We start from the raw sequence: 141,578 nt of genomic DNA, 5'->3' as shown, positions 1-141,578 counted from the left end.
ACAAAAAAAGATATTTTTTTAAAAAAATTTTAATTTCTTTGGAAAATTAATCATTTTTTGTTGCTCATATTTGCACAAAAGGCGAGTGTGTTGCACTCTTTGGATGATTTCTATTCAAGTTTCAAATAAGTCTAAAATAGAAGGGGGTTATGTGAATTTTTAAATAATGAGAGGGTATCGTGATCGAATTCTAAACCATAAGAAGGTTTTCTGTATTTTACCCTTATACTAGGAGGCATGGACCGCGCGTTGCGCGGTGACAATTTATCATGAATGCCCATAAAGCATTTGTAATATGTATATAATTTGAAAAATAAAAAGGAAATTGTTGAAAAATAAAAAGAAAATTGACTTCGTTAGATACCACAAGCCAATTACTAATGCACATCAACAACATGACAAGCATTTCAAAAACTAATATATGGCCTCAAATCATCACAAACTTGTCAAAGAAAACTAGATACATATAGTAGGAGAAAACTTGCACCCTTTTCACATAGGCAGCATATACAGTTTGCCTTAGTAGCTGAAAAGAAGACTATTATGTTACATTCCTCTATTTTGACACTTGGTATAACAATTACATGCAACAAAAATTCACTTCATTAAGCACAAACAACTATGAGTTCACTCGCCAGTGGCCATCAGCAACACAAACTGTGCCAAATTGCACTTGAGCCTAGGTTTTGAATGCTTTAGAAGTCCCATGATAAAGCTACACCATGAGCTTTCTCCTTTTTAGATGTAAGTATCAGCCTATCCTATTAAATTTACAATAGGGAGCAGTTAGTTATCATCCTATTCATACCAGTGAAGAACCAAAAACACAACAAATGAAATCAAGGTTTTAAGAATGTAAAAGTTAGCTTGGAATCTATGAAGCCTGACCATGTAATGCTTAATATAAATACCTTCAATATCATAGTTGAAGCCCCAATCAAGTTTTTTCCTTGCTGAGAGTGTAATTTGAGTTACAACCATGAACACCCAGTGCAATGTGGATGGATGGCTTCAAAACTGAGAACTATATCGGCTAGTTCATTAATGTTTACCATTTCATCCCTACCACTAATAAAATTGAAGAATATTAAGTTAAGATTTACTTTTAAGTTAATAGAGAGAAATATAGTGTGTATACTCAACCAAGCATAACTACACAGATACATAATTAGTATTCTTAAATAGAATCTCACTTTCAATTAAATAATATAGAGTGTATGCTCAACCAAACATAACTATACAAATATGATTTTAATATGATCTGCATTTAAAGAAATAGATAGCTTAATCTCCTTAAAGCATTAACAATCCCATAAGCCAATTCTCAAACTCATCTGTTAAAGTCAACAAAATGCAATTGAAGCCTCTCCCATTTGACCTATAAATATTACAAGCAAAGTAAAAAGATCAATATATTATACTTTCAAATGACATAATAACTGTAATTTATTTGCTACCATTTAAGAATATACGTTTCCATATTCTAAAAGTATCATATATAAAACCTGCCTGTACAACACCCAATGGCAAAATCTTTGTTGCAGTGCTTGCACAACTATTCTGTTGCAAGTTTCTCTGCCACATATGTCTTGAGACTACTAACCAAGCATACAATAGTATATTTTTACATCTTTGAAATGTATTAGAAACAACTCAAATCTTAATATTCCTATACTTCTAAAGCTAGCAAGATTGATAAACCATAGCAGGCCTTGCATCATAATCCTCCAGCCTTATTCAGTTTCTATTACTTAATTTAAGATAAAATAGACATAAAGAATTAGTTTATATGCAAACATGTTAACATGCCAACTAAAACTCTGATTTGCAAATTTGTTCTACAACAAGCAAACATGCAAACTGATTTGCTGGGAAACAAGTTTGAAATATTGAATCAAAATATTCGTTGCACATTAACTTTCTAAATGGTATTAAATAAATGGTTTTTCAAAAATTATAAGCACATTTTGAGCTTCTGACAAGCTTTGTCACTATGGTCAGCTTGGGAAGATCTAATAAAATTGAAGAATATTAAATTAAGGTTAACTTATAAGTTAATAGGGAGCAATAGCGAGTGTATGCTCAACCAAACATAACTACACGAAACATAATCATGCTTATAATTTCAAATGTAAAGTTTTAATGTATGAATTTCTAATGTGTTCTGTAGATTCCAAATGACATCAAATGCTACTGTTTTAAGTCCCAAAAAACAAAAACAAAAACATATCTCGAGGGATTTCCATTAAACTAAACAATGAGAAAGCCAAAATAGATAGTTCTTCATCTACAAGATTATAGGTTTCATGTTTTGTATTTCAGCACCTCCATGGCATATGTCAGAGGCCTACAGGAAATTTCAATTACACACTATGATTCCAATGGTTTTGGAGATAGATAAGTAATCACAATCCATTATAGTATTGCATAGAAACTGGACGCGTATTGAGTTGCCAAACCAAATGGAAGGACACTTAATTGGCCCTCTTGAAGACCACAGTATGCCCAACAAAAAGGGAAGCAAGAATTACTACAAGCAATTTTCTGAAAAGAACAAGTTCCAAAATATGCATTGACTTATTTATAGAAACACATACAAAAATTAAATGCAGAAAAAGAATCTGTATTGCAGTCCTATCAAAGTGAAACACAAAAATAATTAGAAAGTGTTTCTTGTAAAATTTGTTGGCCTTTTTAATTAGACCAATCACAGGAATTAGAACTGGGGCAAATGTTAATGTGTAAATAGAAACCAGTACCAATTTTGAAGAGAAAAACGGAATTCGGACAATTTTTAATCAAATGAAACACGATAAGGTTATGTCGCTGGATTACTTAAAAAAAATAATACTACTACAATAATAAAACATTAGCAACTAAGCCAAAAAAAATGCTCCTAACAACAAACAACCCGGAAAAGAAAAGGATCACAAAACACAAACTTGAATACAGAACCTGAACAAAGAGATGATCATACCTAAAACAGCCTTAAGCTACTCAACTTTATCAGGTGAAGGTACAACACCAGGGCCACAATCGACAAATACTTCCTTGCAAGTTTCATAAAGCTTCTGAACTCTGTTTTCACCTATTCCTCTTAGACTCGTCATACATTTTACCTTTTGGTTTGCTTGCATTTTTCTCGATCCCTATTTGTATGTCAATCAACTAATCTTCAACCCAATTCATGAAAAAAGTTCAACTTTTAGGGCTAAGGTAAATTAAAGAAAACTCTGACATGGTATTCAAGAGAAAGTATAAATAAATAATCTTGAAATAAGTTTTAAGGCCTAAAACTGGGGATATAAACACATATAGGAATTTTAAAAAAAACCAACAACAACGACAACGAAGAAAAACAGAACCTTTTTTGGGTTTCGGGATCCTTCTGTATGGGCTGATAATAGTGTAGCGTTGTTTTTGCTGTTTCTTGTGTCCAAAGAGAAACCTTTGAGGCGATAAAAGAAAACAAAGATGTGAAATATTGGATCTTTGTGATTTATTGCTATTAGTTTTGGATTGTTGATGATGATGATGGACAGGATAGAGAGAAAGAAGGGTTGATACAGATGAGGTGGATCTTTGAATGGAAGGGGGTGGATACCATGGAAACAGTTGGTTTCAAGATAAGGGAAGGGAAAACCACAAGCCATCCCTTGTATTCCAAAGCTTAACTACCTGTGGAAAATGAGAATTGCTGCCATCACAAAAAATCCAGCGGATAAAAGAAAGAAATTCACGCGGTGCATTAAAAGGCTCAGATGGAATGGCACCAAGCTTGGGCTCAAAACTAACAATGGAAGCAGCAGCAGTAGCCATTCCTGCTAAACAAAAAGGCACAGATTGAACTGCTAGGGAAGAACAGCCACGACGACCTTTGAGGAAAAAAAGGCATAAACAGACCGGTGCAAAGTAGAAGGAAAAGACAGCTCAAACGAAAAGATGATTCCAAAAGAAGGGGAAAAAAAATAGTACCTCCACATAGATTTGGAAGACGAATGCACAAGGTTAGCCTGAAAACCAACAAAAAAACCTAAAACATAAAAGGGCAAGAACAGAATCGGTAAAATTCAACATGCAAGCGAACATATAACAAAGGAAAAGAAAAAGAAAAAAAGGCACAGAAGAAAATTCCAACCAAAATCAAGCTCTGCAAGAACGCAAACAGCTGGGAGAGGAACCCCAGAAAAATATCACAATCATATAGAGGAAGAGCAAAAAACTTAATAGGAAGGAGAAAAATCAGCCTAGGCCATATGCGAAGGAATCGTACCTCCAATTGTTGGGTAGAAGAGAAGAAATCTTAGGTAAAGGATGGAGGCCATAAATCCAAAGGATAAAATCCACTGTGTAATATGCTTTATTCCAATTAAGAAAGATTCTCCCCACACCCCTTCATAACTAGAGCAGATGAAGAAGGAAAAAATGGAAAAGCATGTACGTGCATTGATGAGATGAGATGAAAAGAGCTGAGAGTGAAGATAAGGAAATTTCCCATGTGAGATGAGATGAGTTGATGAGAAGAGCTGAGAGGGAAGAGCAGCAGAAAGCTGGAATACGAAATAGGATGACGAGCACGTGAGGACGACCAAAAACTTGTGAATAGTACATTCCTTTGACACGTGAGGACGACCAAAAGCTTGTGAACAGTAACCTTCCTTCGGCTGTTAGTCTTATATGTTGATATATATATATATATATATATAGTTAAAACTTGCTTGTTCACTAAACTTTTCAACCGTGTTTATTGAAATCTTTTGAAGCAGGGCTTTTTTGGTCCTTTCATACATACCATTAATTGAGTTTAGGTACAGTTATTGACAGGTGATTGAGTGTTATTTGGTTAAATTAGACGGTTTATCTTGTAGTATGAACATATTTCAAGGAGGTAAATGTAATTAATCCAAAAAAGTAAATAAAAAACTCAGAATGCGACTGCAATAAATCCGCCAATCGGACCCATCACTTCCACTTTAATAAGGCTTCGCTTTCCCTCCACTTCCACCTTCTGTACACGTGTGCTGTGTCTATCATCCCGTCCTCGATAAAACCGCTCCTGTGAATACCAAAATTAAACCTAACATTTACTCTACGACTAAAAATCCACTCACAATTTTCAGAATATCCATTTCGCCGAATTCAAGCCTCGGCCTTGTCTAGGGTTTCAAGCAGGAACCAGTTGCAACTCTGCATGTAATTCCTCCTTCAATCAGAATCTTTTTTCTTTGGAGGCCGTTCCTTGTAGTATCCGCAGTTTTTCTTGTTGTTTCCCTTTTTTTCGTTTCAAATTTTACATTTTCTTTTCCTGTGCAGAAAATTTTTTTTAAAAAAAGTTAACTTGCATGCTTTCTGAAGCACTTGGTTTCCTTGATGCTTTATTGTTGTCTATTTTTAGTTATTTTCAGCATGTTAGATGTTTTATATATTTTCCCAAATTTTTTTTTAATTATTAAATTTAGCTTTTTTATGCATATATACTTGATGATGTGCTTATTTTTGGTTCTTTTGGTGGTTAAATTAGAGAAATCGGATGAATTTATTGTTCCTTTCTGTGCAGGAATTTCTGGATTCGGCTTTATTCATGCTTCTTAAGACATAAAGGCTAAGTTTCATATTTTTGGTTAATTGCAACATGCTTTGGAAAAGATTTTAGCTCCATTTCGATTGTTCTTTTTAAAATACATTGTTGTAGCACTCCCTCCTTTTGGATGGATGTGTATGTGAGACAAGAAGATGAGATTTTCTCATAAGCATGCTATGCTTTTTAAAAACAAATCCATTCCAAACGGAGCCGTACTGTATGTATGCTACTTCTTGATAGGTGATATAAGTATTTTATTTTCACTGTTTATTCATGAATCAATATATTGCTGGGTTCATTGAACGGAGTCAAATTTTTACATTTTCAGGTTAGTGGATATTTGGCTATAGAGGAAGGATGGCTTCAGCTGAAATAGAGAATTCCGGCAAGCCTGAATTTTCTTGGGGTAAAAAGAGAGGCGTTGGTGGAAAGAAGAAAGAGGTTCAGTTTTATGAATCGTTTACTTATGATGGTGTGGAGTATGCTTTATATGATTGTGTATACCTGCAAAATAAGGATAGGGAAGCTGAGCCTTATGTTGGTAAGCTCGTTAAAATCTGGAAAAATGCTGACAACTCTAAGAAGATAAAAGTTCAATGGTTCTTTCGACCATCGGAGATTTCATACTGGCTTGAAAAACTTAGTGTGGTGGCATCAGAGAATGAATTGTTTTTGGCTTCCGGTGATGGTAAAGGTCTTGCAAATGTTAATCCTCTGGTAAGTAAAGTGGCTGCATTGCTTATGATTATACCCATATATGCCTCTTAAGGAATTGAAAATCTTAACCTCTTTTCTTATTTTACTGACTGAATGACTTATCTCCCAATTCTAATATAGCTCACACAAAAAAGGTTTTTTCCGCATTTAGAGCTATACTAGTCTCTTATGAAATTGCAACTTGCCTGGGTTATTGCGCACACCATAACTGCTCAACTTGCTTATTTCCTTAGGAAGCTATTGTTGGAAAATGCTTTGTGGTTTGTGTCTCAAGGGATGACAGGAATCCACAACCTTCAGAAGAACAACTTCGTAATGCTGATTATGTATTTTACCGATCCTTTGATGTTGGACAGTGTAGCATACTAGATAAGATGAATGATAAAGTTGGTGAACTAGAAGGTATGAATTTCTGAACTCTTGGTCTCTTATCTGCAGCTGTATGTTGGTGATGTTGTTTGAGGTATCACACAAATTTTTTTTTTTCATAAAATTTTGCTGTAGGTTGTTGTGACAAATTTATGTTTTATATTTTCCCTTTTCTCATTGGTTCTACAGTTAGATTCGTATTTAACAGACAAGAGAATGGGATTGACACTGGTCCCATACTTGGTTCCAAGCTTAAAGAGAAGGATAGTAGGATTTCTGTGGCATATGAAGAAACTTTGCAGCATTTAGGGCAACAGCCGCATGAGGTGTTGGAAAGCATAAAAGAAGATGGAAATCATAGTCATCTGGTTGCAAAAGAAGATGCAGAAGCCGGGTATTTACTGTCTAAGGTTGAAACTTCCAATGGACATGCAGAAAGTTTTTTGGACCATTTGAAACCAAGGGTTGGAAAAAGATCTGCCCCCCTTGTTGACCAGTTAAATGGTGAAGTTACCTCAAGCATTAGTCAGAAGAATAATTCAGCTGATGCTAATGCTGCTACAAAACAAGCTAAGGATAGTGTACTGCCTGCCAGTAAGGGAGTGGCGGGAGAGAGATTAGAATGTGATCCTCCTAATTTAGATGATAAGTCCTCTAAAAGAGAAAAGCTGGATGATCCTGTTAAACTAACAGAAAGCAAGGAGAAGATTAACATTGAGCAGTTAACTTCAAATCAGGTTGACTTAAAGAAATCTAGTCTTGTTTCTGTGGAAGAAAAAACAAAACTTGGTCCTAGAAAGGATACTGTTGGGTTGGACAAGCATAGGAAGTTGATAAAAGATTCTAATGTTTTGGATGAGAGACCTTCAAAGAAACTAAAGGTTCAGGAATCTGTCAAGTTATCTGAAGATAACGACAAGAATTATTTGGAGAAGGATAATAGTACAACCAGTGGAAGTAAAGCAAAAGGTTCTCTTGCAGCTGGAAGTTCGGCTGAAGGAACAGGAAAAGCTATGCTTGCTCAAAGTTCATCTAGGCCGGTCAAGGACACAAAATTCAGTGAAGATTCTGGGGCTTTGGGTGACAGACCTTCAAAGAAACTTAAGGTTCAGGAATCTGTCAAGTTATTTGAAGATAAGGACAAGAACAGTTTGGACAGGGCCACAACCAGTGGAAGTAATGCAAAAGGTCCTCTTTTTGCTGGAAGTTCAACTGAAGCTATTGGAAGAGCTAAGCTTGCGCAAAATTCTAATGGTCTAGAAAAGGACACCAAATTTAATGAAGAACCTAAAGCTTTGGAGTACCAACCCTTAAAGAAATTAAAGGATAAAGAATCGAAATCCGTCAACTTGTCTGAGGATAAGAGCAAGAATAATTTGGAGAAGGTGAATATTACAACTAGTGGAAGTAATGAAAAAGGTTTTGGAGCTGGAGGTTTGATTGAAGATAAAAGAAAAGCTACAGTTGCTCAAAATTCTGCCTTGATGGATGATGGCCTTTCAAAGGAGAAGCCTAATGGTAAGGTAAATGAGCTTAACAAAACTATAGCTGGGCCTGAAAAGATCCATACCAAGGAGGAACCTGGAGAAAAGATGGAAAAACTTAGTAAAAGTTCTAGTAAGTTGGACAAGGGCCCTCCTGCAGAGATGTGCGAGCTAAAGTTAAGTGAGAACAGTAATGATTCCATTGGACTGGAAAATGGCCCCTCTATGGTGAAGCCTAATGCAAAGACTAATCTACTTGTGAAAAATTGTTTTCGTTCGGGTAAAGGTCCTTCGGAGGAGAAGCTTGATGAGAAGATAAGACCAAACAAAGGCTCAACTAAAAGCTCAAACGCATTTGTTGATGATAAAATTTATGGGAAAATCTTTGACGTCACTCAGAGACCTGTAAGTTGTGATAAATGAACTCTCTCTTTATCTAAAGAATTCTTTTGGTTATTAATACTCCCCATATACAGGTGAAATGTTACCTCGGAATGTCTGAGGATGAGGCCTCAATTGAAGTGGAATATATTATGAGGGCCATACTCCCCATATGGGGACTAACCAATTGTGGTCGATAGAAGCCTAAGCTGTACTGAATCTCACACCTATGGACATGTATCAGCTCCCATATTGCAATGAAAAAGCTTATTAAGCCCAGGCTATTTGTGGAGTAAAGAACCTTAGACAACTGTATAGTCATAGATACATGGCGTTTATGAATTTATCTTGCCACCTCGCATGTTGTGTTGGAAAAACTTATTAAGCCTAGGCTTGCCATTTGGGGAATACATTACTGATTACACAACCATATACTCCAATATTCCCGTCATAGTCATCTTGGTTACTTTGACTTGATTATAGTTGCACACGGTGGAGTGTTTGGATGACTGGAAAGTGAAGGAGAGGTGCAGGAAAGAAATTACTGTTCTCATCTTGTCAATTTATTAGGTTTATGAGAAAAATGTCAGTTTTTTCATTTTTTTGGAAGAGATGTTATCTTATAGAAGCAGTTTGGATTTCGGCCAAAAGTTGTTTCTCGTATGATACCAAAATTACCTATTTACTACCTTGTAGTTTGATTCTTTTTCTTATTAAAACGAGAAAAAGACAATGCCTATTTTTCATTTATCTCGATTTTTCTTGATAGTCTTTGCCCTTTAACTTTTGCTATCTTTTAAACGATTTAGGATCAGAATCTTCTTTCTTGGCTGTCTGAAGGACATATTTACCAGCAGAGGTTACAATGGTGCTAACCTGACCTTTCAGTGACCATCTGCCTTTGTCTCATCATGGTTGATGGATTCACTTTTGGGTTAAACCCACCAATTTTCTTCTTTTACAAGTCACAAATACTTATTGTGATCTTGTTGGACTCCACAGGTTGTGTTAATGTTGTACTATCATAAATTTATGCAGGTTGTTTCGTATCTAGAACCACAGTAACATTGAGTTCTAGGATCCTCTTCTAGTTTTCAATTTTCTCCAGCTTTCCTTGTTGGAATATGATCATTGCATACTACATTTGCAATTTGCACGAGTTTTCAGATCTGTTCACTTGCACGAGTTTTCAGATCTGTTCACTATAGTGGTCATGAGAATAGGTAATGTTTAATAGGATGACATATTGGACTAAGAGGAGTTTAAAGCTGCTGTTCTACTTTTGGAGCAGCATAATGATAACAACCTGGTGAATGAGGAGGAATTCATGATGGTGAACTGTCAGTTTATGCTTTTATATCTGCCCATTGGCAGTGAAATACCGCCTTAGGAAGCAAATTGCTTTGCCAAGACTATGACATAATTTTCATTAGCAAATTCTTAGTGCCAGCAGAACCTTTGATATATCTAAGATAAGATTATTTAGAAATTGAAAGTTTCTGATGCTTTCTCTCTTTGATTTGCTTGCAGGAAAAGGGCAAATGGTTCAAGTCACCTGTAAGTATTTCTTGTTCACCTCTGTGGTGTGGTTGTTAGAATGGTTTGTTATAGGACACATCCAATCAGTGATCGCTAAATGATTAATGAATTTGGTAGGTTAGTTCAATTAAGAGATGTGTCAAGGTCTAGTGGAGCTTCAGAGACTTTTCTGTTAGATATAATGGTATAAGCCTGCCTGACAATGAAAGTTGGCCATAGTGATCTAGGAGTCCCGTACGTCAAACAATACGTGGAGTCGAAATTTGTTCAATATTTTTTTTTGTATGTCCTGGGGGAAAAATTGGATGAGTGCCTTTGCATGTTGATTCTTGTTCTAGCACTCTTGAAATATTCATCATATAAAGGTCTTTATTTTCTCAGGGTCCTATAAACTCCTTGGCCTTTATCTTTGATATAGATGAATTGACTTCATGCAGCATGCCCGAAGTGATCAATGTTTGCTGATAACCTTTACAAAAGTTTTGTTGTGATGTTTATGTCAAATTATGATGTAGTTTTAGAAATCTGACATCAATATTTCGTTATCGGTTTCTGTTGTATATGAACAAATGTGGAAATCTTGGGAGCATAAAGCTGTCAAATAAAGTATCTTTTTTTTTTTTTTGTATCTAATGATTGTGTAGCATTTGGTTTCCAAAAGTAAGCTATTCATCTTGAAAGTATTAGATGGTCTGACTAAATGATCCATGTTTTAACGTTGGCTAATGTGTATATTTCTGAATTTTTAAGGGTATCTTTCTGGAAAGGATGGTTGTAGCACATGATGAAGGAAAGTTGGTTCTGCTCCAGAATTTGGACCCAAGTTTTACGTCAGCAGAGGTAGAGGTAATGCTCCTGTTGTCAGTCATTGATGTTTAAGCTGTTTTTGGTTTTCTTCTAGTTTGCAAGCTTTTCTTCAACGTCTGTAAGTTGGGAAGCAGCTTTGACCTGCTTTGACCATGTCAAAGCTTTGATTCTCTTCCAGTATTCGATGATGATCATTTTGCAGTTCAAGTATGTTTTGGCAAGCACTTTTTCTATACACCCAATGTTTTGACCCTTGGTCCACTGTGTACAATAATGACTCCACAGCTTCTGGTCAAAGAGATATTTCCCAATCTCTTAAATTTGTTTGAAGTAATTTTCATTTTTTTGTTGCCTTCACTTTACCTGGAAGCTAAATGAGGTGCACTGTTTTCCCTTAAAATTATCTGTTCTGCATATCACCGATACTGATAAGTTACTGGTGCTCTTAATATCTTTTTTGCTTATAGTAGTTTGATGATAAATGCAACTCGGAGACAATCAGCATGCAGTATTTTGAAGCTTAAATGTGTCCAAACCCTCGAGATGACTTGCCTTCAAATAGATTCCATCACTGTCTTGGTTTTTAAGCCCATCTGTATGCTGTATTTTTTTATGTATGTTTTTCCTATCCGTGATGTGGCTGCTCCCAGCTATGTGATTGAGTTTTTCTGCAATGTAATATTGTCAATTCTTTGATCATTTTGTTGATATATCGTGTGTTTCAATTTATTGGTTGTTGAATCATTGTAGGATATTGTTTGGAGCGTATTTAAGGAAACTTGCACAGCTAAAGTTGTACAGGGAACTGCAATATCTAGCCCATTTTGCGGTAATGGAGAAAATTAAGATTTTGTCTCTTTTGCAATTAGATTATGTAATTTGATGTTTTAGACACTTTATTATCCTTTTGGATGGAAAGTTTAAAAACATGACGGTTGATGTTTAAAAACTTCAATGGTCATTTAAGTGTATTACTTTTAACATCTTGAAATTTCTTCTAGGTCGAGCTCTTGTTATTTTTAATTCAGCAGAAGTTGCAGAGAGGGTCGTTAAAGCATTGATAGATGGATGCTTAATTATATCAAACCGAAGGTATACTCTTTTCGTTATTAGCTTGCTCTGTCAAGAAAAACACCTGAAATGGCATGACAAAAATTAGCCTTGATTCAATAATTTTGAGCTCGAGGTCAAGTTGCTCAAATAGCTTTATTGAGCTGAACTTGAGCTTGAATGAGTTGTGAGTTTTTAAAGTGCAGGCAGTTTTTTGGTCTAACTACAGATGAAACGTAATGCCAGACCTAGTGACTATCTTAATTCTTATTATTTATATACTTGTGTATTTATTAATTTGTTGTGCTTTGGGAAAAGTGGCTGCATTTTCCTAAACTACTCTCAATATAACAATTGCTTAGTTACAGTCACGACCATGAACCACCCAACAAGCCATCATCCTTTTGGTCCCACTTATCCTCTTAAGCACATTTTGGCTATCATGTGCTCCTCTTAAGCACAGTCCTGGAGTGTATAACAAACCCAAATTTTGTAATTCATGATGACAAGCTATTTAAATATATTCATACAAGCATGGGCAAACTCTATATTAGCTAGGCATTAGTTGTTGCAACATGAAATGCATATTATTGTGGCCCTTGCTGGCAAGTTGCAGTAGGAAGCCCATGGGTCTCCTTCTCTAAAGTTTTCTATGCAGTTCATGTAGATGCATAACATGATCATCAAGAAGCACCTTCATTTTCTCTGAAGTTTTCAGTTGTCCAAGTTGTCACTATTTTGGGCTGTAGGTTGAGGTTTTCATATGCTAAAAATTGATACCATGGCAAACAATGTCAATGCATAATGGGACTAAAATCATCAAGGAGTGCCTTGATTTTCTCTTGAGTTTTTACGTTTCAAGATGAGACTATTTTAGGCAATTAAATTGCTCTGTGGGTTTGAGGGTGGCTAAATTTAGAAGATATCATGGCTAAGAGAGTTCGAGCTCACTTTTAATCTAGTCTTTAGAGACTGAAACGGATTGGTGTATGTATAAGAGCAAATGGTCTATTTTTTCTTGTTGACTTAAATAAAGATCCTAATCTTTGGCAAGGAGTTAAAAGGAGTGAAAGGGAGGTGGATATGACTGCTAGTTTGTGCTCTTTTTGTTGGTGGGGTTCTCCCGTTGTCGATGGAATAGATATTAAGCACTAGGGGTTACTAACAAATGTACAAATGCTAGTTGATACCGGCATGTTCTCTCTCTCTCTCTCTCTCTGGTGACTTGGCTTGTTCTCAGTCATTGTCTTGAAAGTGGAAAGAGATTCGGTGTGATATGCCGAGAATAACACAAACGGGTTTAACCATATTTAGGTTGAGCAATTGCACGTGGTGTACAAGGAATTGAGGTAACTTGAATGCTGTCTGATAGCAAACATATCTTCCTTGTGTGTACTTGCTTTGAATTGGGCACTTGCAATTCTTTTGTGTGTAGGATATTTGATGTTTTTAGTCAAGGAGGTTAATTTGATATGGATGTGCAACTCCAGGAATTGAAATTGTTCATGGGCTTGAATTTGGACTTCCATTTTGGGTTTCAACTTGGAGCCTAAAATGATTCACGAGAAATAAATGATTTCTACCATAATAGTTTGCGATTTGCATCATACCCGATAAAAATATGTTTCGTTGACTAGCAGGCAACCTTGGTCTCTATTATCCCAAAAGGGCAAGTGTAACAGCAGAAAGATTCTTCATCTCTACATTTTGCGTTTGGTTGTGGAGTGCTGTAGATCTAAAGCAAGATGAGGCTATATGTGCCATTGGATTGGTAACCTAGCTAACTTGATTTTTTTGTACGTGAATGACTCGTGGGATTGGTAGCATGCTTAAGTGGTTCACAAGGGATTCCTTGTAGGGTTCAAGACTTTTTTGTATTTGGGTGACTATTTAAGCCATTGGATACTATTTCAGGCAAAGGTGCAGCGCATTTGCCATTGTCAATTCATGTCTTTTGTTGTAGTGGACGTAAAGGGGAAATTTTGGAACAGAGATTTGCTCTTCATATTCTTTTAGCGTTGCAAGGATGATAAGAAATGAAAAATTCAAGTTCTGAGGCAAAGATAGTGCGATAGAATATTTTTGTGCTCGTAGTGAGTGAAGTTTTGCCATTCAGTGTTTAGATATTTTGGGCTTTGAGTAAGTCATCTCCTACTAAGGTGGGTAACATTTTGGTCGAACTTCTAGAGAGTGGTTAGTAAAACAATGTGATGAATGCCTAGGTTCCTTTAAGCTTTTTTAAACTATAAAATACTAAAACATATGATTCATCTTTTTTGCAAGAGTGTGTCAAGTTTAACTTATCTTTGAAGTTTAAATAAACTACTTCTATCCCTTTGCTATTGAGAACAAGCCCTTGTGTTGTTGCAAAAATGCTTCATTCTCACAGTGAAATTATAAGTGGGTTATGTTTAATGTAAGCATTTTTACTTCCCATAATGTTGGAGAATGTGAAAAGTGGATGTAGATTGACAAATGTCTAAAGAGATTCTCAATGCTAGCTTTTCTTGTTTTGTTGTGGATATTGGACATCTAACTTGAAAAATTAAAGAGAATCAAAAGCGAAGTGAAAGCATAGTTTCATAACCTTGAAAATGTTGTGTCCACCATTGTTCTTTTGTGCTTGTAGGCCAGTTGTTGGGTGCATTGCAAATCTTCTTCATTTGCGGGGAAAGCAAAGCACTTTTCATGGCCATGTATCTGTTGATGAGGTTGACGAGAATAAAACTCAAACTCGGAAAGATAAGGTGCACTTGTCCTCTTCTTGTGTTTGTTTTTCTCTCATCTCTTGTTCATTACTAGTGTGCTTGTCCCCTTGTATTAAACTATTTGTCGTTTGAATGCCTAGAGAGACGCAAAATCCTCTTCTCATAGCTCTCAATCAAATTCAGTTGCATATGATTTAGGCACAGAATGGTGCTTACTACAAAAGCGATCAAACTTTTGGTGGCAAAAGTTACATAAGGTTTGTACCTAGGGTGGTTTTTCGTTGTATCCCAACTCTCTGGTACTTTCTATAGGATCACTTTGAGTTATTAATTATTTTAGATTCTTGATTGTTGGTTTACCTGGACATTCACAAGGTCTTAGTCTTCAATTAATGAGCTTTTAGCTTGAGCTCAAGTGATTTTTAGATATATAATTTGGAATTAACCTAGGCTTATTTGGGGTTGATGTTTGTTTCAAATCTTTTTTAATCACACACGAGATAATTATATATGCATATATACAATATTGGATGGTTAATTAGCTATCTTTTATCATTTTTTGTATTACTTTCACATGATCTTAGTGTCACTTGAAATTATTATTATTATTTTTAATCGGTGGTTTTACTAAAAGATTTTATACGTCAATTTTTTTTAATTAAAGATGGGCTTCCTCGTCCACCCTTGGCATTTATCCGTCCAAAGATTATTTTCACTTTAGTTTGGATGGTGAATTTTTCAAGATGTCTTATTGTTATGAATGGAAAACATTGTATGGGTGTTTGGAGTTTTACAATTTTGTTTTTGATTTTTCTATATGGTTGTTCACCTTTGTCCCGCCAAAAAAGAGGAGCAAAGAAGCTTTTGTCATTTAAACGCTTAAAGCAATTAAGTAGTAGTTGCTATGTGCATACATTAGACTTGGTTCTTGATTATCATAACTATTAGTTGTTTGAGCATTGTTTGTTATAATTCATATTATCGTTTTGATTTGTTCATTTCTCTCAAACTCAGTTGTTTTTGTTGTCAGGCACATCAATTACAGTATGAGGAGCTTATGGCTAAGTTTAAACGAAATTTAGTGAGGGATGCCTAGTAGGCAATAACTTCAATGTATAGAGTGCTCCTCATATAATGTATTGTGGAATAGAAATTGTCCCTTTTGTCTCTAACTTTTAGAATTCTCTAGTCTCGTGGTTATGCAGAATTCTTTGCCAATGGTTGAGAGACTTTAGCATTGAAGTAGTGCAGTGGAAGTGTGGTTGAGGGTGTTTCTGAATGGGCCTTGGTAAGGACTTGAGCTTGCTCCTCAAGCTAGTTTTTGCTTAGCATATTTGCTTCGGCTTGCAAACTTCTATTTGCTTCCTTTTTCGTGCATAGGGTTCATATATTCATACTGGGATTTTAGTGTCTGTCATTGATATCCTTTTGAAATATGTCATTTTCTTCTCAAAAACCTATGTTTTACATGAGATCGAAGGGAGTGAATGGGAAAACTTGTGCTCAAATGACTTCTAATGTTTACATGGAACCTTATGCTATTTTGACTTCAAATCATGTTTTCCTGTTAGGAGAGCAAGACTTGTTGCAATTTAAGGTGAGATTTATACCATTGAAGTTGGATTTGGTTGTTTCGTTGCCTGCATATGTCATATTTCAAAGTATGATATGTCATGCTTGAATTTTGAAGTGGGTAACAACAATTTAAAAGTTCATTACTTGTACAAATGTGTGTAACTCCATGCACTGGAGTCATGTTATTATGGTTTTGGTGGCAAAGCAATGGAACTCATTTACGAGCTCGTGCAGTCAAAATTTGACTTGAACTCATCTTGACCAAACTCGAGGTGATTTGAACAAATTGAACATATAAAGTTTGAACTTGATCTAACTCTAGGTGGATTTGAATAGTTTGAAATGTTAAAGAATTGAGGTTGAAGCATATAATGTTCGAAATATGAAGTGCTGGTACTTAAAATCTTTCAAAAATGTGGTACGAAAGCTTCACTAAGCTTGATTTAATTATGATCGATTGCACTTGAAACGAGCTTGAGTATGTTGAGTGATTGGTGAGTTGAAGTTGGAATTTGGATAGCTCATGAGCTCAAGTTTGACCTCTCATGTTGACTCGAGTCGAAGTCGAGTTATGTAGTGTTATGAGTTTGATGAGGTTGGTTTATATGAGTTTATGATGGTTTAGAATTGATAATCTATTTAATCCTAATAATCTCCATGTTGTTAGCCAGGCTTTGTTATCAAATTTCTTGTAGTTATTGTGCTAGGTAAAAAAGAGGGGGAAAATTGTTGCTAGTGGACTTTTTGGTCTTATTTTGTATCATGGTTGGAGGGGAGAAAAAAGCATGAAAAAATTAGGGCTCTATTTGGATTAGCTGTTTTTAGAGGTGTTTTTGGAAAATGTTTATTGTAACGATGTATATGAAAAATTTTTATTGTAAATGGATGTGTTTTCAGGGGGGGGTGTATTTTGGGATCATTTTGAGATGCAAAATTTAGTGGGGTATTTTTAAAATTTTGAAAAAAAAATAGTCACCATCCACCAATAGGGGGTTGTAATCGAATCGAGTTGCTTGCGAGTAACTTGGTCAAGAGCAATTTGGTCAGAAACTCCGTTTGAATTTGGGCTGACCTAGTTCGAGTAACTCAATAAGGCCTAACAAGTCGAGTTCGAGTTTGAATATTCAGTAGCAACAGTAGCAAGACTTGAAGACTCGTCGAATTTTATCGAATTTTTTAATTTTAATTTTTTAATGTATTATTATTAAGAAATTACCTTCACACTCATAAGAGTGGTTGAATTTATGAACTATTTTAGGTTGCATAAGTTTTTTAAAGGGTGATAATGTCTTTTTACTAAAATTTTTCAAAAAAAAAAAAAATCATCATGCTTGATAAGGTTTGCTTTGACTTAATTTCATGCGAGTCGAGCTCGAATTGTATGAGGAATACATCGAGCTCTTGCTCGAGCTCTTGTAATGCTATTCGCTCGAGTTTTGGGCTCTAGTATCTTTCCTGCAAGTCGAGTTGCGTTCGAATATAGTGATATTCGAGTTCGACTTGACTTGATTACATCTTTATTCATCATCGACCATTATGGTGCCTTACATCCTTCATGTCTACCATTGGCCTCCTCCTTTTCATGCCTACCATTGGCCTCCTCCTTTTCATGCTTCCTCTTCTTTGACTTTCTTCTCCGTCTTCCTTTTTCTCGGTTCTCTCTTTTTCCTTCCTCCTCCTTTCATTCTCTCTCTCTCTTGTACCTAATTGTACCTTCTTTCCCTGTTTCTGGTTGCACTAGCACGACCAAAGAGGACCTATGAGTGATTAGATTTGGTTGTTGCAGGGAGTGAGGGGAGGAAAGAGGGAAGCGGAGGAGGAAGGAGAGGAGAGGAAGAGGGAGGGAGGAGATGGAAAAAGAAAAGAAGACAGTGACTACCAATAATGGTGGCCTTTGAAGGTGTTGATTGGTGATAGCTGATGGCTGGTGGTGGTGTGTGAAAGAAGAGAGAATGTGAGGATTTATTTTATTTTAATGGATTTGAATGTGTTTTTGAAGTAATTTTTAGAGTTATTGTAGACTCCATTTTGTGCTCCTTTTTTTGAAAAATAAAATTTAGGTATTAAAAAAAAATAAATCTTATATACATTGATAGTGTATACACAACTACCGTTAGATTCATGACATATGTATAAAAGTTGAATTTCAAATTCAAATTTTGCATAGTTGTCATTTATTCAATGACACTGTTAGTGTAGGAAAGATTAATCCTTAAAAAATTAGTTTTTGATTTTATAAAATAAAGGAAAAGGGCTTAAAATGGGACTTAAAATATGTGATGATCTAGGTCTAAAATAATAGTTTAGGAAGGATTTTTTTTTTTGAAAAAAATAGGAGTTGCCACTTAGTTTAGGTGTATCAAATTATTCAAAATGTATTTTTTAAATAATAAAATAAATAAAATTTCGTTTTAGATGATTTCAAATTTCTGGAAACAAGAGAAAAGAGTTTGAGAGTCACGGTTGAAGAAAAAGAAGATAAAGATTCAACCTAATCAAGGTTGATTGCGAGAAATAGTCAAAAAACTTTCTAGTCTAACTTGTCACATTAGAATGTTTCTGTATGAATATAAATTTGGACCTAAGGGGTATTGGAGGGTGGAAATGTCACTTCAAAGTTTAATAGGTGTGAGTCATTAATTGTGACGTCCAAGAATGATTGCTTGAAGAGGTCATGAATATGTAATAGATAAAACTCAAAGAAAAGCAAAGAAAAATAATAGGGTAAAATACACGGAATTCCCTTATGGTTTCGCGAAAAGACATATTACCCTCCTGTCCTTTAGAAATCTATACATAAAAACCCTGAACTTCATAACGAAAGTGGAAATTAATTTCTTAACCGGCTGAGTTATTGGCTGTAGGTCGAATACCCAAAATACCATCCATTATACCATCTACAGTGTGACGATCTCACTTCTCCCAAGGGCGAACTCAAAGGTATCGGCGGGCCGTCTGCTTAGCTTGCGCCAGGACTCAAAACTCAAAACAATAAAAGCTAAAAAAAATCAAAAAAATACTATACATACAATATGCAATCCCAAAAGAGTTCTAATTACATTCTCCAAAATAGGTATTCGGTTTACTACATCACCATAAGTTAGTCACCCAAAATATAAAGTAGATCCCAAAAAAAATTCTTATACAGGCCATCAAAATAAAAGAAACGACTTAAACGTCTATCTAAACAAGCACACCTAGCTATACCCAGTGTATGTGCCAAAAGTCCCCGCATCGGCCTCTGCTAAGGAAAATAAAAGGAAAGAGGTAAGCTATATGTTTAGTAAGTAAATAGGGGCAAAAGCGTAAATTTCACGTAACAACAGTTACACCATAAGAGTAAAGCAAAAGCAGAAAAGTAACATCACATGATAAGGATACAGGTGGCTCCAAAGCCAAATCGTTTGCCATGCGTGACCTCCTGCCGACACTCCGTCGATCACAAATAAGGGTCCGTAGAACTCCACTTGTACTCTCACCGTACACCATATCACCCTCTTTGGCCAGATACCTCACAAACTTGCTCGAGCGAACGAAATTGAGCTTCGTTCACAAGCTCGGGTCACAAACTTGGTCCACATACTCGGTGAATCGGATTCACAAACTTGGTGATCTCCAACCAGGTTGGACTGACTTCGACCAAGCTCTAATCGGCTTGAATAGTCCATCTAGGTCATGAGATTCGGTCCCAAACTCACAAACTTCACAAATTTTACTCAAAAGTCACCCCGATCCACAAGTTCAAGGGATTTAGTTCCAAAATGATTCATATACATATGCCATGTATAAACATATGCGCAAATTAGGGTTTAGGTCGAGTACGATAAAGTACACCCTTGCCTAGGTACCCTTTTCATACATATCGACACACATAAGCAACTAACACATAAGATCGGCCTGAATACTTACCCAACGAACAAAAGAGTAAAAGTACGAAATTCGTGTCGCGAGCAGTAGCTAGTAGGCCCCACCGGCTCCACCTAACTCGCTAACGTCTGAAATAGAAGATTGTATCTCAATATTTCACGAACGACTACTAACATATGTAAAATAAGCAAAACGACAAAATTGGCACATACAAGTGCGGAAACGGCATACGGAAACGGGAATGGCGGTCTAGCCGTTTTGCCGTCAAAACTGTTTTGAATACAATCGGAGCTACGAGTGTCGGATTAAGGTACATGAGGTACTGTTGCGAAACTAAGAGGAAGGGCTGCAATTTTCATGAAGACACCTAAGTCTGGATCTGAACAGAAATAGGTCGAAAGTATGGAAAATCGTTCCAGAAATTCGCACTTTAGAGTGACGGACAGGGTATGTTTGCTGGACCATAACTCCCAACTCACACATCCAAATCAGGAAATTCCAAAGGCATTAGAAAGTTGGGACATAAGGCTAAAACTTTGATGTTTTGGCCAAGACCTGAATCCACTCAGAACAGAACGAAAATCAAGTGCCAAAGTACCCGTCAGAACTGTCCAGATCAAAGGCAGTTCTGACGATCAATCTTGTTTTGGTCATAACGGAAGCTACGGAGCTCGGATTTCGACGCACTTTATACCGTTTCGCAACTAAAATCAAGATCTACATTTCTTATGAAGGAGTCAACACCCAGATTGTACGTTATCAAAACGGAAAAAAATCACGGTCAGAAGCTAATTCAAAACGCAATAGAATCTGATGTTCAAAATAGGCCTGAGTGTTTTGTCTATAACTCAGGATATGCTAATCCGTTTGACCTAAAATTTTACAGGCATATTCAGGACTTAAGAGGCTACAATGTTGAAGAAGGCCACTCAGTTTAGTTTCTATTGCAACCAGGTCAAAAAATGCCATATATTACACCAGAACCGTAAAAACAGGTTCACAAATCGCATTCTGGTTCAAACATCATAAGTCAGGCTACCTAAGTCCAGATCAAGTGATTCCAAAGCCATCCGAAAGCTAAGACACAAGGCTACAATTCATCAGAAGACCTCAACAACCAATTCAGAAGTATTCCCAACCAAATTAACCAATTACAGTCGCAGTTCTCAAGTTCGGGTAGAAACAGGACAGCAAGGGTAATTTCGTCTTTTCACAAGCTAAGCTACTCCGATTGACCTGAAATTTTGCAGGTATCTCTAAAATATGATTCCCTACAACTTTCATGTTTTAACCCAAGGCTAATTCGGCATCTAACTATGATGAACAGTGCCGGGCAGAAATGGGGTAATCGTAACCCTAATTTCGAAATTTTCCGTTCAATACTGAAATTTTTCGCAAATAGCCGCTATCTTAACACTAAGGCTTTATTCTAAACTATTTCCAACCATCATACATGGCCACATAATATTAATCATATGAAAACAGAAAAATCCCATATAAATAGAAAAATTCACCAATCTTAATTAAAATCAAGAAATAATCTACCAAATCACACTTATAACCACCACAAGTCCTTAATTAAACATTATTAGATAGAAGAGAGGGGTTCCATAGTCACTCACCTTAGTAATCAAAGAAAAGAGATCACTTAGCACATTAAGCTTCCAAATAACTTCACCAATCACCTCACAATCACTAAGAGAGAGGTTTTTATGGAGAGTTTTCAAGTTTAATCGGTTAGTTTGATGAATTGGGCAAGATTGGAGCAAGATTATGAAGTAGGAAGTTGGAAGATTTTTTTCCTTCTTTGAGCAAGAGAATTCGGCCAAGAGAAACTTGAAATGAAGAGATTTTTGGCCAATTTTAATTAAATGGTAAAGTTATGAATAGTAGTCAAAGTGTAAAATTTAATCATATGATGACACTTGTCACCCTAATTAATACATGGTTATCCTTTTGTTTCTCTCCACTCTCATCCATATAACAACCTCTAATTATCTCTTCACACCCGTTAATTTAAACCCAATATTCAAAACTTAGCCTAGTTGGTCGCATTTTACCGAACTTTTCGCACTAGTGGGTCCCACGTCCGATATATGTTCTTAATTTCTCAAAAAACTAACTGATACTAGAAAAATCATCTAAAAATTATATTTACTCAATAAAATTATCTAGGGAATTTTCTAATAAAGAAAATGTCGAAAAGGCGGGTGATCAATAAAATAAACCCTAGGAATTTAGAAAATTTTCGGGTTCTCGCACTCATTCTTTCGGGGCGTCACATACAGCGAGAAATCCAAGTAATGGTTATAATTCTCAGATTTTAGTAACCCTGAGAGACCAAACTATCCTCTATTCCGTTACCACATTGAACAATCTCTCCTAAGAGTTGGTCGCACCATACTCTCTAATCACCCACAAACTCCGAGTACCAGTCCCTTCAAGAGCTGTAAAATTTCCACAAACAAAAAACGCAAGCATGTCCTTGTACTCCATGAGCAATGGATCTCTATAATCCCCCCCATCTCTAAATCTGGCAACTCTAGTGTCCTAAATTCTTCACTTTTAACATCAAAAGCCACAATCAAATCATAGTGTCATTCAGGATGAAATGCAAGCCAATTAACAAACCCATTCACATATACAATTCGCAATTGGCAGTAAATAATCCAATTAACGACTAAATTCTCAGGGGGTGCTTGGTTCATGTTTTGGAATTGGTATTGGAGATGGAATGATATACAAAAAATTAGTATGGGTTTGAACCCCTGGTATTATTCCACGGACTAGTGCTTGGTATAAATATAGTTGGAATGGTATCAAAATTAATTTTTTATTTTTTAATTATTGTTCTTGGATTGATAATCACGCCCACCATCAAATAACTACCAATCCAAATCTTTTTTATTTTTTGTTCAACAATTATCAACAAAACTCATGACTAATCAATAAAAGATTTGAACGATTTGAGGAGAACGATTGTAATGAGGAGGACGATTTGATGGCAAGGGAGGAGAAGAAAGGGTCTACTGGGGTGAGAGGGGAGTGACCGGCCGTGGGAGAAGAAGAGAGATTTTGTCAGATGCTATGGAAAAGGGAAAAAATCGGTGACCTCCAATTGGTCTTTGGTCCCACCCACCAAGGCTGGACTTGAAGACATTAATGGGTCCTTTGCCAAGCTTGTAGAGGTGGACCTCGACCTCGAGCACCTTCATTCTAACCGAACGGATCTTACGGGGAGAACTCAAATAATAACGGCGATGACTCGTCGGCGTTTGCTGGTGCGGCTTCCTCTTCGATTTCTTCCATTTGAATCTATTTTTTTGCCGGCAAGCCCATGTGGGTGTTGTCAAATGCTGATAAAGAGAGAAAAATAAGAAAAAATGGAGGAGTTGCCAGATGCCATGGGGGAGAGAGAGGTGTTGAAGGCAGAGAGGAAGGGGAGGTTCGATGGTGGAAGTCTGGGAGAGGGAGAAAGAAAGTATTTTAACAAAATATTTTGTCTTTTATTTATTCACTGTTGGAAATGAGTTGAGGGTTTTGAGTGATTCCTTCTAATTTAGTCAGGAATCATAAATTGGACATGATTCCAATATTTCAATTGCCATTCCAGTGTGTAAGGCCTGGTGCAACCCAATGAGTACAAACAATTTCACAATGATGCACAAAGATATATCAAATTTAAGCACAATAAAGGAAACTTAATTAAAGAGAAAAGATGAGAAATGCAAATCAAATATCAATCCAATAGCTTCTTCAATAGATGGCGATGCTAACCAAGATGTACAAGTGAAGGCTCACTCCTTCCTCACCCCAAACACACTTTGGTTGAGCCAAGGAGTTTTACAACAATTCTAGTTAACCCTCAACAACCTACACTTGAAAGATCACTCACCCAATTAAGAATTATTTTATACAAATGAGGCAACCTTCACCAAGGTTTTACCACTTCAAGTGATAGGTTCACCTTCACCAAGGTTTTACTCCTCCTAGAGAGCAGCCTTCACTTGAGCAACCTCACAACCCAACTTTCCCAACCCCTTATACAACCAACAAAGAATCTTTCTACTCAAAAATCTCACTTGTAAGCTTGTATTTTGTGTTGGCAAAAGTCCCTTGTCTTCTTGTGCTTTGGGGTTTTTATAGAAGGTGAGAAATGGCTCCAAAAGACTCTCCAACGGTCAAATATTAAATGCTGTCAAAACTAGCCGTTGGCCTGTCGGACGTCCGAACCCTGCGTCCGAATGTCGTCAGAGAGTCATCAAATCTTTGCGAAATTTCTCGGACGTCCGATGCGATCGATGTGCGTCCGAGGCGTGCGTCCGATCCTTCCGGACGTCCGATGCTTCCTCACGAGCGTCCGACATGAGTGCCCTGTTTTTGTTTCTTCTTTTATGCCACAAGAATCTATTGTAACAAATTACTCACATAAAAACATTAGCCCAAATCTACATTATGGTTTGTTAATCATCAAAATCAAGGATTGATCGACCAAGGTCAACAATCTCCCCCTTTTTGATGATGACAAACAAAATGAATATTTCTTTTATCAAATAAGTTCAAATAAAGCTCCCCCTTAGAAAGTGCCAACATACAAAGAAATTTCAATAAATCCTACTCCCCCTTTTGGCATCAATCAAAAAAAACAAACTCCCCCTTTATTTTTCAAATCAAAACCATATTGAATATCAAAATTTTCAATTGTACTTACAACCATATAGCACTTCTTGGATCAAATCTTCATGATATACCTAAATATGAGAAATTTCATTTGGTACCATTTCTTTATAGGGTCCTTGGGAGTTAATACAACATGATCTAGCAATCCACATGAATTTCATATCTTTTCTCATATTTTTCTTTACATAGCAATCATTTTGCATATGTCCAAATTTGCAACAAAAGTGACACATGATAGAAGTATTTTGCACATAGGTGGATTTAATGCAACTAATTTTCTTACTTCTTATCATAGCAAACTTATTTGTGCCTTGAAAAGATTTGCTTTCTTTTGTTTGAGAAAACATTTGTTTTTCATTTTGGAGAAACTCGTTCAAGTCATTAATTCTTTTCTTTAACAAATTTTGTTCCTCCAACATTTTTTCATAAAACTTTGTTTTCTCTTCCAACTTCCTTTTCAAATTATTTTTGCAATCAAAAACATTTTTTTGATTTTTTAAATCATCATTTTCCATTCTCAAACATTTGTTTTCTTGAAAAAGTTTGGAGTTTTCTTCCAACAAATCATTTATTTTTGTTTTCAAATCTTTATTTTTAGCATAAGATTTTCTCAAACTTTTATGCATTTTAATCATAAGAATTTTCACATCATCATCTTCATTATTTTCATCACAAGAAGAGTGATAAGAACTTACCCTATCTTCTCCAACGGCCATTAGTGCCATTTGGGCCAACTCTTCTTTTTCTCTTTTTGAATTGCATTCATCCCATGTAATTTTGCAATCTCCTCTTGAACATCTCTTGTTGAAGATCTTCTTGAAACTTTTGATGTGAGCAGTTATATCATTGTCCACTTCCATGATTTCATTACCCATGAAGGATGGGTTATCCCCCACTTGAGATGCTTTAAAAGCTATGCCTCTCTTATACATTCTTGCATTTTCTTCCTCTTGCACTTTGAATTTCAGCTTTAATTCATAAGAGGTTAGGGTATCCACAAGAGATTCAATGGACATAGAATTTAAATCCTTTGCCTCTTCTATAGCATTTATTTTGTTTTCCCATTCTTTTGGCAAAGCATTCAAAATCTTTCTATTTTTCTCACCCAAAGAATATTCTTTTCCAAGCAATTTAAGATCTTCAATAATGTCACAAAATCTACTACACATCTTATCAACATTTTCAAGAGGATGCATTTTAAAAAATTCATATTGAAAAACAAGCAAAGATTTCTTTTGTTCTTTAATATCTTGGTTACCTTCATGAAATACACACAATTTATCCCAAATATCTTTAGCTGATTTACAACCTTTAATCCTACTAGATTCATTTACATCTAATGCATTGTACAATATACACATGGCCTTGGCATTCAAAGAAAGGTATCTCTTGTCTTTTTCATTCAATTCTTGTCTAGTCTTTAATCTACTCAAATTGGTGGTTGAGTCAACTATTCTAGCTTCATAAGGACCATCTTCTACTACATACCATAATTCAATATAAACGGATTGTAAGAAAATCATCATTCTTTGTTTCCACATGCTAAAATGAGAACCATTAAACATAGGTGGTCTATCAATAGATTGCCCTTCTAAAAAAGAAACTTTTATGGTTGCCATGATCTTTACTCTAAGCGGTTAAACTTGATCAAAAGAGACCAAGCTCTGATACCAATTGTAAGGCCTGGTGCAACCCAATGAGTACAAACAATTTCACAATGATGCACAAAAATATATCAAATTTAAGCACAATAAAGGAAACTTAATTAAAGAGAAAAGATGAGAAATGCAAACCAAATATCAATCCAATAGCCTCTTCAATAGATGGCGATGCTAACCAAGATGTACAAGTGAAGGCTCACTCCTTCCTCACCCCAAACACACTTTGGTTGAGCCAAGGAGTTTTACAACAATTCTAGTTAACCCTCAACAACCTACACTTGAAAGATCACTCACCCAATTAAGAACTATTTTATACAAATGAGGCAACCTTCACCAAGGTTTTACCACTTCAAGTGATAGGTTCACCTTCACCAAGGTTTTACTCCTCCTAGAAAGCAACCTTCACTTGAGCAACCTTACAACCCAACTTTCCCAACCCCTTATACAACCAACAAAGAATCTTTCTACTCAAAAATCTCACTTGTAAGCTTGTATTTTGTGTTGGCAAAAGTCCCTTGTCTTCTTGTGCATTGGGGTTTTTATAGAAGGTGAGAAATGGCTCCAAAAGACTCTCCAACGGTCAAATATTAAATGCTGTCAAAACTAGCCGTTGGCCTGTCGGACGTCCGAACCCTGCGTCCAAACCACCTGTCGGACGTCCGAACCCTGCGTCTGAACGTCGTCAGAGAGTCATCAAATCTTTGTGAAATTTTTCGGACGTCCGATGCGATCGATGTGCGTCCGAGGCGTGCGTCCGATCCTTCCGGACGTCCGATGCTTCCTCACGAGCGTCCGACAGAGTTTCCTTCTTGATGTTCTTTATCCTTTCGGACGTCCGATAGCGTCCGACATGAGTGCCCTGTTTTTGCTTCTTCTTTTATGCCACAAGAATCTATTCTAACAAATTACTCACATAAAAACATTAGCCCAAATCTACATTATGGTTTGTTAATCATCAAAACCAAGGATTGATCGACCAAGGTCAACACAGTGTACTAAGCACTAAGTATTGGAATTGTCGTCATTTCACGTGACAAACCCCTCAAACCAAGCAGCCCCTCAATCTTTCTCCAAGAACCTGTGTTCAGATTGTAGACCTCAATCTCAGTTTTCTCTAGGTCATAGGGAGCTTCACAATTTGGGCTATCATATATAATCCTAACCAACTTAAAGACACCTGCATCAAAATCGTAACCACAACCAAGGGCAATCAAACTCAATTCCTTAGATATCCCTTCACAGCTAGAATTCCTAATGGTTATAATTCTCCTAACTGAAGGGTTCCACAAGTAAACAACTAGACCGTATAATAAGTCATCATTTCCTGCGAGGAACAACAATCTAGCGCATGAATCAACAACCGAACATGACCCAGATACAAAATCATTGAAGACCTTCAATTATAAGACCTTCGCAAATCCATTAGGCCCATCAGATAACCATTCCCCCAATGCCAATATCCCCACCTCCCTTTCCTCCAACCTTCTGGGGCCAAAAGGCATATGCCTCAAACCCCATTTCAAACGATCACCGCTAAGCACACTATCCTATCAGAAAAAACGCGAAATAAGGGTCAAAAGCTTGTCAAATAAAGCATGCCCCCATGTCTTAGGATTAAGATAAAGCAGAGAAGTCGCAGTCCTACGCCAAAAAAATTATATTCCTTAAATTACTTTGGAAGTAAGCAAACTTTTTTTTACATAGCGATGGCGTGAGGGAGTTTGATGCTGATGTTGGCCATGTTTGTTGCTTTGTGTTTGGAAAAAGTAGATAAAACCTCTTTCATGGAAGAGGAAGACGAAAATGGGCACTACGGGGCAATTGAGGTCCCATGCAACGTAGAAAAGTGGTGACTTCGTGAAAGCTTTTCCATTAGAACTTGGAAGAATTAACAAAGCCCAAATTTCTCGTATGAGGACGGATTTGATAGCTGATCTACTCCCCAAGATTTTGAATGATCTATGGGTGCTACGTGTAATGAACAATAGCAGTATCTCCAGCTCTAGACAAATGTCAATGGACAAACTTTCAAGCTCAATTAGAGAGATGTGTTGACAAGGATGCAATCACAAAGCTCAGCACCAGACAAAGTGGTGGTAGAGACGCCAACAGCAGTTGCGGCCCGCTATGTTGAATTTGCATCAATCTTTTCGTTTCGATGGATCAAGCATCAAAGAATATCAGAGACTAATTAAGGAAGATTTCCTCAGTATGCAAGCCAGGTAGCGCGAGCGCAAGAAAGAAGGATAGTAGTATTGGAGTTGTTTTCTGGGGGGTGGGTGTTGACCTCCAAGAACAAAGTTGGAAATTAAAGCAGTACGCCAATAGAGTTTCATGCGTCTGATTTTTTGGTCAGTGAGAAGCTGAGGTGTTGAGCACGCCGCCAAACTTGGATTACTATTGGAATCACCCTCCATCTCTTTTGTTTTCGGCCTTTCTCCGCCTCTTCTAACTCTGAATCAATCAGGTTACAGGTAATTCAGTCGGTTATATGTCAATTTTCACTTTAGTTATGAAGTTTAGAGTGTTTATGTGTAGGTTTCTAAACGATAGAGGGGTAAGGTGTTTTTTCGCGAAATTATAAGGGGATTCTATGTATTTTACCCAAAATAATATATAAATATGCATGAGTTAAAAGAGAGGAATGCAACATAACATGTATTAGAGATCTAATTAAAAGAAATTTAAAATTTTTAAGATCATAATAAAATTACTTAAAAGGTCAGGGTTAAATTGTAATTTTTGTCTCTGGTCTTTTAAGAAGAAAGGTGATTTGGGTCATTTTATTATTTTTTTCGGTCAAAATCCTCCTGACCCAACGAAAAGTTCAAATTAGAAAACATAAGCTAGCCTATTATTTTTGACCAAACTAATTCAACCAAAATGCATGGGTTCTAACTCTTAAGTCCAAGTTATAATCAAATCAACAATAAGACATTTAATCTACTAAAAATTATTAAACTCTAATTGCATCCTAAAATTTAGAAATAATTTGCTCAAAAACATATTTAAATATGCCAAAGAGGATTAAAACTTGAAAGGGAGAAAAATGATTCAATTTTCTAGGTTTTGAGGCCATAGTACAATTATATGAAATTGAGGGGTCAAATTGTAATTTTTCATATTTATTCATGCAAGCTTTGAATCCTTCTGCAATTTTTTGGGTTCATCAAGTACATGAGTCATGGGAAACAATTTTCAAACCAACAAGATCGTGTAACTCATGTATTGTATTTGTATAACTTAACATCAAAAGAAACACAAACAAGAAAAAAAAAACAACATAAGTAAAACACAAGCATGAGCAGCAACAGAAGAATGAGGAAAGGAGAACAGTGAAGCAACAATGTACGCAAACGAAGGAAGGAAGTAGAAACTAATTTAGTAGAACAAACCAATTGAAACCATTTTCTAGCCTCCTCCATCGCTTTATGTAGTCGAATCGCCAGGGAGATGCATGGATGGGCAAGCTTCATCGGAGAACCAAAGCAAGTTGCAAGTTCTTGGTGAAGGGTTGCAAAGGTGGGGACTTAAGGCTTGAATTTGAGGGATATAATGTTATTTTTTTCAAAAATTTTCTAAAGAGGAGTTGCTCCTCTGTTACCGTAGATAGTGTAGAAATGAAGAAAAATTTAAACGACTAACATTGGGAACATATTTTGATCAAGAATTGAGCTGGATGTTCAACCCTGGCTCTAAAATTTTTTTAGAAAACTCTTCTTTTTTCCCTCTCTTTTTTTGCTCTCTCCTTTTCTGCTTTTGCCGCCGTTTCTCTCTTTTTTTTCTACCATAATCCTTGCGTTTTGTTGGTATTTATACGAAGTAAAGGCTCCCAAACGCTCACCTCAAAGGTGAGGATGAAACCTAGGCTTGCTGAGCATTTTAGAGCCATTAGATGACTTTGATTCTAGAACCCTCTTGATAAAAATCAATGGGTGATGTGGCTAAAGACTGGGGAAAAAGGAAAGATAAAAAAAAAGAGTGGAATTAGACAAAATCCGAGCTGCAACTTCCGGTAATATGGCTTCGTCCATGGCCATGTACGAAGCAGTGAAGACTTGTGCGTGGGAAGCCTACCTTTGTTTTTTTTTTTAAACAAAGATCTATTTCTTATTCTTCTCTTTTTTTCTCTTTTTTTTCTTTTTTGCCTTTCCTTTTTTTCTTTCTAATTTTTCTAAAAAATAAATTGAAATGATTTTCTTTAGAAAAAGTAAGAAATAAAAATAAGATATCATGAAATAAGAATAAATAGAAAATAAAAAATGAAATAAGAATATTATTATACAAATTTTGGTGTCTATAATGTAAAATAAGTTAGGTTTTGGGTTTAGGGTTAATTTGATTGGATTTTTTGGAATGGGTTTTGGTTTATTTTTGATTGGGTTATGACTTGGGTTTTGGAGTTAAAGTCCATACATTTTGGTTGGGTTCGGTCAAAAATGATAGGCTGGCCTGTATTTTCTTCTTTGATCTTTTCATTGGGTCGAGAGGGTTTTTGGCTTAAGGAAATAATAAAATGGCCCAAGTGGTCTTTCTTCTTAAAATATTAGAGACAAAAATTGCAGTTCAACTTCTGATCTTTTAAGTAATTTTAATGGGGTCCAAAAAATTTTAGATTTCTTTTTTAAGTAGATCCATAATTTAATTGCAATTTGGTTCCTGAATTTTATGTTTTTTATATTGGCCCCTAATGTTTGTAATAATTATAATTTGATCTCAAAAATTTTCTCAATTTTTACAATTAGGTCCTTGACAGCTTTGATTTCTTAAGTATAATTTGTCTATCTTTTTAATTGTTAACTATACTTCATTTAAATGTTTTTAATTGGTAAATTTTATGGTTATGTTCCTTTCTTTATAATAATAAAGTGAATTTACTATATGTTCATTTTATTCTCTTTATTTGTTAATAAATTGGTGTCTTGACCATTTTGTTGTTTTTGAAGTATAAATAGAGTAATCCAACCTCATTTAGCCATTATTTCAAAGGAGGTACCTTCTGGTATTATTTGAAATCTTCTTATGTGCTCCTATATGCTTTTTATGTGTGATTGCATGTTTCTAAGTGTTTTTTCTTGTATTTATTTATTTTATTCTTTTTAAAATTTTATTTATTATATTCTATTTTTGATGATTATTTGGAAGGTATTTAAATGCCAAATTGTAATAGATAAATGCTCAAAAAATGTATTTATTTAGGCTATGTAATAGATAGATTTTACTTTTGTTAAAACTGTAATTAGTTAGATGAATATAAGAGTTAAGTTATTATTTTTTAAATTCCCCCTTAGATTGTAGTTAGGATCCAAAATGTAATAGTTAGGTCTTTATGTGTGTTTCTTTACTTGTGTGCTTGCATGTTTGTGTGTTTATGTGTTTATTCGCTTTCGTTTGGATTTTGCATCTAAATATCATGCCTATGTATTATGTGTTCTATGTATGTATTTGTTTTAATTATATTTTATATGATTTATTTATTTATAATAAACGCATGACATCATCATACTAGTTCAACACTAGCTATGGTCTTTCCTTCCGATTTCTCACTAATCCAACGCTAATGAAAATTTATAAACATGGGTTAGTCCAACGCTAGACCCTTAGGATTGCCTACGTGCTAGAAGCACATGTTTGCATGATATTTATTGCATTTCATGCATATTTTTATTTTTAGTGTCTTTTTTCCATCTGCATGATCTTTTTTCTATATATTATTTCCTTTATCTCTATATGCGCGAAACATGATATTTAGATTTGCATTCCATTTAAGAAAATAGAAATAGATTAGTTCATTTGTTTGATTAGGTTAAGAAAATCACCCTTCATATATGAAAAATGAACAAGTATGATTTTTTTTAGTTTTAACACGTTCTTTCCCCCTCTATAAGAAGAAAAATTATGTCATGAATTTTAGTCCTCTGTTCTTGTTATGTTGTATTTCTCTTTTTTAGGTCATGTATATTTATATATTATTTTTCTTTTCTTTTGTTCGAGTATCATCTCTTACATATGGTGTTTTAGTACATTTTGTACAAAATTTTATCATGTCAATATACATTTTTGATATGGCACTTTTAAAATTTTTTTTGATGGTTTTGTGTAAAATTTAATTTTAAGCCCTCTGCCATCTTGTGCTTCCCTACGATTGGGTGATCTCCTATATTTCCTTGTGCTCCTATCACTTCGCCCCTTTTCTCTTCATCTTTGTTGTCCTTCCCTTACCGTTTCTATTTTGCTTCATCATCTCCTCTTTTATCCCACTCTCATCTTTCTCCCCTTCTCTCTCTCTCTCTCTCTCTCTCTCTCTTCTTCCCTACAAAGCAAAGTAGGAACACTGGGTAGAATAAAGGGGATGAAAAAATGTGGGGGTTAAGGGAGCTAGTGGGGTAGAAGTAAGCCAAGCATGCTATTGAAAGAAGAAGATAGAAGGGGAAAAATAGACGGATTAGTAAAGGGTGGTGAACGGAGAAGGGATGATGATGAGCATGTGTTAAGTGTGTGGATATAAAGTATTTTTTGGTCTTTTTTGGGTGTATTTAAGGTGTTTGAATATATATATATATATATATATATATCTTTGAGCATTACATCAGTGTTCAAAAAAATGTGAACTTAGCTCCATGTTTTTCGAGGAGCAAGGCAATCCTGACATAGCCGTTACTTGTACGCAAGATTATTTTATCATTATCTTGTCTTGACCCCTTGCAGCTTTTTTGCTACCAAGCCATGGTGTGTTTGGATTAGGAAGATTTGACATAAAAAAATTTACTTCACAAATTTCAATCACTTTTTTATCTTCCCAATCACCTTTTTATCTCACATACATCACATCATAAAAAATGTTACAGTAATTATCTCAAACAAATCATCCAGTAATTATCATAAAAAATGCTACAGTAATTGTTTCTCAACCCTGCAATTGTCTCTTTTTGCCTCTACATTGCTTCTATATTGTTGCCCATCTCCTTCCTCATCCTTATTTCCTATCATTACTTACCACCTATATCATGTAGTGCCTTCTTGAGTCACTGTTTACTATTACTCGCAAACCCCCTCTGTTTAATAAGACCATAAAAGAGAGAGAGAGAGAGAGAGAGAGAAGAAATAGGTTTGGGCCCCAATACTATGTGACCATATGTAGTTACTCCCACTCCAGGCCTTACTGCCTAAAATCATTGCCCGAGTCACCTTTCGTTCCGGTTATGGCTACTAGAATCAGGCCCAGCTTAGATGACATGATGATGGAGAGCACAATCTTAGAGCCGCTGGCGGAGATTCAACCAGAGGAATCCGAGTCAACCATCGTCGAGGAGATTACCTAGGAGCCCTCTCCAAGGATTAATAACACTCAATCATCGGAGGACCAATTCAACGGCCGCGATTTTCTGTTGAAGCGGTCGTATTCATTCGGCTTCGAACGTAATTTAGGGTTGGAGAGGCTAGTTCTGGAGCCGATGACGGCATCTCCTTGGCGTTACCGAAGAGGAGGAGTCGGAAGCTTCTGGAGCAAATGGCCGTCGCCCTTTAGTTCCTTGAGCAAGTCTAGAGTCTTCTCATTCCGATACTACAGAGGCATGAACATGAAATCTCCATTTCTTCAATGGCGTGGTGGTGGCGGCAGAGGAGGAGAATGAGGAGGAGGAGTAGGGGGGAGCTTCTATCCACTATCGAAGTCGAGCGTGAGATTCGGGGGATCAGCGGCATTAGGCGGAGGAGGTGGGTCATCAAGGCGGAGCAGCAAGTCGTTTGCGAGCCCAATATTCGTAAGAACGTCGAGTTTTCTTTTTCTTTTTCCTTAAAGCAACAGATCGTGAGTGGTTAACTCAAAAGCGGTCGGTTAATTTTGGTTCAAAGTTTTAGAGGGTAGATAAATTTTGTGTTAAACTAAACCAATTTGAATTGTTAAAAAATTAAAGTGCAAACAATAACAGGACACTTGACACAATGTTAGAGGTGGCATTGGATTGGTATAGAAAACATGTAACCGAAGATCTCAAGTGACTGCTGCGTATATTGCTGCTACGAGAAACCAAGCAATATTTTGGACCGAACACAACATCAAAACCATCATTTGATCTTGCGTGAAAAGGAAAAATAAACCTTTTTCTATCTACTACAAAGATTAGCACCAACATCGCAACAACTAAATACAAGATTCCAAGCTCATCAGAAGATTATGCAGCTCATGTTCAAACTAAATAGAAATGGCAGAATAAAGAAAGAAAGAAAATCTTGGTTCATGGTTGCAAGTGAAAAGTAACCCGATTCATGGCTCTAAAATGAGCATTGACCTCTTTTGGTTTTAATAAGGTTTCATTAGGCCTCTAAACGGCCATTATCAAACCAGGAGTCATCAGGAAACAAGCATAGCAAAACCATGAAATGAGAAAATGGAACCAACAGCAAGAGTGCAAGAGTTCATGTCCAATGGGTTTAAATCTTTGTGAAAAATGTGTTAAATTAACAAGAAGAGGAGTCATGGTTACCTGACAGCATTTGCACGATCAAATGGACGTGAGATACTCCCATAAATGCTTGCTGCTTGCTGAAATGAAGCCAAGAAAATTTCGTCGCAGAGGTCGCAGCGCTGATGAACCCGCTTCTTTGGGCTTCGATTTGACTGGTTTGGAGACGTTTTCCTTAAATTCTTTCAAAATAAAAGTTGTTCTACTACATTCAGGGATAGTGCAGAAATCAAGAGTTCGCTCAAAAAGCTAAAATCGACGTTGAAATTTGGCGCGGAACCAGGTTGAGTCAGAGATTTTTGCAAAACTTTTCTTGTTCTTCCTCTTCTCATTTTCTCTCTTTTTTGCTGCTTTCTCTTTTTCTGCCGCTCTTCCCTCTGTTTCTTACCCTAAGGGCTGCGTTTTGTTGGTATTTATACGAACAAAAGTTGGCATTGTACTAGAAAGTTTTAGAGCAAAGAAAAAAAAAGAAAAAATAAGCTAAAATCAACTCCAAATGGCTAGCTACCTCATACCATTTCTTGCTTTTGGTACGAAACTGGAAGAAGACGCATGCATGTGGAGGTTTTTTTTTTTGAATCTGATTTCCATTTTTCTTTTCTTTCTAATTTTTTCTAAAAATGAATCAAAATGATTTTCTTTAAGAAATTTTAAAAAATAACATAACATAACATAAAGTAATAAATAATAAAAAAATAAAATAAACAAATATATAAAAAATGAAATAAGAATAAAAATAAATAACATAAAATTTTTGGTGTCTACAATGACCAATAAATAGACAAAAATTTTGAAAGGATTTTGAAAATAGCAAAAATTTGATACCAACACTCTCCTAATTGTGTACATGCCTCTTATGGCTTTGTGAGCTTAAGCATAGCATGATTTCTATTTTCTCATTGAGTTAGTGCTCTATGGGATCCATGCGATTTTCGACATGTTTTGTGCTATTGTGATACTTTTGCATTATATGGAATCGTAAACTCCATCAATGGGGTTAGAATTGCCCATACATAAAGTGGTCATCAAACTAGGGTAAAATACACAAAAATCCCCATGTGGTATTGTCGAAAGACACAAAGCTCTCCTATTCTTTAAAAATCCTCACATAACCATCTTATATTTTTGACTAAAATGGAATTTGACCGTTAACAGGTTTGTGACTTGAGACTTTATAATATTAAAATAAAAGTTCAATTAAGGGGCTTCTTCCTTCGAGACTCAAAATTAATGGGTCAAATTAAGAGTTTTAAAAGAAACATAGTCAATTGAGCAAATCTCTCATTCAAGACTCAAAATTAGTTGGCCAAATTAAAATTTTTAAAAGTTTTCATCTTCTTTCCCAATTCACTTCTGCCCCTTACCATGGCTGTATCATTTTATTCCTTCCCTCTCTTTCCACCATCACCGCTCACCACCGTCTCCTCCTTCTTCAATCCTTCCCCGTACAACCCTTTCATCTCATTCGCCTCTCCCTCTTATCTTTCCTGCCTCTTCTCCTCTCTCCCCTTCCCCCTTGGTGGCCAGAGGAGATCTAGTTGCTTGGATTTTTTGGTACTTTCATACAATGTTTCATACATTGTTATACTTCAACTATTTAGGCATGCTCAAGATTGTAATCATTCTAAGCTTTCCAATAGCTGCCATTTTACAGTCAACTTTCTATACAATGTTCAACCACTTTGTTGAATTTTTAGTACCTCAATCGATAAGTATTTCTCTTCTCAAAATGATAAGTACTATTCCAGTCTCTAAGAACTTCCAAGAAAGCCCAACTTATGATTAGTTCACTAATTCTCAAACAAAAGCATCTGTGTAATATAACAAACTAGAACAAAGCATGGACTTTTCCATATTTGTTCTTTTTTGCTAGCCTTAAGGATTTGTGTTGTTGTAACTTGCAACAAATTTTGAAGTGGTGGATTTGGTTATATTATATAGTTCTTATATCGTGGATGCTTAATAGCCGTGTTTTCAAACTCGGACCGGACCGACCGATCAAACCTGTCAAACCGAGAACCAGCCAGGTAGCCGGTCTGATCCTGAATAAAAACTCGGTGAATGATAAACCGGTAAAACTCGGTCAAAAATCGGGTCTGACCGGTGAACCAGTATAATGTATTAAACCCAATTTTTCATTTTTTGCTTTTTTTTTTTAGCTTTAAGTCTTGACTCTGACCCATTGTCTTCCAATTCCATTTGATCGCTACATAAGGAAAAGAGAGGTAAAAAAATCTGGAAAAATAGCAAACTCAACCAAAGTTTCCAAACGATCTCTCTCTATTTCTCTTCCCGTTCCGTCTGCCCTTTTCTTTTGTAACCCTAACTCCTGTAAATGTCCGCCGCCGCCGCATCGCCGCCACCAACAGGCTTTGCACCTCCATCGAACTTCACCATCTTTGATTGCCTTGCTCCTCTGGTGTAATTTTCTGGATGGCATCTCTTCCTTCAACATCTGGAGTTAAAGTTTTTTCGTATTTAAAGTTACTTGATCAGGTAGTTGAAATTTGTTGTCAATGGTGGTCTGTATTGACATTTTTTATATTCTTTTGCTTTGTTGTTAGGCTGCTTAACTTTGTTTTGAGGAATAATGAGGCTTGGACGCTCTTTGCTTCTTGAATTTTATTAGTAATAATGCTGACACTTGTTCAAATATTGAAGGTGAAAAACAAATTATTTAGCTCTGTTTTCTTTTCTCATTTCTACTGAATGGTGATATTTTTTTTTTAATAAACTTAACTCATAAAAGAATAATTGAATTACGCAATCAAGTTCGACTCTGACCTTTGCTTCATCAGTTCCCACTTCATTGTAAAGCAAGATTCTCTATATCAAGCTCTTATTTTCGGTTCAGAGTACAGAAATTGTGATACATAAGAAGTTGACAATTTATACTTGGTGTCTTATGGAGAATTGAAATGGGTGAAACTGTGAAAGTTTAAAGAAATTAAATATTTGAGGTTGTCAAAATCTTACACTAATTTTTGTTGCTATTGATCTGGGTATTAGTTAGTCAAAATGATAGTAATCAAGAAAAGTTCCACACAACCAAATGATGGGGCAGACATGACATAATTGCCGGTGTACTAACAAATTCAGGGAACGAAGCAAAATCTAAGTAAGGAAAAATTGAGTTGGAAACAAATGACAAGTCCAAGTCTTTAAGTTGCTGGTTATTGATTATAAAACTCCAAAATGAGATCACGCATCTGGAAAGAATAGATTTAGAGGTGCTTTTTTTTTCTTCTTTTTATTTGACAAGCCCTTTGTAAACTTGATTTGTAGGGAAATATATATATGTATATATGACGTATGTATGACGTCATCCGGTTCAACCCCTATCAACCCCGGTCGAACCATTGACCCCTGACCCTGAACTCGGCCGAGTCGACTCCCGGTCCGAGTCTGAAAACATAGTTTAATGTTATGCTTACTTCACAATACGAAGACATTAACAAAGAGATTGAGGTGTTTGGTTATAGTATTAGCTAACATAATAATCAAGAAAAAATGGGAGAGATGGGGAAGGGTGGGAAAGCCAAGGAGAGAAAGAGAGGGAGAAGATGAGAGAGGGGAAAGAGGAAGAGAAAGGTTGGAAAAAATGGGAAAGGGGAGGAGGAGGTGGTAGCGGTGGCTGGTAGCGAGAGAGGAATGAAGATGAAGAAGGAGGTGGTGGTAGTAGTGGTGGTGGTGGTAATAGAGAAAGAGTGAAAGAAAAAAATAGAAAATAAAAGGAAAAAAAGGAAAGAATAGAAAAATAAAAAAAAAAGGATATGACTCGCTATCAATGGTATAGCAACACAAAAATCATTTTTCCACTTTAGTTAAAAGTATAAGGTGGTTATGTAGGGGTTTTGTGTCTTTTGGTGATACCACAGGGGGTTTTGTGCATTTTACTCAAATAATTAACCAAGGTTGAATAATAATCTGTCGAAATTTCATAGGGAGGGGAAAAGGACTAATTTGATCCTCCAAATTTTTTGCTAAAGCCAATATTGACCTTCATTTTTTTATTTTTGAATAATGTAGTCCCTTAACTTGTATTCTTTAGTTAATTTCATATTGGATCCTTAATCGAACGTTAGACTTACATGTAATTAATTATATGTTGTAAACTGTCAAATAAAGTTAAATTCAATTAAAATGATTAATTATGATTTGGGCTTCAATATATCTAATAGGATGTAGGCATTTAACGTGTAGAAATTTAAGAGTAATTTCTATTTTTATGATGGGTTGAAATAGGAATTCGAAAGGTAACAAAAAAGTTATCTATAAATAGAGCTATGGTCCCTAGGTCACACGTTTTATTATGATTGCCGTATTTTTTAGTATCACAAATCAGCTCTTTTTTATATCCCTTCGTCAGGAAAGATATAAAAGAGAACATTTAGTTTCTCTCTGAGAATTCAAGTACCAGTTAGTCAATATAAATTCAAGTACACTTTCGCAATTTTGCTGTTAATTTATTTCTTAATAATCACCATAATGATTTTGAATTTAACAGGTGATGATTTTCACCAAAAATTGATATAAACAACCACTAACAAGTGGTATTAGAACTAGATATGGTTGATTATTAGGAAATAATTTGGATTTAGTAATTCATAGTTTTTTATTTAAAAAACTATGATTAATATTGGTTTTATTTGCATGGCCAACAAATTTTGGTCATAGTTTGTTTTGGTCATGATTGTTCCGTGGTTCGGGTCATGATTGTTCCATAGTTCTGCACATGATTGTATAGTTGTTAACAAACTTAAATTGTAGCTTTAATGTAATTTTATTGCTTATGTATTCGGTGAAGACATTGTCTAATTCATGTTGTGATTTATGCTTGGTTTCTGGTTTCGGGAAGTTGTTCGTCTTTTTCCTATTTCGATAGAAAACCTTGCAAGCATGTTCATTGATTGTTTACTATTGTTTCATGACGTAGATCTTGTGTTTTGACAATCATGGTGGGGCGTGCATGATATGTAATTTATTAATATGTTAAGGCACAAGTGATAATAGTTGTTTTCTTTGGCTTGTTTCTTTGTTTAAAAATAAATATGCATATATTTATGTTAAAAAATTAGGATTTCTCCAGTTTTAATGAATCTTAATCAAGTTAAATAAGACATTCAAGTCTATAAAGTTGGCCTACTATATGTATAGTCTTATAAGGCATTTATGAATTTCAAGAAAATTTTGGACTTGAATGATAAATTTGGATCAAATTATGGATATGATTTTTTAATCCACTAAGTCTTGACCCATTTGACTGATTTTGACCAGATGTGAATAGTTTGACTGGTTGGACCATGTTTGATCATGTTTTGACCAGAGTTGATCAAAGTTGATTTTGATCAAAATTTTGGTGTAACTTGGGTAATTTTAAATTTAAATATTGGTATGATTATATAAATTTTAAAATAAATTAATTGAAATAATATGCCATCAAAGTGATCTCTATTATGAAAATTAATTTATTCTAAAATATAACTAATTGGGTATTTGTAATTTTGTGAATATTAATCGGTTCAAAGCAAGGTCAATGTTTAAAAAAATTTTATGTGCACTTGTGATAATAAACATGTGATGATTATTTGGATTTTAATATGTGAATTATAAATTGGCTGAAAGAAAATTTTATTTTTGATATGTTATTATTGTCAATATTTATTATTGCATCAAGTATCATTTAGAAATTAATATTTTTGTTCAAAGATAAAATATTAATGAAAAATCAATATCTTGATATGGGGTTACATTTATTTGAACTTATTATTATTTTGGTCTACGTGAGTTTGTTTTAATTATTTTATGTTTTCTGATCAATTACAAATGATCTTACAAATATTATTACCAATATTAATAATATTCTATACTGAATGATACAAATTTCAAGTTCTGAAAAGAAAATCTCTTGATAGTTTTTGGAACAATGGATCTCGAATACCTCTGATAAAAAGAAAAATAAGAAAAGGTGGGAGAGATCAAATCGCTTGTGTTTGATGATCAATAAAAAAGTCGTTTCAGAAGCATTCAGAGGAACAACATTAGAAACGACAACTACAGCTAAGGCGTTCTTTCAGAACATTGAAAAAATATTTGTCAAAAATGAAAATGTTGAAATAAGTACGCTCTTGACACGCCTAATTTCAATAAAATATAGTGATAAAAGTAATGTCAGAGAATAAATCATGAAGATGTCTCAACTTGCTTTAAAATTAAATGGATTTAAATTATTATTTTTTGAAGAATTACTAGTGCATTTGATTTTAACATATTTTCCTATACAGTTTAATCAATTTAATGTAAGTTACAACTGTCAAAAGGAGATTTGGTTTCTAAACGAATTCATCTCATACTGTGTAGAGAAAGAAGAAATGATGAAGTAAGATCAGACAGAAAGTGCTCATTTGATTTCAACCACTAATAATAAAGGTAAAAAATATAAAAGAAAACCAAATAAAGATGTTGCAGATACGGCACCTCAAAAAAAACAACAAAAGAAATCGACTGATTTAGAAAATAATAGTTATTTTTTCTATGAAATTGAAGGGTATAAAAAGAAATATTGCATCAACTATCATGACGTGTTAAGAAAGGTATGTTTCTTAATTTGATTTGTTTTGAAAGTAATTTAATTTTGATATCTACATACGCATGGTGGTTAGATTCGGGTGCAATAAATCACATCAATGCATCAATGCAGAGTTGTTTGAATTGTTGAAAGCCTGGTGATAATGAAAGATATATCTATCTAGGTGATGGCAATACAATTCAAATTGAAACAATAGGAGTTTTTAGATTATTATCAAAGATCGAATTTTATTTGGATCTTAATAAAACATTTATTGTACCATCGACAGAATTTAATTTCTATTTCTACTTTAAATAAATTTGGTTATTTTTATTCATTTGAAAATAAAAAATTTAAATTGTTTCGTGATTTAAAATTGGTTGATTTTGGTTCTTTAATGTACTACGATAATCTATATTTAATTGGTATAATTACCTCATTTAATGAATCTTTGCATTCAAGTACTAGAAGAGTAAAGAAAAAATTAATCAATGAGAATTCGGTTAATTATAGTACAAGAGATTAGGTCAAATCTTTAGATAGAAAATAGAAGGATTTGTGTCAAATAAAATTCTCGGCCTCTTGAATTTTATAAATTTTGATGATTATGTTAACTATATAAAGAGAAAACAAACTAATAAAATGATATTTGAAACCAACAGGTCCTTGCACGTCTTAGAATTTATACAAATATTTGCGTCATTTTTTATATTTATTTAGTATGGTCAATAATATTTTATAATATTCATAAATAATTTTTTAAAATACGGCTATATATATCTCATTTCTGAAAAAATGCAGTCACTAGACGTGTTTAAAATTTTTAAAACTGAAGTTGAGAACCAACTCAACAAAAGAATCAAAAGCATTATATCTGATTGTGGTGGTGAGTACTGTAGTAAATATGACGGTTTAAGTGAATAACGTCCAAAACTATTTGCTAAATACCTAGAAGAATACGATATTGTCCTATAGTATACTATGATAAGGAATATGATATGTTATTCTACCTTACCAGAATTACTTTGGAAAGAAGTACCTAAAATTATAGCATAGATTCTTAACAGAGTTCTAACTAAAACAACTATTAAAATTTCTTATGACTTTTGGACAAGAAAAAAGTCTAATTTAAATCATTTACATATTTGAAGATGTCTAGTTGAGATAAGATCTCATAGGCCAAATGAAAAGAACTAGATTCAAGAATAGTTAGTTATTATTTTATTGACTATTGTGAAAAATTCAAGGGTTACAAGTTCTATGATCCCACGATTAAATGGATTTTCGAGACAGAAAATGCTCAATTCTTTAAAAATGTAGAGTTTGGAGGAGAAGACACAGTTAGGAACCTTATATTTGAAGAGGAATATGTTAGTATTCCTATAGGTATTATTGATCTTGTTTTTTTTTTTGATAGAAAACTAGAAAAATACATTAAGGTGAGGATAGGTCCGCCGAAATTGTGGAAGAAAGAAAAAGTGGTGGAGAAAAACTCCAACTACAAATATTTGAAATAGAACTAGCATTCCTAGCTAATAAGTGTGCAGGCACATTAGCCTACCTAGGGACCCAATTAGCCTCCCATGCGGCGAAAGTCTATAAACTAATAAGGATATCATCTAACAGCATCCCGTAGGCTGAGCCATCAGATTCCATAAGCTTAAGCATATTAATGATCTTCAAAGAGTCATCCTCCAAAATAATCCTGGGTAGCTTCCACTAAAGCAGTAAGGAAATTGCAGTCTTTGCAGCATAGGCTTCGATGACCTTAGGGGAAAAGATATCGAAGATTTTGTGAGAGGTACCTACAACAAAATTGCCCCACTCATCCCTCACAACAACTCCAACACCAGAGTAGCCATATTCGCAGAAAACTGCACCATCGAAGTTAGCCTTAAGGAAACTTGCAGGGGGCTTTTTCCAGTGAAGTTGAGCAGTGGCAGCGCAGATTGGAGTGTTTGAAGATGTGTTGGCTTCCTAGTACTTCTGTAATAAATTGATAGAGAGGGAAACTAGACTGAGCGGATCACGGTATGAACCATCAAATAAAGCACCATTTCGGTTAAGCCATAGGTTTCAAAGAATTATGACTACCAATTCCATGTCCCACTTTTTTAAGAGACGAAGAAGGCCAGGCAACCAAGTTGAAACTTGAATGGCGGAGTCTAATCTTATCTTTAGCGTAAGAAAGTTGAGGGCCCAAGCTTGAATTGCTACCGGACAACACAGGAAAAAGTGATTAGCATCTTCAACAAGGGCCTTACATAAAAGGCAAGTAGGGTCAAGATAGACGCCACGGCTATTCAACGTGGAAGATTTAGGTAGAATACCTTTGCAAATACGCCACAGGAATATCTTAACTTTACTTGGTATGTTGAGCTTCCACAAGCGAGGCCAAGTATCATTCACAGAGTCATTACTCCCTGAAGCTACATCTTGCCAGTTTGTAGATTGCGTTTTGATAAGATGGTAGGCACTTTTCACTGTGAAGAAGCCATTTTTAGAGTAGTGCCAGATGAGCTTATCTTGATTTCGACTATCATCCAATGGAATACTCATAACCAGCTCAATCTCATCCTGCCAAAAAAGCTCCTGAAGCAACTCAAATTTCCATTTTCGGCTATTTCCGTCAATTAGACAATCCACGGTGGAGTCTTCCGGTAGCGCATCGGAACAAGATATAATTTTGAATGTAGAAGGGCGTGGAATCCACCTATCTTTCCAAATTTTGATATGTATCCCATTTCTAACACGCCATCTGCTACTAGAGAGTAGATATCTGCGAACAGTGCACAAAACCCCTCCAAGTGAAGGAAGGCCTGGACGTAGACTCGTCTTGAAAAAAGTCCTTTGTTGAAAAATATGTAGCTTTAAAAACCTGATGAAAAAGAGTAGATGGTTAGGTTGCAATGCGCCATGCCTGTTTAGCCAGTAAAGCTAAATTGAAAGCCTTGAGCTGTCTAAAGCCCATGCCACCATCATTTTTGGAAGAGCACATTCTATCCCAACTTGCCCAATGAATTGGTTTCTGCTTAGTACCATCACCCCACCAAAAGTTATTGATCAAAGATTGAATATCGGAAAGCAAGGAGTCCGGATACTTGAAACAGGACATTGAGTATGTTGGAATGGCCTGGACAACAGCCTTGATCATGATTTCCTTACCTGTTTTGAGAGATGTTGTTCATTCCATCCATGTATCTTTTGCCAGATCCTCTCCTTTACAAATGAGAAAACTTCAGACTTAGAACGACCAACAATTGTGGGAAGGCCAAGATATTTGTCGTGAGTGGGAACCTCCATAATGTTAAGGAGTTTTGTGATACTTCGACGAACTGTGCGATCTGTGTTTTTACTGAAGACCACTGCTGATTTATCAAAATTAACCTCCTGAGCTGAAGCTGCTTTATAAAGGTCAAGGATTGTCTTTATGTGCTGAACTTTCTGCAATGACGTCTTTCCGAATAATAAGGTGTCGTCTGCAAATAATAAGTGAGATAGTTTCGATCCACGTGAGCCTATCCGAAAACCTGAGATGCTTTCGCAACGTTCAGCTTCCTGCAATAAACAAGAAAAGCCCTCAGCGCAGATCAAGAACAAGTAGGGTGATAATGGATCCTCTTGTCTGATACCCCAGTGGGGTTGTAGGTTCCCAAGTGGAGACCCATTCAATAGGAATGTGTAAGACACAGTACAAAAGCATCGGAAAACAATGTCCACAAAATTGGAATGAAAACCTAAAGCTAACATCATATGTTGCAGAAAAAGCCACTCAACCTTATCAAATGCTTTGCTCATGTCCAATTTAATGGACATAGATCCCTCTTGCCCACAGGACTTCAGCTTAAGGGAATGATTGATTTCATAAGCAATTAGGATGTTATCAGTGATACAACGCCCAGGAATAAAAGTAGATTGACATGGTGAGATGACTTTGGAAAGACAGCTCCAAAGCCTATTAGCTAAGACCTTAGATGCTAACTTATAAACTACGTTGCAAAGACTAATGGGACGAAATTGGGTGATATTGGATGGACTGTGACACTTAGGAATAAGGACAACATAGGTGTGATTAAGGCTTGTAGGTAAGGTGCCCTCGTTCAGGAAGGTAAGAACCCAACGAGTGACATCCGAACCAACAATATGCCAATATCTTTGGTAGAAGACTGGTGACATGCCATCTGGTCCAGGAGATTTTAATGGATGCATTTGACTTAAAGCCTTTGTTACCTCAATGGCAGTGTAGGTACGCAGGAGACAATCATTCATTTTGTTGGGAACGTATCTCCACACTCACTGGATGACTGCATCAATTGCTAAAGATGTAGGCTTTGAAGTAGAAAAGATTGTGCCAAAATGTTCCATGATAATATATTCTAGATCCTCCTGTGACTGACACCAAGAACCATTCTTATCAAAGCGGCCGACAATTTGATTATGTTTCTGTCTCTGAGAAGCTAGGCCATGAAAGTAAGCTGATCTTGTTTAAAATCCTATTTCTGAACTTGATCGTGATACAACAAATCAAGACAATGTCGAAAAATAAACTGTTATAAAAGAACAAACTCTATCTCTTTAAAAATCAGTACCATTAAGAAAATTGACTAGAGAAAGGAAAAGTGTAGTACTAGATGATTATATTATTTTTCTTCAAAAACATGAGAATAACACTGAATTGATGGAAGATGATCAAATCAACTTCTGTCAAACCATGAAAATTTTAAATTTTTAAAAATGGATCTATGTTATGAATGAAGAGATTAAATTCATGAAAGACAATAATATCTTAGATCTTGTCTCATTGTCAAAAGGAGCAAAATACATTGGTTGTAAATGAATATTTAAAATCAAGAGAAATTCGAAAGATAATGTGGAAGGATACAAAATTCATTTTGTCACTAAGAATTTTACACAAAAAGAAAGAATCGATTATAAAAAAAAAAATCTTCTTTTCAGTATCTTGAAAAGGACTCTTTGAGAATTATAATGGCATTAGTGGTGCATTTCAATCTTGAGTTATTATTTTGATAATGATATTTCAAATTTTATCAGGTGATCATCTCATTTAATTTTGAAATGAATTTAGTTGATGATTGTATATACTATAAATTTTTTGGGAACAAATATATTTTTTTGGTATTGTATGCCGATGATATTTTACTTGCTAATAATGATACAGGTTTACTGCATGAAATCAAGAGATTTCTAACTAAAAATTTTGAAATGAAAGATTTTAGTGATGCATATTTTGTATTAGGCATATAAAGACATTGAAATTGCTCTTGAGGTATTTTTAGACTATATAAAAAAAAAAAGCAATATTGAAAAGATTCTTAAAAGATATGACATGCAAAATTATAAATCATGTGACACCTCTATAATTAAATGAGACAAGTTCAGTCTTAATCATGTTCTAAGAATGCTTTCGAGGCAAAGAAAATATAAAAGATTCCTTATGCGTCAACAGTAGGGAGTCTAATATATGTTCAGGTCTGTTGGATATTGCGTACATTATTAGGATGTTGGGTAGATATTTAAACAATCATAAATTAAATAATTGAAAAGCAATCAAGCAAGTCTTGAGGTATTTATAGAAAATAAAAGACTGCATGCTCACGTATTGAAGGTCAAATAATCTCGAGATCATTGAATAGACTGATTCCAATTATATTGGATACCAATATTGTATGAAATCTACATCAGACTATATCTACTTGTTGGTTAGAGGTACCATATCTTGAAAGAGTGTTAGAGAGTCACTTATAGCCTCTTTCAATATGGCTGCAGAATTTATAATTTGTTATGCGGCGTCTAATTATAAAATTTGACTGTAAAATTTTGTCACACAATTACATGTAGTGGATAATATTGAAAAATCATTCAAATTATTTTGTGACAATAAGTCAGTAGATCTATATGTCAATAACAATAGAAGTTCGACAAAATCTAAACATGTAAATATCAAGTTTCTATCTGTTAAAGAAAAAGTACAGAGTGGACAATTATCGATAAAGTATATCGAGATAAACTCTATGATTGCAGATCCACTTACTAAAGGATTGTCATCTAAAATATTTTATGAGCATATTACTCATATGGGTGTCATGTTATTAAGTGATGTTCAATTTTAATAAAAATTTATTATTTTAAATACTCTTATAATATTATATTTTTTTATTATTAATGTTTTAAGAATATTTTATGCATAAATAAGTTTGGATTTATTACACTATAATTGTGGTATGATTTGATCTCACAAATTTTAAGGTGGATCAGTTAAAAATAAGCATGTTATGATCACATTGCATGAAGTTTTCATGTTACACATCCACGTCATGATTCATGTCATTCAATTGTATCAACATATGTGACCATTGATGAGTCGAATTACGAAATTATAACAAAAGTCATTTTGATCCTATGTTGGTGTAATCGATGGACTGAATTGGCTGTAGATATATTTTGATAATGACAGTAAAATTAAACTCATACAGTTAATAGCAAAATATAATTATAAGATTACACCTATAGTCCAAATGGGAGATTGTTGAATCCTTAATTCAATGTTGGATTTATATGTGAATAATTATGTGTTGCAAACTGTCAAATAAGGTTAAATCCAATTAAAGTGATCAATTATGATTTGAATTTTAATATATCTAATAGAATGTGGACCTTTAATATGTAGAAATTTAAGGGTTATTTCTATAATTGATTGAAATAGGAATCCGAAAGGTAACAAGAAAATTATCTATAAATAAGATTATGGTCTCCATGTCACACGTTTTATTATTGCCATATTTTTAGTACCATAAAAATAGCTCTTTTCTGATATCTCATCGTCAGGAAAGATATCAGAGAGAAAATAAAGGATTTTTTTCAAGGAATTAGCAAATACGTGTTGATCTGAAAGGCATTCCAAAAATCTCTGGAGATTCAAGTATCACTTAGTCAATATGAATCGAGGTACGCTTCCACAATTTTACTATTAATTTATTTCTTAATAATCATCATAAAAATTTTAGATTTAATAAGTGATGATTTTCGCCAAAAGTTGATATAAACAATCACTAGCATTCATCCTTACATAGAGACACTACCAATTAATCTTTCTCCGGGACAAAAAAATCAGCCAATCAAAGGCAATATAGAAAATAGAAATCAGGGTCGACATTAAAACAACAATAATGAAAAATTCCAACATGTAGAGGAGGACAACAAATTTTGTATCAGATTGGGGAGAAAAAAGGAACCAAAGGCAAAATTTTCACAAAAAAGAAAAACAGAAAGCTCATTATTTCTTCTTTTTCTCTGTCTCATCGCCACTTCTTTCTAGCCTTAAAATGGTCGGAATTCTTCGCTTATTTCACAAGCAAGCACGAATACACAATAACAAATGCATACAAGTCCACACAAGAACAACAAAAACTAAAGAAAACCGCATTTTAAAAAAATGTTTGCTAGCTTTTTCTTTGCCGGCAAAAATGGCAAGCTGACCCAACCATGGCTGTCGTTGTGCTTGCCCGCCCAAAATCACATTTGATAGCTTTGTCTTTTGTTTTTCTTGCTAGTTTTAACTAATTTTCTTAATTTTATTCTAAAAAATGTTTTCAAATTTATCCTTTAATGGAAAGTTCTTTGGTTACAACCTTATTTTAATATGTTACAATCCAATAAAAAGTGGGGGTTTCTTACGCAGACAAGAATTTTCTTAGTCATGCTTTTTATCAGTAAGTTTATGCTAAAATTATTTCTTAATTCTTTTTGGCATGTTTCAAGTTTCTAAAGTGTTTATTTCCTTCTTTAGCTTAACATTTGGATGGGTAGTTTGGACGTAGAATTGATTCAGAGGCCTATCAAAATTAATTTTATATTTTAGCATAAACTTATTAAATAAAAGTAGAAAAAACCTTGGACGAGTTTTAGATATTAAATTATAACAAGTTAATATAACATGGATATTGGATAGATAATGATAAGACAAGAAATTCGTGTATGACCCAAATCTAAATAAACAAAAATTGTTTGTGTATTCTAACAAGCCAAAAATGTTAGGGATTGATGCATGAGAGTTTCTGCAATGCTGCCTATTGCTAGTATTCTCTAGTTGTTTGGTGAAAGGATTGCTACTTCCTATTCTTTGATAAGGTATTCAATACTTTTCTATTGTTGTTATTGTGGGATAAGTTATCTGAAAAGATATCGAATGTAAATATCCTTTTGATATTGGTTGGGTGATTTGGCTTTGTTTGCAAATTTTGTACTTATTTTCTAATTCCTCCTTTTGATCTCGGTCTAATTGTGACTCTTTGATTCCTTAATTGCTTTTCTAATTTCTTGGCTGAAAGATTGTACATCTTATTTGATGGTTTCTTTGACCACTCTCTCCTTTTTCTCTAATCAAGCCTGTTTGCTAGATTATGAATTTATTCATTATCCACGCCGTCTGCTAATTCTTCTTTCTCATTGTTATCTCCATCCACGAATAGATCTTGAGTTTTTTGATAAATTTATTCAGTATAGAATTCCACCAGATTTTCTAATTGCATTTGCTAAAAAAATTTAATATCGAAAAATTTTTCATCCACAATCAATCTTCTAAAAGTTGTCCTCAATTGCAAGGGATGACCAATTGGAGCAAACTTCATTTTCTTCTATAGAATATGCGATCCGTCTTACAATCCAATGATTGATTGCTCCTTAACCGAATGATTCTTATACTTGAGACAGACCAATGCTAACATTTGAGAATCATTCATAAGAGTGTAAAAAATCATTCGGTTATGGAGCAATTAAATCATTGGATTGCAAGACAGATCATATATGATAGGGTAGAAAAAATTGAAACCCGCTCCTATTGGCCATCCCTTACAATAGAGAAGAAGGGATGAGATGAGACTTGAGAGGAGAAAGGAGAAAGGAGAAAGGTGGTAGGCGGAGAGACAAGAAAGGATGAGATGAGAGGAGAAAGGCGGGTAAGGGAGAATGACGAGGGAGGATATGGTGGTGGTGGGAGGGTAAAGATGGTGGTGGGGTGCTTTTAGGGTAATAGGAGTTTTTTGAAAAAAAAAAAAAACTATTGTATTTTTTGAGGTGTTTTTAGTAAGTACGATGTTTTAGTAAAAATTTTATATTTCTAAACACACTAAAAACTTGGATGACAAACAGAGCCGTTACATTGATTAGAAAAATCTTAGAAGCTTGGTATATTATCCAACTAATATCTCATTGTTAAATCTAGTTTATAACTATATGCCTAATTGGAAGGAATCGAATTACATGCTATGGCCTGCTAACTCCATCCCTACCATTAATTTACTTCAGAAATATGGTGAGATAACTTCAAATCCAACCTCAGTAACCATACTTCATAATTCTTGTTTTTTGTTTTTTTTTTTTTTGTTTTTGCTAATCTACCATTTGTGACAGGCTTTACGAATTAGTTCCTGCTTTGGCTCGAGCAATTTGCTAGGGATCTGCAGTTCCATTAGATGGTTGTGTAGCCATCTCCCGGGGAATTAGATTTTGGTTTCATTTGCTAACTCAAATACACTTGATGGATCAGTATGGAAGAAATTCATCCCAGGATGCATGATGTCTTTGCTGGAGTGAATTGTTTGTAAATATTACTTTAAATTCAAAGTGTATATAGATTAGTTAATCATTTGAATATTTGTCTGGATTCGTTATACTTAATATTACTATATGCCTGTAAATAGATCATAGACCATTGTCACCAAAAGTGAGAAATAAAGAAAATATTTCCCTAATTTCTTTCTTTATTCACCGTGTTCATGATAATTATGTCAACGTACGGGATTATCAACGTAATTAGGTCGACATGCATTAGATAATTACCTCCCTTTAGCCCTTTTCTTGTGACACAACTAGACCTACATTACTAATCACATTTGATTAGTGAAGAATCATGATTATTAGCCGAAGTAACAATGACCCCATTACTGTTGATCATGATAGTAAGCTATGCCTTTAGCAAGGTAATTTTCTTCGAGAAATATAATAGGCCCTGTTTGGCATTTGAGTTTTTTGAAAGTTTGTCTAAAATTTTACTGTAGTGCACTGTAAAAATTTTTGAAAAAATTTTTTAAGATGAAAAACTTTTTTTTCCTTTTCTTTCTTTTTCTCTTTCTCTTTTCTTTTTCTTTCTTTCCTTTTTCTTTTCTTTCTTCTCTTCTTCTTCTTCTTCCTTCCCCCTCCCCTTTCCCTCACTTGCCACCTCTGCCTCTGACGTTGAAGAACCAACAGCCATGGTCCAAATTTTTTTTTTTCTTTTTCACTTCCCCTCTTCTCCCTCTCCCTCTCCCTCTCCCTCTCTGCTCCCCCCTCCCCCTCTACTCCCCTTCACCCTCCCCCTCTCCCTCCTGATGCCAGACAACTCGACTAGACCCCATTGATAATGTGGCCCAACTTCAGAGACATGTGCAATGGGATCCGAAACTATTAACGTTCTGTAGGAGCACGAAGCTGATCATAGGCGAATGGGTGGATTTATGAAAGAATGCAAATGAAGCTTCTCCCTTGGATCACCAAGAACTTGCAGCCATGGTTTTTTCTTTTGTTTTTTTTTTCTTTTTCTCTCCCCCTCTCCTCCCCTTTCCTACTCTCATCCCCTTCCCCCTCCCCCTTTGCCCAATCTGGTCGCGTGACCAAATCGCAACTAGGGGAAGTTGGAGGGTGGCGAGGGAGGGGAGAGGGGGGAGAGGGGGAGGGAGAGGAAAAAAGAAAAGAAAAGAGAGGGGAGCACCAACAGATCAGTCAAAGGGGGGAGGGTAGGAGAGGGAGAGGGAGAGGGAGAAAGGACAAAAAAAAAGGAAGGCCGGTGCCGAAAGCAACGGCGGAGGTGGTGGTCGGCGATGAAGGTGTGATGGATCGGGGTGGGAGAGAAAGAAGAAGAAAAAAGGAAGTTTTTTGTGTATTAGATATTTTGAAGTGTGTAGGTTAAAAAATTAAAAAAAAAAGTTTTTTTATGTTGCTATAGCTAAAATTGTTAAAATACTAGTAGCAAACAAACTTGGTAAAAAATTCAGGTTCCAAACAAGCCCATACTATTAATCATTTGCCAGTACCATGAAATTTTACAGATGATGAAATGATAGATATAAACATAGAAAGCAAATGATGCGTGAGGTCAGGGACAGTGTTTTTTTTTTGGGTGAAGGAACATGTAAGGTACTCTTGAGTTTTACAAAGGGTTATGGAGTTAGATTAATTATGTAAGATAAAGACGAAGAGGTGACCAAAGTTCTAGAGGGGAATTCCTATGAAGTTCCTGTACTTCTAAACTGACAACATGATGAACTTGAGCAACCTAGATATAGTATTGTCTTTTAACTCAAGAATTAAAAGTTAAAAAAGAAAAATGTATTGAGTTTATGTGAAATGTTTGTTGGAATAACTACTTATGGTTTGAGTTATCAAATAGCAAATTGAAATTATATTATTGAAGTATTTCTATTACATATGTTAGCTTAAAATATGGATTGATTTTTCTTGTACTATCAATGATATATTGACAAGTTTAGATATTTATCACATTGTTTCAATTTGGATTTGAATATCGAATTTTATATATACGTGAGATGCATCAAAACTCGTTAGTCCATATAATGTTTGTGCATGAAAATTTTACCTAATCAATTATATATTGTGCAGAATAGATCAGCAAAAGCCCATATAAGATAGTGCTATTGATTCACAGCCATCAGAATGATGAAGTAGAGACTAATTATGAAACTTGAAGGACCAATCTAGTTTTGCATTCAAATAATAAAATATGATTCTGCCGCTCTGTCTTTTCACTTTTGATACACCAGAGAAATGTTTCTCTATGCTATGCTATTGACAAGGGCTCTGTTTGAATTGTAAATTATTTGAGATATTTTTACTGTAACACTTTTTGTGATGTAATGTATATGAGATAAAAAGGTAATTAGAAAGATAAAAAGGTGTGTTGAAAATTGTAATGATGATGTAAATAAATAACTTTTTGCAAATAATCTTCTATCCAAAGATAAAATTTCAAGAATTCTTAGGCAGAAATTTTTTTTTTTTGCCCAAAAAAGACTTTCTTATTCTTGACACATAATAAGCACAAAAGTATAGGACGGTGAACCTGGCATGAAAGTTTGACTACTTTTTTTTTTTTTTTCCATTGACATTCACTTATGCATCTTTTGATAAAATTTGAGTGACCTCAATTTTTATCATGTGTACATAACTCAATTTTAAATACCTTTACAAGGTAGTTTACCTTAAATTACATGATAACTTCTTTATCGTGTGGCTGAAATCCAAGTTTGAAAAATCTATCTATATTTAAGGCAATTCAATGTAGATTACAATAAAGGATGCCATCTGTTCTATGCCTTCAAATATTAATTTTAAGTATTCTATTTTCTTTTGTCTCTCTCGTTTAAACTCAAATAGTAAGAGTGTCAATTAGGTTTTTTGAGCAGGTTTTGACAAGTTTAGACTCGACTCACAAATAATACGAATTTTCAAATTTTAGATTCAAATTAAAAGACTCAAACTCAACTAATATTATTATATGAATTTTCTATAAATTTATATATAAATTATTAACATTTTATGTCATAATATGTATAATTATAATTTATAGATATAATGATATATATTTATATACATAATTATACTCATGTGGGTTGAGTTTTAATTAAGCACGAACCTAGCATGGCTCAAGATAAGCTCATATTTAGGTTATATCTAATATTTAGGTCCAAACTTTCTCAATCTAAATTTAAGTACAATTGGTTTTTTTTGGATCAAATGGGGTGGGCTTGAGGTGATCCAACTCCGTTGACAGTCCCAGCGAATAAACCCAGCTTTAGAAACTTATCAGTATCAATCAGGGAGTATATTATTCCGTTTGGAACAAACATTTCCGCAATAAAAATCATAACCCATAGGAATGAGAACACAAAAAAGCCCAAAATGCAGAAAGTGACAGCAGTTAGTACATGTACAAACTACAAAACGCTGTCGTCCTACCTCGTGAAATGTGACCGTTATAGGAGGCTAATTTCAAAAAGGGCAATTGTAGACTGTAGAGTAGAGATGATTGAGCTCCCAAGCTGCCATACACCCTCCCACATCCAACCCAACACACTCCCTGCACCATGCTCTGTATTCACTGCTCCCCTCTGCCCAAAATTTTTGTCCATATCTTCTTCTTTCCTTCCTTTTCTTTCTTGCTTTTCCAGTCATTTATTCATTTTCCCTTCCTGGCTTCCTCGCCCCACCTTTCTCCCTCTGCAGTCCTCGTCACCTTCACCATCACCACCACCACCCCACTGTCCTTCTCCAGCCTCTTCTCATTTACACACACAGAGTGCACATTGTCATGTGTCTTTAACTCTCTCCCAACCATCTTCTTCATGCAAAACCCATTTTTTTCTTGAACACTTGAACCCCCATTCCCTCCTCCCCCCCACCCCCAGCCCCAGCAAAAAGAAAAAAGCTGAGAAAAGGATCTTTACACCTTAACTGCATAATTTTAGCCTCTAGCAGACTCATCTGTGCACGTAGCCCCCATATTTATGTGATCTTTGGTGATTTTTTAGCTTTATAATACAAAATCTGTTGAACCCATTTCGCTAAAATGCCCTGAGAATCTCTAGTACCATTTTTTTTTAAATTTTTAAATTTTCAGAGTGAAAATCTCAACTTTATTTAAACCTTAAAAGTTCCGAAAAGGGGGTTTTGAAAAAGATTGTGTCTTTTTTTTTTTTTGATATCGTCATGGGTTGTACACAATCTAGAATAGACAATGAAGAATCAGTGTCAAGATGCAAAGAGCGGAGGAACCTTATGAAAGAGGCTGTTTCAGCTAGGAACGCTTTTGCTTCAGCACATTCCGGTTATGCCGTTTCTTTGAAGAACATCGGCGCCGCCTTGAGTGACTACGCACAAGGCGAAGCGCCACCATCCGCAGCAGCTGTCGGCATTGAGCCTACATTGGAGCCACCACCGAGGCCTCCTCCTCCTCCCGGGTCCCCCTTACCCCCTCCTCCTCCTCTGCCTAGCTTTTCACCGTCTCCATCGCCACCGCTCCAGCGGTCCGTGACCATGCCTGAGTTTTCATCGTCGAAGCTGATGAGGGTGAAAATGAAGGGAATTGACGAGGATGAGGATGAAGAAGAGGGATTTGAGGAGGATGATGAGAGAAATGGTTCTTCATTGAGGCCTAGAAATAGGCGAAATGCGGTTGAAGAAATAGCTCCGGAGACCCCTGTAAGGACGCCTTATACGCCGCCCCCACCGGAGAGTAAAGGAATGGCTTGGGATTATTTCTTTATGGTGGGTAATATGCCGGGTTCAGATTTGGGGGAAGTGGAGGAAGAGGAGTATATAATGGAGGAACAAAATGGGAATGAGGGTGGAAGATTTAGCAATGTAGGTGGCAGTGATGACTTCAAGACTCCAGAGAAGGTTGGAATTGATAGAAGAGGGATGGAGACGGAGGAAGAGGTGACCCCCGTGGTAGTAGTGAAGGAGAAGCAATTTATGCATTCGAAGACAGCGCCTGCAGGAATTAGTGGAGTAGGGAATGGTAATATTGAGAAAGTAGTAGCTAGTAGTAGTGGAGTTGATTTCATGAAGATTCTGAGTGATGTTGATGATCATTTTCTCAAGGCTTCGGAGAGTGCACAAGAGGTTTCCAATATGCTTGAGGCTACAAGAATGCATTATCATTCGAATTTTGCTGACAATCGAGGTGAGTGACGCTACAATTTGATGGAAAGTGGGAATCTTTCATTTGTGTTTTCCACTAATTTTCTTTCTGTTAGTATAACACTCCTGATTGGTTTTGTTATTGAGGGATATCATGGTTTTAACAGTCATCTTTGCTGTTAGTACAGTTTCTTTGGCATCTGGAGTGATGCAATTAAATTATCAAAGATTTTCTTGGTATCAGCAGCTTGTGTTACAAAAAATTTTCCGGCTGATCATTTTTCTTCCCAAGTCATGAACTGATTGCCAATTTGCAGGGCACATTGACCATGCTGCAAGAGTCATGCGAGTTATTACCTGGAACAGATCGTTCAGAGGTGTGCCAAATGGTGATGTTGTAAATAATGATCCTGATGCAGAAGAATACGAGACACACGCCACTGTTTTAGATAAGTTGCTAGCATGGGAGAAAAAGTTATACGAGGAAGTCAAGGTACGCCAGTGTCTTAACTGGTTTGATACTTGTTATAGCATTTTTTTTTTTTTTTGCACCTGCTTTCTAGGGAATGAAAGGAGAATTGCTCAGTACAATGCGTGTTTCGATTACATAAACTCATAAAGTGTCAAAAATTTCATGAATTAATAGCCGCCAGTCTGTTGAACAAATGGCTCAAGTAAATCCTTTTACAGTTACATGATATTAGCTTGTGTTCAGATTAACTGTAGTTCTGAAATGCATATGGAGTACACGGTATGCTGAGGATAGTGGGATGGACTACAATTGGTTTAGCCTTTTACTCATGCCTTGAGTTTAAACGGGCTTGGTGTGCCAAAGCGTTTTGCATGGTACTTATTGGCTTTTTTTTTTTTCAAAGATATACTATAAATAACTCTGACACATTAAAATTAAAAGTAATGTTGTAACCAAAACATGTTGTTTTGAGTTTCTTCTCGCCTCCCAAATTGTTAAAAACATTGGAACTCTATAGTTAAACCACTTGTGGTTGCTAATCCTTTTTTTGACTTGATCAGAATTAATGTCCATGTCCAGGGGGGAGGGGGGGGAGGGTGGATAGGGTGGTTCGGGGGGAGAGGGTGTAAGTGAGAAGTCCTAGGTTCTAGCCTTGCCACTTACACTAAAAATATTTTAAAAAAATAAAAGGTCCATGTCTAAAGCAATCTAAGAAAGCCTAGGTCCTGTGCTAACTAGGGCTTGTCACCTGTCTCAGTTTACGATGTAGCTTATTCCGTAATGATGTTCTTTTGCATGATGTCGAATTGAGAATTATTAGCATCATTTGGATCTCATTCTTATTTAAACACTCGCACAGACTGGTGAACTTATGAAACTCTGCTTATTCTGTAATGATGTTCTTTTGCATGATGCCGAATTGAGAATTATTAGCATCATTTGGATCTCATTCTTGTTTAAACACTCTCACAGACTGGTGAACATATGAAACTCGAATATCAGAGGAAAGTCACTCTCTTGAGCAAGCTTAAAAAACGTGGTGCGAGTATTGAATCACTCGAGAAAGCGAAGGCTGCTGTTAGTCATTTACAGACACGATATATAGTTGACATGCAGTCACTGGATTCAACGGTCTCAGAGGTGAATGATATCCGTGACAAGCAACTGTATCCAAAACTTGTTGCTCTCATTAATGGGTGAGTTTTTGTTTGTTTCCTCCTTTTGTTCTATCATCCTCAAAGACATGATAGGTTTGTAGAGAACAGGAGGTAGTTACTCTGAGCACGAATTTTAAAAATTTCTCCAATATTGAACAGTAGCCTTTCTTATGGTCATGGCAAAGCTTTTATTTGTTGGTCATGCAATGAATGCAATGACATGGTAGACAATTTGGACCTCCACCTCATGATATCGTTATTTGGTCCTTTGAATGGTATCAAATATCATATATTTTTTATGTGCTCCTTTAATTGAAATATATTAGGCTGGACATGCCAAAGGAACTCTCATTTGGATTTCCACTTCAATAACAGTTTTGGTCCTTCATATTGTAATTCTATTTGAGAAATGTTCTTTCTTCAATCGTTTGTGTAGCATGATAACATTGTAATTCCACTTCTGTGTACTTTCTTCTTCCTTGCCAACTAGATAATTGTCTAATGGGTTCTATTAAACCAGAGTGCTAGACTTACTAGTGAATACTTTCCTCAGGAAACAGATAGATTGAAGTTAGTTAGGTTGAAGTTACTCATTAACAGTTAATCTCGAGAGAGATACACTCTTAAGCAGTCTGGCTAATTATTGTTGATATGAATTGATTCTCTGGTTTGAGTTCTAAATTGACAGATGGAGAATAGTAGCCCTCCAAACAAGTAGGTGATTTGTTGGAGGAGATGGCATTTCAGGATGAGTTGGAGATATCAAAGTTGATTAGCTAGCTGAGATACATTTGCAGCTGGGGAAAGGGGAGAAAAATAAACAGGAGCAGCAACTCTTGATGAGCCATGACAGAGAGAAGAAAACATTATAAACAGTAGCTAAAAAAACAGTGCGTACTCAGAGAGAGAGAGGAGATTGTTCCACTAAGCAGAGCATATCTTCTCGGATAATGTCATCATTAATGGCAAGCAATTTTGAAACACTGGCTTCTTCTTGGTTCACTCTGAGTCAGCCATCAATCGTAGTTCTGAGTAAAGGGGGATGGGCTAGGTCAAGGCCATTTAGTGGAATGGTTTTGTTCCTGTATCTTTAGTGAAGCAGCAGGTTTTTCCACATGAATTGGATGCGTTGTCTTGTTTGATGTTGAAGGTCCAGCTCGTATAAATGTCTTTGGTGCTTCTGGAATCCACTCTGTGGCGCATCTGAAGATTCAATGGCAGCTGGAATTTAAGTCTGGATATTCCTTGCATTTTGTTTCCAGCTATTTAGTCAGATTTTTGCTATTTCATCTTTTTTACTCCTTTAAACCATAGGCTGGGCTGTGAGTGGCTACATAATTTTATTCAACCTCTTAATCAAGTTTTATCCCCTTTCACATTTGAGCATCACTTGCAATTTAGATCCTTAAAAGGGACACAGATGACAGGGATTTCTTTCTATAAAATAAAAACTGTCTATATTTTTCTTAAGCCTCTTTCCTCTCCCTTTCTCCTTACAACTATGACATTTGAGTCCCATCTTTTGAAAATCTCATTTCTTTTTCATTTAAATGTCTGGGTCCTTCTATTTTTGCTTCTCATTTAAAGACTTTTTTTTAAGTGATTTTGCACTTGGTTCTTCTTTGCATGGACCTTGTACTGAGTATGTTTTGTGTAATTTCTCCTTAGTTCCTAACAATCTTGGATTCATTTCTGCTTAACCTTCTGGTCCTTAATTAGTATTATGGAATACAGTGAATCATGCTCTATCTGACCTGGAGTTTAATCTGTGCTTTTAATTTTGCAGGATGACCAAGATGTGGGAATCAATGTGGATGCATCATCAAGATCAGAAGCAGATTGCTACTGACCTCAAATTGCTTGATGTTTCTGCTGCTCCCAGAGAGACGAGCAAACATCACCACGAGCGCACTCGCCAGCTTTTACATCATGTTGAAGACTTGCATTCAAATCTGGAAAAGCTCATTACAAATCAGAATCAGTACATCCATTTCCTCAACAGCTGGTTGAAGCAAAATCTCATCCCAATTGAAAGCAGTTTGAAAGAGAAAATATCATCACCACCCAGATCCCAAAATCCTCCAATTCAACCCCTCCTTCAAATTTGGCATGACCATCTTGAGAAGCTTCCTGATGACGCCGCCAAATCTGCAATCCATACCTTTTCTGAGGTGGTCAAGAGAATCCTTGTTCATCAAGAGGAGGAAACGAAGCTCAAGGAAAAGTGCGAGGAAACGAGAAAAGAATATTTGCGCAAGAGCCAGGCTTTTGAAGACTGGTATCACAAGTACATGCAACGTAGAACTCCACATGATGATGCAGACCCTGATAGACCTGAAGAAACTAATCCCAATGACCCTCTTGCCGAGAAGCGGTTTGTGGTGGAGAGCTTGAAAAAGAGGTTGGAAGAGGAAATGGAAGCTCACCAGAAGCACTGCATTCAAGTGAGGGAGAAGTCTTTAGCAAGTTTCAAAATCGGGTTGCCTGACCTTTTCAGAGCTATGTCAGATTATGCTGAGGCATGTTTAAATGCTTATGGTAGTTTGAGATCACTCGCACAGCCACACAAGCCAAATGGAGTTTCCTCATGACTGTGTAACCCTTGTTTCACCATTAAGTTAGTATGTTCTTGGCTTTCCCAGTAAACGCCCAAGTTATTGTGGAAATCCATTCTGTGTGAGTTCTACTACCTTGGAATTTTGTGAAGGCGGACTTTTACTGTTTTAAATTTGTTATGTTATAATAATTAATCGTTTGACTTGTGATGTTGTTATGAATATCTCACAAATAACTTTAATAATTAGAATAATTTCATATAATGAAGATTTCATGAGATGATTGAGTAATTTTAATATTTAATTAAACATGTAAATTTATCATGTCAATGAAAACATATAGCATTTGAAATCATGAATCAAAGTGGAAAAGTAATTAGCATTAAAAAAAAAGAAGAAGAAAAGAAAGGTGGAATAATTGACTAAAAATCAATAATGTTAAAAGTCATAAATGTTAATATACCAGTGGTAGTGAGCATGAGTTTTAATTAATTCATGGAATCTGGAGGCAAGTTTAAAATAAGGGAAAAAGAAAAAAACTAAAAAAAAAAAAAAAAAAGAGAGCTAAATGAAGCAGAAAGGGCAAAAAAAAAATGCACAAAGTGAAAAACTAAAAAGAAAAGTCCCCGGCCATTTATTTGCAAAGTTAACTATCCGGTTGTTAGTCAAAATTTTGATTCGTAACAAATTTTTGTAACTGTGAGTTGGTGGGGCGTGCCAGGCCCAGGCAGCAGTGCAAAGCCCAAACGACACGTAAGAGCCCCAGTAGCAAGCTACTGTATTGGGCCCTTCCCCTAAAAAATTAATTTAATATCATGTGGGCCAATGGCCCACGTATCAGATATTAAACTGATAAGAACAGATACTACACTTGATCTTAGCCAAAAGGCCGAGAAAGGTATGCTGTGTAACGTTGTTTCGACGACCTTTTATAGTGCCCTGTTTTCGACCGGTCCTTTTATACTCTTTCTATGTGGGATGGGAAACACCGACTTTCTCCTATCTGATCCAAATCCCATTTTCACAATATAATGGTTATACTCTTCATTATGGCAACTAAATTGGGAAGAAATTTTCCTATGGCAGAATCAAGGAGATAATGGTGCAACAATTATTATCTTGAATATACGTAATATTGATAAATATGCAATACTACATAGGTTTGAAGGTTGAGAAAGTCTTTGGATGGTTTTTTGTTGTGATAATTGGTTTGTAGTACCTCTTTTGGACCACCCATGGTTGCTCTAGCACTTGGATTTTGGTAATTTCTGTTGCTATTCTTATTGAATGGAATTCGTTTCTTTTGTTTTGGACTAAATCGAAATCTAAAATCATATACAGTAGCAGAAACAAGAATACCACATATGCAGAGAAAGGCTTGAATTGAATATATTTGCCATAGAGTTTGTTTATTGTAGACTAGTATGGTCGAGTGCACAAGGCGTTGCACTGGCCCGGGGTATACAATTTGCCATTTGCTTCTCAGGACAGAAAACAAGTCCAATATCTTGATACCAAGAACCAAAACTTCTTAAATTTTCTTTCAATAAATTTCTTGTAAATATGAAAGGCTTAAACCTTGTTTGGATTGCTAGTTTTCGTCAAAAAATTATGTCGTTTTCCGTGATCACATTTCCCTATTATTTTTTTCCCTCACATACATCAAATCGCTACAGTAATTTTTCTATGAAAAATCATGAAAAATGCAATCCAAACACATTTAGTGAAAATTTTTCTTTCTAGATTGGCTATGATAGAGTATTATTTGGAATAATTACTGTAGTATTTTTTGTAATATGATGTATGTGAGATAAAAAGGTAGTTGAGAGTATAAAAAAATGGGTTGAAAAATATGTTTACAATATAAGCGAAATATTATTTGAAATAATTTTCTATCAAAACAAACTCACTCCTGCAAATTATCGGTTTAAAAATTTGGAATCTGCTCTAATTTTTAAAATATTTATTATCTTAATCTTTAACATTTTTCTGCAAAATTCTTTTACTGCTATTTTAGTGAACAAAGTGGTGCAAAAAATATGGGTAACTGCTACTTCTATTTTAAATGAATAAACATGCAAAAAAACTCCCAAACTTCCAATTAAATTCTTTATTTAATTTTTTACACAAAATCAACAACACTTAAGATTCAAAAATCTTGATTTGTAGCAAATTTTTGTAACCTTGAATTGGTGGGGCGTGCCAGGCCAAGGCAGCAGTGCCATGCCAAGGCGACACACAAGAGCCCCAGCAGCAAGCTACTGTATTGGGCCCTTCCCCTAGAAAAATTAATTTAATATCATGCGAGCCGATGGCTCGCGTATCAGATATTAAACTGATAAGAACAGATACTACACTTGATCTTAGCCAAAAGGCCGAGAAAGGTATGCTTACTAACGTAGTCTGAAGAAGCTTTTATAGTCCATTTGTCTTCAATTTGTGCTTTCAATGTCCAATGTGGGACTCGGGAACAACCGACCTTCTTTACTTTGAACCAAATCCTAATCTTCATAGTGGCAATTTAATCAAGAAACAAGTAATATCCTGAGGCTCTATTTATTTGACGGGAAAGTTGTGTAAATAAGTATATCGTAGGAAAAGTGAAGTGAAGTAAGATAAAGGAAAAGAAAATTGACCTTCCTACGGGTCTGTTTGGTTGGAAGTAAAATGTTTTCCTTGAGAAAATATTTTTCGTGGAAGTAATTTTTCATGAAAATCATTTTCCTTTCATCATTTTCAGGTGTTTGGTTAACTTATTGAAAATATTTTCTTACTTTATTTTTCTAGTGTTTGTTTAACTTTTGAAATATTTTCACTTTTATCTCTATCTTTACTTTCTACACATTATAACTACATACTTTTTCCCATGCAAAATAAGAAAATTTATCTCATAGTTTAACTTTAAAAAATCTTGGAGAAATGTATATATGAATAAAAAATATCTCCTTAAGCAATAAACAAATTGCTGGCCATTTAGTGTCAAATATCAATCACATGCAATGCTTATTGTGACATATATCTCGCACTCTCACTGCTGAAAGTTTGTCTAGAAAAAAATATCCCTATTATACATAATTAATTACTATCATAGGATGAGCAGGAGGAGGTTTCTTTTTTATTTTGAATATACTAGGGGGAGGGTTGGGTTGGGTTGGGTGGTACGGGGGAGGGAGTGTAAGGAAGAGGTATTGGGTTCGAGTCCTCCTGTTTATACTAAAAAAAAAAAAAGGAACATACTACAAGATGTTTTCAGTAAGTTTGGAACATACTACATGCGGGATGCATGCATTTCGGAAAACAACTTCAGTAAGTTTGGAAGGGAAGTTGTTTTCCATAAGATGAGTGAAAATATTTTACATGGGAAAATGTTTTCAGTAACTTTTGTGCAACCAAACACGGGAAATTAGGAAAATATTTTCCTGAAAAATATTTTCATCCGAAACAAACGGACCCTACATGTGTTTGGTTAAAAAAAATGATGGAAAAAAATATTAATTTTTTTGTTTGTTTAGTCTAAAAGTTGCAAAAAATTGGTTAGTGTATTCATTAATAGAAAATATTCTAGATCGAACTTCTCCATTTTTTATATTTAGTATACATAAAAACATGTAATAAATATAACATTTTGTATATTGGAAGAGTTATTTACCTCAAAATTAATCACACTCTTTAATAATAAGTTCATAAATTATATGTGTAATAGTTATTTCACAAATACACAGGCATATAAGAAGAGCATAAAATGTAAATGAAACAAAATACTAACATCATAAAGATTCAACAAATTACTAATTAATTAATTATTAAAATAAGAATAAAATATCTAAGTACGAGTTGGTTTTTTGAATTGTAGATTTAAGATGTTCTATTTGTGTAGAAGTTTAGAATTGAGGAAATAATTTAGAAAAAAAAGGAGTTGTAAAAGAAATTGAATTAATTGAAACTTTTCAATGACTCACTCTCCTATCGAGTTTTGGAAGAAAAATTTGCTAGAAAATTTATATGACGGGTCCCATAAATTTCCTAATAAACAAACATTTAAAACTTGCAAAAGAAAAAAGTTATAACCTAAGATTTTAAAGTGAATAATAGGTTGCGTGTGGCCTAAATAGCCTTTTTGAGCCCCTCTCTCTCTTTTTTTGCTTTACTCGTGCTCCTCATCACAACTCATCCCATCCCCAACCTAATTGTCAGACTCTAGAATTCAAACCTTAAACTTTGACGGCAAGAAGAATTCTAAAAACTGTTTCCTAACCATTGGACCAACCCTAGTGGTTAACTTTTTTGAGCTCCTCATATGAACCCTTTTCGTCTCAACTTGGCTAGCCATATCCATAGTTCAATAATTACAGTTGAATTACATGAAAAATTTTCGAGGTCTATCACTATTGCACCATCTTGATGAATGATGATTAATTTGCCTCAAGACCTTTATCCATGGCTACTGAATATTCCAGCCTTGGCTATTTCCCCATGGGGGTGATCCTTAGAAGAAGAGAATGACAAAAAAAAAAGTACAAAAATGAGTGATGGTTCCCGCAAGAAATCGGTGGCTACTCGAGAAAAGGAGCCAAGAAGCAGATAACCATGTCTGATGCGTCCTTCATTCTTAATCAGTGCACCAATGTTGGCAGAGATGGCTCTTCGTTGATGTCAGAACAGCTGCCAATATTGCTAGGAAGACTACTGTTTTCAATACAAGATACTGCCAATCAATTATTACAATACAAAACCAGTGTTCATGAGAATTAATCATTAAGTGTACCAAGTACAAGCCAATCAATCAATGGCGGGTTAATTACCACCACATATATTTAGTTTTTTCCACATATAATTAGACACGTTGTGGTTGGCATGCGTGCATAACATAAAGGTTTAACAATTTCGAATTCAAGAGGTGCTTCAATGAGATCAATCTTTCTTTATTTTGTTGGAACTAATGTTTAGTGAGATCGCAATGGAATGGATTTGTAACTGTGGATTGGTGGGGCGTGCCAGGCCAAGGCAGCAGTGCAATGCCAAGGCGACACACAAGAGCCCCAGCAGCAAGCTACTGTATTGGGCCCTTCCCCTAGAAAAATTAATTTAATATCATGCAAGCCGATGGCTCGCGTATCAGATATTAAACTGATAAGAACAGATACTACACTTGATCTTAGCCAAAAGGCCGAGAAAGGTATGCTTCGTAACGTAGGCTGAAGAAGCTTTTATAGTTCATTGGTCCTCATATTGTGCTTTCAACATGTCCAATGTGGGACTTGGGAGCAACCGACCTTCTTTATTTTGAACCAAATCCTAATTTTCATAGTGGCAATTTAATCAAGAAACAAATAATACCCTGAGGCTCTATTTGTTTGACAGGAAAGTCGTGTAAGTGTATCATGGGAAAAGTAAAATGAAGTAAGATAAAGGAAAAGAAAATTGACTTTCCTTTATGTGTTTGGTTAAAAAAAATGATGCAAAAAAAATATATAACTTCTTTTGTTTGTTTAACCGAAAAGTGACAAAAAATTTGGTTAGTGTATTCATTAATAGAAAATATTCTAGATCGAACTTCTTCATTTTTTATATTTAGTATACAAAAAAACATGTAATAAATATAAAATTTTGCATATTGAAAGAGTTATTTACCTCAAAATTAATCACATTCTTAAATAATAAGTTCATATATTATATGTGTAAAAAGTTATTTTGCAAATATATAGGCATATAAAAAGAGCATAAAATGTAAAAGAAAAAAAATACTAACATCATAAAAATTCAACAAATTACTAATTAATTAATTATTAAAATAAGAATAAAACATCTAACTACAAGTTGGTTTTTTGAATTGTAGATTTTAAGATGTTCTAATTTATGTAGAAGTTTAGAATTGAGGAAATAATTTAGAAAAAAAGGAGTTGTAAAAGAAATGGAATTAGTTGAAACTTTCGAGTGACTCACTCTCCTTTCGAGTTTTGCAGGAAAAATTTGATAGAAAAATTTATGTGATGGGTCCCATAAATTTCCTAACAAACAAACATTTAAAACTTGATTTTAGAGTGAATAATAGGTTGCGTGTGGCCTAAATAGACTTTTTGAGCTCCCATGTCTCTGCTCTCCTCCTCCTCATCACTGCTCTTCCCATCTCCAACCTTATTGTCAAACTCTAGGTTTCAAACCTTAAACTTGACGATGGGAAGAATTCTAAGAACTTTTCCTAACCATTGGACCAACCCTAGTAGTTAATTTTTTTGAGCTCCTCATATGAACCCTTTTCGTCTCAACTTGGCTAGCCATATGCATATATCAATAATTACAGTTGAATTAAATGAAAAATTTTCCAGGTCCATCACTATTGCACAATCTTGATGAATGATGATTAATTTGCCTCCAGACCTTTATCCATGGCTACTGAATATTCCAGCCTTGGCTATTTCCCCATGAGGGTGATCCTTAGAAGAAGAGAATGACAAAAAAAATGTACAAAGATGAGTTGATGATTCCCGCAAGGAATCGGTGGCTACTCGAAAAGGAGCCACGAAGCAGATAACAATAATGTCTGATGCGCCCTTCATTCTTAATCAGTGCACCAATTTTGGCAGAGATGGCTCTTCGTTGATGTCAGAACTGCTGCCAATGTCGCTAGGAAGACTACTGTTTTCAATACAAGATACTGCCAATCAATACAAAACCAGAGTTCATGAGAATTAATCGTTGAGATAAAAGCGTACCAAGTACAAGCGAATCAATCAATTGCGGGTTAATTACCAACTACCAAATCCAAAATTAGACACGAATTCAAGGGGTGATTCGATGAGATCAATCTTTCTTCATTTTGTTGGGGACTAGGTTTAGTGAGATCGCAATGGAATGGATTTGTAACTGTGAATTGGTGGGGCGTGCCAGGCCAAGGCAGCAGTGCAATGCCGAGGCGACACACAAGAGCCTCAGTAGCAAGCCACTGTATTGAGCTCTTCCCCTAGAAAAATTAATTTAATATCATGCAAGCCGATGGCTCGCGTATCAGATATTAAACTGATAAGAACAGATACTACACTTGATCTTAGCCAAAAGGCCGAGAAAGGTATGCTTCATAGCGTAGTCTGAAGAAGCTTTTATAGTTCGTTGGTCCTCATATTGTGCTTTCAACATGTCCAATGTGGGACTCGGGAACAACCGACCTTCTTTATCTTGAACCAAATTCTAATTGTCACACAGGCATTTTAATCAAGAAAAAAATAAGTGTATCATGAAAAAAGTAAAATGAAGTGAAGTGAAGTAAGATAAAGGAAAAGGAAACTAATTTCTCACACGTGTTTGGTTAACAAGAAAATGATGCAAAAATAAAATACAAAATCTTTGTTTGTTTAGCTAAAAAGTCACGAAAAAATTGACTAGTGTATTCATTAATAAAAAAAATATATTCTAGATTGAACTTCTTCATTTTTGGTATTTAATATACATAAAAAACACATAATAAATATAACATCTTGCATATTGGAAGAGTTGCTTACCACAAAATTAATCACATTCTTTAACAATAAGTTCATATACTATGTGTGTGTATTAGTTACTTCACAAATATATAGACATAAAAAAGGAGTATAAAATGTAAAAGGAAAAAAATATTAATTTCATATACATTCAACAAATTACTAATTAATTAATTATTAAAATACGAATAAAATATCAAACTACAAGCTAGTTTTTTGAATTGTAAATTCTAAGATGTTTTCATTTATGTAGAAGTTTACAATGGAGGAAATAATTCAGAAAGAAAGAAGTTGTAAATAGAATTAGTTGAGACTTTTCAGTAACTCGCTCTTACTCTCCTATCGAGTTTTGCACGAAAAATTTTATAGGAAAATGAGTGAGAAAATTTTATGTGGTGGGTCTCATAAGTTTCCTAACAAACTAACATTTAATACTTAGAAGAAAGAAAGTTACAACCTAGGATTTTAGAGAGAATAATAGGTTGTGTGTGGCCTAAATAGCATTTTAAGCTCCTCCCTTTTCTTTTTTTCTTTTCCTCCTGCTCCATGTCACACAAGACTCACAACTCTTCCCATTCACGTTCCAACTACCAAATCCAAACTTTAAACCTAGAACTTGATAACCATTGGACCAATCGTAATGGTTAACATTTTGGAGCTCCTCATATGAACATTTTCGTCCCAACTTGGCTAGCCATATCCACATTTCAATAATTACAGTTTTACTCTATATTAGGAACAAATAATTAGGACAAAATTTTCGAGTTGCAGAACCAAGAACAGTACGGTCTTCAATGATTATGATCTTGAATCTACATATCTTGATAAAAATATGTAGTATAGCATCCTCTTGTAGTAGTTAAATCTGACATAGGTCTTTGCTAAGTAAATTGTTCAACTGCGAATTAGTCCTATTTATGTCTATGCCTCCAATTAAATTCCTCAACTCTAATTTTTCATTTTTTTTTTCCCGTTGTCTGAAGCATCTGTCAAAAACAAAAAATGTCTCAACTTTTTGACCTTTGAAAACAGCCAAATCCAAAAGTTGATATGCTGGTAAAAGCAGTGGGAAATCTCCATAGCACAAAAAGTGGAATTAGAGATGTCATAACAATAATATTAATTAACCTTAAAAGAAGAAAAAGATGCTCCTAAAACACCTTAACATATTAAACATGGACTTTTCTGGGAGAAGATGAGAGATCTTTCGGCTGGCTGTCCTAAACATGCTTTTATAGATTCCTCCAATTGAAATTACAAATTAGGTCACTACCTAGTAATCCTCGTGGCCAAAATGATGGTGCAGCGAAGAATGCCTTTAACTAATGTGGCTTTTCTGGGGCCATTATGGTTCTTAATTTAATTATTTGCTCGTAATTTGTTGCTTAAACAGTTGATATACTTGTTTGTAAAACGCGTTTTAGAAGTAAGAATATTGAATATTGAATCCCTATCATCCAATAGTGCAACTAGTTATTGGATATATTGCAACGAAATTGAACTTTTCTATTTTCTCTGTTCATGTTTAACTTTTCACAGGAGTTCCATTAATCTTTTCTTTCAATGTATATGACGGGGCAAGAAAACTGTCTAAGTTGAAAAAAGTTAACAAAGCTACTGCCTTGGTGGTGGTGCCATAGAAGCTCATGTCCTAACAAGTACAGCATCCTGAATTACTAGCTATTTTTAAGAGTTTTTGTAGAAAAATGTATTGTAACAATTTGATGTATGTGAAATAAAAAAATAATTAGAAAATATATTCACAAAAAACGTAAAAAAGGAATTGTCATCACAAAATTGCACATAGTAGCAGAAAAGTATAAAGACGAATCTATGATCTTTCTTCTATGAAGTAATTATCACGTGAAGTATATGTAGCTTTTGCCTTCTTGATAGTGTTGATGGATTTCTTGGTAGACAGAAATAACAAAAAAAAAAAAAAAGAGAGAGAAGGAAAAATGGAAAGTTAAACATTAGAAAATAAAAAGGAAAGTAGGGAAATTATGGCACCATTCTTGCATTACAAGCCTTTTTCTCTCATAGGAGTAGATTTTAATTTTTTTACAACAAAGCAACCACTAACTTCAACTATATTCTATTATCATAAATTCTTTTAAATCGTTGATTGCAATAAGTCATCTAGTAAATTATTCATTGCAATTTAAGCTGAGTCATATTCAGGAAATGTAAATGAAAACAATATATGCGCATTGACATGGTAATTTATTCGTGTTAAATTAGTGCCTATCGAGCATCGATCAGAAGAATGAAAAAAAGAAAAGAATTAAACTCTAGACAAACAATTGCTTTGGTAGTGGCATAATTTTTTATTTTACAAGATAATTAGCTATTTTATTCATTTGCTGGTGAAGACAAGATAATGTGGTAAAAGTGATAAAGATGTTTTCTCAGTAGCTAGTTTGATAGCATAGTTTAGTTCAGCCATCTTTTCACGTCACACCAGTCGATTTTCTCAGATTCTCAAGTAGAACCATCTCCTCCTGATAGGATAATTTCATCCAACAAAGTCTAGAAATGCTGTTGTAGAAGTTTTTAATTCGTGGATTTCCGTTAAAATCTGAGGATAAGCCCTACTTTCCACAAATAGCTTATCTCTTCATTAAAGTAAGTCCTCGAATCTTCCCAAGTATGAAAGCCAAACTCCTGTATCCTCATGCACTCTTGCCTCTCATTATTAAGGTCTTATGTAGCCTTATCCGAGCTCCAATAACTAACTCATAAAGAACTTCCAAATTGTGTGCAGAGCTCAAAATTTCTTATTCTTGAGTAGCATTTTGCAATGAGCATCAGATGCTGGAACAAGTCCAGGAGTGCAAGCGTCCGGTTAGGCCAGGCCAGCTTTAACAGAGAATATGAGACTCAACCAAGGTGGTTAAAGTTCTGGAAAAAATTCAGAAGACGCAAGAGGAAAGATTGTTACTCTTCTTCAATGTCAACGCAGACACCATATGATCCGGAAACTTATTTGCAGAATTTTGATGAAGGGTCAGGGACACTGGAGCCAGACAATCTCCTCAGGTCCTTCTCAGCTCGATATGCCAATCCATCAAGCTTGTCATGTAGGGGAGAGTTTCTATAGAGTAGTAGTGTTTTCCATCTTCTCAACAGAAGGTATGTTTTGTATATGGGCATGAGGCGTTTCACGGTTTGTAAAGAGTGTATTTGTTTGTTTTTTTCTTCCCCTTTCTTCTCTGATGTCTTTGTCTGAATGGAGTGTTGAGCTTTCTCAGTTCATCATTCAAGCCAATTAACTAGAACTTAAAAGGAAAAGGAAATAGACCTGAACTTTGCTGGCTTTTTAGTCTTAGAACCATTTAATATGCTCTCTTCATCAGTTCTAGTGAAAACATTGTAGAAGTCATCTGCAACATTCCTATGGCCATGACTTTGTTTAGTTATTGCCACATTTAGAACAATCAAGCTGGGTAAAATGAGTAAAACTCTTCTCAAAACCAAGAGATGGAAAAGTATCTTTGAGCTAATTTTCATCTCTTTTGAAGTCTCATCTGCCCCAGCAACATTAGTTGTTGAATAGTAACTAAATCTGAAACAGTTTCATCTGCTTCCCTCTTGCTTTATCATCTTTCTCAAAGCTTTGGCCTTTTCTAAAGCACTTGGGCTTTAACTTTTTTAGTTTTCGCCATACAAGCAAAGCAAATAAATATGCTCTATAGCGAAGCCTGTGATATTCAGAGTCCATAAAGAAAGCAAAATTTCAAGCAATTGCCTCAAGGTATGGTAAATCCGAAGCTAACAACTTCGTATGTTTGTTACCATAGCGAGACGTAACGCAAGAAGAAGGCAGAAAATGGCAGTTTTTTTTTTTACTTCAGTAGTTTCAAATTATTGCGAGTATTGTCCATTCCACTAGTTTTACATTTCAACAGTTAAGTTACATTAGTATGCCTTACATGGAAAGCATCCATCCAATGCAACACGAATTATAAGATTTCAGTTCGCAGTGCTATACATAAAAGGGAAGTATCAATCCCCTGCAAATGGAAGTATCAATATTCAAGATTCCATTGATGACAATAATGTTTTATGGATCTATTTCGTGTAAACCACGTACACACCTCAATTTTAATTAGTGTACCAATCAATCTTGTCATCATGAAGTTACACTGCAGCGTGTTTGCCTGGATGCTTGCAATTCTTGCAAGGAGCTGCTTGATTCTGATTCTTCAACTCATCTCCAGCGACGAGAAAGAATGCAGTGTGCCTGGAATGATTATTTGGTAATTAACTATGATACGATTCATATACAGTAGGTATATTCAGCTGCGATAATAAATTCGGGATAATATAATATCAGAAACCTCGCCTGGGATTTCTCATAATATCATTCAGGTCTTCTGAGGTTTTTAAAATCTCACTTGCCTCCCTTACCAGCTTGACAAGACCAAATGTGCCTATCAAAGGTCACAAATTGACAACACTACCCTTGCACTATTAATAACTACTTAACCCAACAAGCCAAAACAAAAAAGAGAATTTTTAAATTAAAAAAAAAAAGTAGATAAACAAAACAACCAAATCGCTACTCAATCTGGGGGCAAATTGGGTTGGGTTATAAGGTGAGTGGGTCGTAAGTCCAAAACCTCCCATTTACCAGAAAAAAAAAATTGCTATTCAATAATGATCCACATTTCTCAGTATCAAGGTGGTGGTGGGACAATAAAGTCCTTTGGTAAGTTAGATCTAGTCAAAGCCAACAATTTAGAAGGATTTGACATTGAAAAATTTTGTGGGACAGTTAAGGAAGTCAAGAAATTTTTTTAGGAAATATGTTTTAATACATGATGTAATTTAACTTGTATTGAAAATTAAAATAATCTCTTCATACGTGTGATTTGTGACATAAATTCTACTTATAGAAAAAATTTTTATAAATAAGTCCATAATTAAAAAAAATTAATCAAAATATGATATAATGATGAAATATATATATATATATATCTAGGAGTATACTATTCTTTTGGTTAAAACTTCATTAATTATGCTAGGTAATTAAGGGGCATGAAGTGATATTATGAGAAATGCCAGGGGAGGTTCCTGAAATTATCCCAACAAATTGACCAGAATTGTATTGTACCTGAAAAAGTTCAGCATTTTAGTCTTAGAATCCAAGTCAATATCTGAAGTTGCGTCCAAGGCTTGTTGCATGTGGTTTAACCACCTCTCAGCAGCTCGATGGGTGACTGGAAATGGACGATGGCGTCCAATCAAAGCAGGATGGCCTGCAACAACAGTATATATCTGATCCATTTGATAATTTAAGGCATATTATGAATGCGAAATAAAAATTTTTTGGCAAGTGCCTTCACCAAACATTATAAAAGCGTAAAACCAAGTGATAAAGAAGAGCTCCAGCCAAAGGGGGGAACTGATGGAAGAGAAGACAAAAGAATATTTTTCTCAAAGTTGAGTCCTTTCTTTTGCAAGGACATTGCTTTAGATCTACTATAAATTACATCAACAATACACCCAAGAAAAGGGCCCAATCCACAACAAAACCACATTGTACATCAGGAATAGAGGTCCCACGAAAAAAGCTGTACTAATCAAGATTCAGAGACATAGGTACATGTATTCATGAGGCTCAAAACATTTTGAACCCGGAAGCATGTTGTCCACAATTATCTTAGCTTTGCCATCTCCTTTTTCCCTTTACCACTTCATTTTGCTTTCATTTCTGGGCAGGGGGGAGAACAGGATGTGTCTCTTTTAAACTGTTCATGGGTACAAATTCCAGGCTTCATGCTCAGGTGATACACACCATGCATTATGTCATTAATGCAATGAAGCCTTAGGTGATTCAGATCCAATCAAAAGTGAGTGAATTTACTCGTAAACTTTACATAGACGAAAGGACTCTCTAATGATGATGGCATTCAAAAGCTCTCCACAATTGTTAAGCACAAAAATGTATCCAGCAATACAATATTTCATACTTGAAATACTTCTGTGACTTTCACAACCCAAAATACCTAAATTTAAGCCATCGAACAATGACCCATTCCCTAACAGCTACCAGCTCAGAATCATCAACTTCAGATGTATCCAAACTAATTAAGAAGCAACTCCTTAAAATTGAGACTCAAAAGCTAGCTTAAGGCCTTGTAAAAGCCACATAAAATTTCTCCCCCCATCCACACACCAAAACCGATAAGCATTAGAAAAAGTTCAAGTAGATGGCCAAACTACACGTTTCTTTTGATTTAGCAATTCTATCTCCACCTTGTAATCTGAGTTCTTCTAACATCATCTGGCTCGCTAATTAACTCCAGCAAATTAAATATATGCACTTCACTGTACATGTATAATTTAATCTGTGACACGATGCATTGAAGCTCAAACTACGTGAAAAAACAAAGGATGATATCATGCATTCTCAACAACCATGCTTTGTTGCATTCTGCCAATTTGATGGAAGACCAAACCACAACCAAAATCACAACCTTATAATCAACATAAAGATTATCCAAAATTCCTTGCTAACCTTTTCTCTGAGAGTAAAGAGGAGGCCCTCCCATTCTTTGCACAAAGAACTCATACTGATTTTGAATGGCATCTTCCTTCTTTGACTTTGAAAATATTGACCTAAACCACTCTTCCTCATCAGCATATACCCTGTTTTCCATTTTCAAAAACCCAAGATTTATTAAAAGAGAAAAAAAACTATGTAAATTGATTTGTACATGTACTAGTTAGGAATGCCTAATATATAATAAGTTCATATATAAGCCGTATACCTAACCATATAGAAAATCCAAGTTCCAATTTTACCAGTTCTGCAACCGATCTGCTCCCTATAACTCCAAAAATACTTTAAAATTAAGACTAACTCCTTCAGTCAATTATGGTAATCATCATTCATCCGCAAACAGACACCAAAATAGGGGAAAACAAGAGAACTGCAGAGAAACAGATAAAACAGGAAAAAGATACAATTTTTATTCCCAATCACAGAGCAGAGATATAGATTCAGTTTATTTATTCATCTATTTTTTGGTGTATCATCTTTCCGCGGATTTCCCAAAAAATCCACTAATTCAATTAGCAAAATAAATCCCAGAAACAAAAGTAGAAAAGAAAGAATCCCGTGTTTGTGACCTCTCATAGAAGTTGGTGGAGAGGCTGATGAAAGTCTGGAGGCCGAGCTTCTCATAAAGATTGGTGCCGTCGATAGCAAAGGCGTCCTCAGCGTCCACCCCACTCCATTCCGCCGCCTTCTCCTGCAGCGACTGCATCTGTCTTTCTTGGTTCAGTTAGAAAATCACGATTTTAAAACTTTTAGCAATATGTCTTTTTCTTCTGCTGCTGCAGCTGCTGCTGTGTACTGTGTGTTGGAGTAATATATGGACGTTGAATGCAATTATAGGGCCGTAGAAATCGCGTGGCAAACACGCTTTTTGGTGGAGGATGAAAGGGACGTGACAAATTGGAGGTATGGATGAAGATTTTTAGGAGGATAATATCAGAAACCTCCCCTGAGGTTTCTCCTAATAGCATTTAGCACCTTCAAGGTTTTACAAATATCACTCATGTTTTCTATTAATTACAAAATGACTATGTTGACCCTTCTTACGTAACACGCACATCGGGCTGCAAACGAGTCGAGTCGAGTCGAGTTTTGAACTAATCGAGTTGAGTCTTGACTAAATTTTACCAAACTCGAACTCGAACTCGAGTTCGACGAGCCGGCAATTTAAAGTTCGAGCTCGAGCTCGAAATAAATAAAAAAAATAATTATTTTATTTTAAAAAAATAAAATAAAATAATAGTTTTTCTTAATAAATAATAAAATATTAAGGATATATATGTAATTTTACTATTAAAATAAGAAAATAAAAAAATATATATATACTTAAAATAAATATATATATACTTAAAATAAAAAATATTATATATATATATACTCGAACTCGCAAGCCGGGCTTAATATTTTGACCTCGAATTCGAGCTCGATTTCGACTTGAGCCAACTCGAGCTCGACTCGAACTCGATATTGTTCGAGTCGAGCTTGAGCTTTGACTCGAGCCGCTCGCGAGCGATTCGATTCATTTGCAGTCCTACACGCACATCAAATAAATAGTTAAAAATTTAAAGAAAAAGAAATAAAAGTTATTTTCTTCTCTTTTCTCTTTCTCCAATATTCTATCTTGTCTATTTTTTTGGATAATTATGTGGTTTGATTTTTCTTTTTGCAAATGATCATAAACTAAATGTGTTTAACCTTTTTTCAATTTGAGTGATTATGATATAGTGTGATATGATTTCTTTGGTTATTTTGATTTGATTTTTATAGTGATTTAGTATAACTTAAAAGTTTGGATCATGGGTTGAGAAGAGATTGAAAAAAAAAATAAGGTTCATAAAAAATTGGTTTTGATCATATAAAGTTGAATTGGTCTTATTGTATTTCTTTACAAGTATATTTTTTGTTTCAAATTTATACTTTTACAAGTTATGACTTTATAATGTGGTGGCACTACTTAAGATTGCCTTTTAGGTTGTGGTTTTTAATAGAGTAAATAAAGTAATTTAAGAGTATTTTTGTTTAGTAAAAAGATCAAAAGGATAGTTTACAGTTTTTCAAAATTTTGTCATACAAATAGCAAAAGTAATGGAAGTAAGTAATATTTTTAAAATTTGAAGGATATTAAGTGATATTAAGAAATATTTTAGGGAAGTTTCTAATATTATACCATTTTCAGGAGGCGTATGGAATCTTGATTTCTAATTTTCTTTTGGGTGACGACAGATTCCTTTCTGGGCTAGTTGGATTGGAGATTCTGTGGGCTGCTATGATCTCATGTGTATGATTCGTTCCTTTTTTTTTTTTTTTTTTTTGTCAAAATGTGTATGATTGGTTCCTGGTTTATTTCAATTTTCATGGGAACAATAAAAGAATGGATAATAGCACTTAACACTCATGAAGTTTTAAAATATCACTTATCCCTTTTGATAATTATAAAATAACTATATATTAACCTTCATTTTATGCATAACACACATATCAAATAAATGGAGTTTAAATTTAAAAAAAAAAAAAAAAAGCAAAAGTCACTTTTTTGTCTTCTCCTTCTCTCCAAGATTTTATGTTTTTTTTTTGGATGATTATGCAATTTTTTGTAAATTATTGTAAACTAATTTGTTTTAGTGATTGTGATAGATTGCAGTACAATTTCTTTGGTTATTTGATTTGATTTTTATAGCAATTTAGTGTAACTTAAAGATTTAGGTCATGGATTAAGAAGAGGTTAAAAAATAGCATTCATAAAAAATTGGTTTTGATCATTTAAAGTTGAATTAGTACTAATGTATTTCTTTAAAAGTATCTTTTTTATTTTTAAAATTTGTATCTTTATGAGCTATGACTTTATAATGTAGTGGTAATACTTAAAATTGTTTTTTAGATGGTTGTTTTTTAATAGAGCAAATAAAGTGGTTTAAGAATATTTTTATTTAGCAAAGGAGCAAAAGACTAGTTTAGAGTTTTTAAAGATTTTGTCCTGCAATAAAAAAAGTAAGTGATATTTTCAAAATTTTAAGGGTATTAACTGATATTAAAAGAAATCTCGGGATAGGTTTCTAATATTATCCCATAAAAGAACTTCTGACTTTGTGGGGCCTTGACGTAAATGACTTAGCACTAGCTAATCATGCATGCAGTGTGGACATGATGAGGCAATAGTGTGTGTATGGGTCTTATTCTTGGTCCCGTTGGATATAATTAAGGGACAATTACACGTACACTACCTAAGGTATGTGAGAATTGCACACATAGATCCCTGGTAGTTTTAGCAATTAATTTCACATATTTGTCCTTGTCCACTAAAAAATAATCTGTGCATTTGATAAAGCTCAAACCTAAATGACTCAATTATTCAAGTCATTTACTCTCTACCGTTTAAGCTATAAAATGCAAGCCTTCAAAATTGTTGCATCTCTCTTCCTTGGCCAACCTTCTACTATGTCTAACTTCTAGTTCTATCATCTTTGCCTACTCTAACATCCAATACAATTGGACTCCTTCAAGTTAGTATGCAATATTCTTCCTTTTTTTGTAATTATTGTTGTTTTATATAACTTACTAATTCCTTCTACCCTTCTCTCTATCAAGTTTTAGTCATTGTCTTTCAACCTATGTTTGGATTAGCTGTTTTTAAAAAATTTTACTGTAGCACTGTATATAAAAAATTTTTACTATAAATTTTTTTTTAAATATTTGATATATTGTATAGATGAGATGTTTTTTAAGTTATTGTGTATTAATGTAACATTATATTTGAAAAACTTGTTTATAAAAAAATGACTAATCCAAAAGAAGCAATCATTATTTATAGGAAAAATCGTCCAAAACGTCCCTCACATTTTATAAAATAACTTTTTTCATCCCTCATTTTTTAAAATGTAATTTTATGTCCCTTATATATTCACATCGGTCAAATTTAGTTCCTAATTAGGTTTTCGATTATTCTTTGGTCGGAATCCATCACGTGCAAGGCATGTGATCATTTTTGAAGGGTAAATTTGTCAAATTATATTTTACATAATCTGATCTATAGTCCTTCACATTTTATAAAACAAATTTTTTCGTCCCTCACATTTTATAAAATAATTTTTTCATCCCTCACATTTCACAAAATGAATTTCTCCATTCCTCACATTTCAAAAAATGAATATTTCCATCCCTCACTAATTATGTATATGAGAGAATCTTTTAAAAAAAATGTGTGTGAATACATTTTGTTTAAACACATATATATGTCTATTTAATTTTACTTAATAATACGAATAGCATAAATATATGTATGTGTCTATTTGATTTCACTTAACAATACGAATACCATATATTATACGTGATCATTTGATTTCATCTAGTATTAGCTAGTAAATAATCTTGCATTCATTGTCAAGTTGGCCAATAAATCTATTTTCGATCAAAATACAATAAGAATATGCAAATTAAGGTTCTATTGGTAAATATTAGTCATAATCATAAAAAAAGAGAAGATAGCCCACAAGTTGGACCTAATTACATACATATGTTTATACTATTATTATTAAGCAAAATCAAATAGACATATACATGTATTTAAAAAAATGTATTCACACACATAATTAGTGAGAAATGAAATTTTCATTTTTTGAAATGTAAGGGATGGAGAAATTCATTTTGTGAAATGTGAGGGATGAAAAAAATCATTTTATAAAATGTGAGGAATGAAAAATTTTATTTTATAAAATGTGGAGGATTATAGATCAAATTATGTAAAATATAATTTGACAAATTTATTCTTAAAAAATGATCACGTGCCTTGCACATAATAGATTCCGGCCAAAAAATGATCGAAAACCTAGTTAAAGACTAAATTTGTCCGATGTGAATATGTAAGGGATATAAAATTACAATTTTAAAAGTGAGGGACGAAAAAAGTTATTTTACAAAATATGAGAGACGTTTTAGACGATTTTTCCTTATTTATAATAAAAAATTCCATGTGAGTATATGTGTTTATCAAGTGCCTTTAGATTAGGTATTAATGAGCCTGTTTGAATTGCTATTATATGTGTCCCTTTTTTAAGCCCCCAATCTCCATAACTACTAATGAAAAGCATTATGTAAAAATGTTTATATTTATCTCTTGCTATTTGTACGATTAGGAGTCTACTCGACTAGTTGTTGATTAATTTAGATGTTCTTAGAGATTGTGACAAGAATGGGGTTAAAGGGGTGGTTGTGGCTTGTGTGAAAGGCAATAAATTAGCGGTCGTTAATTTTGATGTTTTTTAAAAAGGAAAATAGGATGGTGACGGTAACTTACCACATAGTTATGGACAAATCATCATCACCAGTATATAACCAAGAAATTGCCAACTGGCATCTTTTGTATATTCAATTTGTCATTCTCTATTTTTGACTCAACGCCTTTGTACTCCCCCTCGCTTCAAATCCTCTATCTCCAAAGAAGTCTCTGTCCCTTATTTATACAGCTGCCACGTATCTCTAATCTTTTGTTAACCCAAACTCAAATAAATTTTAGATTAAATAACTATTTCTTACAAACAAGTGAATTTTGGAATAACTAAAATTTAATTATAAACAAGAAAATATTACCTGTGACAATTGCGTTGAGAACAACATACGTTGGCTATTTGGTTCCCATATGTTTAAACCATCTCTAATACCAGTAGGACCTTCATGCACATGCTTAAAAAAAATGTAAATGAATAATTATATCATCAAGACTCAAAAAAAATTATATCAGCATAATATCTAATTAAAAGCTTGCTTTTCATGCAAACAAACCCATGGTTTATTTAAGTTTAGGTTAACAAAAGATTAGAGACACATGACAGCTATATAAATAAGGGACAAAGGAGACAGAAACTACTTTAAATCCTCTCCCTCGGGTATAAATTTTTTTAAATAAAATTTTTATCTTTTAATTTTTTTTATATCACATACATTATATCACCAAAAATAAGCTTCATAATTATTTCAAAGAATATTTCAAATATTCTGATATTCAAACTTCTCTGGAGTCTGAACTCCAATCTGACCTCAGCCCAAAAGTACTTTATCATCCCACTCGTCCAAATGTAAACATTTGAGCCCAGCACCAAACAAAATGAGACTGTCATTGAGCCCAATCTTTTGTCTAAACGGAAGGCCCACCTCTCGACAACTTAGAAAGCTTGCTATTAATCAGATCCGAATCTTCCGTACCACAGATGAAATTCACAGATTTTCTTTTTCTTTTTCTGTTTCTTTTCTTTCTTCACTAAATTCTCGATTACTTTCCCCAAATTTTCCACCTGATGATAGCATCCTCCGAAATTCATTAAGTTTTTGGCTTAAATTTTCCATCTTGTCTGCAGAATAGCGTCTGTTTGGTTGCAGAGAAGATCAAAATTTGCGTTCTTGAAGCCCCAACAAATTGCAGAAATGGTAGGTATTGAAGCCGAAGAAAAAGTGGAGCAGTGCCAACAAACGAGAAAACGACGCCGTCTCACCTGGGACGTAGCTCCTTCGGCAGAACAACCTGAGGTACAAGTTCTTTTTCCACTAGTAATCTTTTCAATTTCCAAGAATTAGGTTTAGGGTTTCTTCCTTTGGGAAATAGAAACCAGAAAATGTGAAATTTTCAGGATAATGTTTTCTTCTTTTTTTTTTCCAAATATATATATTTTTAGTTTGTTGGGTTTATGGAAACTGTTTTCTTTTTCTTTTTTTCCCCCTGTTTGGATTTAGGCTGAAGAGGGAGAAAATGGGCGGAAGCGTTGGGCGTTGGTTCGCCACGTGTCTCCACCGAGGAGAGATGATGATCCAGAGGGGCATTATGTGTTTAGTATTGGGGAGAATTTGACTCCAAGATGTGAGTTTTTGTTTTGTTTCTATTTTGGAAGATCTTCTTTAATATAACTATGGAAATGTTGTGGGTTTGTTTGTAAGATCTGTTGGACATACTTAAAAGTTTGCATGGTTTGTTCACTTTGGTCGTCTTTCTTGCTTTCTTGTGATTGTTAAGTTTTTGAGTTCACTGATGGGAGGTGAAATGTCAAATTTGGTTTAGTTTAGATCGATAAAGTTCTTAAGATTGGTTACTTCATTGATGATCAGTGGTGACGTCAGTAGTGACATTGTAGGTAATTGAAAAAAGAATCTTTTTGAACATTGAGATAAACAACAACTTAACAAAATCACTCAATTTAGTTAGATTGGACTAAGAAAAAGAGTTGTAACTTGGAATAGTCATCCTCAATTGGAGCTTTTTTGTTTCTTCAATTGGATACTAGGAGTAAATTTAGGAGTTCAGTGCTTTGCAATTGCTTTGTATTTTCATTTCCTCGTTGGTAATGGTGATAGTGCAGGTTTTGACTGAAAATTCTAGTTATTTTGTCTTGTTTTAGTTTCAGTATATGAGCATTTTCACATAATGCTATCAAGCTTTTCCATTTCTTTACTATATGTTATTTTGGAAAATGGGTGTTATATTTTTCTAATACTGCTTGAGCTTGTTAAAATTTTGCTTCTTACAATCAAAATGTTGAGACCTGTGTTCCTTCGTCTCCTTATGCAGATAAAATACTCAGCAGGATGGGTGAAGGTTAGCTGTGACATGCCTGCTTATAACACGACCTTACCTTTTTTGTCAATTCTTCTTGAACAAAATCAGCAAGTTGCTAGTGCTGTAGGCACATTTGGCCGGGTTTTGGAATGTTGGGATCGTGAAGCACGAAATTATGTGGCTATAAAAGTAGTTCGCAGCATACACAAATACCGTGAAGCAGCAAAGATTGAAGTTAATGTACTTCAGTGTCTTGCTAAGAATGATAGAGGCAACTCACAGTATGTGATTACTATTTGAGCAGTGTTCTTTATTTCCGCACCATAATTAGCAATCCTTGATTTGCAATAATATGGGCTTTCTGTATGCGCAGTTGCGTGCAGATTCGAAATTGGTTTGATTATCGGAATCATATATGTATTGTAAGTATTCCAGTGATGCTGCTTAAGCAATACTTAAACTTCTCTTTCCTTCTATGGCATTAAGTTTTGCTATTGTGGGGTACCTATACACTTCTAGATGTTAAGCATAAGTTGTCTTGACTCTTGAGGCATTGAAGGATACGTCGAATGCATCACCTGTCTTAATTCTTCCAGTCTTGCTTTTCAGGATACATTCTACAGTCCTGTTTCTTGCAAACTCTTTAGGTTTTTTGGTCCTTTCTGGTTAAACTTTGACCACCATGCTATAGTTGTAGTGTATATGCATGGTCTTCTGGGTATATGCAGTTATTAGAATTCATTGTTTATCATAATTTACAGTTAATTTGTCAATAAGTCTGTTAGTAGCAATGATGGGAGCATGACAGACAATTTCGTTCAATGCATTTTAATGGTGTTATCAGGTGTTTGAGAAGCTTGGACCAAGTTTATATGATTTTCTAAAGAGAACTAAATACTGCGCACTTCCTGTGGATCTGGTTCGGGAATTTGCACGCCAGCTTTTGGAATCTGTAGCATGTCTGTTGACTGATCTTTGGTCCATTTGTTTTCTCCAAACACCATGTTGATTTATCTTTCTTACCAGTTGCCAGTTATTTCCTTTGGTCTTTGCTATTCAGGGTTTGGTTGTTTACTAATATGTTTCTTGATTCCATTTAAGATATTAATGATCATTTGTCATGTTAAACAGATATGCATGATTTACGGCTAATTCACACTGACCTGAAGCCAGAAAACATACTTCTTGTGTCTTCTGATTTTATAAAGATCCCTGGCTGCAAGGTGCATGGTCTTATCTTGTTAAAACTATTTTATAACTATAAACTGTATTTCTTGTATTAATTAGCTCTTTCACTGTACAGACAATTTCAGATGAAACTAATTTCAGGTTGTTGCCAAAGTCAAGTGCTATTAAGCTGATTGATTTTGGTAGCACAGCATCTGATAATCAGAACCATAGCTACATTGTCTCCACGAGGCACTATAGAGCACCTGAGGTTATTTTAGGTAAATGGTCACTGCTGGAACAGAAACTTTAATATATTTTAGTTGTGCGCATGTTGCCTAGCCAAATTAATGGAGGCAGAAATTGCTGGAAACCTTGAATGAGGACAGAAAGTCTGTGTGTGTCTATATAGGTTGGCAAATGGGTGTGCATAAATGAAACTTTACTGTCTCTAAGAGGGTTCCTTTGAACATAGTTGACGAGTCTGTGAGCTGCCTTCTATGTATCTACGGACAAATACATGTATCTTACTCATCCTTATAAGTTTCAACTTCTTGCAGGTCTTGGATGGAGTTTCCCTTGCGATATGTGGAGCATTGGCTGCATACTTGTTGAACTTTGTTTGGTTGGCCTACTTCATATTTCTGTTTTTCTTCAATTTTCTTCTTCCATTTAACACTTTTAGGGGTAAACAACCTGTTAAATATGTCAAGTTTGTGGATATTGTTTAGGGTGAAGCATTGTTCCAGACACATGAGAACTTGGAGCACTTGGCAATGATGGAGAGGGTATTAGGCCCTCTTCCAGAGCATATGACTAGAAGAGCAAAGTAAGTAAAAATTTATGAGCTGCCTCCAAATATCTCACATTTCTCATGATTGTTTTTTGTGCTTCTTTGCTAGTTTAGTTGTTCTTTTCCTTCAATTTTTTGGGGTTGTTTTTGCAGCCGAGGTGCAGAGAAATATTTCAAGCGATCACGGCTAAACTGGCCAGAAGGAGCAGTTTCAAGGGAGAGTATCCGAGCTGTTAAAAAACTGGATCGCCTAAAGGTCTTACTGGTCCCGTTCCTTTCTTGTTGCTTCCATTTTCCGCCTGGTTGCTTGTGCTTTTTATATGCTTGCCATTGACTTATGGAGTAGAATAAAATTCGTATGCTGAGTTCTAGTCAGCATGATTTATTCAGTTGTCGTTTGCTGTCTCAGGGCTCTTATCCTACCTACTTTACCTGTTTAATGCAGAATCTCATATCAGGGCATGTCGAATTCTCCAAATCCTCGTTTGTTGACTTGTTGCATGCATTGTTGAAGTTTGATCCATCTGAGCGTCTCAGTGCTCGACAAGCTCTTGATCATCCATTCTTTAAGGAGCCAACTTAAACTGCAGGGAACTGTGTAAAGAGCAAAACTTCACCATGTTAATGTGTGTGGGCAATTTTGGAAGGTTAAAGGCGTGGGCTTGCCAATTGCCTGCATTGCTGTTCTGTTGTATATCTTGAGCTTAATCGACTGCTCATTGGCATTGCCATTTCTTGGGCTAATCTATCGAGGGCCCAATTTCCCACTTTCGCCGAAAAGCGTGAGAAGAATGTAGAAACCTGCCTGCTGGGTTTAGTTTTAGAGTTGCCTGGTTCAGTGATCTTCTTGTGAAGATTTTCACGTAAATGCTAGTATATAGGTAGTTGGAATATGCAGTAATAATCATCAACGATCTTGTGCTTCTCATGATGGGAAGGCTTGACAACCAGAACATCTGCAACCTTGGGATCACGATGCTTCTCTTTCGAGCTTGTTAAATTCCTTAAATGTAGAGGATCAAACTGTACATTTACATCCTATGTGTGGTGTTTGTGATACTCAAGCTTGTACCGTATGTGGTGGAGCTGGGTACCATATGGGGTTTCTGTTCTTTTCGTGGAAATTTGGTTCGAACGAAGATGGAAAGGAAGCAAATAAAGAAGATCCAGTTGGTGAAATAGTCAATTTAATTGTTACTATATGTCAAAACTAGTAAAATTTTCTCTTCCAACATCTTATATGTCATAAATGCCTTTCTAGCTCTTAATCTGCTTTTCCAATTTGTTACTTGTACGTGTGCAAGTGCGTCAATTCCACCCCAAATCAATAACGCGGTACTTAACTACACGTCTATGCTATGCAGAAAAATGGTACATTCCTTGGGTCTTTAGATAAAATTCATTTTTCTGCTGTATATAGCAGGCCCTCAAGTAGATCAAATAAGCACATATCAATGACATATAAATGTAGCCACAAAGAGGATTAGTCCTCGGACCAAGTGATTTCAATAGAGCCAACATCATCAGGATCAGAAATACCCAAGGCTTCCCACACAGCTTTTGAACCATCAACAATGTTGTTAGGACATGGAGGCTGGTAGTCATGGTCGTCATCACATCCCATAGTCGAGTCACATTCATCGACAACCATGGCTTGTACGCTTCGACCATTATACCTAACGGTGATGTTGTTGAAGCACCTACTCCCTCCATCGTACCATCCAGTCGAAAGAGCCACGATCGGTATGCTATTGGAGTGGTAGTTGTCATCACACTCTGATGGACCGCCACCATCTCCACCCTTCTCAAAGCTGTTTATAGTAAGAGTAGCTCTTGTTTCTGAAGTAATTGAGGGCGAACACTTGTATGTTTTGTACTTCTCGCCTGCCTTGCAGCAATCAGAATCATTTTCTTGATTGCATTGCCCTGGAGGGGGTGTTTTGCCTGTAATCGTCCCGCTTGGCCTACAGGCCCCAAGTTTGGTAGGCGTAGCCTCTGAAACATTGAAGTAATTTGCTAGGAGAATCAAGAGCAGTAAAAGGGGTGCTGGAAAAGTAATGCTTCTCATTTTTGGTTCTTTAGGCAGGCAGCAGGTATTGAAATGTTGTTTGATGGATGATGCAGTTACAGGATCGAATGAGGGGTTAATATACAGTTCTGACAAGTAAAATGCCAAGACTGTGCTCAAAGATCATTTGGCTTGTGATCTCTTGCATTCAAGAAGTCCAAAGGAGAAGTCAAGCAGATTGTATATGGCCGTACGCGGCATGCCATTATCAGTGCGAGTGTGAAAGTCATCAGTCGCTAGCAAATGAAATAACCAAGTTGGCACGTCAAGAAGGTATTTCTCTTTCAACTATACTTCCACGGCCGGATCAGGTCTTTTCCTGAATGATAATGTGGCAATGTTAATAGTAGAAGTCATGACAAAAACTGACTTGAAGAGGATGGAACATGGATAATGGTTGTCCCCTTTTTAAGTCAGGTTATGGATGAAATATTTCTTGATGCTACTTTAGTTGTCTTGAGTAGAGTATAAATACCTCATTATTTGGGAAAAAATTATTCAATCGCATCATAAACACGTTTCCTAATCATTTAATTTTCTTTCTAAATATCTTTTTTATTTAACATACATTATATCACAAGAATATTCTAATTTATTTTAAAAAACTGTTCAAAATGGTCATTCAACTAATCAATACATATTTTTTGTGATCAAAAGATGTATGTTTTCAATAGTTGAGTGACTAAAAATGAAAATTTTTATTAATCGAGTGCCTAAAAAACAGACGTTTTTATTAGTTAAATGATTTTTTTCCATCAAGAAATTAAAAATGTGCATTTTTCATTTGTGAGGGACAAAAAATTATCACCACACATATAAAGGACTTAAATTATACAAAATCAATATGTTAGAGACGAAAGAATAACATTTCACATATAAAGGACGTAAAAGGTACAAAGCCAACCTGTGAGAGATTATTTCTATGATTTTTTCAAAAAAAAAAAAGACTTAGATACCAAGATTGGAGAATCTATATAATTTAGTGATTTTTTTTTGGCACATTAAAAATGAAAAAAAATAATTTTATCAACAATTCTGAAATACCACAAATGCCCTCAAACATGCTCCTATTTTCAATTTTCACTCTCGAGTCACATGACTGTAATTGTTAACTGCGGAAACAGGCAGATTTGTAACACTGAAAACCCCAGTCGCTGCTGTGGAAGGAAAACCCAGAAGAGCGAAAGGGTTTTATAAATCCAGGCATTTGCAAGAAAAAAACCCTAATCAATCATCTTTACAATCGTTCTAATCAAACAAGATTTTCATATAATTAAGACGCATATACAGACATTCAAGAGTGTGAGTGTGGGAGAAATCTGGGAAAAATGTCGTTTAGGTCGAGGGAAATGGTGAAGAGGATAGTGAAGAAGATAGGGGGTGAGAAAAATCTGGCACCCGGACTCAAAGATGAGCTCAAGAAATCCGTACCCAATTCCAAGGTCGTCATGGGTCGGGCCAACCGCGGCCTCTACGCCGGCCGCCATATCCAGTTCGGCAACCAAGTCAGCCACGACGGCGGTAACAAGTCCGTTCTCCTTTTGCAACCTAAATCACATTTCATATCTCATCGCCATACTTTAGACATCTTATTAGTTACTCCCACCCTGTTCATTTTCGTACTTTCGGTAAAGTTTTCTCATTTCGACTCTTTTTCTTTTTGGAATTTATTTTAAATTTCTGGGCTTTTCGACATTTTAGTGCTTTGTCATCTTTTTTTTGTTTATTGCGATTGTTTCTTGACCGGGAGAAATGCGTCCGCTGGGTGTGTTTGTGTTTTGGTCCTTTTCATTTTATGGGAATTTGTATTGTGTGAAAGATAGTGGAGGAAATTGGAAAGCGTGTTAACATGCAATTTACCGAATGTTTACTGTGTGATGCTTGATATGCTATGTGTTTAGAGTTGTATTTGAAGCTCTGAACTGTACATGGAGAAATTAGATACTGGCCGAGCAGATGCTTTGATGCTGAGAATGAAAAACTTTCATATTTCTGATCAAATGCAGTTTGACATATACCACTTTGGAGGAATTTAAGATGACATTGATACTTGAATTATAGCATTTCCAGTTCCTATTATTAATAGTCCAAGATCAGAGGTTTTTTCTTTTTTCTTTCTGTGGTGAAGTGTCTGTTGATGTAATTATCTAAGGATCCTTGTCACTGTTTAGTCAATTGAATTATGATATGAGGGTGTGTCAAGGTATAACCATTGAAGTCACATGGAGATACGGAACTGGTAAGCAATTTTAACTCCTTGATCTTTCAAGATGCCAAATTAAGCATTCACTGTGTTGATAAATCTGCATCTCTGTTTTCTCAATGAACTTTAGTACGAGGACAGAACAGGATTCAGTAGTGCTTTGTGCTAAACTGCAGGAATTAACCAAACTTTCTAGAGCAGTTATTGCAGGAGCATTTACAAGTTTTTGTGCTCTACATAGATTCATTTTGTTGTCTTTTCCCATTCTAACTAAAGGTATATCTAGGAAATTACCTATGAAATGATGAGAAATTGACCTGCCAGAGAACTCTTTGTTTGGTTAAACTGATAGGTCAAGGAGGTCATGGAAGCCCAATGTACAGGATAAGCGGCTATTCAGTTACATCCTAGATCGTCACATTAAGGTAAAAGTAACCACTCATGCCCTCCGCTGCATAGACAAGGCAGGTGGTATTGATGAGTACTTGCTGAAGACACCATACCATAAGATGGACACTGAAATGGGACTCTACTGGAAGGCTAAGATTGAAAAATTGTATGAAGAGCTTGGCGAAATGGAGGTTGTTTTCTTTTCACCTGAAGATGAAGCCAAATTTGAAGAGCAATTTAGAGAGTTGAAGCTAGAACAGAAGGCAGCCCGCAGGGAAGCCAGGAGAAAGATGTATGGTTGGTCAGGTAAATCAGAGGCAATAGACGAAGGAAGAGCAGATGCCGAGGGAACTCATCAAGAAGCTGCCAGACATGGAGAAGGAAGCTCAGATGCTGATATTCATGAGCCCCAGGTTGCCAATGCTTGAATGCTGGATTGTCTCTTGCAATGCTGTTGGATTTTAGTTATAGTTCCTTCACATTCTGAAACTTCAATTTTGTTGTATATTTTGCAATTTTGGAATCAACTCCCGTATGTCAAAGATGATGGTGCAATTGGCACTTGCCATATGACGCAGGAACTAGTAGATCTCTTTTAGCATATGGATTGGCATTCTTACTTAATGGGGTTTCTGTATATAAAAATGTGCCATCAGATTTGATAAAGAGCCTCTGCTGAAAGGGGGGCGGTTTTGATCGTCAATATGACGTTCTTAGAAATTAAAAGTTAGTTCTATAATAATACATTTTCTAGCATCTAGCAATTCAAGTAATTTCCATCTCTGATTCATACGAGGCATCTTTTTAGTTGTTTCCCCCCCTTTTTTGGGTCAAACGTCAAGATGCAAGGCATCTAATATATGATCAAGTCATGTAGAAGGGTAATAACAAAAAAAGCCATGTAGAATGCCAGGTAATAATAAAAAAAGCCATGCAGAATGCATAGGCTAATCATGTACTGGTACAGCCTTGGTTTGTGACTACCATTCTTCATACTTGTGTTTCTGGTTTTAAAGCATCCAGTTATTTATTACCCTGCGTCTCTGCTGTTCTGCGAGTGAAGCACACTGTGTCTTTAGAAAGTAATTTGCCTAAACGCATACAACTCGAAGGATGTTCTTGTACCAATCAACCTCTCGATTTCTAAGAGTTTGATTTTTTTTTTTTTTTTTTCATCTACCAATCATTTACTGCAAAGTTCTCGTACCTATAGTGTCCTTTTACCACCTAAGTGCTTGAAGAGTACGCTGGCACAGGTGGAAAAGGTCACAGCACACCATGACAATGCAGTGACTTCCACAAGGATATCTAAACCGTTGAGCAGTGGCAGCTGCAAGGTTAGCATCCCATGTTCTGGCCAGCTAAAATGGAATGTTCTCTGGTGACTGATTATCTCTTCGCCATAGAAATTCTTGTCAACTGCCTCAGGTACCAGTCCAAAATTTGCGGGCATATGGCTAACCTAGCATTTGAGAGCTACAAGGCTGAGGTGAAGTTCCGACTTGAAATCCTGTTCTGCTTCCTCAATACTGGTGTTTTTTGAGATGTTGGAGCTGGAGCTTATGGAGGACACATCATTTATAGCGCTAGTGATTTCGACTGCAGCATATCTGATGATATACCCGCCTCAGTATTTCAAGGCTGAAATTGAGCACCGCAAAGCCAAAAGTTGGAATTTAGTAACTTTGTGCTTTTGATAGGGTAAAAAATCTTGTTTGACATGAGATTAACACACTCAGGTCGTCCAGAAGGTAAAAACTTGTTACAGCTGTCATTGCATGGTTCAGAAACCATAATAAACTGATAATTAATGACATGCCTGCTAATGTTTAAACAATATTAGAAAAAAGCAAAACTGTCTCTTCCCCGTAATTGGCATCAATGTTGGCCAAGTGTTTTCACAGCATCAGTGGAACTAGCATTGCTTGTGATAGATAAGACAATTTACCATAATTTCCTTTTGAAAAAATAAGAGACGTGGAATGCTGCAAATTGGAAGAATGATCCATGGACTCTCTGTAGTCACAGATCAGCTGTGAATCTAATGATCTGTTTCATTTCAAAATGGATTACCCCAAAAATAACACATCTCAGATTCATTTCTTCAAATATATACTTGGAAGATGATTCATTTATCCTCATTGCTCTGTTCTGCATCAATTGTAGCGAGGCTTTTTAGTTCATGCGACTCACCTTTGGCAGCAGAATTCATCTATTCATATGGGAAGTACGGCACTGTCTTTCTTCCCAAGGATTTATGTACCTTTGGAGCTGACTCTGATTGCACTGGACTGCTCAATACTTTCTTTTACTGAAAGACAAGACGTCATATGGACTGAAAGCAATGGAGCTAGGAGGAGAATTCACAAAAATCTTTCATAAGGGACAACAGATAAAGTATCAATGGATATCTCCAAATTTGGAGAATGGAGCCTGTTCTAACATCAATAATCAGCCAAACTCTACACAAACAAGAAGGGAGAGATTTGGGTGGATTTTGCATGTGAAAGACGGCGAAAGCGAATGCAGTACAAGCAGCTCACCTATTTTATCCTGTGGGGAACCTCTTTTCGGTTCTTCTGGAAGTCCTTTCTTTAAGCTGTATTTCTGTCTAGTGTATTTCATCTTTCTGATTACCAGTAATCTTTACAAGAACAGATTCCATTTTCAAACTTATGGAACCTATTGGCATCTCTAATCAGAAACACCTTGCTCAAAATCATTGACAGACCCTTAATAAATTCATGACAATCCCCACAAACCCTCAAGTTTTTGAAAATTCGAATTGGCTTTTTGTCATCTAGTCCACCACAAACCAGAGCCAGTCCAATGGCCAACTTCTCACTGTGAAGTCTCAAGCCTTCTTGCTTTGACTCCTCTTCAACATCGTGCAATGAAAAACTTGTGTCATATGCATAACCTATCTCTTCTTTCATTCTTTTCTCCATTTCTTTCAGAATATCATGGATGCTTTCAAAAAGTGGGTGTGCATCGTCTCCGTTATAGAAGAAGTGGATCTGTTTATCAATTTCAACCCAACTACGTCCTGCTTCTTTCTTCAGACCTTTTGCCTTCACTATTCCTCTTAATTTCTCACACTCTTTCCAGCAACAAGCATCAGCAAAAATATTTGACATCATGACATAATTAACTGGATTGTCACTGTCCAGTCTCAAGAGGATTTCGCCTACTTCTCTTCCAATCTCAACATCTCTATGAACTCTGCAAGCACTAAGCAATGTCTGCCATATGCCTATATTTGGTTTTAGAGGCATGTTCTCAATGAGATGTTTTGCTTCTCTCAAACGTCCAGCTCGACCTAGGATATCAGCCATGCAAGCATAGTGCTCTACCCTGCGTTTTAGTCGATGATCGTTACAAAATCTTCTGAAGTATTCTTGGCCTTCTTCAACAAGTCCAGCATGGCTACAAGCTGAGAGTATAGCCAAGTAAGCTACTGCATCGGGCTCAACATTTTCCAACTGCATTCTCTTGAATAGATGAATAGCTTCGGTACCAAGACCATGCTTTCCGTATCCCGTGATCATAACTGTCCAGGAAATGACATTTTTTGCCAGCATATCACAAAAATACCTTTCAGCTTCTCCTATCAGACCACATTTGAGATACATATCAAGAATTGAATTGGCTACAGAAATGTCTGTACGGGTAGGTTTCTTTTCTGCATATGCATGCATTTGCTTTCCCAGCTCTACAAGAGCAAAATCTGCAAAGACGCCCATCATGCTTGAGACTACAAACCCATCAACAGGAATACTACTATTCCGGAGCTCTCTGAACAAGTCCAGGGCCACAGATAGATTCACTTCCTGAGCATATCCTATTATTAGCGCTGTCCAAGATATAACACTCTTCTGTTCAACGTCATTAAACACCTTATGCGCTTCAAATAAACGTCCACATTTGACATACAAATCAATTAGAGACCCTGAAACGATTTTCTGGTTAAGAAAAGGGATTCCTCTCACAGTTAGAAAAGCATGGATTTGAGTTCCCTCAAGGATGGCTCCAGAAACAGTACAAGCTTTTAATGTGCTTGTGAATGTGTATTCATCTGGTATTTCTCCCTGTTTTTGCATCTTTTTGAACAACAGCAGAGACTTCGCACCCTCCCCTTCTAGGGCATAGCCAGCTATCATCACATTCCAACTTATTAAACTTCTGATAGGCATAACATGAAACAAATATTCAGCATCAGATATTTGTCCACTTCTCGAGTACATATCAATGATCGAATTCCCAACCACAGGATACCACTCATATCCTCTTTTACTACACAAACTATGAATCTGCTTCCCGTTTACCAGAGCACCCAGAATTCCACATGCCTTAAAATTTGTCGAGAAAGTAAATTCATTAGGCTTAACGCTTGAAAGTCCCATTTCACGCAAGAGCAATAAGGGTCGTCTGGCATCACCCTCTTGCAAATACCCACACATCAATGCTGTCCAAGAGACAACATTCCTATCAGGCATTCTATCAAACACAGCGCGAGCGAATTCAATCCTACCACATTTTCCATACAGATCTATGATGTCGTTGTTGATCATCAAATCCAACCCATAACCCTTTCTCACTACAGCTCCATGAACTTCCTTCCCCTGATCATACAAAAAATTCTTGGAGCATTTTCTTAATAGTTCAGCCAATCTTTGACGTTCACTCATCAACAAACTTGCACCTTGCTGCATTATACTACCAAAATACTGTTTGCCTCTTTACCTGAATTTCTGAAACGAGAATCAAACAACTTAAGCACCACTTCTCGAGTCTTTTCCCTTTGACTTTTGAAACGCCAAAAGATTGCCAGTTTAGTTACCGCGGCACCTCGAGATGTCATATTCCGTTGTTCTGACAATTCAGTCTAGTGACCCTTTCTCGGGAATGAACCCCAAAATGTAATCTGTGAGACCTGTTCGATAAATTTCCTGAATGAGGAGTATCTATATGCATCTATGTGTTTGTTTCTTTGTCTGCATCAGAACTTCAAGTTCCAACTAATAAAACCAGAAGCCTCAGCTGGCAGCCTGGTAGAGTTACTCCTACTTTTGGATAATTCCCAGAAAAAGTTTGGTTTTATTTAAGTTGTTTATTGGCCAGCCAAGCAGGATTCTTGACAATGAGAGGGGTGGAAGATATGCTCTTGCCCATGTTAAGAAATTGCAAGAATATGTCACACTTGAAGAGAGTACATTCCCAAATGATCAAGTTTTCTCTCGCACAAAGCAATTTCTTGGTGACCAAAATGGTGGATATTTGTGTTCAAATTGGTGAAATACAGTATGCAAGTTTGCTATTCAGGCAGGTTCTTGAGCCTAATATTTTCTTGTGCAATGCTATCATTAGAGCCTATACAAATAAACAGATGTATCTCTTGACAATAAATGTATACAAGCAGATGCTAAAACAGCCACAGGGTGAAGAGCCCATTTTCCCTGACAAATTTACATACCCTTTTGTTCTTAGGTCTTGTGGAGGACTTCTGAATGTTTGTTTGGGGAAACAAGTTCATGGGCATGTTTGTAAATATGGGTTGAGGTCTAATAGAGTAATAGAGAATTCAATGCTTGATATGTATGTGAAGTGTGATGACATGAGGGAGGCTCATAAGTTGTTTGACGAAATGGGTGAAAGAGATGTGATTTCGTGGAATAGTCTCATTTCTGGGCACATAAAGTTGGGTCATTTGAGGAGGGCAAGGTCATTATTTGATGAAATGCCAAATAAGAACATTGTGTCTTGGACAGCAATGATCTCCGGGTACACAAAGTTGGGGTGCTATGGTGACGCTTTGGATGTTTTTCGGAGAATGCAAATGGTTGGTGTTGAGCCTGATTGGATTAGTTTGGTTGCCGTATTGCCAGCTTGTGCACAGTTGGGTGCTCTTGAGGTTGGGAAGTGGATTCATTTCTACGCAGAGAAAAAGGGATTTCTGAGAAAAACTTGTGTATGCAATGCACTGATTGAAATGTATGCAAAATGTGGGAGTTTGAATGAGGCTTGGCAGTTGTTTGATTGGATTTCAGAGAGAGATGTCATCTCATGGAGTACGATGATTGGAGCGCTTGCTAATCATGGACGAGCTAATGAAGCAATTGAATTATTTGAAGAGATGATTAGGGCAAGGGTTGAACCAAATGAGATAACCTTTGTTGGTCTTCTATCAGCTTGTGGGCATGCTGGTTTACTGAACGAGGGTTTAAGGTACTTTGACTCTATGAGAAATAATCATACCATAGAACCAGGGATAGAGCACTATGGATGTTTAGTTGATCTTCTTGGGAGGACAGGGTGCCTTGAAAGAGCTCTCAAACTTATAAAGAGCATGCCAATGGCGCCAGATTCAGCTATATGGGGTTCGCTGCTCAGCTCTTGCAGAATTTATCGGAATCTTGAAATTGCCGTTGTGGCAATGGAGCGTCTCTTAGAGCTTGAACCAGATGACCCAGGGAACTACGTCATGCTTGCAAATATTTATGCAGACCTTGGAAAGTGGGACAGTGTTTCAAGAATGAGAAAATTTATTCGAAGTAAGAGCATGAATAAAACACCTGGTTGCAGTTCGATTGAGGCGAACAATTCAGTTCAAGAATTTGTATCAGGAGACGATTCAAAGCCATTTACCAAGGATCTGTATTGGATACTGAATCTGATGGCATCGCAGCAAAGTGAAACCAATGATCAGATAGATGCTATAACCATGTTAGAAGATATTAGATAAATCATGCATGGTCAGAGAAGCATTCAAAATTTACTTTTGCAGTATGCCGTGGAAACTGCAGACTGTCATTTCTGTGCTCTCTTCAGGAGTTCTGTTGGTGGAAATGGCTTTTTAATAAAAACACAGAGCACTTTGTTGGTAGAGGGTGATTTTCTACCTCTTTCCTCAACAAATTAGGTGCAAGTTTGAAGCTTAAGTAGTTGCATTGAAGCTTGGGGGCTGGGGGCCAAGCATCTTACAATTATTAAGCTAGACAGCCTTAGAAGCATGCAGTTTCAAATTATAGAATTAGCTTTGGAAAGAAAGAGTCAGCTCAAAAAGCTTTGGATATCCTGCTGTCAATGCCTTTTAGAAGGTACACGAACTTTAACAGCTCCGAAGGTTTCTTGCTCCCATATGAAGGTACACCACACCACCTTTTCTTCTAGCAATAAAGTTTCAAGGAGCACAATCAGTTGGAAATGCTCTCTTTTTTTAGTTTGGTAGTTTAGGAGAAAGAAGAATATATGTTTGTATTCTGAATATGTTGATATCTTCCAGACTGTATGATCTACCATCAATCAAAAATTTAACTACAAGATGTAATCAACTATCATTTTGGTGTTATTATCAATCCAATCTTTGCAGGGCAAAGGCCGCTCTACTAACAGTATGTAATTATGTTATCATAATTTTGGTACTTTAATCACGTTAACAATACTCTAACTATGTAATTACGTTTTTCTTTTTTGGCTGGGTAAATCAGTTTATATATTCAGCTAAAGTTTTCATTTGTAGGTTCTATTAGCAGAAGAACCGTTCCAGGACTCGCATCATTTTAGTACACGCTAGAACAGCAAGCCTACAGAGGTCTTTTTGGTCAGTTACAAGTACGCAAATCACACATATTCTGCATTCACTAGATGAATGTCAAGAATTAAAAACTCATACTTCAGAATACTATCTATCACTGAAAAAATAGGAGCTGCTTAGCAGCTTCCACAGCCCCCGAGTATGTTCTCTCATTCCTTGATATTTATTAAGGGACGCTGAATCTCCAAGGCAAATCTTTACAAACTGGTAAAGCGCAGGGAATGAAATTCCCCTCAATTTCTGCATCAGATATTATCATCTGCAGCAATAGAAACAGGACTCGAAAAACCCACAAAGTGCACACATCAATTTGAATCAAAGCATTATAATTTGAATTAACAAAATGATGAAGAACTAATTTTAACTATCTTAAATATTTGAGGCATTATTCTACATTCTACATTGAAGCACGGTAAAAGCTCCAAATGACAACAACTCCTTGGCAGAGATTATTAACTGCTACATGACAAAGCCAAAACAAATTTTACCAGCCGAGTTTTCCAGCCAATGAAAGGCCACAAATAACCGTTACTGCATAAATGCTACAGTCCATGAACATCGCACCTGTGACATCCTGCAAAAGGAATGCCAATTCCAGAGCACTCCCAAGTTGATCAGCAAAGCCAGTCTCACCAACCGAAGGACTGCTGGTTGGTTGCTGTTCAGGCCTCCCTAAACCTCTTTGCCTTTCTAGAAGCCGTGCTACTACAATTGTTACATTGGTCAGGAGAAGTAGATAAAGTGGTCTGAAAAATACAACGCTCTTAAAAAAGCTGCTACCTAATATTGGAAACCCCACAGAAGCCAAAACTACTAGTATGGCCACCACTAGGGCACACAAAGTGCGAGTGCTCTCTGTCGCTACAATTTCCAATTTCACTGCCTTAGGTGAAACAATTTTGTGAAAATGAGATATTGCCTCAAAATAGTGGTCTTTCTGGGAGACAAAAAGCTGAGGATCCTGAGCTGGTGATCCTTTGCCATCAAGATCAAAGGAAGATACTTTAGAGGATTCCATGCTACTCTCACATTCGCGCATAATTGGTCCACCTCTGTCCCCAGTCATAAAATGCTCGCTAATTTCACTGACAGAGTCAAGACTTGGTGGCAGTGACCCCGAGGATTTATCCTGGGTCTGGGGGGAAGCTACAGCATCTGTGAATAAGAGAATATTAAATGACAAAATGCCATCGACAAACACAATATCAACATGATCTCAACTTTCATACACATAAACTATTGCTGTTTTTCTGGGATAACAATAGCCCATCCTTCTGAGAAACAGTGCAATGGCTGCATAAGCAGCAAGAATCATCTAGCGGAGAAGTTCACAGATTTCACCAAAATTGTCAGAAAATCGGGACTCACAGTTATGGCCCAATCAGTAACTATTTTCTCGTAATTGGCCTGCTGCACTAAAACCTACAACAGATGAAATGAATTTTCTTCCCCTCTTCATCCCCATCCCGAACTCCAACAAAAGGATAGACAAATATCAAAACAGTAACAAGACAAAAGCCATCTTCACCATTACCAAAATCTAAACTTCACAGAGAAATTGCTAAAATCAAATTGATATCGCGAGTCCAGAATATCAATAGCAAGATGACAAAATATTCTCCAACCTTATATCCAGCTCAAGAAGTTATGCAGATGAAGAAACACATTCCCTAAAAACTTATACTAATAAATTGGAAACCAAATCTCAACATCTTCGATTCAATTTGCGCACATCCAAATATCATATATTAAACGCGTTAAAAAAATTATGCTAATTACAAAAAATTAGGACAATTAAATCAGACAATGTGATAAGTTTTCATAAGCAGATTGCTAAGAAATGTTACTGCGCGTTTACCGTGGGACTGAGAAATCGACGGCGGACATGAGGCGGTGTGGGAGTGGGAACCGTGCGAATGATCGGATTCGGAATCGGATGGGAGGGTTCGGATTTGGCCGGTGATTAGGGCTAAACGATCGGTTCCTCTGTCGACTATGCGACGTCGTCGACCTTCCCTGCCGCTGCTCATCCTGCAATATTCCTCGGTTGCTGCCGCAAATCTGTATTTGACGTTAGAAAGAATAAAAGAGAAGTGGGAAAGATAAAAATCAATTACTACAAAATTGTAAATTAAAAAGTTGAAGATTTTTCTTTTTTTTTTTTCTCTCAGAGAGGAAATAGAAGTTAGAGTTAAAAGACAGTAAGTAACTAAAGAAGATATTGAAAATATTTGTTTTCTTTTTTTAGCGCATAAAAGAATATATTTTTGTTTTGAAAATGTAATAAATAACAAGGGAAAAAAGATTTGTGAAACGTGTCAGAAGTGGGATTTGAACCCACGCCCTCTCACGAGGACCAGAACTTGAGTCTGGCGCCTTAGACCACTCGGCCATCCTGACTTGCGTGCTCAGTTTGCTGCTAATTGACTTATAGTTCATATTCTGTGAATTCAACAACGACCATCGATTTCTTCTTTCCCACTCAAAGCAGATTTTCCCCTCTTATTAAGGGGAGTGTTATTTCTTACTTGAATTATCAATTATGCTTTGATTCTATTAGTCCTTCCTTTGCGAGGTAATTTGTAATCCTCGACCCACAGCGCTCTAGAAAGGTTTAGGATTGTCTTTGAAAATATCTAGACGAAACGTCAAAAACTCTTATCCAATACCAATTTACCTAAGTTTACATTATAGAGCATATAATAGAGAGGTAAATTATTGAAGTAGGTTATGATTCATTGAAAAAATAGGTAAACTGTGGCCAGTAGATTTCTTAACATATTTTGTCCTATTTAAATTGGGATAATTTCAGAAACCTCCCTCAAGATTTTTTATCATATCACTCAACTCTCCTAAAATTTTTAAAATCTCACTTACTTCCCTTGAGTTAATGTTTCTTGTAATATTTTAACCCCTTTGGAGGAAATACAAGAAAGATAAAAACTTTTGTTCTAATACTATTCTTATATTATCCTAGTTATGAAATTTATAATAACAATAAAAAATAAAATAAGGTTAAATTTTTATAATGTGTAAATTTCTTAACTTAAACTATTTATTTTAGTTGTATTGGAACAAAAACAAAAATTACACCTTGAAAAATTCACAAGTATGAAGAGATTATTTTAGTTTTCAATACAACTTAAACTACACCATGAATTAAAATATATTTCTCCAAAAAATATCTTGACTTTCTTAATTGTAATTGTGTACGAAATTTTTTAAAGTGTTAACTACTCTCTAAAATCCTCCTAAATTGTTGATCTTGACTAGATTTAATTTATTCATGTCCTTTGCGATTCTACCATAACTGCAATGTAAAGAAATATAGACTATTATTAGCTAACAATTTTTTTTTAATTTACATTTTTTGCTTTTAAAATTTTATTTTGTTTTGACTTTTTGGTTAAATAGTTATTAAGAGTAAGGGTAATGTTGTCGACTGGTGATCTTTGATAGGAATATTTAGTCTTGTAAGTTGACAAAAGAAGGTAAGTGAGATTTTAAAAACTTGAGAAAAGCTGAGTGATATTATGATAAATTCAGTAGAGGTTTCTGAAATTATCCCATTTAAATTTCTTAATTACACCTTTACCCCCAAAAACCTGTATCTTGCCTGATCGCCATATAGCTTGCATTGAATTACTATCCATTCCTGACTACGCATCTGTTTTCTAAATTTGGCATTTGAAATTAGAAATCCTTATACTATATAAGAACGAGTTTAGAATTAGATTTCAACCGCAGGGGTGAGGCTATTTTGGGAATGTGAGAATGTTTAAAGAGTAATTGGAACATTGAGTACAAGTCATTATAGCTTTAATTTCATTATAATTACTTATATAACCTTTCAGACATTTAAGGTTAGGGGCAGGTTTGGTATGTTACAATATTTAGTGTCAAATTGAGTATCAAGTACAACTGAATAAAGTTTGTATTTTGATAGAATTACATAAATGTCCTTTTAATCATTTATTATACTAATATCCAAGCCTTCCAATTTCCTGAAACCTTTATCATCCGTTAAGGAATTAATTGGATGTTTACATAATTAGATTTTAATTATAATTAATTAACTTAATTATTAGCTGAACAATCATTATCATATTTATGTCCCTATGTTTAGCCGATACTCTTTCTTCTTTTTCGGTTTCCTTTAAATTGAGGTGAGTTCTTTGAGTTTGTCTTCTTTGATTGTAGTTTTTTTTTCTGATGATTGATTTATTCAAAAACTCCATATAGTTTACCTTTTGATACTTCTAATTCAAAAAACTGACTAATTGTATTGTTTTTCTTAGTAGATCCCAGAGATTCTGTCTCTGGTCAAAGTACAATTTGGGATAATGTTGTCGCTTTCTAAAATAATCAGAAAAGCAATTTTATCATCTTTTCTTCCTCAGCCAAGATATTATCTCTTTTTTAAAGTCAAATAACCTTATTTTTCATGAACTTTCTCATATTATTCTTGACTCCAGGGATCTATTGACTACATTCCAGTAGTTATGGTTCAAGTAGTTATTTTTTCATGTAATATGATTTGAAATTCAACTTGTGTTTATTTTAATTGAGAATTTTATGATTGTAAAATTTATTAACTTAGAATTTTGTATTTCATTGAAACTAAAAAAGAAAATTAATCATGCTACATAGTGCCAAGATGTCATTTGCACTCTATTTGTTTTCTATGTTATGATCTCGTTCTTGTATTATACTGTTTATATAGTTTCAAATACAAAAAATTTGTTTTTTTATACCATGTAAAAGAATTTGTAATGGAACTTGATGAGTTTAAATGCTTTAACTACAGCACCATTTTGATTGCATTGTATTAATTCATTTACTCATAATTGTATGTTATACAATGATAAATAATGTTTCTTGATTTGATTGAAGCAATTATTATCCATAGTTCAAACGAGTCAATTAAGTAGAGATGTTATATTAAATACTTATACAAGTAAACATTGAAAAATATCATTAAGCAGTTTCTACCTATAGTTTGCAATTCAAATTCATATGAGGAATTTCTTCTGATTTTACTTACCATTTTCTACAATTTCAATTTTAGAGAATATTATTTGCACCAATTGTTTATAATCAAGATAGTTTCAATTCAGATCTTTAACAATTATGCAGATTTGAACTTATTTATGAGATTATAAAGAAATACCCCTAGCAAAAAATACCAAATCTGAATAGTTTCTACAAAATTTTGAAAAATACCATTTAAGTTTCTTATCTATCTATCATTTTTAGATATTATTATCTCTGTAAGAAACATGTGATTAAGTCGTATTATACCCACCAAATTATATAAATAGTTAGTAAAAAATAAAATTATTTTAGATTAGATTGGACGCAAAATAATTGATGGATAAACTTGACTTGATAATTCAGATTGAGTTTAAGTCGATGGAGAAATCAGAAGCATTGCTTGAGAATCTTTCACGAATATATATAGATTCGAGAGATGAAAGGTCCAATTGATATTTTAAAATATTTTATCATATTGAATAAGTTTTAGAAGAGACATTTAGATACTTTTCAATTGCACTTCAAACATTTTTACATTTTCAAACTACCTTTATCTTTGCAGTTGAAATTCAAACATAACCTTTGATCACAACGGATTCTTATATAGTATAACGATAAGGATGTTTTATTGCACATTATTTTTATTGACTCACTATGTAACTTATCATTTTTCTATTAAAATCACACGATAAAATCATCATACTTCAGTTCCTATACTACAAAATATTAAACAATAATTATTAATTATCTTGAATCACAAGCACCAAATTCCCGCGCGTCGCGCGGGCTATCCTTCCTAATAAAGAAAAGAAAAACGAGTATAACGTAACATACTTCAACGAACCTTACGAAGCGGCAGCAAAGCTGACCATAGAGGAGCAATTGATTGTCTAAGTCCCTGTTTCCTAACGTCTCCTCTTTTATCATCCGATGTGACGTCGCTTTGTTTGGATTGAACAAAATTACACTTTATTTACACCTTATTTACACACACTGATTTATTTGAATCATCAACACATTTTTCAATCACCTTTTTATTTCACATACATCATATCAAAAAAATGCTACAGTCCTTTTTCATAAAAGGGCATCAAATCATGAACTGGGCAGTTTGCAGTAATAGCCTGATAATAGTGCCATGGATTTAAACATTCAAATTCAATCTAATAAAGTTAAGCTGATCTACCACAGCTTCTATTCTTTCCAATAGCAAACTACATTTTTACATCTGTCAAAATTTTGTTTCTGAAAGACAACACAATTAGTAACATCCCTTGTTACCTAACCTACTTCCAATCCCAATTCTTTGAGCTGCCTGATGCATCAATGTCAGTAGCAGCATCCTGTGATGCGTTTCTGCAGATTCTTACTCTCTTGTTCACATCTTTTGGCGACTTTTCATCATCTGAATCAGGGACAATACCAGACTCCATAGCAGCGTTGACTACAGGTCGTTGCCTCAATCGGTTCTTTGTAGTTAAGCTTACAATTTCTGGAATTTTCATGTTGGTATTCCCACCATGTCTCTTACAGCCACGTGAAGCATTGGATTCATGGACTAACCAACCATCCAAATTACGGAACACAGGGTTTAAACTATTTTTCTGGTCAACTTTGTTGTTTCCCTCAAACAAATTTATTACCTCTTTGTCGACATCAACACCAACATCCTCAGAATCATCATTTGCATTCAGACCCTCATAAGTGAATTCATGCTTCTCAGAGTCGGTGTCACTCTCAGTAGACTGACTCTCCCTTGAGTGGCCAGAATTTGAAACATCAATAGAGAGAATTTGATCCTTTCTTCCCCGCACATCATGCTTCACTTCACACCTTAGCTGTTCAGTTGTCTTCTTGTTTCTGAAATGCAAGTGGGATTCAGCAGGAGCAATATCTAGCTAAGTTTGAGATATGTAACATCTCCCATGGCACACAAGCATTGATGTCCAACATGGTATGATGGGACACTGAAGGAAGAAGTACCACTATTGCACTATTAAAATCTTAAAATGATAAGAAAGCGATTAATAAGGCTAGAGATAACTGGAAGCTGCATGCCCTTTACACTAGAGTCACAGAGGCCCGTCAGACCTGGCATAATGTTCAGGCAGGGTTTACAAATAGGATACGCTCTTCAAGTCAGAGAAGTATGTCAAAGCTATGATGACTTAAGAGGGATTATGACTGTCTTAAGTACATCAAAGGAAATGCTGATTGATGAAGTAAACACATTGAATTATGATTGCCTAAGTAGGTATCTTCTTATTATTGGCGTGCTTGAAGCAGTTTGGAACTTGACATAAGCTATTCTGGAATATTGAGACAGACACAAGTAGAAATGTCAAAGGAAAATTGTTCTCAGAGAAATTCAAATAATGAGCCAAAGGCATTATTCAAAGGGTTATTGCAACTATTGAAGTGCAACCACACAGGAAATAAATATAAGCTACAGAAAGCAAGATTCAGGAAACATACTGTGCCACATCTATTGCCTCTTCAATGGCTCTATCATATTCTTCTGCAGAAAATTTACATATTAAAACCAACTCAGTTTGAAAACATAGTAGCAAAATCATATGTATCAATAAGTAACACTGCATTTAAATGAGCAAGGGGTTTGCCAAAACAACTAGTTTTGACTAAAATTCAGTTTGTTTTTCATATATCAATGCTTGCAAAAGTTCCTTTTTGGTCTTGGTTGCATCAAGCTTATGCCTCTTTCAAGCCTATATTAACTAAGGAGTAGCATCTGATGGACAAAATCTATAACTGTTTCACAATAAAAAAAAAAAAAAAAGACTGAACAATGTAAGAACCCATTTCCTCAAAAGGCTTGACAAGAAAAGTACAGAAAAGAGCCGGCAGAAGTTCAACAGTGGAGTTTAAAATGCACTCTAGTTCATTGCTCCTATATGCTTACACATTCTTTGGGGCAAGATCACTAAGAATTAAAGTTTACAATTAAATAGTTACAGCTGGATGTGTCAAAAAAAGAATATTCTATGAGTATTCTTTTCCTTTTCTATTTTTGGGTCACTGGTATTAAACCCTGTAGGCCCCTATATCTGTCAAGTCTGTACACTTAAATTCTGTAATCCATGGTGTTTGTATCACTGCATTAAAGAGGTTCACGTGCACAATCTTATGCTAAGTTTGGACAGTAGTTTGACAAGTGTCATATGCAATAGGTTTGGAAAGTAAGTTAGATAAGTGGTATGATGTGCCATACCAAATTTATAACTGACAGGCCTCAGTCTACGGCTAGAGCGAGTTGTTACCGAAATTCGTGAAACATTCAGAAGCCCTTCCTTTCTTTGCTGCTGCTTCAGTTCCCTTTCTTTTTTCTGTTTGAAGAAACTAACAGAGATGCATTAACACTGCAAAAGCAATGCAGAAATACTAATGTTGCTATACCTACAATAATAACAAGAAACTTTAAGTCATGCATATGAAGGAATTTCAGGGAACTAACCTTCTGAAGTTTCTCAAGAGCAGGCATAATATCAGCCTCAACGGCCTTGCCAACCGCTACTTCCAACTTTACTTTACTAGAAGAGAACGCATTCTAACAATAACAAAGAAAAGAAACATTTTCATTACTTCTAGTACTCAAAAAGATCAAATTAAGGATAACGTTCTTTCCTGCTTTGCAGGGTAACCATGTCGTACCAACACTTTACGAAATTCCTCAAAATTAGTTGCAAGTGTCTCCCAGTGAGAAGTTATCCCTAGCTTGTTTCCCTTGACCTTAGCTTTTGGCTTAAAGTCAAACATTTGAACTTCCTTGTACAATCTGTGACCAGTGACTGCATTGCCATCATACCTATCACAAGAAAACCTTAAATAATTTTATCCATAATGTTCTCAAATTTTTCAAGTGCACTGTTGACAAATTACCAGTACAAAGTCCCATTTCCATCTCCCCCAAGCTTCTCCTTTTGAAAAGTGGAAACTTCACCTCCACTTTTTATGTTGTCATTGATATAAAACACAACATCATCTTGCTGTAAGCAAACAAGACATGATATATTGACAGCAAAAAAGAAAGATATCTTTAAGGTCATACCGAAAGAAAAGTTTGTTTGGATAAGAATTTATTTGAGATAATCACTGTAGTATTTTGTGTGATGTGATGTATGTGAGATAAAAAATTGATTGGAAAAATAAAAAGGGGATTGGAATTTGTCAAGTAAATTGTTTTAATCAAAAGATGTTAGCAAACATATGTGACTGAAAAGCAAAAGATTTTATACTGTTCAAGACAATTCAGTATTCCGTATTTGCATGGATGAAAACCAAAAAACTTCAGAGAAATACAAGTGGGCATGTGAAAGAAAAATAAAAGGGAAGATGTAATACGTCAGCTCGAATCTCACAAAGTGCTTTGAGAATGAATAGGCGAATCGTAGGATCAAGTTCCTTGTATCTGTTCATCTCTTCTCTGGGAAAGTTGTGCCATCACCAAAGATAAGCAACTACTGAGAGTTATCAGCCTAGAAGACATCAGGCATGAAATGTACCCAGAAAGTGAAATAGCATACCCCTTGCCAGCAGTCAAAGGAAAATCTCCTTCTGCGACCTGCAATAATTAGAAATTTCAATCTATTGATTTCTTTTGAATTACACCAGATTTGCTACATTTTAAGTCTCTAGTGGCCTACCCATGGCCACCACACTGAAAGCTTCTTAGAAAGTATAGATACCCAAGCATCAGAAACATGCTGCATCTTGCTTGGTGGGAGTATCCCCTGAGAGAAGGTTCAAAACATAAGATAAGTGATAATCACACAATAGGTTAAGAAATCTATAGCAGTCAACTTTTCTCAGATTACATTAAACATCTATGTCAGGAAACTAGGCATTCATTTGCAAAATGCTAAATAGGGAAGAAGGTCATTAATTTGAAACGTAAAGAGTATCTAGGTTCGTAAAATAGCAGAGTAGCCATGAATGAAAGACGCAAGACTTCAACTCATTAGACATATTTGTGTTACTCTCGCAAATAATACCAAGATGTGTTCTAATTGCTAGAACTCTCCTAATTACTCTTGCAATCGCAATACCTTAGCTCATGGTGCAAGTGAAACCACACTAAAGAAAACCATCAACGCTTCTTTTTCTTTTAACTCCAGGCATCAAATGTTCGATGTTTTGGCAAAATCTTTTCTTTCGCGAATATAAAACCGCGTTTAACAATTATTAGTTTGCGTTGAGCCCCAGTCATTAAGAAACTGCCAAGTACTATCCACTATGCAACTTTTTCTCCCTTGCATATAAATATGGAAAGCATTAACAGAAGGAAGAAGCGATGGCAGAAGAAGAGAACCTTCAAGAGGCAAATGTGAAGTTGAGCAAGTGAATCATTTGGTTCGATAAGCGCCGACTCGATTTCTTCAGCTGAAATCTTCAAATTGCTCTTGATTACGGGCTCAAACACCTGTAAAAAGCAGCAACATTCTACAGAAAGTTGCGAAAAAGATAAAAAAGGCTTCGATTTTCATTCTAATCCAAACGATTTTGAAAAGAAGGAAGGAAATTTATTTACGTTGAGGAAATTGAGGATGGAAGCTAACTCCCAGCGCTGACGCAGCTTTTTCCGTTGAATCTCCATTTCCGAGTGCAGTGGCGGTGGCGAGGCTTCCGCCTCCGCCTCCACCTCCACCTCCTTAATAAAGACGACGTCGTCATCCTCGAGCTGCTGCAAATTCTTGGCGGTCGCCGTCTCTCGCTGCCGAGTCACCCGCATATCTCTATGCTTTCACGTACTCTATCAACAACTTCTTTTTTTTTTTTATAAGCATAGGCTGATAGAGACAGAGAGACTCTGTGCATAGGAACGGAGACTAACGCAGGGGTTGCCGGTCAACGGAATCGTGCGCTTTTTGAAGAAGAATTGGCGTTATGGTCATTGGGAATTTTCCCGCCCAAACTTTAGGTGCTTTATTTTTGCTTCCTTTTTTTTTAAGTGCATATATTTTTTGTTCTTTTTATTTTATTTGATTTTGTTACACTCTTTTTCTTTTATTGACTCCTTTGGTCAATGTTGTTTTGGTGTTACTATTTTGTTGTAAACCTTAATTTGTGTTTCTTGGACATATCCTTTCATCGCATATTTGTATAATAATATACACTTTTTTTTTGTGTTCTTGAACACTCATAAAATGAGTGACATTTGCCAAGATTTGAGTCTGCATTTATAGCTTATATTGTGTTTTATTGCAACAATAATCTTCCTCTTAAAAGATATTTCCAAACTAATGTTATTCCCTTGTTATTCTACTTATTGGCATGTGGACTTAAATATGGAAACTTTCGCTCTTATCTTATTTCATTTTGAGAGGTAAATCCCGATTAAAATGTTAATAATTACTCTTAAGAGCTTGGTTGTTAATTCACATTAGACGAATTATTAATTATTTTTCAATAGTTCTAATTTTGCTACTTCTTCTCTATTTATAATTCATTGTCTACCTCAAGGCAATTCTTGTATATTTGAAAATTTCTTAAATAGTCATAGCAACTAAAAAATTTTTCGTATCATGTGTATAATGAATTGCCATATAAATAAACTGAGAATCTTTCGAGATCTATTGTGTTAATTCATGATTTGTCATTGTTAGAATGCACAATGATAACTTTTCCAAATATCAACTATTAACCAACCTTGGTGTTAATTCTAGTGCTAATCATGACTTACTTAGATCTTTGTGATGGATCAAAAAATGCAAGACTTTTTTTCATTTATCTTTTCCTTTAAAATGGAACTTTTATAGTTGATGTTAAATTAATGATTATTATCTTGAAATATTTACTAGTGTGTCATACAATCAATTTTCCAAATTTTTTTAAAATGTATAAAGTCGAGAGTTCATCGTGTATGAAATTGCATGTAACAATAAATAAAGAAAGGAACTTGCAATCTAACAATTAAGAACAATGCTAGGGATGAATAATGGCAATGAAAGAATAAAAGCGAGATATAGCCGGAAGGTAGGATATATATGTAACATGGGTTTGCTATCTGGTGAGGTGATCCCATAAGAGTGCTCAATAGGTGAGGTTTGGCGTTATTGTTTGGATTGCTTGTTTTCGTCGGAAAATATTGTCATTTTCCGTGATCACATTTCCCTATCACCTTTTTTCTTCACATATATCAAATCGCTACAGTAATTTTTCCATGAAAAATGACGGAAAATGCAATCCAAACACACCTGCAAGCAAAATTGTTGCAACTCAAGGGATAGTTGATAAATTTAAAGCAATAATTAATATGGATTTACTTTACTTTTTTAGTTTGCCTGCATTATGCTTGTGGAGCACCAAATAGAAACAAAAAGAAGCTTGTAATATAAGGAAAAAAATAAATACGAGTGATTCTTTTAAAACAAATATATAGGAATCTTATGTGGCAATAAATGGATTAACAAGGGAATAAAAACTAAAATAGAATTACTTTGAAATTATTTTTCTGAGAAAGTGGATTGTTTTGGCCAAAAACTCGTGTTTTATTATGACAGCTTTTGTAAAACTATTAGTTCAACGCTTTTTTGAATTCGACTTTACATATTTAAAACAACATAATCATTAGACAATTTATACTGAAACTTAATAAAAAAAATTATCAAGAAATTGCAATCCTGAAACAAAGCGGATGGTGCCTTTTTAATTATCTTTTTGTCCAACTTGAACGAGTAGATCTTTGACCACGTTTTTCTTTTCCTAGAAAATATTGTGCATGTATTTTATGCAAAAGAAGCCTTGACCATTAGCCGCCCGTGGAGCTGTGGGTTTTGTTCCTGATGGTGCTGGACAACACAACAAGCTAATGCCTTACCAAAAGGCCTCGGTCAGGTGGAGGACACCACAACAGGTTATTAAAGCAGCCCAAGACTTCCTCCCTAGCCGATGTGGAATCATTACAGATTAAAGACTTCTACAATTATCACCAAGAATTTTACTATACAATGTTGGCATTAATTTAATAAATAGACAGTAGTATAACAAAAGTAAATGCTAACATAATAACATACAAAAACATAACTTTTTTCACTTACTAAAAATTGTGTCAAAAAATTGCAATCTTAACTATCCAAATGTAAATACATCATTTTCTCACAATAAATTGCATTCAAGGCTGTGATTACAAAGAACATTGAATCTTAATCCTAATGGGGCCATGGTAAAATGCAATCAGTCTTGATATTCTACTCTAGGTCTGTTTGGAAAGTATATTTTTTTGGATGTTTATATAAAATTTTATTGTAACTTATTATAAAATCAGTAGAAAATTTTGCATGTTTTTAGGGTTTGGAAAAATTATAAAATTTCCTTGTTTTCTTTTCTTTTTCTTTTTCTTTTTCTTTCTTTTCGTTTTTTTCCTTGCTCTTCCACACTAGATCAACTTCTTCTACCTTTCAATTGCCAATAGCTACCCCTCTTTTTTTTTTTCCCTTCTCTATCTCTTCCCCCTCCCCCACCCCTACTCATTCTCCGTCTTTCCTATCTCTTTCCTTCTTTCTTTCTCCTCCTCCCCCTTCCCCAAGCAAACCCCCTCATCCTCCCATTATCAACCCCCCCTTCCTTTCCCTCCTTTGGTTGCTCATCATTAAGACTATCAACGGGTCGGGTTTGGATCCGGACCCGATAATTTTTTCAAGATATGGGTTGAGAAATAATTTCAATACTCGGATCCGGACCTGTACCTGTTTATCATAACAAAAAAAAAACGGGTAAGATATAGAATATAAGATTTTGACCCGTATTCTACCCGGATCCAAACAATACATTAATAATTATAAAATATAAATATTTCTAAATACAATCTTTTACTAAATTAACAAATTATTTTTTTTATCGAATTAACCAAATTACCCGTATTCCATATGAAGCATCTAAGAAATTATGATTTGAAAGAGGCAAACTTGTTTGACTGTAAATGTATTCATCATAAGTTGCATATAAGTGCTTTTTTGCTAAATACCCTGGAATCATGTTGGGTCTTTCTGTTAACATGGATAAAAGAAAATGAATTATACATGTTGGGTCTTTTCTTTTCGGGTAGACCCGGATCCGACCCGGGACCCGTTGAACCAGAATCCGAAATTTTAAACACATGACCCGTTGGGTATATGGGTCGGGTCTGGGTCTAATACATTAAAATGATTTTTGGGTTTGAAAATTTCAATTCCGACTTGAACCCGTTGATAGGCCTACTCATCATGCGACCAACTCTAATCATGCGGCTAGACTCCCTCCTTTGGTCACTCATCATGCAGCTAGCTTTGGTCAAGTGGCCAAAGAGAGAAGGGTAAGAAGGAAAATGAGGGAGAGGAAAAAGAAGGGGAAAGGGGAAGGAGAAGAGGGATGGAAAGAGAAAAAATGGCAACAAAAAAAAAATAGAGGGGAAGGGTGCACCAGCGCTAGCGCCAACGTCACCAATGAGAGAGGTGAGAGAAGCAAGTTGAGATGGGAGGGTGGTGGTAAAAGAGAAAGATGGCGTGTATTTTTTATATTTAGGATGCATATTTTAAAAATTTTGGGCTGTTTTCGAAAATTATTGTAGAAAAAGTTGTTAAAAAATTTGTCTAATAAAAATCCGCTAAAAACACACTTTCAATCATACCATTAAATATCTTTCCTATTACACTTAATAAAGTATAATCCATATGCCATATTACTATTTTAATATCTTGTCTTTTATTACACATTTTTCACTAATTACACTCTACAAAATATATTAGCATGGACTTACAATCATATCACATATTTATATTAACAATTCACAATACATATCCCATAAAATTTAATGCTTTTAAAAATGTCAAATGAAACCCACAGCCAATCTATTACACGTGTAATGACCATGATACGCATCGTAACTATTCCATTATAACTATACTCCAACTATGAGATAGGGTATAATGCTGGGTATAAGAAGCCCATTGTGAAGGAAAAATCATAAAAAAGTCCCCATAAGGTTTGTGGTGCTTGTATTTTACCCCATAAGGTTATTTTTATTTATTTTTTTATATTTTATCTCCTCTATCAGTCCATCTCAACAAATGGTTCGTTGAAACATTTAACTAGACGAAAATACCCCCATTTAAACCGTTAAAAATTTCAATGAAAATGCCCCGTCTATTATTTATAAAGAAATGTTTCCTTCAAGCTCATAAATATTTTGTTATCATTTCCTCATCGATCAAGTCTTTAAACTTTCAAGTGCTACATTTGTAGCCGTAAAAGGGAAAAAATGTCTCAAATTTCTTCAAATTAATTTTGTTGTTCTTTCTCTAGATGTTGTTCATCACAGCATCTAAAAGAACCAAATCAAGAAACTTGGGATGTGGTAAAATAATACCCTTAAAAAGATTATAGATACCAAAAAATTCCAAAAGAAGATTTCTTGGATGTTCAAATTATAAGATATAATTTGTACGATAAATTAATGTCTTTTTTAACTTTTAGATAGAATAGTTTGAAAAAGCAAAAAAAATTTATTTTTTTCAAATCATCAAGTTTATGATTTTCTTATTTTTCTTTGCAAAATACGTTAGCAAGGGCATGCTTTTTCCTTCCAAGGAGGGTATTTTTGGAAAAAAAATTGCCAAATCCGAACTGATAGGCAATTTTCTTATTGTTGTTTACTTGTTAATCGTCACTATAGCTACTACTTGAATGCTTTGACTACCAGTCAAACGGATAAAGTGCCAATAAAATAACGTCTGGGCGTAAATTGCAAAATACAAAACACATGGGAGACTATCGTGATTTTTCATTTTTCCCATTGTGGATGCCTGCTCCAGTAAACAACAAATGCATGAAAAGAAGCACAAGCATCCACCGTATCTATCTTTCCTATTCTATTTGTTGATGTGATGGACTGAATACTGATGGGACTTTGCATGTCTGTATTGATATACAATTACTAGTGAACTATAGCACAGGCTATATCTAGGATACTGCGTTGAAGAAAATGTAGGAAGACATTCATTAGGGAGGAAAAAAAATGGGGATTCAATTTTCCGTTCTTATCTCTGGTTGTACCGAGTTTCTACTAGTACTACCTGCTTTTTAGCTGCTCCAGCTTCCAGGTTGTTTTGCGGTGGTTTTCTTTTGACTGGTAAAATTGAAAGCTCTTTCCCGTTTACTTGTGTGTGTTTTTCTCTTCTGCTTCTTTTTGGTAGTGGATTATCTTCTCTTTTTTTTTCCCTAAAAAAGAGAGCATTTTTTAGGCTAAGAAATCCTTGGTGGTCATATGTTAGTGTTGAGATTCTTCAGTGATCGTTAATATATGCTTCTTCTATGGCTATTGATTCTTTTTCTTGTATATTCTTGTGAATCTTGTTGTTTCTCGTTGGTTCTGCATCTAGCTTTATCATGCATGCAAGTGCTTTTTTTGTGGTGCGTCTGTGTATCATTTTTGCCTTTTCCCCTTTGCCATTAAAATACAGGATTGTCACATAGCAACAGCATGATAATACAAGCTATCTTCTGTTACCTTTTGTTTTTGAACTTAATAGATCCTAGTCGGGCGTCGAGGGCTTGTACGACTGTCGTCTGAGTAATTCCTGTGGGAAGATTGATCTTGTTTCTTGAGTTTAGTGCCATATTTGGTGTAACAAAAAGTCAGCATTACCAATATTAATTCAGTGAATCTTTCATCTGCATGTTGAACTCCTCTAATGCATTGTCAAATGACAGATTTTAACTGGATTTACCTTCTGTTTCCTTATTATGTTAAGACTTGGGTGATTGCACTCTCTTGTCTAGGTGTTTACGAAAGTATGCTTACTACATTCTCTTATTCGTATCTTGGAAAAATATGCTTGTTTATATTTTGGTTGATTTGTTAGACTTAAAACATGCTCGCTTGTATTTATAACTGTATTTGTGTTCTGGTTTCTTGTTATGTTAGATTTGGCTGACTAAGGGCTGTTTAATCGGCTTTTGGCAATGGCAAATCTAAATTGACTATGGTTCTACGAAATGGGACGGTCAAAATTTTTAGGAATTATAAATAAAGGTTCAGAAAAATCGGTACACCTTTTGACCAAAACTACATTCTCTTGCCTTTTGACCTGGCTTTTTAATATTTTACTATCTCTGCAATGAAATAACTTGAACATCAGACAGACATGAGTCATACTGGCTAGCTTCTTCTGCCTTAGTTTTCTTCACTTACTATCAACTGTTGGTGGTGATAGCTTTATAGCATGTACTTCTCATTCATGTTCTTTATTTATATAACTAATTTCCATTGCTCAAAATCCTAGGCATCAGCTGACCCTCGTTAGTATTGTAATACTGCTGATTCGGTGCCAGCTACAAATCCATATGATGAAATCCTCATGGTCTCTATAACTGTGCAACCATCATTAACACCATCAGTTTCATTCTTTTAGATAGGAGAGTCCTTTTTAGATACCAACATGCACGTCTCCTTCTGAGCAATTTGTTGCAAGATTCTCTTATAAAAAACTTGTGTTTGAAAGACTTGCTGATATCTTGATCCTTTACTTCATTTATGCATGAAGTGATGCTGACTGTTTACATGTTTTTATTTTCACAAGCAAATGCTTTAGAAACACCAAAATCATGACCCCAGATAGTGCCTAGTTCTAAAACCTCTGCATTGAAAACCGCTTCTAGTGATTTAAGAACAAGTCATAAATAGCATTACATTGCTGTGAACTAGTATTTTTCCAGTTAATCAAGCCTGAGAATCTTGTTGACATAACTTGTATCAAAATCGAAGTATGTCACACCGAAGCATTGATACTCTTGCATTGTTGACCTTAAGTCTAATCTTCACTTGGTTAATCTAAAGTCTAATCTTCATTTGGGTGATAGGCATTTCAAATAATGTCAACTACCAGGAACCCGCTTCTTCATCATTACGGCCTTTGATGCTGTTACCTGGTTTGCATGCGCTTTGGGCAAATGGTTACTTTACTATCTTCATAAAAAATTAGTGGAACTTAGGTCAATTGAAAGATTCGGTGTTAGGTTGAAGAGAAGAAGTTAGGCAATGGAAAGAGTTCGACCATATATTTCAAAAACTGAGGCTGCAAGGAGACATGTGGAGGATATCAGGAGGAACAAGTTCTCTATTGGTGCAAAGGTCCCAAATCCTTTGATGAAAGACCTCCACAATGCTGTTGCAGGCCTTTCATCGGAGCTTTACACCAAGGATATCCATTTCTTGAAAGAACTAATTCAGGTCCCATCTTTTCCCTAATTCCGCTTTGTTTGGATTCAGGCATAGATGTACTATATTCTGTCATATTACAAATAGCAATTCTAATACTGCATACTTGTTTCTTATTCTAGAATGCTGAGGACAATGAGTACTTAGAAGCAGTTGGACCAAAACTTGAATTTGTTATGACAACAAAGGACATAACAGGTGTTGGTGCTCAAGCCACATTGTTGGTATTTAACAATGAGCTTGGGTTTTCAAAAGCCAATATCGATGCTCTTTGCAGTATTGGCCAGTCCACCAAGAAGGGCAAGAGACGGCAGGGCTACATTGGGGAGAAAGGTAACAGAGGTTTCATTATTTCTGTGCCCTTCCTCCCTTAGCCAAGCCTAAAAAATACATTTTTTTTTTCAATTTCAAGTCCAGTCAACTATATCTTGATTTAAGCACTCTTTTTTCTGAGTATTATTCTGTAATAGTTGCATATAAGTTCTTGCTGTCGTGGAGACAAGGGCTATGTATGAAGTTTTTTACTCACTTTTTTTTGGGTAAGTATAGTATACATGGTGCAATGAATTTATTTATTCATGTTTTTTGGGTACAAACTCATACAAGACTTAACTAGGTAATTCTCTGTAGCAAAACAAACCTACCAAAGACACCTATTACTCTAGAACTGAATAGAGGTATTAGTCTAGGGTGATATATCTCATGCAACTTGTTAACTGAAAGTACTGCTCTGCTTTAGAAGCTCTGCCATTTTCATTAAGTCAAAATGAAAATTTACTGAAATAGCATTTTGATCGCAATTGCATGTCATAAATTTTAAATGGTGGACATTTAGGTATTCGACTATGCTAATTATTGAGCATAGGGGGAATTATTTTTGCTGATCATAGTCAAATACAAATTGCTGTTCAAAAAAGATAAGTTGGTTTGAGATGAAACTGTTGCCTGAAATGGTTAGTTTATGTCAGAGGATTTCTGTTCATACATATTATCAAAGGTTCATTTGTGCCCCTTCTTAAAAAAATTCTTAGTTTGTAACCTCTGATTCCATACGAAGACTGTCTTGTCTTATAAGTAAAAGCAGTAGGACTGTTTACTGTTCTGTCTAGCATCTCATTGCTGGTTGAATTTTTCAATTTCACTCTTTAGGTGTTGTGTGGACAGGTCTTGCCATCTAGGAACTGTAAAATGGTTTGAAGTATAGTGCATCAAAAGAGTTCTGCTTAATGCATGTCTGCCTAGTTGCTATATTTTAACATTTCAAGTCCTCCTAATTGCGATTTAAAACTCGCAGGAATTGGCTTTAAAAGTGTGTTTCTTGTTAGTGCCCAACCATTCATTTTTAGCAATGGGTATCGAATATGCTTCAAGGAATTTCCAGATGGGGATTGTGGAATAGGTTATATTGTTCCTGAGTGGGTGACGACCAGACCCTCTATCCAAGATCTTCAGAGTGTTTACAAAAGTAGCATCGTTCTGCCCACCACGACAATTGTTCTCCCTCTGAAAGCTGAAAAGGTTGAAACTGTGAAAAAGGAGCTATCACAAATCCAGCCTGAAGTCCTTCTCTTCTTGCAGAAAATAAAGCAGTTATCTGTCTGGGAAGATGGTATACTGTCTTCGAGGAACTCACTTTCTGCAGTTTCCATTTCAAGTGAAACTAGTCTTGTCCCTGCAAGAGGTCAAGTTGCAGAGTCCCGACTACTTCATATATCTGTTCAAGAAAAACACGACAACAGTACATCCAAGACCAGATGCTCCTATTACATACATAGGCAAGCCTTCCCAGTCAAAGCTGCTTGCATTGTGGAACAAAGGAAGGATGTAAAGCAGTGGATGATATCTCTGGCTTTCCCTTTGGGTGAAAGGCTGAAAAGAGGAACTTCCTCTGTTGGAATCTTTGCATTTCTGCCAACATCCATGGTGACCAACTTCCCCTTCATGATTCAATCCGATTTTATACTTGCATCTTCAAGAGAGGCAATACTTGTTGACAACAAGTGGAATATGGGAATCCTGGAGCAAGTTCCATCAACATTTGTTGGAGCACTAATTACTTGTATCAAATCTGCTGAAATCATTAAGCTGCTTCCAGTGCATTGTGCGCTTAATCTTTTGCCTGCAAAAGAATCCCCTTTTGAAGAACTTAATAAAGTTAGAGAGTTTATCAAATTCATGGTCCAATCAGAATGCATTGTTCTTTATGAGTCATTTCTAGATGAGCCAAAGGTATTCTGTCGTCCAACTGATGTTCTTAGGATCTTACCAAAGTTCCGAAATATCTTGACCCGCATCAAAGAAGACAAAATACCTGTTAATGCTGTTTCTTCTCAACGGAAGTTTGTTTTACACAATCTTCTTGATAACAAGACGTACGATGAACTTCTGAATTTTTTGGGTGTACCATCAGCACATTGCAGTTATGATTGGTATGGAAAATGCATTAAAACTTGTAACCTTTTATGCCGAGCTTCACCAGATGTGTACATGGATCTTCTTAGCTTTCTTGCTGAGTACTGGGAAGATATGCCCCTTAAGTCTGTTGATTGCCTTCCTCTACTGAAGTACATTATTTGGAATGGGGATGTCTTATCTTGCAGTGTTGCACAAATTAAACAAGAATCCTTGAAAATTCATCTTGTTTGGTCATCCGAAGAACATGCTTGGCTGAGCAAATGGAACCTCGAACTAGGTTGCCCTAATGACTTGTTTTTCTGTCCTGATTTCATGGCAACTGCACTCCTGAAAGATGAGAAACAAATAATTTTGAAGAGATGGCTGACTTCTGCATTGGGTGTTGTCATTACTGATGCATTTAGCTATGCTTTGGAAGTGGTTGGCTTTATTAGAAGAACAAAAGATCCAGATGTCGCGATTTTGTTTGCTCATTTTGTATATCATAGTTTTATGAAGAAATACCTTGGTTCACATAATATTTCCAAAGTTCTGCTGGCTATGCCTATAGTTGATAAATCCGGATATGTGAGCCTTTGTTCTAGGAGTCTAGTACCTGCATATATGGGGATGTGGGTGAAACTGTTTGGTTTTGCTAACCCATTCAGTGTTGGTTATGAGACTAGTAACAAGAAGTCAATAGAACAACATGAGGTTCTTCATCATGCCAATGGTGGAGATAATAGTTCTTACTGTGGAAAGTATGCTGAGCTTGGAGATAGTTATTTAGAGGCTGCAGAGTTTGCTGGTCTCGTTACTCCTGAAAAGGAGCTCTTCAACTTTCTTGTGATGCACTTCAAAGCTATAGACTTGCCTGATATACTACCTCCTGATGATGCTCTGCAAGTAGCTTCTACTCTACTGACAAGTGAACAATCTCTGTTGCTTCTGGATTGGATCAAGAAATTGAGATCCCAGCAATGTCAAATAAATGGATGGCTCAAGAAATACGAGATACCTGGAAGATTTATTGAAAGTATTAGGAGTGGAAAATGGATGAAAACATGCTCTGGTGTTAGCTCTCCCTTACATTGCTATCTTTATGGCGGAAATGAAAATGCTGTTTTACTGGAGCTGGGAAAAGCTCTCAACGTCTTGTCAGCTATTGATGAAGTGTACTTTTCACATGCGGTACGATCATTCATGGATGAGCTGGTATTCATTGGTGTAAAAATTGGGAGTGAGAATATGTTTCAACTTATTACTGATCATCTGAAGCCTCTGCTTTCCTCTAAAATGAGTAGCAAATTAGCAGTTTTAATTTTGGGCTTCATTAGGTACTCCAGGGAAAACAATAAGCTTGATGGGAACATGAAGAAATCTCTGCAAGAGGGAAAATGGCTTAAGACTCTTCGAGGTTATGCATCTCCTGTTGGATCTGTACTCCTAAATTCTGCTGAAGAAAAGGCTGTTGCACAAATTTCAAATTTGAAGATTGTTTGTAGACCTAAATATGGGGTCAAACTTGCTTCTTTCCTGGATGAACTGAAGTTTCTGGGTGTCACTGTGGATTTGGAAGAAGTCTATAAGCTGATTCCTAAGCATTTGAGATTTCCAGATAATTTATCTAGTTTGACTAAGGATTCTGTGCTCCTGTTGCTTAAGTGCATGCAATTCACAGGTGCTGATGCTTTTGAGTCTACTCGACATGTCTTTAGCCAAAGTTGGATGAAGACGACATCTGGCTTTAGATGCCCCTCGGAATCTGTATTATTTGATCCTATGTGGGATCGCTTGCTCAAAGTGGTTTCTTTACCCATTATCGATGAATCATACTATGGAAGCAGGATTAGATCTTACAAGGGAGAACTTGAGGCAATTGCTGTAATTGTAAATCTTGATTCAGCAAGCAAGCTAGTCGTTGATAAACTCAAGTTGCTGATAGCTTCAAGTGGTCTGATTGGCACCAAGGTGATCTCCCTTCTGAATTTTCTGAAGTGTGCCAAGAATGAAATGCCTTGTCTGGTATCCGCTATTGTTAGTTGCTTGTCAGAAGAAATGTGGCTGAAAACTAACAATGGCTATAGCTACACTTCACATGCTATCTTGTTTAACTGCGAATGGGCAACTGTTTCCCAGTTAGTGGACCTTCCTGTTATCGATGAGACTTTTTATGGAGATGAAATCTACAATTTCAAGGAGGAGCTGAAGATGCTGGGTGTTGTGGTCAATTTCAATAATGGTATTCCCATCATTGTACATGGGCTGAAGCTACCGGAAGATCCATCACTTATTACAGTTGACATGTTCTTGTCATTACTTCATTGTGTAGCCTCACTTAAAAGTGATAATTCTTCTGACCAGTCTCTACTCGAAGATCTACTCAAAAAATTGAGAGCGGCTAGATGGTTGAAGACCCATTTAGGCTACAGATTGCCCCAGGAAGCTCTTCTTTATGATCTGGACTGGGAGGGCCATCTAAAGTTACTTGATGGGCCATTCTTGGATCAAAGTTTCTACAGGAATCTTGATTCTGTGGAAATGGATGCTCTGAGGATGATTGGTGTTAAGACAGGCGCACAAGAAGTTTGCAATTGGTTTTTCCAAAATTTTACTTCTCTAGTTCAGACTTGTCAGGTGAAGAGAATCTATAAATTCATGTATAAGTACCACTGGACTCCAAATTCTGAAGATAATGTGACATGTCAGTTGTGGGTCCCTGATGATCATGTTGATGTTTGTGGGATGTGGTTGGATACTGTGACATATCAGTGGCGGATTATCTCTGATCATCATATTAAAGACGGTGGTAGATGGGTGGATAATCATGATTGCGTAATTTCTGATGATTGCAACTTATTTGCTTATCGGTTACATATTCTTGATAAGTTGTATGAGATGGAGTTGCTAAACTTTTTGTCCTCAGCATTTTCTGTCGCTTGGTGTCCTACCCTTGACAAATATATGGACCTTTGGAAATTTTGGTTGGAAGGTGATCACCAAGTGACTTCAATGGAGTTGAAATCATTTTGGGGATACATATTGAGAAACTGGGATGACTCTACTCTGGAGATCCTTGAGAGAAACATAAATGCTTTTCCTGCAGTTGATGTCTCGGAGGGAATCCAGTTGGTGGACAGAGGAGAAGTTTTCATTGCTGATGACTTGCAGCTTAAAAAGTCATTCAAAGAATCTAGCAAGAGGCCACTATTTATTTGGTTTCCCCAAGATGATTTGAATTTTCAAAACCGACTCTCTGAGATTTACTGCAGGCTTGGTGTTAAAAAACTTTCAGAATCTGTTGAATGTTTGGTGAATGGCGATTTTCATCAGATGGACTCTGAGGACAATATAATTGGGAAAGTGTTAGTCAAAATAGTTATGGGCTTTTTGGCAAGTCGAATTAACATGCCATTAGATGCAAGGCTGAGGAAGGCTAAGTCTCTCCTTGATCTCCCCATCTTTGGAACTGATAAGCCCTTGGAGGTTACATATTCTTTACAAGTACCTTCATCAGGACCGGGAGTGCATGTTGGCATCTATAAGAAGGTCTTCTGGGACAGAAACTCAAAGAGAGTGCTTATTCATACACCCAGTTGGAGCAGTGGTCAAAAAGACATTCAACTGGTGACTGATTATGCCAGAGCAATATCAGAGGTCGTTTTATCCAATTGCTCGGGTCATGTGGACTTGTGCCATATAATTAAGTTGGGCTTTGCATTTGGGTTCCAGGAGAATGAGATTGACGAATTGCTGATGATAGAAAATCTTGCTGTGTCTTCCGAGGACACAGACTTCATTGACCATGTATTTCCACCCATTGAGGTCCTTCCTCTTGACATGCTTATAATGCCATGTACACCAAATACCAACGTTTCCAAGAGCAAACCAACTTCTCTTGGCAAAAGGAGTCGCCTGAACTAATACTTTTCTAGCTGCATCATTCTCGTATAAGCAAGCAGCATAGCTAAAGGTAGATGTTTTCTGCTCATGGTGCTAGGAAGTAATAGAGTAGGAAACTATTCGTTGCATGTTTCTGCCTGCAAAGTAAGCAGAGTTCTTTAGACATTTTATTTAGCGGATTATTATCAGATGCAATGTATCATGTCTTTGTTGCATTTTTTTCATGCATTTGGATTTCCTTGAATCAAACTTATGCAGGATCAATGACTCACTGTACATTGCCATATTTTTGCAGAATTTAATAGCTTCAGTTATGGATTTTGCTTCGTTTGTCTGGATGATGTTTGGTGCTGTTTTTTGCTTACTGAAGATCCATGCAGACTCATAGTTTTTGTTTCTCTGAATCTACTTCCGTGAGCAGATAATGAACCCAGGTATTTGACCATACTGATTTTTCTTTTTCGTATTCAATGTTTATCACTTGAGCTTCTTCCGAGAGATTTCTTCATAAATGCATGGTCCCCAATTAGCAGCCCTTGCTTGTTTATTGGTCCCCAATTTACTACATCTTTTGAAGCGAATCTGATTACTGAGAACATATTATACTTGCATTTCTGATTAGGATTCCCTCTGGTCGCTTCAGATGTTGTTATGCTACTTGCTGAGTTCATTTCAAAGGAATTGCAATTTACTGCAGGTATGATTGGCATATCAAGTACCCAATACTGAGATATCCTGGGACGTGCATTTTGCCTGAACACTTGAAATTCTTAATAGCATATATGATAGCATATGTTTGCAGTTAGTGCTTGAGAGATGAAGTAAAACCGGATGCATGGAATTTGTTTAAGAGTACAATCACTGGCAATGCATTTAGTTCCTCACAATAACCTGAGGTTGCGAACTGTCAAACCTAGGATAAAGCAAAATCTATAAAGATTTTCTTTGGATGTTTTGCAGCTGATGGAAGGACTATCACCAATCTTGAATGGAATCAAACTGCACAGGTTGTTGGTTGTGATGGGCAAACCGTAGAATCTGGAGGAATGACTTCTTTTTGTGTTTTGTTGGACTGTAAAACTCTTCTCACTTTATGGCCTGCCCTGTAATCTAACTTGGAGGATTTGTCCAGTGTCCTTTCTAAATTTGGATAATGCAGTGAATTTGTCTGACTTCTGCTTGGATGGACGGTAAAGTATATTTGTGTAAAGGAAAATGCTGTGAAATCAGTAGTCAGCTAATAACTACCACTAAGTTGCTATTGCATCTTAATTCTGATTAACCTTTTGATTGTGTAATAATTAGACATTTTCTACTCGAAAATTTACGTGTGGAGTAAACTTGCTTTAAAATGAGTCTATGCACCATAAAATACTATACACCATAAACATATTTTCCTGATTTATGTAAACTTAAACAAAACTATCTTCCGCATAAGTCTTAGAGAAAAAAAAAAAATTCGAAACATGTAATTTTCAGAACTCCAGGAAAGAGTTGGTGAGCTGCAGAGTTACAGATCCTCAGAACACAATTCTTAGCTTAATTTTCGATGAAATTTTCTTGAAGCTTTCTTTGGATTTGAAATTAGACATCAAATGAGAGCACTCGTCTATAGTTTCCATTAAAGTTTCTTAGTCTACAGTCTACTCAAAAAAAAAAAAAAAAAAAAAAAGCACTGAGAAAGAGCCATTGCAATAATTTCAGAGCATGGAATCGACCTTCAAGTATCGACCCATAGATGTTTACGGGATCCTGTGGCTAGAGATGTTTACAGGAAAGAGGCCGACTGATCATACATTTGTGGATGGATTAGACCCAGCATAAGTATGTAAAAATAGTTTTCTTGAGCAAGTTTTCGAGGTTTTGGACCCATGACTTCTTTTAGGAGGAGGAGATGAAATTAAGAGGGGTCTACAAAAGTGATCTTAAAGAATGGTGACAAAAATATGGAACTCCTCACTTCAATGTTGAAGATTGGGGTTGAAGATTGGTAACAAAGAATCTAGAATCCCTCTGAAGTCCGACCGGGGTGCTCCAACTGTTGTCATTCCACTCAGGGCCAAGTTCTGGATCGATACTAGTTCTGATGTTCCAACTGGCTGCATTACTGGAGGCAAAATCTGTCGGTTAGACTTGTAGTTGAAACTACGAGGAGTTTATGTATAACTTTTGAAACCATACGACGATTATGTGAAAAAGAGTATTTATACTGCAAGGGCTAACTAAAGCGTAACATACTCTTAACAATATGCTTCTAACACAACGTTGATCTCAAGAACAAAATGATACACGGGAGAGAGAGAGATTGGGAAATGAAAAAACTTAAAAAAAAAAAATAACTTTGACAAACAAATAACCAAGCTGATGGAAGTACCTTGTGGATCATAAAAGAGAAAAGGAAAAAAGTAACACTATACAAACAATAAAGAGTTGAAAGCGAATCATAACAGGTGGATACAATTTGTAGTGCACATTGAGTCATAGTGCGTTTTTAGTACTTCAAGTTGGCACACAACTCCCAAGTCAAATTCAGGTTGCCATCCAGTCCACCAGGCCTCGATTTCTGAGTGCATTTTGGGTGGTACTCTGATAGCAAACAAATGCTATATGGCCACATCCAGTGTGAGTTTACTAGAGTAAATGAACTTGTTTTATGGGCAGAAGACTAAGATAAGCAAGTCATCAACAACCAGGAATGTAGAGGCCACAGGTATGAAATTAAAGCAACATGGCGCGGACTGCCTGTAGAGCAATTATCTGATTGAGTCAACCCAAGTCCATGACACATCACAAGACATGGGAGTAAAAGATCAGCTGCAAATACAACGCTCATTCTTCAAACAGAAGTTAGAAACATGGAGCATCCAAGTTCCATTTCGTGGCAATTTCCAGCAGCAAAGATTTTGCTGCTGCTGCTGCTCGTTGCCGTGAATTTGTCACCACATGCCTCAGTAGAAGGTGGAATATCTCGAAATATGACTGATCTACTTGCTTTGCAAGAGTTGAAGAGCCAGATATCTGGTGATCCAAATGGAGTTCTGAACTCGTGGAACCATTCCAAGCACCATTGCCAAATGCCAATGGCAAGGAGTCACATGTGATAAGCGACATCAGAGGGTCACAGCCTTAACTCTGTCAGGTATGGGCTTGTCTGGTACTACATCTCCTCATGTGGGTAATCTTAGCTTCATGAAATCTATCCATCTTGGAGAAAATAAATTTCATGGTGGGATTCCCCAAGAAGTCGGTCTACTGTTCCGTCTAAGATTTCTTAACATGTCCAATAACAACTTAAAAGGAGAAATTCCGGTTAACTTGAGCTGGTGCTCAGAGCTCAGAGTCGTAGACTTAATATCAAACCAGCTGGAAGGAAAGGTGCCAAATGAGCTTGGGTCTTTGAAGAAGCTTGTGGCCATTTACCTTAATGAAAATAATTTGACAGGTGAGATTCCTCGGTCGCTTGGAAATGCATCTTCAATGACAGAACTTGCTCTCGCATACAATCACTTGAATGGGAATTTGCCAAAGGAGTTAGGCTTGCTTAAAAGCTTGTCATGGATTATAGTCGGGGTAAATGACTTGGTTGGTCACATCCCTCCCTCTGTTTTTAACATATCTACCCTGACATCCTTTGTAGCAGTGGAAAATAGGCTCCAGGGAAAGCTACCAGCCAACATAGGCCTTGCCTTACCAAATCTGGAAGAGTTGGAACTCGGTGGAAACCAATTCCATGGCAATATTCCAACTTCTATTACCAATGCTTCCAAGCTTCAATTCTTAGATTTGTCCCAAAACAAATTCGAGGGGCAAGTACCGACTAATCTGGGAGATTTACCAAATCTTCTGGGGTTAAATCTTGCAATGAATCTCCTAGGAAGTAGCTCTGCTGGGGACTTGAGTTTTCTCCCATCTTTGACCAACTGCAGCAGGTTACATACACTTGACTTCCCTTTGAACCATTTTGGAGGTGAATTACCAAAGAACATCGGTAATCTCTCATTGCAACTCACCTATCTTCATATGGGATATAATAATATCTCAGGAACTATCCCTATAGGATTTGGAAATCTTGTCAATCTAAACATATTGAGCATGCCGCAGAACTCCTTTACAGGTGGCATTCCAGGGGATTTTCCTAAATTGCAAAAGTTGCAGGCCTTGGACCTAGCAGAAAGTAAGTTGTCGGGACAAATACTATCCACACTCTGCAACATTACCTCTCTATACTATGTTGACTTATCCAAAAATAGCTTAGAAGGTAATATTACCCGTTTTCTTGAGAATTGCAAAAATCTAGGACAACTCTCCCTTTCCTGGAACAACTTCAATGGCAGCATATCTGCACATATCTTTGGCTCATACTTCTCACTAATTAGTCTAGACTTGTCTCATAACTCATTGATTGGTTCCTTGCCATCTGAAGTAGGAAAATTAGAAGGCCTCAATGAACTTGACATTTCCTACAACAATTTACATGGAGAAATTCCAGGAACACTAGGTGATTGTTCAAGCTTGGAGGAGCTTTACATGCAAGGCAACTTTTTCCAAGGAACAATTCCAATCCATTTGGCTTCTCTAAAGGGCATCCAAAAATTAGACCTTTCAAGCAATAACTTGACTGGACCGATACCTCAAGGTCTAGAGAAACTTATGTTTCTGAAATATCTAAACATTTCTGTCAATGATCTTAACGGTGAGGTACCAACTGAAGGAGTTTTCAGGAATGCAAGCCAAATATCATTAGCTGGAAACAGGAAACTTTGTGGAGGAATTCCTCAACTACGGTTACCACCATGCATCACCAAAAGAAAGAAGAAAAGCAGGCATTTACTAATCATAGTCATATCTGTATTTTCCCCAGTGGTTCTGATTTCAATGATCTTGTTAGCATATGTTATTGGATATAATAAAAAAGTCAGAAGACATGGGTCATCAAGCAAGCCTTCTATGGTTGACAAGCTCTTAAGAGTTTCTTATCACGAACTTCACCGTGCAACATCAGGATTTTCTCCAGATAACTTAATCGGTTCAGGAAGTTTTGGACTTGTTTACAGAGGAAGGTTATATGAACATGGAGACAGGCTTGTTGCTGTTAAAGTTCTTGACCTGCAAAAGAATGGGGCTTCCAAAAGCTTCAAGGCAGAGTGCGAAGCATTAAGAAACATCCGCCATCGAAATCTACTCCCTATCTTAAGCTACTGCTCCAGCATTGATTCCAAAGGTCTTGACTTCAAAGCTCTGGTCTATGAGTTTATGGGAAACGGAAATCTTGACTTGTGGTTGCATCCAGAGACAGCTGAAATGATGGGATCAAGAAATCTAAATCTCCCTGAGAGATTAAATATTGCAATTGATATTGCTTCTGCATTGAATTATCTTCACTACCAATGTGAGGTACCAATTGTTCATTGTGATTTGAAACCAAGTAATATCCTTTTGGATAATAACCTGGTTGCTCATGTGGGTGATTTTGGACTAGCAAAACTTCTTGCTTCAACCACTGATAGTTCTTCAGTACAAGGAAGCAGCAGTGCTATAGCAGTAAAAGGATCCATGGGATACGTAGCTCCAGGTAATAAGTTTTCCTATTTTCAGTAACTAAAATCATATGGATTGCAGTATTATATGTTTGTGAAATACTACGACTTCATATCTTCAGGTACATATGGTAGCTTATATACATTATCTGTGATGTATAAAATACGGTAAAATAAGTAGTCATGTAGTAAGTTACTAATGCATCTAAAATATAGTAACTTTTACTCAAAAAACTAGGACTGTCAATGGGGCTGGGCCAGCCCGAGCTCGGCTCGTTCGGCCCGACAGAAAGCCCGATGAGCCCGATCATTTAGTGAGCCGGTCTGAGCTTGAGCCTAAAAATTAGGCCCGAATTAAATGTGAGTCGAGCTTGGGCCTTATTAGGCTCATACCCGATATAGGCCCGGCCCTTTAATTACACATATATATAATATTTATATTTTGATATTATGTATAATTATATATCCAAATATATTTTTGCTAAATACTAAATATATATATAAATTACAAAACACAAAAACACATCTAAAGACTCTTTCATGAGCTTTCTTGAGAGCCAATATTAGTAATGCATAACTAAATCTCTAATTTTTCTTATTGGTTGAGTAACTTTTTGTATTGGCATATTATTGGTTGATTTTTTTTTTTGGTCTACAAACACAAAAATCATCAAGCATATTTGGATTTAAATCACAAGATTATAAAAAAAAGTTTCAACTTTTAAAGATGTATTGGCTTATGATTGCATGTTTTATTACTATTTTTCATGCATTTTAAACGGATTACATATAAATATTGTTGAAAAAATTTTGGTTTATATACTTTTTAAGAACTATTATTTGTTCATGTTTAGTTTTAATATTATAGTCTTGTAAATGTTAAATTAGTTTTACAACTTAATAGTTATAGTAATTATATTAAGAAAATTCAGGAGTAATAAGTGAGCTTGGGCTAAGCCCGATTAAGGCTCACAACCCGAATATTATGTGAGCTGAGTATGAGCTTCACATTTACGAACCCGAAGCTCATAGCTCGAAGCCCGAAAATGTCTCAAATTAAATGAGCTGAGCTTGAACACATCAAAGCCCGGCTCATTAGGCCCGATTGACAGGCCTACAAAAAACCAACATGTGGACTTCAGTCACTTTACAGGTTACACCATACATTTGTTTTCCTGCTCTCAATTATGTGCACCTAAACTTACTAATTGTCAACATTACAACATTAGCAAGACTAAAGTGAGAAAGATTCTTGCTTTTCTTAAAAGATATTCATTATCTAAAATATTTATAAGTTATAACAACTTCTCCATATGTGCTTTTCATTCTTAGCTTGCAATTTCAGTGTACGGTCTACACAGACATATATCTAAGACAGGCGTAAGTTAAAAATTCCTTTTCTGCTGCAATAATTTCAGAGTATGGAATGGGACTTCAAGTATCAACCCAAGGGGATGTTTACAGTTACGGGATTCTTTTGCTAGAGATGTTTACAGGAAAGAGGCCAACTGATGATATATTTATGGATGGATTGGACCTGCATAATTATGTTAAAATGGCTTTGCCTGAACAAGTTCTTGAGGTTGTGGACCCAATATTACTTCTTTCAAAACAAGGAGATGAAATTGAAGAAGAGTCTGCACAAGTGGGATTAGACAATGATGAAAAGAAGATGGAATGCATCACTTCAATACTGAAGATTGGGGTCGAATGTTCAGCAACATCACCAAATGATCGCATGCATATGGGGGAGACAGTCAGAAAATTACATCGCATTAGAGATGGCTTTCTTGGTGCTAATTACATAAACAAAGCAAATCTCGATATTTGACAGGTATGTATCCTGGATATCATTCTTCAACTTTTGATTGATCTGCCTGCTCATCTTTTTGGCTTTGCTGAATGATGGTAATTTTTTGCTTATGTTCATAGCATGAAAGTGGAAATGAAGGGCACGTAATAATTAAAATCTTGATTTGCAGTTTCGTGATAGTTGAATGATTCAGATATCAAACGAAAATTTCTGCTGAGGAGAGGAACAGATTGAAGAGATATTTAATACTTGTAAGCTGAGGTGATCGGATGCATCAATCAAAAGAGTTCTGTAGGTGACTGTCAGCATATTGTTATATCATATTTCTTGATTGAAAACTATGAATTGTCTGTTTCACGGTTGAATCTTTACAAAGCCTTTAGATCACATAACTGTCAAAAAAATTTTTTTTTTTCTGCTGCACCAATTAGTACTAACAGAAAGCAACTTGTTTGCTTAAAAGCTTTTACAGAATATGCAGATTGCTTTCAAGGAAATGAAAAAAAAAGAGAAGATTTTCGCCGCTCAGAAGCACACAAATCCCACTTAATGGCTTTATGACTGCACACAGATTAAATTATTTCTAGTAAATTTACAGCTGAATTACATGGTAGATAGAAATTAATTTTGTTATAGTTGAGCAAGTGAAAGCTCGAAAATAGTGTAAATTTTTTGAAAATCCCTACGACAAGAAATTCAACAAAAACATTTAAAAATCCCTACTCCCTCACCTTATTAGCTTCTGAATTCAATCCCAAAATTTTATCAAATTTATTCAATTCCTTGCGCAAAAGAGTAAAAAAAAAAAAAATAAATAAATAAAAAAAAGTCATAGACTCAACAAAATTTTTGGTTCATTTGTTGCGTTCCACCTTTTACCCTTTTCAGATGACCACTAATCTTTTATTCGACCAAGCCCTCAACAAACATCACAACCGCCATCCTTTAATTCGAACTAAAGCCCTCTTAACAATTTATATAATTATAGCCCTAATAAACAAAACTTGACATGGAAAATGCTAGCCCTACTTAAATAATTCTATCCGAAATAGTTTCCTAAATAATTCTATCCATAGTTGATTGCGGAATTGATAAATTCATTGCATTTAAAAATGAAGCCTTATTTACTCCTAATAAAGTTATAAAGAAGAATGGGTGTGATGAGGCTAAAGTTGAAGTGAGTTCATCAGTTTCCCAATTATTCAGATTTTGATCACACCACCGTACCTTGTGAGTTGCCATAAGATACAACAAGGTAACTAATAAAGTTGCAATACTCTAAAATCCATCAAATATCAATATGATCCATAAACATAATCGATATTTTCTTCCTTACAACTGATAGATCATATAATCTACAAGTTCAGACTTCACTACAACAAAAATGGCTTTTCCTGACACGCCTAAAAGGATATTTGCTGATTTTTGTCATTATAGCACTTTTATCATGACACTTATTATCAATTCAATAATATATACTTTAATTTTGTTTTATTTTATCTGATATAAAAATAATAACGTGTTTTTAGATTCCCTATCATGACACTTGAAAAAATGTGAGATACACCAAAAAAATTAAAACATAAAATGATGTTGTTTGATTTTGGCCGAAGATTCCTTCGCCAAAACACTTAGTGAAATTTCAAAACTTTTATTTTGCAAGCCGGCGAAATTTTGGTTCTTCTCATCTCTCTCACAAACTCTCTCTCTCGGCAAACTATCTCTCAAAACTCCCTCATTTTGGTTCTTCCGTCTTCCGCCTTCGCCGCCGCCCCACTCCCCTATTTTCAGTTGCTAACTCAGCTGCTTCTCTACCTTGCTCGGTCAACCACGACACCTGCACCAATAAGCCTTCGCTCTCTTTGCTAGGACAAAAAGAATAAGAAAATAGATACTCGTGCTATTTCCTTTTTCTTCCTTCCTCTGAAACCCATCCCCATGCTTCTCCTTACTGACTAGATATTCAGGTTGAGCGTGCTGAGGAGTAGAGTATGCGAAGGGGCAATATGCTCTGCTTGCTTGTCATCATATACCCAAGTAATTATGTTACTCAGTACATTGCTTAAGAAACCGTATTGAAATGTAAAAACTTCATTGTCACTTAATTGGTGTACATTTTCTGTAACTATGATAATACTTTGTGCTGAAAGATAAATTTTGTGTGTTTATACATGAGGCAGCAGGTCCATTGAATACAACTTGGGACTCCAGAACTTCGAAAGAAGACATGGAAGATATGTGGATTCATCCCAATGTTAATAAGGAATGGATGAAGTCAGAAGAGAAAAAGGGAAAAGTTCGATTTTCTCATGATACAGAGAGGAGGCCTTATCTTTCCCATGTGGAACTAAGGGTGAGATATTGTTTATACAATACGTATTTAATGAATGACTATTGAATGTTAGCCTTTTTCTTTAATTTGATCTCTCTTTGGCAAGTGAAGGGTGAGTTTGCTGTACTTACACATTTCTGATTCTGAAAATGAAATGGTTCCCTTCGGATTCAGCTGAGTTGATTACACTCTGTGAACCATAGGTTGGCATGATTTAGTTGTGTGACCGCCATGTTACTGTACAATCTACTTTCAGAGTACGTTGCATTAGTGTGAGATTGGTCTGTGAGTTTATGCATTTTATAGAGTGTTTCATTTCAGCCCAATGCTCGTTTGCAGCTGCTGTCGATTAGACCAAGTTGTGTTAAACTTCTCAGATTGTAGTGATAAACTTTTTGATTGTCAGGCTCCAGGAATGGTTCAATGATGAGGGAACTCCAAATTCCGCTACTAGGAAGTCACCATCTTGGAATTGATGATACCAAAAATATTGTAAGAGTGGTACAACACATGCTTATAGATGGTGCTCTTTTGCAAATTACTGCAAGGAGATTACGTGGTTCTCCAGAAAAAGTTGAGTTTCTATTTGAAAATGGTATCTAGTTGTCACTCTACATCTCTTTACATTCACCTTGTTATGATCTTCATTTCAGACTAATTTCTTTGTGCTAATTGCATATATATTCTTCATGAGCTTTTCTTCTCCTACTTGAGAAATGATCCATCAGTTTCTCAGAAAGTCGAAAGCCCTCTCAAAACTATATGCTTTGATTTTTTCTGAATTTTTATTTGGGGATGTTTAAAAATGAAAGGTAAGAGAATTTGAATGGGGAAGAATACAATTTACAGGGCAAATTTATGCAATAATTTTGCGTGTAACATTTAAATGATGTTTTAGGAGAATTAACTTTGTTATAGTCAGCAAATTGCTGGATTTCTCCAAATACAAAAATTTACAGCATTTGATATGTTTACTTACAATATAGTCTAGATGTGCCTCGGCGCTTCCTCCAAAGTTGCATGTTTAGACCAATTTGCTTCTGCTTTATGATTGAAGTGGACATTTCTTTGCATTTAGAAGCTACATTGCTTTAGATGTATCTCAGTATGCTGCGCGTTGACTAACTTGTCGTATTCACTGTTTGGATAGGTGGGAGTATATTGGCGTCACTTGGTTCCTTTCAGCAAATGTGGTTTTCAAAATCTGAGTAAGCTTTTACATCCACTCTACCTTTCAATATTCAACTTTTCTCCATTTTTTCTCCCCATTTTCAGTCTGTTTTATCTCTCGATTAACAGGTTTGAGGAACATGGAGCTTCTAATGTTCAAAGAAAATGCCCGTAAAGTACTTTACTGGTGCAGACAATTATCACATTAGACAGAAATTCATGGAGCTGACTTATAAAACTAGGAGCTCAATAATAAAAATGCAAGCTTCCTCTTTTTCGATATCAACCAAACTCTAGCCATCCCCATTCTTCACATTTGCCCGCTTCAAAGCCACTTAGGCTTTACTTAAGATTCATATGAGTGCTGTGCACCCGTATGGTCCGATGATGGTTTAACCCTCGTCGGTTTCGCTTGACTCTATTGGGTCACCTCTCTAGTATAGGCTAAATTAGGACTAGAAGTAGGTATAGATGTAGATGATGACAAATGACAAAAAAAAAAAAAGATATAATCTCTGCCAAATATTAATAAATGTTGGTCTGAACACGTTTATATACATAACACAATTCAAAGATTCATTGATACCTACACATAACTTCACAAAGTGTGGTCAATGTAAGCAATTTAATAGCACAATATCAATTACAATGCTTACAATCACACGAGAGTTCAACGTATAAAGTTGATCATTGACCTAGGATATACAATTATTAATTGACCGATTAACACAGTTCAAGATGCTAACTATGTCATAGTTAGCCTTCTAATAATGCTAACTGTCACACAGTTAGCCGGTCATAACACCCATTTCATCAATGCTAACTACCATATATATAGGCAATTAGTCCCGTCAAAAGTAACATTACACAAGAATTCAATGATGTAGTATCCATCATTCTCATTTCAATAACAATTTTTTGCATTTATAATACATCAATAATATACATATGCTCGTGCCATTTTAATATAAAAAATAGCTTTTAAAGTCATAAGAGGTTGAAATTTTTTTTAAAAAAAAGATTAAAAATGCATACACTACTTACCTTCACGAAGTGAGCTAGCATCCAGTTCAATCTCAAATAGTCCAAATAGAAATCACCTACACATAACAAGGTACTTAATTAAATCTTAAAGACTTTTATCCATATAAATTATCATAATAAGGACCCCAAGCACTAGTCCTAAGTAATAACCTATAATAAATATCCTGCTTCTTTTCGTTAGAGCACAAGGATCAATTTTAAAGCTTCACCAATTCATGTAGGTATAGAACTAGGTTAAGATCTTTATACGTGCTTAGAAATCCTTTGATCCTAGTTTTTAACGCAGCAAACAACACTTAATTTCAAGTTTTTTACACAAAGATACGATTGATTTATTAAAGTGGTACAGGGCAGTCAGATCGTAACTGATTCAGCCAACTGGTCTGGTTCACTAATTGAGCTAGCGTTGGTTCGCCTTCAGCCTCCAGGTCCGTTTCTAATTGGCCCAAATGACTGGTTCTGCCCCTTAATTGATCCAAGGCCAGTTTCACACAGGTTTGACAGAGAAAAATCGAACTAAAACTCTATTTTTAAGTTTAACTCAATTTAATCATCTCTCAAGCCAAAAATCAGCCCGGGAGCATCATAATTAACCCAAAGCTCATTTTTAAACATCAACAACAAAACAAACATATCATCTTAAACCAAATGAAGAGCCCATTAGATCTTAGAATTAACATACAAGAATTCCAACTAATAATCCTCCCATGTTACCTATCAACTTAAAACATGATCAACCACCATAAATCCTAAATTTAAATATCAAAGGATAATAAGTACTTAGTCAAATCTCAACATCAAAGCAAACCAACCAAAATCCACCACATCATAAGTCAATTTATCAACCAAATGCCCCAACCCAAATTAAACCATAAATAAACTTAAAAGAGCAACTAACTTATCTTGACTAATAGACAAAGAAGGATATACTAGCTTCTTTCTTGCACTTGATTTGGAATCCCTTAACTCTTACTTTGAGAATTTTTAGAGGAAATGCAAACCTTTAGAGGAAAAGAAAAAGAAAAAGAATAAACTATTTGGTCAAAAGAAGAAAAGAAAGAGAAAGGAAGGCTTCTGCCACTGACAATTCAGAATTGTACAACAATTCTCTAATTTCTTAGTACTCCAATTTCCACCCTAAAAGTTTTATAATTGACACCAAAATCCTTATAGAAAATGCTTGGGTTACACTTTTGTTCAAGACAGTTCAAACTACGTAAAAATCCCAATTGTTACCGAAAGGAAAAACAAAAACAGCTCTAATTCATTATTTCGTGCAAGAAATCAAATTCAGAGATGACAGATGTAAATACTGAACGAAAAAGTAATTGCAATTCGATTGAGGGACCACCATTTTTGTGGCTGTTATATCTTCCAAGCGGGCAGGTCCTCTTCTACTGTAGATTTCAAACTTCAATAGGGTACGACTCACTTCAATATTGAAGGTTGGGGGCCGAATATACAGAACATTACCAAACGATCCGATGCATGTAAATGAGATTGTCAGAAAATCACATCCCATCTGAGTAGTAGCTTTCTTGGTGCCAAAATAACCCAGGCAAATCTCAAAATTTGAAAGGTCTGCACTTCTTTCTCTCGCATTGATGTGTCGGAGCTAGCAAAGAAACAACTCCTTTTTTTTTTTTTTTTTTTTCCTAAATCTGATTTCATTCGACCTCACGAAATTAAGCTCAACTTGTTTCTGATCGGTTTCTGCTACACAAGCATGGAAGTGGAAAAAGGTCTGTCAGGGATAAATAGACCTTGATTTGCAGCTGCATGACGAAACAATATGTAGCTATAGGCTTGATTGAATTAGATGCACTCCATAAATATATCTCTGGGGCCATTATGATATTTATCTTGCCGTAAAATCTTTCAACTGTGGATGTCTACTGGAAGTGTGAATTTGCAGTTATATCTTTATTAATGAACTCAAAATCCAAAATTTTCTTTTGACTACGTGCATGCTTTTTAACTCCCATATTGCTTCACAATTATTAATGCGTCCAGGGGTGGAGCCAGAAAAAAATCTTAGTAGGGGCAAAAATAATATTAAAATTTTTTATCTACAATTTTTCTAATTTTTTAAGCAAAAAAAAACAAAAAAATTCACCAACAAGTACAAATGATATGTTCTTTCACGACGAGTTTTCATATTTTGATAACGGTTTACAACTTTCTCATTTTTAACTTCACGAAATATATTTTTCTTAATATAAAGTAACTAAAATGGGGAGAAAATGGGGGATCAGAGGAGGAAAGTGAATGATATAAATTTTGTGACCCATTCTTACACATTTTTTTAAAAAAAACTTTGGGGGCATTTTTAAAATTATGTTAAAATTATATAAGTATTATAGGAATTTACGGCCCCTACTGCCCCCACTTTAAATCCGCCCCAGAATGCATCCCTGTTTCATACACCAAGAAATTCCTTGGGACATAATTTTTTATTTTGCGACACTATGACATAAAATCTTTTCTAAACCACAGCTGCAGCAGATTTTCCATTTTTGGAATTTTTTCCATGTTGTCAAATTATACAATAATTCTCGAAACTTCATCTTGTTTGGTCATCTAATGACATGCTTCACTTGGGATCCTCGGTGACATATTTTCTATGCCAATCCAATGCCACCTATAGTATTGTGCCAAGTGTCCTGTTATTATTTACACTTTAATTTTCAAATAATTCAACTTGGTTTGGTTTAGCACAAGTGTAAATAATAATAGGACACTTGGCGCAATACTATAGGTGGCATTGGATTGGCATAGAAAACATGTCATCGAGGATCTCAAGTGGACATGCTGGGCTTAGCAAATGGAACCTTGAAGAGGGTTGCCCAAACAACACGTTTTTCTATCTTAATTTCATGGGTGACGTTGAAGAGTTGGCTGACTTCTGTAGTGGGCGTCGACGTCACGGGGCTCAAATCCCCCTATTCTCTGCTATGTTTTCAGAATCGGACCGGGTATCGATTCGGTCGAGATCAAGGGTCAGGGATCAATGGATTCAATTGGATTCGATCGAGATTGAACCGGATGACGTTATAAATAAAAATTATTTAAAAATTAAAATATTATATGTAAAATACCTAATAACATGTTAATATTAATAAAAGTATATTCATATATATTTGATATTTCAAATATATTTAACAAAAAAATACAAAGAAATTAGAACAATAAAGTAGCAATTTATATTTTTTAATGAGCATTAACAAGTTTAGAATTAAAATTATGGATTTAATTGAAAAATAATACCAAACTTTAAGACAACATTTATAAAGTATGAAATATTTGAGGTATATTAATAATTTTTAATAACTTAAGAGTCAAAACATAATATTAAAAATATTTTGACCTTTAAAAAAACAAGTAAAAAAAAAAGAAGAGTGAATTGGTTAAGCCTGAAATTGGTGCCAACCTCGGCCGATAAAAAGAGACTCTGAGTTAAATTCAGAAGTCATGGTTGATATATGTGTCTACGTGTTTTCTTCCATCATTCAGGGTCTGTTTGGTTGGAAGTAAAATGTTTTCCTTGGGAAAATATTTTCCGTGGAAGTAATTTTTCATGAAAATCATTTCCCTTTCATCATTTTCAGGTGTTTGGTTAGCTTATTGAAAATATTTTCTTACTTCATTTTTCTGGTGTTTGTTTAACTTTTGAAATATTTTCACTTTTATCTCTATCTTTACTTTCTACACATTATAACTACATACTTCTTCCCATGTAAAATAAGAAAATTTATCTCATTGTTTAACTTTAAAAAATCTTGGAGAAATGTATATATGAATAAAAAATATCTCCTTAAGTAATAAATAAATTGCTGGCCATTTAGTGTCAAATATCAATCACATGCAATGCTTATTGTGACATATATCTTGCACTCTTACTGCTGAAAGTTTCTCTAGAAAAGAATGTCCCTATTATACATAATTAATTACTAGCATAGGATGAGCAGGATGAGGTTTTTTTTTTAATTTTGAATATACTAGGGGGAGGGTTGGGTTGGGTTGGGTTGGGTTGGGTTGGATTGGGTGGTACAGGAGAGGGAGTGTAAGGAAGAGGTCTTGGGTTCGAGTCCTTCTGTTTACACTAAAAAAAAAAAGAACATACTACAAGATGTTTTCAGTAAGTTTGGAACATACTACAGGTGGGATGCATGCATTTCGGAAAACAACTTCAGTAAGTTTGGAAGGGAAGTTGTTTTCCATAAGATGAGTGAAAATATTTTACATAGAAAAATGTTTTCAGTAACTTTTGTGCAACCAAACACGGGAAATTAGGAAAATATTTTCCTGGAAAACATTTTCACCCGAAACAAACGGACCCTCGGTGAAAGAAATCATGACCACCGATCTTGTGGCCCATCTTGGTGGAACACAAGGAGTGTCTTAATAGTCTATGGCTTCTGACACGATGATTCTGCAAGCTTGTCCTTTACGGACTTCCACTTTTATTCTCTGCTGTGTACCTTGCCCGAAGCTCCCCAACCAAACCAAGCGAAGGGGCTTGCAACAGACCCGCATCTATATTTTTCCAGTCAAATCGGGTCAAAATTCGGTCAAATCGGAATTTTGATCTGATTTGATCGAATTTTTAACATTTCGGTTTTTAAGGTCAATTCGAACTAAATAATTGATCGATTCTCGATTCGATAGGTCGGACCGACCGTCCGGTCCAAGTTTAAAAACAGAGATTCTCTGCTGTTCGCTTCTTTAGTCCTAATCCTTCCAACTAGCAAAACAAAAGAAAAAAGAGAACTAAAAGATAATCATAAAAGGTGGCAAAAAAAAAAAAGAATTAAAAAATAATCATAAAATGCGGATATAATTTGTAGTGCATTTTGATTCATCTCTATCAGCTTTTAATGAATTGAGAAATAGATTTAACTGTCCATCATTTTGATATATTTAAGGAATCCTTCAAATAATTCAAATCGAAGTAATTGAATGTCTAACTCAGACCTATATAATACGATCGATCAAGAAATATATCCTACCTTTATCATATATTTCATACATTACACTAGATAAATATCATATTCATGGATTACTATTCATGCCTTGGGTGGTGAATGGAAGACACGCACTCACCTCAAGTTGGCTCACAAGTCATCCCACAGTCCACCAAGCCTTGATTTTATAATCCATTTTGAGTGCTTTTCTGACTGCAAGCAAATTCTATATGGCAACATTCAATTTGAGGTAATTAGAATAAATGGCTTAATGACATGTTGCTTTTTGGTAATTAGGTGTTAGTAACAAATAGTTCCCGTATTCATGAAACCTAAATTGCACTTCCAAATAATAATCTATGTGTTTGGATTACAAAAAGATAATTATGCCTTCATTGTTAGTATATTGTCAAATGACAATTTTTTTCTCTTTGTTTTCTCAATTCCTACTATGAAATACAAATTTTGATAATAATATGCTAAAGAACTTTTTTTGAAAAAAATTTAATTGTCATAAGAAATTAAAAAGTATATATTTATTCTAAGTAATTTCTATTTCATTAACAAATTAAATATTTAGTATAAATATTTGCTTATTTGTTCTCTTTTCCTTTGCCCTCTTTTTTCTTTATACTTGCTAACAATTTATTTGACACACACACACACACATAGTTATTTTTATTGTAGAATATTTAACTATTGTAAATTATTATGAGAAACTAAAAAAATGTATATTTAGTAATAGTATTTTGTATAATTTCTATTTTTATTAGCAATTAGTGGAGTTATTAAGATTGTGATTAACATCTGTTGACAGCAAGAAATTTTTTCTTTTTTTTTTTTCAGCAGACAACAAGACATGCTACTTAAGGGAAGAGATGAAGTTGCCAATTAGAGTTGAAGATGGGGATGATATAACAAGAAGACTAAATGAAACCAAGAGAATTCTTTTTCTGCATTAGGTCAAGAGTGGAGAGTAAAATGAAGAGAATGCTTTTCTATATTAGGTCAAGAGTGGAGATCTAGTTGACCTGAAAAGAAGACTAGGTAAGACGAAGAGAATGCGATTTAGATATGTTAATTTGATTTTGTATGGTGACTAAAACTTCTTAAAATCTTGTAGCAAAGTTGGCCAAATTTGGAAGATCTCAAACTAAAATAGTAAAATGGAGCAAGTCAGCGTTTTCTGGGGACTAGTTATCAAATTACTGTCATCAATGGATACTAGGAAAAACATTTTAGAATCACATTGACATGAGTAGAAAGAGTATTAAAAAAAAAAACAAAAAAAGCTTTGACATTGTCTTTGATAGGGTGTTAATTGTTAGTAATTTTATTATTAATTTTCCTCTTTGTTCTTGCCAAATATTGCTTAATTATTAATATCTACTTATATTTGGTATTTGGACTCAATATCAGGGAGTGGAGCAGAAAAGTACACAAAAGGATGGACCTTATGGACAAAATTGCTCCACATGTGGGAGACTTCTTAAAGCTCCATCAACCTGGCCCACAAGGAGAAGAAGAAAACAATTTCCTTTTCTTTGTGCTGATGAGGAGGGCATTGTACTAGCTAGTTGACTAGCAATAGGAAACGAGAAAACAGGACATTAGGTAGCACTTGACTTTTTGTCTTATCTTTTCCTTATCATCGGAGAGACCAACTAGGGAGATAAGTAGTCATTTTTAGAATAGGGAACTTCGTTTTTTGGGGCTCCTTCGTTTAATTTATTTTTCTTCTTTTTCCATCTCTTGGAGGAGAACGACGGGAGCACAGCTTGTCTTTGGATAATAACTTCTGCAATTTCGCATGGGATTTCCTCCATGTAGATGAACTAAGTTTCTCATCTAGTCGAAGGCCAATTTGAAGGCGCGGTTCCAAATATCTGTGAGATCGAATTAATTTTATTTATTTCTTTTATTCATTGGTATTTGTACGTTTCCTGATTTAATTGCTTATACTTGTTATGTTATTTGAATGTCAAGGGCCTGATATTCGAATTAACCTAATGATCTAATGCCAAATTAATTGATTGAATCCGTAATTATTTAATTGATTAATACCAGTGGCGACTAGCGTGATTGGTTTCATGTTAGGAAAACGTATGATCTAACTTAAACAAACCCTCGTGGCGTGTTTGTTGGTTAGGGTTGGCTTTTTCTAATTATTAATGCAATCGAGTAATTAAATCCTACGGTCGTACCTAGGGTTATTTCTTAGTTAGAGAAATAGTTAATGGTCGTATCTTAACTATCGAGAAATCAAGGAAAAATTGGTTGTTCATCGCGTGTATGACAACTATAACCAAGCTAGTAACGAGTAATTGAATTATCTTTGCATCGATGATCAGTTGAATGGACTGTGTCTGAAAAGTTGCACCTTTGGCTAGAGTCGTATTGGTTATTGATTAATTTTTGTTTATTTCTATTAGTTATTTCATTAGTTAGTTAATTAGTTATTTTATATTTTCTAAAAATCCCCCATGCGCTTAACTCTGGAAGAAACGAATTATCCCCAGTTCCTGTGGATTCGACACTGCTCACCGCTTTATACAAAATTTGTATTTTTCTTGAGTAGGTAATTATTATTGCACAGGTTCAGCACCTGTCAATTTTTGGCGCCGTTGCTGGGGACTGGTGCCTGATTAATTTGTTTCTTTTTTGAGTTCATCTTGTTTTCTTTCTTTTTTTGTCTCTTATTATTATTATTTTTATATAGTTTATGACTGCTAATATTCCGTATTTTGATGATAGACTGGACTTTATTTCTGAATGAGATTATGAGACTCATGTTTTTCCTAATGATCAATGGACTGTTACAAATTGTGAAACTTATTTTGCCTCAGGTTATTCAACCGACACATGTCCCGTATTTCAAGATAATCTAAGTGCTCTAATTGATACTTTTGGAGATTTTTCACCTCGATTTCAAATGTGGTATGACCCTTACCCAAACAGGTATGATCAAGAATGGTGGGATAATTCCAATTTTAAGTATACGACCGGGCCAATGGATTTTCAACAATAAGAGTCTCAACAACCATCATTCGTATCAGGTATGTCTCTTGAAGAAATGATTGAATTACTAGCTGTTAATACATATCGATTTTATCAGGAGATACAAGCGATGGCGGATCAAGTGCAACTAGTGACATCCGGGATGACGGATCAAATGCATCTATTGACATTCAAGATAACGCAATTAGCTTCTCACATGAGTGAAAAATTGCCTTCATAGACCAACATCGACCTTGAAGAAGATGAGAGTGCAATTATTCCGACAAGTGACATGGAGCGACAAGAGTCTCAAGAAAATGGATCTAAAGATGCAATTGAAAAGGAAGTTGAAGTGCAAGAAATGAGACCCCAACATCAACTCGTTCAGGTGAATGAATCCAGTGAACAATCTCCAAATGCGATGACATCTCCTCCATTCCTTAATCAATATTCTCCTGACTCTTATTTTTTAATTCCTGTTAGTCAGATTGACTTTATTATATTAGAAAATTTTAAATTTCATGACAGGAATAAGTTAAGAGTGGCGATGACAAAATATCTTGGGTCAATAAATGCGCGTGATGGAGGAGTAAATGGAGAATTCAGATTATTGTTGACTTGTTTGGCGCCATCTACTAGTCCATGGAAGACCGTAACTCGTGTGCTCAAGAATTACTTTATTTACGAAAGCTATCAGGATTATATAGAGGATGAAGCACTGAAACGAGCCGCAAGATTTTATCCTCCCCGAACAAACATGATAATATCTAGCCAAAAAAGGTTAAAGAAAGGCGCTTTTTGGGAGGCAACCCAAATATTGGTTTTATTGTTTTTCGTTGTTCAATTCTTTCATTTTGTCGTTTCTCATTTGGGTAGTAGTCGGTCTTAATATTTTCGTCCACTGTGGTCAGGATAGAAATCTTGGCGTGCCCATGCGGTGTCAGTGATTCCAAAGGTCAGTGGACGTTTATCAGTCTTGGCGTGCCCACGCCATGTTGGTCAAATCTCAATATCTCGCGACATTTGCAGGAAATGCAATC

General features: G+C 35.4%; 12 protein-coding genes, 3 long non-coding RNA genes and 5 other non-coding genes across 33 annotated transcripts; 9 read left to right on the top strand and 11 right to left on the bottom strand.

Annotated features, from left to right (window-relative positions):
* Window positions 1–396: 396 nt before the first annotated feature.
* Window positions 397–4,627, bottom strand: LOC140013247 (uncharacterized). 5 transcript variants are annotated; one of them, XR_011820324.1, is made up of 4 exons: window positions 4,274–4,627; window positions 3,976–4,033; window positions 912–3,821; window positions 397–761 (listed from the first exon to the last, which is right to left on the bottom strand). It is a non-coding gene; the product is annotated as an uncharacterized lncRNA (long non-coding RNA). The 5 variants fall into 5 exon arrangements; XR_011820323.1 differs by having other exon boundaries at window positions 912–1,378; window positions 3,366–4,013; XR_011820322.1 differs by having other exon boundaries at window positions 3,976–4,013.
* A 384-nt stretch (window positions 4,628–5,011) lies between these two features.
* On the top strand, window positions 5,012–16,048 carry LOC113706941 (protein ANTI-SILENCING 1). Of its 7 annotated transcripts, none has more exons than XM_027229030.2 (12): window positions 5,012–5,193; window positions 5,558–5,601; window positions 5,910–6,298; window positions 6,532–6,700; window positions 6,857–8,556; window positions 10,063–10,089; window positions 10,822–10,917; window positions 11,629–11,707; window positions 11,880–11,970; window positions 14,558–14,675; window positions 14,777–14,893; window positions 15,667–16,048. In XM_027229030.2, the coding sequence occupies exons 3-12, from the start codon at window positions 5,939–5,941 to the stop codon at window positions 15,730–15,732; spliced, it is 2,823 nt and encodes a 940-aa protein (XP_027084831.1). In that variant the 5' UTR covers window positions 5,012–5,193; window positions 5,558–5,601; window positions 5,910–5,938; the 3' UTR covers window positions 15,733–16,048. The 7 variants fall into 7 exon arrangements, with proteins under 7 accessions (XP_027084831.1, XP_027084830.1, XP_027084828.1 ...); XM_027229027.2 differs by having other exon boundaries at window positions 5,057–5,193; window positions 5,558–5,802; XM_027229029.2 differs by lacking the exon at window positions 5,558–5,601 and having other exon boundaries at window positions 5,056–5,193.
* Window positions 16,049–54,602: 38,554 nt separating this feature from the next.
* Window positions 54,603–60,553, top strand: LOC113706409 (protein ROLLING AND ERECT LEAF 2). Its single transcript, XM_027228314.2, has 4 exons — window positions 54,603–56,207; window positions 56,482–56,657; window positions 57,609–57,832; window positions 59,580–60,553. Exons 1-4 carry the CDS (start codon window positions 55,232–55,234, stop codon window positions 60,382–60,384), a joined length of 2,181 nt encoding a protein of 726 aa, XP_027084115.1. The 5' UTR covers window positions 54,603–55,231; the 3' UTR covers window positions 60,385–60,553.
* A 502-nt stretch (window positions 60,554–61,055) lies between these two features.
* Window positions 61,056–61,250, bottom strand: LOC113707575 (U2 spliceosomal RNA). The gene has a single exon (XR_003452298.1). It is a non-coding gene; the product is annotated as a U2 spliceosomal RNA (small nuclear RNA).
* Window positions 61,251–62,540: 1,290 nt separating this feature from the next.
* On the bottom strand, window positions 62,541–62,736 carry LOC113707564 (U2 spliceosomal RNA). Its single transcript, XR_003452287.1, has one exon. It is a non-coding gene; the product is annotated as a U2 spliceosomal RNA (small nuclear RNA).
* Window positions 62,737–65,332: 2,596 nt separating this feature from the next.
* Window positions 65,333–65,528, bottom strand: LOC113707553 (U2 spliceosomal RNA). Its single transcript, XR_003452276.1, has one exon. It is a non-coding gene; the product is annotated as a U2 spliceosomal RNA (small nuclear RNA).
* Window positions 65,529–67,222: 1,694 nt separating this feature from the next.
* Window positions 67,223–67,418, bottom strand: LOC113707534 (U2 spliceosomal RNA). The gene has a single exon (XR_003452261.1). It is a non-coding gene; the product is annotated as a U2 spliceosomal RNA (small nuclear RNA).
* Window positions 67,419–71,680: 4,262 nt separating this feature from the next.
* Window positions 71,681–75,276, bottom strand: LOC113707307 (group 2 truncated hemoglobin 3-2). 2 transcript variants are annotated; one of them, XM_027229578.2, is made up of 5 exons: window positions 74,961–75,204; window positions 74,600–74,656; window positions 74,347–74,477; window positions 72,940–73,084; window positions 71,681–72,066 (listed from the first exon to the last, which is right to left on the bottom strand). In XM_027229578.2, exons 1-5 carry the CDS (start codon window positions 75,095–75,097, stop codon window positions 71,964–71,966), a joined length of 573 nt encoding a protein of 190 aa, XP_027085379.1. In that variant the 5' UTR covers window positions 75,098–75,204; the 3' UTR covers window positions 71,681–71,963. The 2 variants fall into 2 exon arrangements, with proteins under 2 accessions (XP_027085379.1, XP_027085380.1); XM_027229579.2 differs by lacking the exon at window positions 74,600–74,656 and having other exon boundaries at window positions 74,961–75,276.
* Window positions 75,277–80,571: 5,295 nt separating this feature from the next.
* LOC113706940 (serine/threonine-protein kinase AFC3) lies at window positions 80,572–85,064 on the top strand. Of its 2 annotated transcripts, XM_027229022.2 has the most exons (12): window positions 80,572–80,904; window positions 81,109–81,232; window positions 81,938–81,964; window positions 82,053–82,206; window positions 82,299–82,347; window positions 82,770–82,884; window positions 83,057–83,148; window positions 83,229–83,373; window positions 83,653–83,717; window positions 83,824–83,921; window positions 84,039–84,141; window positions 84,331–85,064. In XM_027229022.2, the coding sequence occupies exons 1-12, from the start codon at window positions 80,803–80,805 to the stop codon at window positions 84,466–84,468; spliced, it is 1,212 nt and encodes a 403-aa protein (XP_027084823.1). In that variant the 5' UTR covers window positions 80,572–80,802; the 3' UTR covers window positions 84,469–85,064. The 2 variants fall into 2 exon arrangements, with proteins under 2 accessions (XP_027084823.1, XP_027084824.1); XM_027229023.2 differs by lacking the exons at window positions 83,057–83,148; window positions 83,229–83,373.
* Window positions 85,065–85,272: 208 nt separating this feature from the next.
* LOC113706100 (putative ripening-related protein 1) lies at window positions 85,273–86,150 on the bottom strand. Its single transcript, XM_027227988.2, has one exon. The coding sequence runs from the start codon at window positions 85,951–85,953 to the stop codon at window positions 85,369–85,371; it is 585 nt and encodes a 194-aa protein (XP_027083789.1). The 5' UTR covers window positions 85,954–86,150; the 3' UTR covers window positions 85,273–85,368.
* Window positions 86,151–87,072: 922 nt separating this feature from the next.
* LOC113707407 (uncharacterized) lies at window positions 87,073–89,147 on the top strand. Its single transcript, XM_027229718.2, has 2 exons — window positions 87,073–87,481; window positions 88,509–89,147. Exons 1-2 carry the CDS (start codon window positions 87,282–87,284, stop codon window positions 88,972–88,974), a joined length of 666 nt encoding a protein of 221 aa, XP_027085519.1. The 5' UTR covers window positions 87,073–87,281; the 3' UTR covers window positions 88,975–89,147.
* A 485-nt stretch (window positions 89,148–89,632) lies between these two features.
* On the bottom strand, window positions 89,633–93,258 carry LOC113706461 (putative pentatricopeptide repeat-containing protein At3g15130). The gene is made up of 2 exons (XM_027228365.2): window positions 91,090–93,258; window positions 89,633–91,008 (listed from the first exon to the last, which is right to left on the bottom strand). Exon 1 carries the CDS (start codon window positions 93,256–93,258, stop codon window positions 91,180–91,182), a length of 2,079 nt encoding a protein of 692 aa, XP_027084166.1. The 3' UTR covers window positions 89,633–91,008; window positions 91,090–91,179.
* Window positions 93,259–93,686: 428 nt separating this feature from the next.
* On the top strand, window positions 93,687–95,940 carry LOC113706462 (pentatricopeptide repeat-containing protein At2g20540-like). The gene has a single exon (XM_027228366.2). It carries the CDS (start codon window positions 93,687–93,689, stop codon window positions 95,286–95,288), a length of 1,602 nt encoding a protein of 533 aa, XP_027084167.1. The 3' UTR covers window positions 95,289–95,940.
* A 509-nt stretch (window positions 95,941–96,449) lies between these two features.
* LOC113705469 (uncharacterized) lies at window positions 96,450–98,346 on the bottom strand. Of its 2 annotated transcripts, XM_027227327.2 has the most exons (3): window positions 97,999–98,346; window positions 96,921–97,295; window positions 96,450–96,845 (listed from the first exon to the last, which is right to left on the bottom strand). In XM_027227327.2, exons 1-3 carry the CDS (start codon window positions 98,168–98,170, stop codon window positions 96,625–96,627), a joined length of 768 nt encoding a protein of 255 aa, XP_027083128.1. In that variant the 5' UTR covers window positions 98,171–98,346; the 3' UTR covers window positions 96,450–96,624. The 2 variants fall into 2 exon arrangements, with proteins under 2 accessions (XP_027083128.1, XP_027083127.1); XM_027227326.2 differs by having other exon boundaries at window positions 96,450–97,295.
* A 110-nt stretch (window positions 98,347–98,456) lies between these two features.
* Window positions 98,457–98,540, bottom strand: TRNAL-CAA (transfer RNA leucine (anticodon CAA)). Its single transcript has one exon. It is a non-coding gene; the product is annotated as a tRNA-Leu (tRNA).
* Window positions 98,541–102,284: 3,744 nt separating this feature from the next.
* LOC113706099 (DDT domain-containing protein DDR4-like) lies at window positions 102,285–106,957 on the bottom strand. Its single transcript, XM_027227987.2, has 11 exons — window positions 106,720–106,957; window positions 106,501–106,611; window positions 105,836–105,922; window positions 105,716–105,753; window positions 105,534–105,615; window positions 105,072–105,178; window positions 104,844–104,997; window positions 104,647–104,739; window positions 104,404–104,518; window positions 103,650–103,692; window positions 102,285–103,034 (listed from the first exon to the last, which is right to left on the bottom strand). The coding sequence occupies exons 1-11, from the start codon at window positions 106,918–106,920 to the stop codon at window positions 102,461–102,463; spliced, it is 1,605 nt and encodes a 534-aa protein (XP_027083788.1). The 5' UTR covers window positions 106,921–106,957; the 3' UTR covers window positions 102,285–102,460.
* A 7,247-nt stretch (window positions 106,958–114,204) lies between these two features.
* Window positions 114,205–120,702, top strand: LOC113706097 (uncharacterized). The gene is made up of 3 exons (XM_027227986.2): window positions 114,205–114,396; window positions 114,507–114,717; window positions 115,679–120,702. The coding sequence occupies exons 1-3, from the start codon at window positions 114,205–114,207 to the stop codon at window positions 120,700–120,702; spliced, it is 5,427 nt and encodes a 1,808-aa protein (XP_027083787.2).
* A 3,120-nt stretch (window positions 120,703–123,822) lies between these two features.
* On the top strand, window positions 123,823–126,279 carry LOC113706096 (receptor kinase-like protein Xa21). Its single transcript, XM_072062890.1, has one exon. It carries the CDS (start codon window positions 123,823–123,825, stop codon window positions 126,277–126,279), a length of 2,457 nt encoding a protein of 818 aa, XP_071918991.1.
* A 1,358-nt stretch (window positions 126,280–127,637) lies between these two features.
* On the top strand, window positions 127,638–128,444 carry LOC113706095 (uncharacterized). The gene is made up of 2 exons (XR_011820283.1): window positions 127,638–128,052; window positions 128,201–128,444. It is a non-coding gene; the product is annotated as an uncharacterized lncRNA (long non-coding RNA).
* Window positions 128,445–130,043: 1,599 nt separating this feature from the next.
* Window positions 130,044–131,766, top strand: LOC140013179 (uncharacterized). Its single transcript, XR_011820240.1, has 4 exons — window positions 130,044–130,384; window positions 130,770–130,958; window positions 131,514–131,571; window positions 131,663–131,766. It is a non-coding gene; the product is annotated as an uncharacterized lncRNA (long non-coding RNA).
* The last annotated feature ends 9,812 nt before the right edge of the window (window positions 131,767–141,578 follow it).

This window comes from Coffea arabica, chromosome 8c (assembly GCF_036785885.1).
Source record: "Coffea arabica cultivar ET-39 chromosome 8c, Coffea Arabica ET-39 HiFi, whole genome shotgun sequence".
NCBI lineage: Eukaryota > Viridiplantae > Streptophyta > Magnoliopsida > Gentianales > Rubiaceae > Coffea > Coffea arabica.
Note: the sequence above shows the minus strand (reverse complement) of the source record. Positions and strands in the feature narration are given on the sequence as shown.

Excerpts from the sequence above, each read along its gene's own strand:
- LOC113706100 (XM_027227988.2), bottom strand. The coding sequence starts at position 85,953 with ATGAGAAGCATTACTTTTCCAGCACCCCTTTTACTGCTCTTGATTCTC.
- LOC113706099 (XM_027227987.2), bottom strand. The coding sequence starts at position 106,920 with ATGCGGGTGACTCGGCAGCGAGAGACGGCGACCGCCAAGAATTTGCAG. Across the intron at positions 105,923-106,500 it reads TTCACATTTGCCTCTTGAAG|GGGATACTCCCACCAAGCAA; the intron begins GTTCTCTTCTTC and ends ACCTTCTCTCAG. Across the intron at positions 105,754-105,835 it reads TTTCAGTGTGGTGGCCATGG|GTCGCAGAAGGAGATTTTCC; the intron begins GTAGGCCACTAG and ends TAATTATTGCAG.
- LOC113706462 (XM_027228366.2), top strand. The coding sequence starts at position 93,687 with ATGAGAGGGGTGGAAGATATGCTCTTGCCCATGTTAAGAAATTGCAAG.
- LOC113707407 (XM_027229718.2), top strand. The coding sequence starts at position 87,282 with ATGTCGTTTAGGTCGAGGGAAATGGTGAAGAGGATAGTGAAGAAGATA. Across the intron at positions 87,482-88,508 it reads AGCCACGACGGCGGTAACAA|GTCAAGGAGGTCATGGAAGC; the intron begins GTCCGTTCTCCT and ends TTAAACTGATAG.
- LOC113706941 (XM_027229030.2), top strand. The coding sequence starts at position 5,939 with ATGGCTTCAGCTGAAATAGAGAATTCCGGCAAGCCTGAATTTTCTTGG. Across the intron at positions 10,918-11,628 it reads TTACGTCAGCAGAGGTAGAG|GATATTGTTTGGAGCGTATT; the intron begins GTAATGCTCCTG and ends GAATCATTGTAG. Across the intron at positions 14,894-15,666 it reads GGTGGCAAAAGTTACATAAG|GCACATCAATTACAGTATGA; the intron begins GTTTGTACCTAG and ends TTTTGTTGTCAG.
- LOC113706097 (XM_027227986.2), top strand. The coding sequence starts at position 114,205 with ATGGAAAGAGTTCGACCATATATTTCAAAAACTGAGGCTGCAAGGAGA. Across the intron at positions 114,397-114,506 it reads TCTTGAAAGAACTAATTCAG|AATGCTGAGGACAATGAGTA; the intron begins GTCCCATCTTTT and ends TTCTTATTCTAG. Across the intron at positions 114,718-115,678 it reads GGGCTACATTGGGGAGAAAG|GAATTGGCTTTAAAAGTGTG; the intron begins GTAACAGAGGTT and ends TAAAACTCGCAG.
- LOC113705469 (XM_027227326.2), bottom strand. The coding sequence starts at position 98,170 with ATGAGCAGCGGCAGGGAAGGTCGACGACGTCGCATAGTCGACAGAGGA. Across the intron at positions 97,296-97,998 it reads GTCGATTTCTCAGTCCCACG|ATGCTGTAGCTTCCCCCCAG; the intron begins GTAAACGCGCAG and ends TCTTATTCACAG.
- LOC113706940 (XM_027229022.2), top strand. The coding sequence starts at position 80,803 with ATGGTAGGTATTGAAGCCGAAGAAAAAGTGGAGCAGTGCCAACAAACG. Across the intron at positions 82,207-82,298 it reads AATGATAGAGGCAACTCACA|TTGCGTGCAGATTCGAAATT; the intron begins GTATGTGATTAC and ends CTGTATGCGCAG. Across the intron at positions 84,142-84,330 it reads AAAAACTGGATCGCCTAAAG|AATCTCATATCAGGGCATGT; the intron begins GTCTTACTGGTC and ends TGTTTAATGCAG.
- LOC113706096 (XM_072062890.1), top strand. The coding sequence starts at position 123,823 with ATGGGCTTGTCTGGTACTACATCTCCTCATGTGGGTAATCTTAGCTTC.
- LOC113706409 (XM_027228314.2), top strand. The coding sequence starts at position 55,232 with ATGGGTTGTACACAATCTAGAATAGACAATGAAGAATCAGTGTCAAGA. Across the intron at positions 56,208-56,481 it reads GAATTTTGCTGACAATCGAG|GGCACATTGACCATGCTGCA; the intron begins GTGAGTGACGCT and ends GCCAATTTGCAG. Across the intron at positions 57,833-59,579 it reads CTTGTTGCTCTCATTAATGG|GATGACCAAGATGTGGGAAT; the intron begins GTGAGTTTTTGT and ends TTAATTTTGCAG.
- LOC113707307 (XM_027229578.2), bottom strand. The coding sequence starts at position 75,097 with ATGCAGTCGCTGCAGGAGAAGGCGGCGGAATGGAGTGGGGTGGACGCT. Across the intron at positions 74,478-74,599 it reads TGGATTTTCTATATGGTTAG|GGTATATGCTGATGAGGAAG; the intron begins GTATACGGCTTA and ends AATGGAAAACAG. Across the intron at positions 72,067-72,939 it reads AAAATGCTGAACTTTTTCAG|GCACACTGCATTCTTTCTCG; the intron begins GTACAATACAAT and ends TAATCATTCCAG.
- LOC113706461 (XM_027228365.2), bottom strand. The coding sequence starts at position 93,258 with ATGCAGCAAGGTGCAAGTTTGTTGATGAGTGAACGTCAAAGATTGGCT.